Raw genomic sequence first — 144179 nt, 5'->3', positions numbered from 1 at the left:
GATCTTCTAGTAAAATGTTTATATCTTATTTACCAAATAAAGGAAATGCTGCAAGAGTGAGTTACAGAGCCCTGCATTTGAAGAAAAGTCAAAGACGTATTTGGCATTTCACACCCAGTCTAGCAATGGTCTGAGAGTGTCCCTCTCTTGTCAGCCTCTTAGCACTAGTGGAGCCTCTTGTCTTCCATCTGAAGGTTCTGCTCAGTCTCCGCCTTGAGCACCAAAGTTGTCTTTATTCTAAGGGACTTAAAACAGCCCAGGGAAGTCCCTCTAGGGACACAGCACTGAGTTCTTCTTGCTGCTAGTCCCACCTCACCGTTTGTCTTTAGTTTCAGTGAAGGGGCCTCTGCCTTGTCTGAGATCATGCTCTAATGTATACGTAGGTTTTAGGTGCTTAGTTCTCTTCCTTTTCTCTGTCTCTGAATGCCTATGTCTTTGACGACTAGATCCTTGGGGTTCCAGGTCTGGTTACATATGGATGTTTCTTCTATTTAACAAGAATGCATTGAATGCCTACTATATGCTAAGGTGTCATAAATACAGTGATGAACAAGATAGAGACATTTTCTGCTCTCGTAGAGCTTATGGTCTAGTGGAAAGAGAGGAGAATAAATCTATAAATCAAATAAACAAGATGGCTGAGACCCCTTTAAGAAGGTGACAGTTGAGCAGACTGAGCTAAAGGAGGAAGTGTTCAAAGAAATGGGAGACACTATTCAAGGTGAAAGGCCATGAAAGCAAAGTGAATGAGGAAGAATATGTTTGGTGTGTTTGAGGAAACTGTAAGTCCAGTGTGGCATAAAAATGGGCAGAATGGGAGTGAATGAGGCTGAAGGTGTAGGTCAGGGTTTTGACCTGACTTAGTAGGTCTTCGGTGAGTCCTAGGTGCTGTTTCTTCAAAAGCTCCCAGTAAGATTTGAGGACTATTGATGTAGAACCTTGGATGTCAAAGGGCAGAGGTCTTATTAACTCCATCAGTGATAAAAGCCACTTGACGGTTTCAAGCAGAAAAAGAATATCCTGATCTGAATTGTGTGTTAAATTGCTCACTTGGCTGTAGGAAGAATGGAGTGTAGAAAGGTAAAGTGGAAGCAGAAGGATGAGCTAGGAAATTAATGCTATGGTCGAGGAAATGGATGACAGCCACCTGGCTAGTGTGCCAGCAGTGGAATTGGTGAGAAATGGTTGGATAAATGATATATTTTCTGGCAAAAGCCAATAGGATTCCCTGTTGGAAGAGATGTGAGGTATGAGAGAAAGAAAGAGATTGAGGATGATTCCAAGGGTTTTGGCCTGAACAAATGGATAGACAGTAGTGCTGTTACTGAGACGGGAGGCACCGGGAGAGACGTATATTTCAAGAGGAGGTAGAGGTCAAGGGTTCTGATTTGGACAGATTAAGTTTGAGCCGCCCATTAGACATGCATGCGGAGAAGTCAGTTAAGCACATGGATCTATATATCTGGAGCTTGGCGAAAATATCGGATGAAAGATTTAAATTTGAGAGTCATCAATGTATAGAGAACCACTTCCCAATATTTTTAACAGCATGCCACATATTAAAAAATAATACATTTTTCTCATGTTGAAATAAATGAAGAGACTGTTTATGACTAGAGCTGATACACTTGGGGGCTCCAGATGCCCCAGAAATCAATATTTCAGTGTATCTCTTACCCACGTCATTTTGGAGCTCTAGTATAGAGGCCATTAAAGTCACGGTACAGATGAGATCACCTAGTTAGAGAAGACAACAAGCCTGAGGATTGAAGCCTGCATATCTCCGACATTTGAAGGTCAGAAAGAGGAGCAGGATTTAATAAAAAGGATGAGAAGGATTGGCCCGTGAGGTAATAGGAAAATATGTAATACGCAGTATCCTAAAATCCAAGGGAAGAAAGAAAGTAACTAAAGGAAGAGGTAGGCATCAACTGTATCAAAGTACTAAAATTAAGGGCCAATAATTGACCATTCTATTTGGCACTATGAAGGTTGCTAGCAACTTTACCAAAAGAGTTTTCATAGGACTGGTGGGGATGAAAGTCTGATTGCAATTTAGCAAAGAATGAGATAGGAGGAAGTGGTAAGATACAGAAATGACAATTCTCTTGAGTTTTGCTATAAAGAGGAGCAGAGATATAGGCAGTTATAGCTGGAGAAATACACACACATATATATGTATGTCACACACGTACATATATGTATATGTGTATAGTCAATCCTCATTATTCATCATAGTTTATGTTCTATAAAGTCACAAAAGCACTGGAATAGTGAATACTGAACCATTGCCCCAGGGGAAATACAGGGTTAGGTTCCTGAGATCCTCTGGTCACAACATTGTCATCAACAGATCAATACATAACCTTGTTTTATATATGTTTCTGTTTAAAGGCACCTTATAGCTGATTCAGGAGCATTGAATTCTTGGCCAACAACATTATGACTCATGCCTGAACAAAGCTTACCTAACACATATATTTTCTCCAGAAATCACATCATAGATTTCTTTGCTTAGGAACACTAAACAGCTCTTCAACACTATGTTTGGGGGTCATTTTAAATAGCAAAATCACCAAGAAAATGCACATGAATGTGAAAAATATGGCATTAAATAGACTGTGAAAAGGATACTTGCCTACAATAATTCTTGTGACTTGATACTTCTTACTGCTGAAACAAGAAGACAGAACATCACCTTGTTTGACTGCAACTGGGCAGCTGGAATTTTTTGCCAGTCTAGGCTGGTCTATGACTGTCTGTGAAAGCACTGTGAATACTATTGCTTTGGGGGTTATAAATACATTTTAGCAAGTATATAATTTCGCAAACACAGAATTCGCAAATAGTGAGAATCACTTTTTTGTATATATATATGGATATATATATCACATTTGTGTGTGTGTGTGTATGGTTCCTAAGGAAGAAGATGACACAGCAAGTGTGTAGAACAATGGCCATAATTAAGTAGAAGGAGAAAGTAGACAATGATGCAGAGGAGAGAAGGATTTTACGAGTAAATTACCTGAGAATGGGTGGGACCCAGTGCATAAGTGGAAAGGCTGGCATTAAACAGGAGGAGGGACAACTTGTCTATTGTAACAGAGGGGAAGGTAGAGATTATGAATATAGCTTCAAGTGGGTTGGATTTGTAGATTTTGTAGCACAAAAATGAACACATTCTTTTTTGATTTTTTCTAATTTATCAATGAAAACAGAAGCAAAGCCATTCTCTGAGAATTAAGAAAGGAAAAGAGGTCTTAGAAGTTTGTGGAAGAAGAAGAAAGTAAAAACAGCTGTTAGAGGACTAGGAAAGTGAACTGTCTGTGGAAAGGGAGTGAGGTTTTTTGGCAGTTAGGGAGACCTGTCAGCCTGGTTACATGCTTATTCTGCCAGACTCAGCCACCCGGCTGCAGGTATGAAATATCAGGCAAGTTGGACTTGACTGGGGTTGGAGTTTTGACAGGTGAATGAGACAGACAGAGAGAGAGAGAGTCAGGGAAATTAAAGAAGTGAACAGGAAGGATAAGGGATTGTGGGTAGAAAGAGAGAACTTCTTTATCATTGAGCGTTTGATGGTAATCCAGTTATTGGCAGTGACAGGTATAGTGTGGCCGTGATCATGGGACGTGTGAGGTTGGATGGAGGATGAGAAGCCAGAAGACAAAGGCTCCTGGAGCTTGGCTACAGTTTCACCTCAGATCGGAACTGATACAGAATTCCCACCTTAGCATCACCTGAAAATTGTGTCAAAATTAAGGACCACTCCATTCTACAATGGCTTCTTATTGAATAGGTCTACACATATTATAGATCAGCCCATGTTTTCTTCCTCCTCTTCCTGCTTCATTTGTTGTGACCAACCAGGTGCAGACTGTCACCTCCTCATACCTGGTCTCCATGCAGCTCCTGTACTGGTAAAGTCCAGCGCGATTGCTGGAGCCACGCTGACTGATTGGTCTGTCTGTATTTACACCTTTTGCTTGACCTTCATTAGCTTTAGAATGAATAAATGCTTCACGCGGTTTACAAGACCTGCTACAATTTGTATCTTCAGCCTCATTTCTCTCCACTCTCCCTCTTGTGCATCCCTTTTTTCTGGAACGTCTGTAAAAATCTCAAATATGTGCGTGTTCTTCCTTCCACCTGGGTTTTTTTCCTCCCTTTTCACTTGGGAACTCCTATTGATGCCATAGTTCTTGGATTGATCATCGTTTCTCCCATAAGCCTTCCCTAACTTTGCTCAGATTTAGTTCTCCAAGTTTTTCTTTCCCAGAGCCTCCTGCATCACTCTTTTCTAATAGTAGCATAATATTTGTTATTTTATATAAATCTATTTCTTCCCCTGTGTTGTGAGTTCTGTGAAGGCAGTGGTCACATCTGTTTTGTTCACTCTAGTATGCCCTGTGCTTAGCATGTGGTCTGGAACATGACAGGTACTTTGGCATTTAATAAGAGCTAATGTTTTTTGAGCTCCTACTGTGTACCAGGTACCATGCTGTGAGGGTCAACTGTGTTTGCTTCCAGATCTGTTCCTCACCCAGAGCATACTTCTCCGTACTACACGGAAGTAGTTTGGCCAATAGGGAGCACTTGTGGGAAAAGTCAGTGTATTTGCCCACCTTTGGTGTCTCAGGCTGCAGCTGTTATCCTCTGCAGCTCTACCTTCCACCAGACGGCCCGTTCCCTTAAGCTCCCATTTCTTACCGTGCAGTCCCCATCATTCTGGCTATCATCCATGGCTCTAGCTTCTGTGCTTCGATGAGTTTCACAATGTCCTTTCAGCAATAGAGCTGGCTTCCTGCTGCTGTGCATCTCTGAGCTGCTTCACTGTCCCATATTTCATTTCTCAGAGTTTTCATTCCCCAAGTAGCTAATTCCAAGTGTTAAATTCTCTTTACTGAAAGATCTAAAGTGATTCCTGTTTCCTGACTAGTCACTTCCAGATACATATGCTAAGTGCTTTACATGAATTACCTGTTCAATCCTTGACTTCATCAGTGGGTGAGATGGGTGGGTAGGAACTGTCATAATTGTTATTATTATTTTTTTTTGAGGAAGATTAACCCTGAGCTAACATCTGCTGCCAATCCTCCTCTTTTTGCTGAGGAAGACTCATCCTAAGCTAACATCTGTACCCATCTTCCTCTGCTTTATATGTGGGACACCTACCACAGCATGGTGTGCCAAGTGGTGCCATGTCCCCACCCAGGATCTGAACTGGTGAACCCCGGGCTGCCAAAGAGGAACATGTGAACTTTAACTGCTGCGCCACTGGGCTGGCCCCATTATTAGCATTTTCTCAGTGGAGACTATTCCATTGAGAGAATGTAAGTAACTCATACGACATCAAACAACTAGTAAGTGGTGGAGTCAAGGTTTGAATCCCAGCAATTTGACTCCAGAAACAACTCAACCTGTTTTACGTTGTAGTGTCTTCTTTGAATCAGTTCCTGGATTTGGATTCCTCTTAGGCATGGACCTAGAGTTTGCCTTTCTGAAGGCATCCTTTATTTCTTTTCTAGGTTCTAAAAATAACCTTGATTATAAGATTAACCTCTTCTGGGTCCGGTGTCTAATGGACTTTTTCCCTCCTCCCACTCCCAAGCATCTCTTCTCAGCAAGGCATCCATTTTTTTAAGGCTAAGTTGATCCTACTTGGTCTTGTCCAAGGTCACACAAAGAGGAATAGGGAAGGCCACTTTCAAATTAAACTTAATTTGATTTTCAATTCCAGCTCTCTGATTTTCAAACAGTGTTGCCTAGAGTAACTTCTTTGCCTTTGTTAATATGAAATGGAGAAACATTGGAGGCTGAAAAGAGTAAGTGAGTTAACATATGCTAACTATAACAGTTCTTTGCACATAGATGGTACTCAATTTTTAGCTGTAGTTAATGATAATATACTAGATTTACCTGTTTATTTGTTCAACTGCTTACAGTCATGTGTCACTTAAAGACGGGGCTACTTTGTGAGAAATGCATCAGTAGGTGATTTTGCTGCTGTGGGAACATTATGGAGTACACTCACACAGACCTAGATGGTATAGCCTACTGTACATCTAGGCTAGATGGTACTAGTCTTGTGGGGCTGCTGTTGTATATGTGGTCTGTCGTTTACCAAAATGTGATTACGTGGCACATGACTTTATTTGACATCTTCATTTGGTCACATATCTTAAATACAACTTACTATCTTCTCATATCTGTTCTTTATGCAATGGCTTCTATCTCAATAAATGGCACCACCATCCACGCAATTGCCCAGAATGACTTAATCCTCCTCCTAAATTCCCATATCTAGTCAGTAATGGAGCTTATACATGTCTATCTAGGGTGACCAATTCATAGTGATTTGCCAAGAACTGTCCCAGTTTTAACACAGAAAGTCACCTTTTCTGGGAAAACTGGGAAGGTTGATCACTCTATGTCTATCTCTTAAACATTTCACAGATAATTTTACTTCTCCCTATTCCTAACCTAATTTAACATTTTGCTCTCGCCTGGACTACCACAATGGCTTTCCAACTCGTCTCCATGCTTCTACTTTTAGCCTCTCCATTTTATAATCTACAATGGCCAGATTAGTACTTTAAAGGACAAAAACATGATCATACCATTCACTTCACTTAAAGTACTTCAATGGTTTCCCACTGCCCTTGTGAAAAAACCCCAGGTCTTTAACCGGTCTGTACTCTGAATGAGGTCTCTCCTACCTTCCTTTCAAAACTCGTACCTCACAACCATCATGTCTTCTTGTCTTCACTCCACCTACTATTCTCCAGACACCCTGGACGTCACTTAGTAAAACTGCTGACAGGGCTGTTACTTGTGGTTTGCCAGTTGTGTATTGCTCAACTCTAGGAGCTACCCCACACCTTATAGTCATTGTTGAATTGTGTGGTTCTTATGACAATTTTTCAGTAGATGACGAGTAAAGTACCTTGAGGAAAGAGCCTTGTACCCATAAACATAGGCTAAATTAAGTTGTAGTAACAAACAATTCCTAAATTTCAGTGGCTTAACCAAAAGTTTATTTCTTGCTCATATGTGACATACTGCAGGTCCAGGGCAACTCTCCTAAGAAGCAGTCCTTCATTCTTTGTAATCCCAGGATGTTTTGATTTTTGCTGCTGCCATTTCAATAAGAGGCTACCTCCATAATTGCTGAGTCAGAGGAAGAACATGCTGGAGGGTCTTGTATTAAACTTTAATTAGGGTGATCTGGAAGGGACACATAGCACTTCTCTCCAGAACCATTGACCAGAGTGGTTACATGGCCCTGCCCAACTGTACGAGAGGGAGTAGGAAAAAGTCATCCTTCCACGTTCATAGAAAGAAAGGAAAACGTGGTATGAGTTATCATTGAATATCCCTGCTGTGTCTGCTTTAACCTAATTCATACACATTTGCTCTTTAGGCTAGGGAGACAGATTGCTGAACTCTGAAGCCATTGCTTTGTCTACATGATAATTTTCTTGGGTTGGGAAGGCATCTGGTACCCTGAACCTGGAATGGGGATATGGGGATGTGGCTTTCTAGGCAATGGGTACTCAGGTGATACCAAAGTTGGAGGAAGCCCTGAAGGGAATAAATAACATTCCATCAGCTGGTGGCTGGCTAAAGAGTATTTTGGAGCAGGCTGGTCTAGGGTATTTCTATATTTAGTTAAGTCATGGTATATTTGGTCTAAAGATCTTTGGACTTGATATCACTTGAACTGGGGTCAAATGTTCAACTCCACTGACTGACTGTGGGGTCTCAGTTGCTTAATATTCTTGAATCTGCTTCCACATCTGCAAAAAAAGGGATTACACCTACCCTGTCTTCCTTCATATGCTCATTTGGAGAATTACATGAGATGAAGTACTTTTCGTAAAGAGTGGACTCTTTGTTATAGTAAGTTGAATAGGTGTGGAAGTACAATGTAAACTCTAAAGCATTATAGAAAAATATAATATGGAGTTATCATTATAATAACTATTAGGGAAAATTAAAATGTATCCAGAGAAGGAAGGATCATGGTGATTCACTTTTGAGCATTCACCTGAGTGTATTTCCCTTGATTTGTATTCCTAGCAGGAAGAATGTGAAGCCCTATGTGTTTAAGACATATTGACTCCATCCCCTATTTCCATATTATGGATTGCCTCTAGCATGCATTGAGAGGAAATCTTTATGGAAAAAATGGTGCTGTTGCGGCAGGCCATGCTATGGCAGCTTTTCTTCACCCTTTCTTGAGTAATTCAGCCGTTTAGCCTTGAGACAGAAAAAAAGGTAAATATTTCAAATAAACATCCTAAAATTTCTGTATTAAAACAAAAAAAGTCAATGTGTGCATCTTGCTTACTTCTGATGTGCATAGACCAACTGTAAAAAGACATCTTTTAGATAGAGAAATTTGAATATGGACTGTGTATAGGATGGAATTAAGTGATTGCTGCTAGTTTTCTTAGGTGCATTACTGTCATGGTGTTAGGGAAAGCATACAAACAAAACATGGCCTTATATTCAGAAATTCATGCCGAATCATTTGCACATCAAGTGACATGGCATCTGGGATTTGCTTTAAACCATTTCAGCAAGCAAATAAACAAAGAAACAAATTAGGAGAGGCACTGGTAGGTGGAGGTGATTTTGGCAAAGTTATGATTATTGTGGAAGCTGAGTAATACAAAGGAGTTCATTGGAGTTTTCTTTTTTTATGTTAGAAAATTTCTACAATAAAGTAACTTCAAAAATTTCTATATAAGAGGATGAAGTCATTCCTAGGGGTGTGGAGGAGCTTCTAGAAAGCTTTTTTGAACAATGAGTACTTTTGGAAACATCATAAGCAACTCACGCCAAGAAGGGGATGGCTGTGCTTCACGCTGGAATCCATTGCTTTTGTGAATGTGGCTGAGAGATAAAATCCAAATGTGTGATCACAGCAGAAGTGATGTATCATAAAAATACAGTCAGTCCTAATTTATAGAAGGGGAAGTGGGAAGAAGTGATGAGAAACAGACAGCTGACCCTCAATCACCAAAAACAACTCAAAAGTCAAGGTTTTCTCTGGTCAATCCTCTTTCTCTCTTATGCTGACCCCTTTCCAATGACTTTTGCATGTTCTGAAATTCAATAGATCTATTTAGTTAAGTATGTGTAAGTTTATACATATGTATGCTCAATCCACAAATATCCCTTTGTCCCTAGAGATGGTAAACAGAGCTGAAAAGGAGATTAGTGATATTGATTGACTCATTCATTTTGCTTCATTCATTCATTCTACCAGATTTGAGTGCCTGTATGTGCCAGGCACTGTGCTAGGTACTGGAACTCCAATGGTGAATCTCTCATGGAGTTTAAAGTTTAATGACCCTGGGACTCCACATCCTGTTATAAATGAAGAAATGGAGGACCAATGAAGGAAAATGATGACTCTGTGTGTGTGTGCACAGGTGTGTGTGAGTGTCTGAAATCACACCCTGGGGAAAAGCAGATATTCACACCATAACCACAAAAACAAAACAAAAAAACAAGCAAAAAAACCAAACCAATAATGATCCACACATGTGTATAATCTTACAGCAAGACTAAGCTATTTTTCTATTCTCTAAATGTGTCCCAATTTGTCCACCCAATTTGATGTCTTTTTACATCTATTTCCTGCCTGATTTGGCCTATCTTCTCTCTGTTCAAGAAGTCTAACTCATCTTTGTCCTTAAAAACCTAGAGTACACGTCACTATCTCTCAGTCTTGCTGTGACACTCCCTTTCTTGCTACTCAGAGGAATTACATGCTCCCTCATCTGTTCTCCTAGCACTCTGTACAGACATGTATTGTAGCACTTAAGACCTATGCTGTGATTTTTTTGTTTATATGTCTGGTTCTCTCGCTGAATCTGAAATTCTCAAAGGCAGAGTCTATATCTCCTGCATCACTGTAACGGCAATGCCTAAGTTTGTGCTTGACTCATAGTGGGTGATCAATAGGCGTATATTAAATAAATGAATGGGTGAATTAACGAATCACATCAAATGAGCTTCTTTGATACAAAGGTCTAGTCCCCTGAGAGCAGTATACAACAGTTCTTTCAGCCAAAGTCATTGGATTTCAAAGTTGGAAGAGATCTTAGAGATTATCTCTTCCAAACCCATAATTTAGCTTTTGAGTACATATTATGACGGACTGGGCTTTCCTGGTTGGCACATAATGAACTGTCTTGTTATGCTTTGATTACTGTAATGATTCTGTGTTAACAGACTCAGAGAGAAAATAGGAGAGCCAGGACAAATGAGAGTAAAGGGCAGGGAAAAGCCAAGGCAGAGTTAAACATTTACGAAGGGGCTTATCTGCCTGGGGGAAATGGTCACATACTATCCCGATGACCTCCCTGTTTAATACTGCAGGCCCCTCCCCCAACTCCTGATTCCCTCACCCTGCTTCACTCTTTACGTTTTTTGGCACTTATTAACTTTTAACATGCAATATCACTTACTTATTGATCGTGTTCATTTTTTATATCCTTCCGGTTCCTGACTCAATGCTTTTTTCTCTACACACATTTACACTTTACAGGTTTGTTGTATTCATGGTAAGCACTGAGGTTTTGGAGCCCATATAGCATGAGGCTTTAGAGCAGCACTTATTAAACCATCTCTGGTCAAGGACTTGTTTGTAAATTTCCGATCACTCATGAATCTAGGTGTGGTCCTACTGTGCATAACTAGCATGCAGCCTATGCCACACGTACTTTACCCTGTGGGTTCAACAACAGCAGAACTTCTTTATATCCTGCTCACTGAGATGGGTCTACTGATCACACTCTTGGATGCCAGATTAATTGCAACTGACTGCAAAATTTTCTAGAGCTTACTCTCAATTTCTATACTTATCTCATCACACGCTGGTAACAGGTCATCTGTTAGCATCAGTCTCCAAACCACACCTTGAGGAGCAATAGTCTCCAGAGTCCACTGGCTTGGGTTTTAATTCTAGCTCTACTGTTTCTGAGTAGTGTGACTTTGGACATATTTTCTTAGCCTTTCTGGGTCTCAGTTTCCTCATCTGCAAAATGGGGATAATTATAGTGGCCCTCATAGAAGCGTGTAAAGATGACATGAGTTTATGCTTGTGAGTGGCTGAGAACAGTGCCTGGCATGGAGTAAGTATTCAATAAATGTCAGCTCTTATTGTTACTGTTTGACCTTTTCTCCATCAGGAACATTCTCTTCCTCTGGTGGTTACTGAATTTCACAGCTACGAGTTGCCCTGGCAGTGCAAGAGAAGCGGCTGTCAGGGGGACCTTGGAGAGGGGAGTGGGACGTGTGTCTGGGAATGGAAATGGTCCCTCTCTTTCCCTCTGGGCAGCAGTTCGTATCATTTTGAGCCTCCAGCAGGAGAAAGAAAGAGGACGTATTGTCCTAGATTTGAATGGCTAAAGATGAAAAGAGATTATTTTTTTCTTGCCCTAGAGTTCCTGGTGATTCCATTTTGCAATAAAGTTGTCACTTCTGGGTGAAATTCAGCTTGTCCCAGAAGAGGTGAGAATGTGAGTAAGGTGAGAGCTTGTATCACTTTCCAGAGAGTTCAGAACTCCAGCTTTCATCCTAACTTCACAGGCACTGCCTGTCTTGAGTGAGCATCTCTTTGGGGAGACACTTTTTTGAGCTGTTAGTTATGGCCTGAGAGGTGGTAATGCAAAAGTGTCCGGAAGGAAGGCACTTCTCCAATGTTGATAAAAATCTATGTGTCGAACGGATTTGTGTATATAAACCCAGCCAACTTCCTAAAGAATATTAATAAACACACCACTTTGACATATTGAACATTTAGCACAGATAAAAGACAACAGTAAGTAGTAAATGAAGAGGAAATAAATTCTGTTTCTAAGCTGGTTTGCTTAATTTAACCAATATTCAATGGGTGACTTTATTGCAATTATGCACACACATATTAATATATATTATAAACTCTTGCATAGCACACTCTGTGTTCTAAGGCACTGTTCTAAGGTTTTATATGTTTTATCTAATTTAATCTCCTTAAAAACCACAGATAAGTACCAAGATTATCACTATATTTAAAGATGAAGAAACTGAGGTACAAAGAGGTTAAGTAATTTCCCCAAGGTCGCACAGGGATTTGAACTCCGTCATGCTAACACCCTTGTTCTTGACCACCATGCCATACAGGATGGCTAGAGCTCCATTTAAGGCAAAGCATATCAAAAGCAGTGTAACTATTTACTCATCAGGTAAAAAGAGATTGGTCATTTGGTATGTGTGATGTACGGCTCTGGGTGAGTTGCTTCCTGTCTCTGATCCTTAGTTTACCAATCTTGTAAATGGAGTGATTTGACAGGACACTTCTTGGGGGTTCTGCTAGTCACCACACACTAGGCTTTTCTGCCTCTAATGACCACCATGGTTTCCCTCTCAGCAGCTCTGCTTTGTTTTGCCATCTCTCCTTTTCCTAGCACCTCCGACCTTTCCTGGTTGCCCCCATTTACTGCCTTACTTCTGCTGCAACAGGCCGGAAGGAATGTTCCAAGTCGTTTCTTCACGAAGGAGTATAAATACACCAGGCGCAATCCTGGGAGAGATCAATAGGTGTAAGAATTTAAAAATGGGAGAAAATTAAAGGACATCTATCTCTTCATTATGCCAACCCTCCAGTTCTAGGATGGACACTGGTCTCTGCCCCCCCCCCCCCCCGCACCCTGCCCATACAGATATCACAGGGAAGCCCAGGATCAGAGAACAATGGAAAGATGACTTAAAGAGAACCCTAAATTATAGAATCCTCCAAAACCCTGGGACTGTGTTTGTTTGATTCACTGATACATCCCCAATGCTCAGAATAGTGCCTGCTACCTCCTAAACACAATAAATATTTGTAGCATAAAAATGACCACCCAGCCCCCCCCCTTATCGTATACATAACCCCACCTTTACAATTACTGCCACTATCTGTATAGCTATATAGAATTTAAAAGTCCCTTCATATCTGTTATCACATATATTTGTGATTATCTCACTTAAATATTCTTTGGCCCTAGTGCACCAAGATAGTCTGCTCATTTCCTACTTTTTAAGAGGATTTCCCTCTGCAACTGTGAAAACCTCTCCCCTCTTATCCCTCCACTTCTCTTTCCTGAAGCAGGTCCGGGATTCAATTCAAGAAACTTTTTTTTTAGAGCCTAGTGGGTATTAGGCACTCTTCCTAGGCACTAAAACGCAAAGAAGAACAGAAGAGCTAACAACTTCAGCAGGTAGTGGTGTTTTGAAGGGCAGGGAGGGGAAGATACCACATGAGTTTCCCTCTTTTCCTTAATCAACAGGCTGTCAGAGCATTTGCAGAAATAGACATGACTCACATGGGGATTGACCAGACAGCTCAGTGGCATCCACAAGATGATCTGTCTTGGTATTAATGGTAGCAGAGAAGGAACTTTGGATATTTCCTATGGCATAAATGGGAAATAAACAGTTTGGTTTATTCAGGAAAATATTAGTCATGTCCTCCTTTCTGCTACTAATGGCTGACAGTGGACAATGATGGATGTTGAAAGTGAGTAAAGAAATTTCTATTTAATTATTTTATGTAATTAGTCATAAGGGCTCACTCATTGCCTTGCTATAGAGTGACTTGCCAGCCTTTCAATATTTGAAGCTCTGGTTTGTTACAAATATGAGTTAAACAATCTCTAAAAGTTGTAAACTCCCCTTTTTAAGCCAGAGATTTGGATTGATGACTTTAGTAGGCAGCTGTGGGCTTAATTTAGTCTGTGAGTCCTCGGAAAATAGAGAGTGGATATAACGGAGCTGTGTGGCAGCATCACATCACATAGACACTCACTCATGCTGAATCAAGACCTTGAAAAGATGGAAGATTGTGGTGGGGATTATTTTTTAAAAAATCATCCTACTTCTCCATGGTTTAACCAAGTTGATGGAGGATAGGTCTTTATTTCTCCACGTGAATTGTTCTGCCATAATGGAAATTCAACTATGAAAAAGTAATTTCTTGGGTTTGGGTTACTCTGGGTTCAGTTTTACAAGGGATATTTCCTCTTGAGGTGTTGATAAAGAAAAGAAGAGCAAGATTTTCTGATGCCTACTGTGAACCATGAGCTGTATGGAACCAGGAGCTGTATGGATGTACGCTTACTTGATGCTTAAAATTCTTTTGTAAGTGATGAAACAGATGTTCAAAGGGATTATGTAACTTACCCCAGGGTCAAGCAGTTAACTATGTGTGATGGAGTCAGAATTTGAACCAGAAGACTACAAGGCAGTTTCATCATACCACACTGCGTCCCCATTACCTTCATGTGACCGAGTTCATATCTCTTTATCTTGTAAAGATACTCAGCTAAATAAAGACACCAGATACCTAGCAAGACTAGGGGTGAAAAGAAGGGAAGCGGAAGATATTCCATTCTTCTACTTTCCCACCCAGGAAAGTAACAGCCTTGGAACCAAATTACAATCTGTTTCTCAGTTCCTAAACCTGGGACAATAAGTACCAACCTAAACCCTGCTGAGCCTCCACACTCTCCATCAGTGCTTTGGCCAGCTCTTTCTCATTCCCCTCAGTGACTCCTTCAAACCTTCTCACTTTCTCCAAGCACCTTATAACCTCTTCTCAGCAGATCTCCTTACCACTGTGACCACAAGGAATGAAAACTTACAATGCTCCTCCATGAGGGGCTACATAGCTATCTTCATCCACTTCTATTCTTTCTTCCTTTTCTCCAGTCTTAGAATATGAGTTTTCCTCCTTCTTCCTTATATGCCCTTGATTCTACCCCTCCTACTTGTAGCTCTGGGAATCTGTTAAGCTCTGCTCTGTAGATGATTTTCTCTTTTTCTTAGATTCCCAACTTTTCCTTCCAGTTACTTCCTTCCGCTCCATCTTTTGCCTTTTTTAATACTTAACCATCATAAAGATATGGTCCCTTGATACTGAGCCTTTGGTCATTTTCCATTCTCTCTTATCCCTATATTATTCACTCTCTGCCTCACCTCTAATCCATTCACTCTCTATTGACTACAATCTCACATTTACCTCCTCCATTTTTTTCTTGGAACTGCTCTCGGTAAAGTACTAGTAATCCCCCACACCCTTTTTTGGCCAAATCTAAGGGGTATTTTTCAAACCTTAGCCTGCCAGACCTTGTTTTCTGTCTTTAAACCATTGGCCATTCTTTGCAAAAGTTTCTGCTCTCCAAGTCCTTCATATATGTCTTAGACATTCTTCTTTTTGGATTCCCATTCCCTCGTCCATTTGTTAATTGTCAGTGTTTCAAAATGTTCTATCTGAGCTTATAGCTTCAGTGATGACCTATAGGTAGCTCCTTCCTTCTCAAATTCTAAATTGCACAGTTGTGGAACATCTCCATCTGGATGTCCTTTGGTCATTTAAACTCAGTGCATCTAAATCAGAACACAGCATCCTATCCCCTGGTATTTTCTTTCTCAATTAGCGACACTGCTATTCACCTGGATTCCTAAGCTTATAGCCTGACACCCAAACAAAGTAGTTCTTGTCTTCTTCCCCCAATTACCTGCCCAAATCCAATCACCAAATCCAAAATTTTACTTTCTAAATCTTTCTTGAAACTTTCCTTTCCTCTCTATCCCCACTACCCTTGTCCCAATTATGAACTTCTTACTCTTTGGCCTCAACTGTTTTAGCTGCCTCTCAACTGATGTCTCAGTTTTTAGTTTCTTCCTCTTTTCATTCTTACCATGGACACCAGCATGATTCATCTAAAATTAAAAGCAGCCTTCCCACTCAACTTAAATTTTCAATGACTTCCTATTTTATTCTTATAGGACAAATATTAAGCTCCTTTGTATGGCATATAATACACTTTACAATCTGTTATACATGACTTGAAACCTGCAAAATGTTTAGAACAGTGTTTGGCACGTGGTAAGCTTTCAGTTTTGTTAGTGTCTTTGATGATGATGATATCGATGAAAATGATGATGACTATGCTCTAATACTTCTGCCTACTACCTTGGCTTAATTTCTGCCATTCATTCTCAGGCAGCTCCACATGGTTTATACTTTTTTCAAAAGAATATGTTAGTATTCTGCTTCTGTTCTTTTTATCCATATAGTTCCTAGTATCTGATATGCCGTTTTCCGTGAACTCCTTTCCCATTGGCTAAATAATCCTCTTCTATTTTTTTTTCAGTTGTAATCTCTACCTTGAAGCTTTCTCCCAAACACTCCAGGATGGGAGAGATTTCTTTCTCAATGCTTTCCTCACCTTCTGCAAATATTTTTTATTGTGATTGGCTATTCAGTTGCATGTGTCTGCTCACTAGACAGAGAGCTTGAGGGATGAGATACGCTTGTTCAATGATTCACCCCAGGCCCTGCATAGTGCCTGGCGCAGGGTAGGTGTTCAATGTGCATCAGTTAAACATATGAATAAACAGCAGAATATAAAATCTAGGGATGAGGGTAAAGTGACTGGACTCTGAAAACAAGAGGAAAGAATCTGCCTTGGACCTCCCTACAGTATACAAAGACTTGGCTTTGTCATTTGAAACCACTCCAGTACCTTACACTTGTGTGTCCTTGGTATCTGCTTCAAGGACATCTTTTATTGAAGCCTGCTTTATTCAAGCTTCATTCTTCAGTTTGGGTTTTTTATTTATTAGGAATTAAATATCTTTAGAGGGATACATTCTAAACTGTCATTAGTCACAAACACCTGAACAGAAACAAGAATTAAAAGAATTGAAGGCTGGTTTTGATGGATTTAAGGACAGAAACTATGGGATGTGTAATCATCTAGGGAGGGTGTGGGTGAAGGTGATATCTCCAAGGGAGTAAACTGCTCCCTTCCACTCATGGCCAATGCTAAACTGCCTTCCTCATAATTTTGCTGAGGATTGGCCTTGACACTGCTTATGTCTTAAATAACCCTCAAATTGAGAGGAGATAGCAAATCCGTAGGTGCGATTAAGAACCTTTTAAAGGGGCAAAGTTCAGAGTGAACAAAAAGGTCTGCACAAAACCTTAAATAGTTATGGTTCTTCAGCCTTTTTATTCATGATTGTTAATCAGCTCTTTGCTGGAGGATGTAAGGTGTGCTATTTGTGCACATGCTAATCAAACTGTGCCAAAAGTTAGGCTCACATGAGACTTATCCTTCTGCAAAGTAAACATGGGCCGTTATTGGCTATCAACTCGACTACAAAGAGTTCTAAGGCAAGCACTATTGATCCAAGTAAAGGAGATAAAACCTGAAGGACTTAGTGTGCATGTTCTTTTGCTTGGGGCAACTTCCGTCTCTCCAGTTTCACATTTCACAGCGTCATAAAATGAACTATGCAATGGTCCACATGAACACAGCTGCCGCTGACACTGCCAATAATAACAGTTCCTGAGAGGCTGAGGGTGAGAAGTAGGCACAGTGTTGGCCTTGTAAGAGGAACATGGGCTGTGGAGCCAGAGAGATCTATTTCTGCAAATATTATTATGGTGTTATTGCCTGTTTTCCACTCTGATGGCTGTTCGCTGCCATGATCTTTGTATACGTTGAAGCTCTTTTGTTAGGTGTATACAAATGTGAGATCATTATGCCTCTTGTTGAACTGAATCTTTTATCACTATAAAATTTCTTTATTTCTAAAACAATCTCTAATTATGCCTCTTGCCTTAAAGTCAACTCTGTGTCTGAAATTTACATGGCCACGTCAGCTTTCTTTTGGTGTTCTTGTGGTATAGTTTTTCCTGTCTTTTTACTTCCAACTTCGAAATTCTTTTTAAGTGTTTTTCATAAACCATATATCATTGGTGCTTTTTTCCTAGTCTGGACTGATGGCTTTGGTCATTGAATTAGAATAAGTCATCCATTTACATTTAATATAATTACTAATAAAGTTGGGCTTACATTTATATCTTGATATTAGTTTTCTACTTGTCCTATCTCTTTGCCCTTTATTCCTCTTTTCCTGCTTTCTTCTGGATTTCATGTATTTTTAAAAAACTTATTCCATTTGATCTCCACTGTCATTTGAGGAATTCTCTCTATCCCTCAGTTTCTCTCTTAGCCTCCTACCCCAGACAGCATCAAAATAGGGCAAATGCCTTGAGAGGAAAACCTGTTGGCTACTTGTTGCAGGTTCCTTTCTCTATTGGGACTGTGTGAAGTAAGTATCTCAAGACTATGGTCTCAGCCTCCATACCTCTCCAGCACTCAGCTCAGGTTCCCAGGGCTCCCCTGGGTTCCAATATGTTCCATCAGCCCATGCGGCTGTCAAACCTCCACAGGTTTCCCTTCTCCCTCCCAGGAGAACATCAGTCTAGGCCATGCCCAGTCCTTAGCCTGTGTCCAGAGCTGGCAAATGCCCTCAAGGAAGGAAATGATAGGCAATCTCAACTCACTAAGAAGGACTCTTCTCTGTACAGTTCGCATTCGTTAGTCCTCTTTGTTTCCCCAGCTTGCCAATGTACTTAAAATTATGATTTTTGTGGAGTAATTGTCATTTTCATTTTTTCTAGCCATTTTAGTAGGAGCGATGGCCTACTATTACCTCCCTAGAAATGGCAGTCCCCATTGTCATTGAAATTACACATCTGAGATGCAGAGGTACAGATCAGAAGTTAAGTGGACAGAGCTGGAGTCAGATTGCTTGGTTTGAATTTCGATTCTGCCCTGCAGCCTTTGTTGGGCTCTGGGCAAGTGATTCAGCCACTGGGTGTCTATTTCTTCTCTTGTAAAGTGGGAAAAATGATAGAACTCATCTCATAAGTTCATTGTGAGGATGTGATAACGCAATGAATGTCAAATATGTCACATGACACCTTATATATAATAAATGATCAAAATGTTAGCTATTATTAGATAGGATTGATTATGTTAGTTCAGAGCCCAGAAATCACCTGTTTTGAATCAGACACCACTTAAGAATGGTGTGACTTTGAATGATTTGTTTAATCTCTTTATAGCTCCATTGCCTCACTGTGAAACATTGGATTAATAATAATATCTCATAAGGGCTTAATTTCTAATTTTGTAGAGGCTCAGGTTTGAATCATGGAGGTTGTGAGCTGGGAACATCAATCATTGGGATCACAGTGGTTCTCAGACGCTGGTCTGTAAAGCGTTGTCATTCAGGACCCAGCCCCACGTTATGGGTCTGAAGCTGAGCTAAGGCCTCCGATAAATTTTAGCTGAATTGAATGAATAGAATTCAGAGCATTGTTCTCATTCTCATCACATGAAAATAGATTTCTAACAATGGCGTTTCAGATGAAGTTGCATTTTCTAGTTCTACTTTAAGTGGGAGTGTTGACTATCGATGCCTAATTTTCAAACAAGCCACAAAAAAAAATTACATACTCTTTTTTTCTATCATCTATCAATGCCTATTGGGATTGTTCTGTATTTTCATATATTTGTGTTAGTTTACCGACTGTACTTCCTTGAGAAACACTGTCTTTCATTCTGAGATTATGTTCCTTCAATATATTTTTTAAATTACTAAGATTATCGCTTTATGATATGATGCTTGATAATAGTTGTGTTTTATTTTAAATGATTTTATTTAACTAAAATAAAATCCTGAAAAACTCAGAATAGTCTCTTAGTTAAAAAAACAAAACTTTTTACTCATTCATAAAATCTGAAGATCTGAGAACCACTCACTTGGGTATACCATAATTCAGACTCCTCTCAAGCTTTGTTTTTCTCTTCTCAACTTCAGATATGTTGTAACACTTGCCAAATATCTACAAGTCGTGGATTTCAATTTTTAATTTATACTTCACTGCATTTGATGGAAGAAATTACATAAGAGTAGTATTCAGAGTTTCAGGAGTTTTCAAAAATCGTGGAAGTATTAAACTTGAGTTCCAAGGATTCGCCTTTAAACATATATATCAGATATCACATTGTTGACATTCTAATTCCTTTGTTACAAATGGGGGAAACTGAAGTACAGAGGGTTTGAATGATTTGTTTGAAATCTCATGATCAATGTTAGAGTCTGAAAAAAACACCCAATTCCATGAATTCCCAATGTTTTCCAGGCAAATACATGGTCTCCTTTCTGTTCTCCAGGCAGGGCAAATGTGAACGAAGGTAATAAATCTCTTCCTCTCCCCAAAACATTTCTCTCCTGCACTAGAAGCTGATCACAAAATTGACTCCTAAATCTAAATTATGCCCCTGCTCCACCTCGTGGCCTGGAGGAGACCAGCCACTCTCCCGCCTCTCTGGAGGCCGCCAATCAAAGGTTCGAATTCTAGCACCTAGTTCTTACCAATGGTTCCAGGAGGTGCACAGAAGACATTTTGTCAGACTCGCCCTGCACCTCAATGGCCTTCTATTTTTTCTGTCATCAGCACAGACTGTTCATCTGGTTCGTGCATACTTTGTGGTTTTTCCTCCTGTAGAACTTGGAGCCATGGTAATAAAGTCAGTTTTTAAGGAAGCTGTGGATTGAATGTGACTCTTTCAATGAAGCTCAGAATCACAGCACTTACTTGTCTCTTGATGTTGACAGCTACATTTTTCTGGAAGGACTCTCTGGCTTACATGTATTTTATTTATGTGGGCCTCACACGATGACATAGTTCGATCACTGTTTGAAAATAGAATTGTTGACTTTCCAACAGAGTGTCAACATTTATTTAGTTCAAATCCTTATCTTCAAGGCAGTAAGCTATTGTTAATCTTGCTTAGTAGGTTATTCATAATCTTGTTTGACTGATGAACCAACTTTGGGGTTGAACTAAGACAAAATTGCCCCAAAAGACCCAAATAAATGGTGGATAAAAAGGAAATGAGGATTCCTTGTTTTTAAATATTTTTAGCAATGTACACTTTGCACAAAGAAAATTTTATGTGGAAACCCAATCTTTAAACCCTTTAAAGCAATTGGCATGTCTTTATTTCAAAAGTTCTAATTTATTACATTTAATTTACTATCAATTGGTGAAAAAATCCTGAGGCTGTTTTGATGAAATAAACATGTGGATTTGCAGATTTGAGATGATAATTATTTCAGACTAGCATTAGAGTTCAATTTACTTTTGGTTTTTGTTTCTTGTCTTGGTTTTGCAGTATTAAGTAAGCCTTTGCTCACAGGGGCACATGGATGTAAGAGTTCCAGTAAGGCCAGGATGTGCCTTGCAAGCACTGTACGTACTTTGGTTAAATTGACTAAGAAGCTTCAAAGAGCATTGGCTCTTTTCCACTCTAAGTTGAATCACTAACAATAGCTAGCTACTGCCCATATTCCTTATTAAAAATACAACAGCTGGAGGATCCAAAACCTGCACGTGCTAAAATAAAATTGTCATGCTCTGGTGTTTCAGGGAATGCACATACTTTTTATTGGACGACCTACACCACACTGTGTTGAAAGTATGCTCTGAGCACATGGAGCCCTGCCTGGCATTTAACTGAGTGCAGTATATGTGAACTCGTTGGTATCATTTTTTCCAAGCAGATGTGTACAGGCCTGAATTCCAAGAAGGAATTCTAAGTAAAAATTTTCTAAATAATGTTGTACCTCCATGAAGTTTAACCATACACACAGAGATGGGGAGAGAAGATTTATTCTCAGTTCTGTGCAAAAACTGGTAAACTTAGCCCGAGGCAACACCTTAGAGGGTCTCTGAGATTTTAAAATGTAAGTAACGGGTTTGAGTGTGCTTTTTAGTTTTTAGAAATAGTATGTATGTTATGCATATTTGAGTCGAATACTGTGAAACTTCTGAAACACCCCAAAGAATTCTTTCCTATGGTCTCCACCTCTCTCCATGTTCTGGCTCCTGTCTGCTACCCCAATCTACACCTTCTACAATAGTCTCCTTTCTGTCTTTTCAGCATGGTAAGCTTTTGCCCACTTGAAGCCTTCTGCATTAGCTGTTGTTTTTTCCACTTGAAACACTCCTTGACATCTATGACTGCTTCTTTCTTAATCCTTAGTTCTCCACTCAAATATCACTTCCTTAGGGCAAGAAGCCTTCTCACTAAAGGATTTCTCCTTCCAAGTAGCCCTCCCTCCACCAGCCACTTCCCATCGCATCACCCTATTATGTCCTAAGGCTCATTACATACCTTTACTTTTTACTTATTTGTTGCCTGCCTTCCCCAACCAGAAAGAATGCTCTGCAAGGACAGGGCACTATGGTTGTCTACATATCCCAATTTATCTGGACAGTCCTGGTATGTGCCTGAGGTTCCGAGCAATTCTTATTACCATCCCTTTCATTCTCTATGGTGTGTCATTTTAGACTGTAAGTTATATGATCACGTTAACCATGCCTGTCTTATTTAAAGCCTCACTCCCAATCCTAACATAGTACACAGTACCTGATAAGTGCTTAATATGTTTTTGCTCAAATTAATGTGTCCTGGACTGGAAATTATAAGTCCTGGGTTCCAGTCTCAGGTCCAATCATGTAATGGGCCTAATACCCCTAAATGATTATTGATGCAGGTACACGCTTTAACAGGAAACACCTCCAGGTATTTTCTATTAGCATGTATTCTATCATATCAGGCAGATAGAGTATTTGCAGGCAAATATTCTGTCTCTAGAGATTTACATAGAAGTTCAAAGTTAATTAATGGTCCAAAGCTTTCATTGACACAGGGGTAAAGTTTGACCTATAATAAGGAAGAGTTACCAGAACCAGGCAAACCTCGTGAGGCGGTGAGTGCCTGTTGCCGGGAATTCTCAGTCAACTCCCCAGGGCAGTGTATTCCCATGGAAAGAATGCTGGGTTGTACATTCTAATCCTGGCCTGTCAATTAATAGCTGTGACACTTAATCTCTCTGAGCCCAAGACTTCTCATGTGTAACACATGATTTTGATCCTCCCCATCAGATCTTCACATTTTCCTTTTCTCTTTTAAGTTTTCTGTTAATTTGGCAAAAGTTGATCAATTATTTTATTGTAAAATGTAAGTGACGAAGCTGTCAGTTGGCATATCAATAAGAAGGCAGCCCAATGTAACATAACTCATAATTCACCCTGAATGGCTAGCTGGATTTCAGGTTCAGGGCTTGAGGGGTTGGGTGAAATATATGAGGAGCTGAGGTGAATCCTTCAAGAGCCCCTGAGATGGAGACGAATCTGTTCCTCCTTCTTATGTCTCAATTTCGGACTTTGGAAAATGAGTATAATAACAGTTGTTTTGCTTTCGTCCCAAGATCAAAAAAGGATTCCATATGTGAATGTTGCTTGAGAGTGAGAAAGCACTATAGAAATAGGAGAGCCTTGAAGTATTGCATAAACTCCAGGTGGGGCTCTTACAAGTCCAGGCTCAAGTCCTGTGAGAAACACTGAAGAGTGAATGAATTTCCCCTTCTTCAATGTGGCAGAGCTGGAGCCACAACTATTTGTATGGACCCATGAGCCTTGAAAGGTGAGAGCATAAGAAGGAACATATGAATGCATGGCAGGAATAAAGGCAGAGTGGAAAGGAAAGTGATTTTCTTTAGCACCTACTTTGTGCCAGGTTGCTTTACATATGCGATCTCATTTAACTTAAGCTGCATACAAAGCCAGAGAAAGAGGAGTTATTATCCTTCAACCACATATGCAGAAACTAAGGCTCAGAGAGCTAAGTAACTTGGCTTAGATATTGTAGGTCATGGGCAGGCCTGCTGGAATACCAGGATGCAGAGAGGATTAGAAACCAGAAGTACGTGAATTATGGTACCACGAGAAATTACCTTATTTGTTGGTTCAACCTTGAAGGTTGGTCTGGCCCCCTCCTCCAATTTAGTGGTATATACACAGCAAGCTCTCCCTTTTCTTACTCCTCTGACATCATATTACGACATTCTCACCCCCACCTCCCATGGGACCACTCAACTTCAGACCCACTTGTGTGGAAAACAAGGGAAGCACAAGGAATTGTGTCTCTTCATCTGTATCCTTGTCTACCATTCACAAAGCTTGTTTACTTGTTTAACAATGGAAGTAACCTTAAACTGAGTCTGTCAACATTCTCAGCAATCTTGATACCCAAAGCAGCTTTCTGTGGTTTGGCTTAGGCATAAGGGGACACAAGCTGTAAGAGGTGGAACCAGAACTCTAACCCATTTCCATCTGACTCTCCCATCCATGCTCTAGGTTTTCCACCATTCAACTCCCCAAGAGTGATGGGCGAAAGGATAGGCTCTATTCTGTAGATGGTCCTTTTTCTAATCATAAAAGCATAGTTATGGATGTTTCCATTTCTTTAAAACTCATTCAAAACCATAGCAATTCAGGTCATGTTGGTTGGTAGAGTATTTATAGATCTGGCTCCAAAGAAGAACTGAATCTGAATTAAATACAAATGATTACCGTCCTTTAAATATTATCTTTTTTGTTGGCAAAAGGGATGGAACTGATGACTAACTAGTTCTTTTATCACCAAGGTCTATTATTTTTTCATGATGACCTCAGAGTAGCCATGACATTTATGATCTTATTCATACAGGCTCCCTGCCCAGAAAAACAGGGGAATGAATCTTTCCCTAAAATGAATAATTCTGATGACTTTCAAGCACCTCACTGCCTCCTAAAATGCCTCCTAAAACAAATTAAGCTTTTTATTGTTGTTAATAAAGATACCTTTCATGTATATCCATATTTCATCTATTCTCTGCCCCTGAAGAGCCTCCCAAACAGTTTCTTCCTATGACTTCTCCAAGAGTGGAAAAAAATGGTTTTCAAAGTATTTCTGGAACTATTAGTGGTGGAAAAAGCATGTATTTGAGGATGAGACAGACTAGGGTAAAAGCTCATACTCGCATTTCCAGCTGTGTGCTCTCAGGTTTATTCCTTAACCTTTAAGGGCTTCAGTGGCCTTATCTATAAAATGCATCTCATTATATCCAACTCTCTGGGTGAGGAAAGCAGGACCACGCTGCCTGGCTTCTGTGAGTGCTCGATACCCCTTATCTCCTTTCCCTCATGCCTTCACAGGCTTCTAAGTGACCTGTGGCCCATTTTCCTATATCGTTAGTCTTCGTAGTGACTAGGTCGAATATTTATTTAATTGTTTATTAATTGAATACAATTTATTTATTTAAAATTTAACTTCTAAATACAATTTTATTTTTTTAAACAGTAATACGCTTTCATTTTTAAGAATATTCAAACTACACAGACACACATACAGGGAAAAGTAAATTTCTCCTCATCTACACCAAATACTTAAGCGGCACTTCTTAAAAGTAACCACAGGTAACAGTTTCAAATAGAACATTCGAGAAAATTACAATCTGTATATGTGTATAAATATGGATGCAATATTCTTTTTAGACAAATATAATCATTTGCTATAGCTGTTTGCCAATTTTCTTTCACTTAATTCATCTACCTGAGTAGTTTTCTACATTAGTATAAATTTACTGCCTTCTTTTTAATAGGCACATAATATTCCATCATATAATTAATTCATTTCTGAATAGCATATATTTTATTTTTTACATAAATTAGTGATAATATTTAATATTTATTTGTGAAGCAAGTGTGCTGGATTTGGAAACAAATTTTGGGTCAAGTTCTGGCTCTGCTGCTAGACTACCTGGACTTTTTGAGCCTCAATTTTCTCATCTGTATAATCAGGACAAGACCAGCTGCCTCAAAGAATAATAAGGACAGAATGAGGTCATATTAAAGAGGGCCTACCGTATCACCGACTTACAGTATTTCCAATAAATGCTAATGATAATAATGATAATATCATTACCTCTAGTTTAAGCTCAGTCCTTATGAATTGAGACTTTGAGAAACGACACATCCTGGTGACCACAGGATGTTGTGATTGTCACTGTTGTTTTTGGTGGTCAGTAACAAAAGGCTGGATGAGTAAGCCATGAGTCTTGACCACTCTGAGGAAGTCTACAGACAGAAACGTTTTGAGAGCACACATCACACTATATTTTTCATTGCATGCAGTTATGTTACTCCCCTGCTAGCTTGTGAGGGTAAAAAGAGGGAGGTTTCTTTCCATATCCCTGGCACCTGACAGAGGATAAGTAATACCATAGTAGAGCTGTGGTCTTGATGGAGCTGCTGATAGAGGAAGAAGAAATCTCAGTAAGAGAAAGTAATATTTACTAAAAATGTATTCTGTGTTTCGGGCTTTACCTTGATTATCTGATATAATATCCACATTCTGAGATAGATGGTGTGATTTTCAGCACGTTACCTAACTTTTGTGTGTCTCTGTTTCCATGTGTGTGAAACGGAAATAGTTGCAGTCCCATCTCAGAGCTTGGGTTTAAGGTTTTAAGGAGATAATACGTGCAAAGGGTTTAGAACAGGGCTCAGCACATGGTGAGCACCCAGAGGGAACCCTGCAGCTCAGCAAGGTTTAGAGGAGCCTTCAAGGGAACCAGTGGTGTGGACACAGTGATCTGACTTCAGAGTCCCTGCATTTCACCACTGAGCCTTACTGCTTCTCTGGGCATGCAGCGAACATGAGTTGAATGAAACACAGACAAGCCCTGTCTTTGTAGAGACAGGAAATTAGATGTAAGGTAGAGGAATGCCCCACCTGCATTTGATATTGGGAAATTTCAGCATCCCCCCAAGTTCTGTGTTTTGGGGAGCTCTCCACCACTACAAGCAGTGCAGTTCTTGGGTTCTGACTTAGGTACCCACTTGTACCTTCCACTTTTGCACAGAGGATTGGGAGACTGGAGAATGCAGGAATCAGGAGTCAAAGGTGTTCCACCTGTGTTACTTTGGACTAATTAAATTATCCTATCTGTGCCTCAGTTTCCTCATATGTAAAATTAAGGGTGTGGTTTTTACAATCTCTAAATTCCTTACCAGGTTTACCCAGCTTTGTTTCATGAGTCACATGTATCTTACCTCCTACCCAGTGAGAACTAAAAACCTATAAACCCCATCTTTCCCACTGCTAATTTCCCAGTTATCTTCAGCAGTTAATGAGATTGTTTTTGTGTTCAGGTTAACCTGAACAAAGATACACTGGTTAACTGGAATTCCTTCTCCTCGTGGGCCTGGGATTGGAAAAGTATCTTGGAACTATTTCCTGAGTATCTGATCCCTTGACTCAGGACCTGAGGAAGGGGCCAAGCCCTCTTGCAATGAGTAGTCTCTGAGCAGCCTGTTCCAGTGACGTCAACGTCAATTTTTTTATACTGTGATGCAGCCATCTTTAAATGGTTCACACCTGTTGTTACTATATGTGTGGCTAAGGCTTGGATGCTTTGACATCAAAACAAGAATGGTTGCTGGGAGATGGAACAAAGATGTAGCATTCATGGACACGGTGTCAGGATTGCAGAATGCTCAGCAACATGTCAATTCAAATAGACTTTAGGCACATTAGGGAGACAATCAAATGAAATACAGATATCAAAATGCATCTGAAGAGAAAGTCTTAGACTCTTACAGTCAAAGGAGACTGAAATAATGATCAGTCACTTCAACAGCCATATGCATTGCTTGAATCCCATGTTCTAGCCAAAGATGTGTCAAGCTTCTGTTGAAATATCCCCTAGAATGGAAACCTCACTTCTCATGAGATTCTTCTAAATTCTAGACAATTCTATTAGCTAGAGTGTGTTTCCCTACAATGACCTGAAGTCTTTATGACCTTCATACAACAATTCCAGTTGCCTCTTCATTGACGCAGGCCCAAATCCAATCATTCTTCCACATGGCATCTCTCAATTCTTGCCGAGTGCCTTCTTTACCCTAAGACATTTCTCCCCTGATCTAAACATATCCTTCCATCATTTCTCATGGGACGTGATTTAAAATCCTGCCCTAGTTACAACACAGACCACAGTCAATTAAGAAGGCTAAATTCTATATACTGTGTCATGAATTCACCCAGTCATTAAACATAACTTCCACCTACTATCAGCAAGGCATTAAGCAGGAGAGAGAGAGGAATTGTCTCAACTTTGCATACGTTTACTTACTTTGTGACTTTGGATGAGTTGTTTAAGTTTTCCAAATCTCAGTTTTCTCATCTCAAAAATGTGGATCAACTGAACAACCTCACAGGGTATTATAAGGATCAAATACAATGATGTATGTGACACTCTTAGCAAACTGTGAAGCACCATAAGAATGTTGAGCTTCCTGATGAGATAAGAGAAGATCATAAACTAATTGTCATGTTAGATAGAAAGGGAACAATATCATAAAAGAATTGTCAACAATATGCTAAGATTGATGTATTGAATGATAAGTGCACATTAAAAGCCAAGGAAGGGAGCTCTTCCTAAGCCAAGCCCAAATTAGGAATCTGTTATGTGAACTTCCAAGCAAACAGAATTGACCCACAACAGAAGGAGTAATCATGACTCTAGGGGAGAAAGGTAGAAATTTTTATTGTATGAAAATCCAAGTGGAGAAATGACTGCATTCAAAATTCTTTCCACAAGCCACATGGAAGCAAAATACTTGGGAAGGTGGCTTAAAAATAAATGCATATGTGTGTGCTGTCTCTGTCTACATGCACCTGTGCACGTGCTTTTTTGGCAATATTCATGCTACTTGTTCCCTCTCTTACAACATGTACAATGTAACAGCCAGTGGCCTGTCAAGAGCTCTACACATTATTTGGGGCAATTGGTGGTCTCCTTGTTGGAATGCCCCTGGCTCTGGGGTAAAATCCTAGCCATGGCCTCTGAATTTGCATCCATGGCAGGAGCCAGAGCTATCCCCAAGGAGATAGAAGGTTATAGCTGGATGACTAGATAAAGTATTTTCTAAAATGGGACACTTTTGAGAGTACAAAAGATGATTCTGAAAATTGTGCCTGGACAACGGTTAGGTGCTGGGACTGTCTCAGACAAGCTGGAATGTGCGGGTTAGGGAATGAACTGTAGAGTTAGTATAGAACAAGTTTCCCCTTCATCTCCGCCCCCAATTAACTGTGTCATCTTGGTCAAGTCACAGACCCTCTCTAAGACTCTTTACTCATTTGCAACCTTGAGTCATTAATGTCCATTTTAAAGTTGTGTTCTCAGGAGCCTGCCCCGTGGCCGAGTGGTTAGTTCCCGCACTCTGATTTGGTGGCCCAGAGTTTCACCGGTTCAGATCCTGGGCGCAGACATGGCACCACCCCTCAAGCCATGCTGAGGCAATGTCCCACAAGGCACAACCAGAAGGACCTACAACTAGAGTATACTACTATGTACTGGGGTGCTTTGGCGAGAAGAAGAGGAAAAAGAGAAAATAAAGTTGTGTTCTAAACATTGAGTAACACACGATGTACAGAAGTGCTGAGCTTAGTCATTATACCTCATAGGGTCGTGAAATAAGCTGGTCTTCTCCTTGTCTCACCTCTCTCCATTCTCTTCCTTTCCTCCTGCTAGCCTGTCCTCCTCAAGTCTTCAGGTCGTGAAGCTAAAGCCCAAAGTGAGCAGACTCATGATGAATCCATTGGGGCCACCATTATAATGATTCTGATCTGCAGGCTCGAGTGCAGACTGAGGGGAGAAAAGAAGGGAGATTCCACGGGAAGGAGGTTAGCTACAGGTCAAGACACTTCACTTATTGGAATGTGGACATTTGGGGAGGTACGACATAGGTAACAAAAAAGGAGAAGAAAAATACAAGGACAGAATCTTGGAATTCATTCATTCATTCATTCATTCAAAAATATCGAGTGTCTGTTGGGGCTCCAACTCTGTATTAGGTGTGGGAAATATGGTAGTAGGTGCACAAGACAGATGAAGATTCTTCCCTCATGAAATAAATAATCTGGAGTTTCAAGAATCCTGAGACCTTAAAATGCTCCATGAATCTAAACAAGGAAGGAAAACAATGATATTTCAACAAGTGTGTTTAAAGCATTACTTTCTTGCTGACATCTTTGCATTTGTTGACAAAATCACAGATGCATATATGTCAGCACTTCACTCTATTCTGTGGGATAGAAATTCCATGACAAAAAGTTGTTATTGTTAGATACTATCAGCTGAAGCCACAGCCTCTAATCCAGGGTTTGGCAAAATATAGTGTTTTTGTAAATAACGTTTTATTGCAATATAGCCACACCAATTTGTGTATGTATGGCCTGTGGCTGCTTTCACGCAGCAGAATTGAAGAGTTGGGACAGAAACCCTTAGACCCATATGCCTGAAATATTCACTATTTGGCTCTCTAAGAGAAAATTTCCTGACACTTGCTCAAATGACCTTTTGGAAATGTCTAAAACATGTTTGTATACTAAAAGATCTGAGAAGTTTTATACTCAGGAAATCTTTTAGTGTTGTTTAACCCTGCATTTCTGTGCTAGGCAGTTCCTAAAGTGGTCCTCAATGATTCCCACCTCCCAGTATTCCTGCTCTTGTGCAATCCTTTCCCTTTGAGTGTAAGCTGGATTTTGATTTCCTTTTAACAAATAGAATGCGACAGAAGTGATGAGATGTCACTCTTGAGATTAGTTTATAAAAAGACTGTGGTTTTTGTCTGGGGTACTCTTTGGTTCTTTCTCCCTGTAGGATCACTGGCTGCCATGTCATGGATACACCCAGGAAGTTTCTGGTGAAACCCACATATGCAGATGCGAGAGACACACAAATAACCATGTGAGTATACTTGGAAGTGGACCTTCTAAGACTGCCAACAGCTGTGAGAATGAGCTTGGAAATGAATTCTCCAGCCCCAGGTAAGCCTTGAGATGATTGTAGCCAACATTGACAGCTTCACTGCCACCTCATGAGAGACCCTGAGCCAGAGGTGTCCTGTGGAGCAGAGACCAGATTCTGCACCCCTAGAAACTATGAGGCACTAAGTTTGTGGTCTGAAGCTACTAATCATTGGAATGGTTTGGTGTACAATAATAAATAATTGAAACAACTTTCTAAAATATTTGGCCACTGAAAACATCCTAAGTTTCCTTTTCCAACTCCTCACAATGGGTCACCCATTGCCTTCTCCCAGGAGGCCAACCGTCTAGAAAATGCAGTTCAGGAAATGATAGCATAAGATATTAAATAATTGAATCTTCCAAATATCCTAAACTACATAAGAATAAAGGCAAATTTTGTTTCCATCCTGAACTTGGATGAAAACTTCAGAGAGCTTGCTTTACTGACTTTTATTTGTTGTAGTATTAATAGACAATCTTTAGATAAAAGACTTGTTCAGATCAAGGTTCCCACACCACTATAAAAAAATACAATTATAGAAAATCATCAGAAGTAATATCTATTTCAGAAAAGAGTCTACCATCTCATGCCCTTTGAGCTCTGTGTTTTCCAGGTTAGAGAAAACAAAAGAGGTGCTATGCTATAGACACACGTTACTAAGCCTAACATCTTCCCCGCATCCTCACTTAAAGACATAAAACCATGCATCATTATTGTTTATTAGCTCGGGAAATGCTTTGGTCGTTCTGGTACCTGCTTTGGCTTCTGATTTAGGCCACAGCTGACTCACAGTTTCATGACGTTGGTTTTGCTGACTCATTAATCACATGGGTTAGTGATGTATTCTTCCCTCATAAATGACCATAAAGCTTTGTAAATTGAGCTGGTCAACAACAAAAGAGACAAAGCCTCAGAATAAATGATTCTGGAGAGTTTAAATATTTGGCTCTGTCTTTCTTTGCCAGCAGAAGTTGAATAAAGTGATCATCAATTCAATGATATCTTTATAATAAACTTGTCCATGGTGTCTATTCTGTGCTTAGGGCTGGGGATGCATAAGACCTTGCATTTCTATCAGGGAGGGGTGTTAGCTCATTCCTAAAGGGGCTCCATGGCAACTCAAAAGAATAGGCAGTTCAGAATGAGACAAGAGTGAGTTTGAATTCTAATTTTACCTCTTGCGAGTTGTTTGAACGTAGACAAGATGCTGAGTAACCCAAAGCCCTGTTTCTCCATCTATAAAAGGTACAGACTAATGGTTTTAAGAATTATGAAATATATAAAATGTCTTACATAGTGGCTAGCTTATAATAAGCACTTTAAAATGATAATTTCTTTCCTTGCTTTACTCCCTTACATCTAGACTTACTCATCACAGAAAGGCACTTATGAGGTCCTTTTTCTACGCTGTGCCTTGGATGAGCTGGGCTACTGTTCTGCTTGTGTGTTGGTAGTCAATTATCTTGTCATCTTTTGGACCCTTATTATGTAGCTTTTCTTCTCCTCTAATTGACGCATGCTTTCTTTGACATGAAGGGTAGAAAACATCAGCATTTTCCATAAATGACTAGGACACTCAATAGTTAATAAAAATTTTAACTTTGAGAATTTTTACTAATTGAGAGGTTACCAGAAAGCAATATGGATCTAAAGCAGGGGTCAGCAAACTATGGCCCTCAGACCAAATCTGGTCCATTGCCAGTGTTTGTAAGCAAAGTTTTATTGGAACACAGCCATATATTTGTTTACATATTGTCTATAGCTGCTTTCCCAACACAATGGCAGAGTTGAGTAGTTGTGACAGAGACCATATGGCTGAAAGCCTAAAATATTTACTATTTGGCCTTTTATAGAAAATATTTGATGATGCTTGATCTAAAGAGTTGATCGCTGGAGGCAACCTTTGGGACTAGACTCCTGAAAGTCTAAACTGATAAATATTTTTGTGGAAATATATTAGACTTAAGAAAAAAATAAACCCCAGAATGTGGGAAAGAATTGCCTGGGGGATCTAGAACTAAGTCACAATTCCAGTGAGTTTAACTAAGGTGGGGGGAGAAGATAGGCATGAACTCAGGGATAGGAGTCAAAAAGCATAAATTCCTTTCATAGCTTCATCACTTTCAAGCCACGTGACCTTGAACAAATGACCTTGCTCTTGAAGAATTGGTTCCTTAACCTGTAAAATAAGAATTGCAGTAATCCGTCTGTCAGAGAATTTTTCTAAGAGTCAATGAGGTAAAATACTCTATAAAATTTAAAGCGTTATACAAATATTATTTTTATATAGTTATAATAAGTACTTAAAATATGTTTGCTGAATGAATTGAATTAATACGAGAATTACATCTGTAAGGTTGTTGGTAAATTTCTAGGATTGTGCATCACAGTATATGTTGTTTTAACAGCCAAGTGTGGGTTAAATTTATCCTTGCCCAAGGTTCCAATTATATTTTCTTCTTAACTCAAATGGTATTTTAAGCTTTTAAATTTCAGGTGAACTTCCAACACAGATACTTTCTAATACCTGTAGACAATGTTCCAGGCATAAAATGTTGAAAGTCATGAAGTGCCATTATACCAGCTCCATATTGATCCATGGCAACAGGATTAAACCTCGTTTACTCTCCCACAGGGATTATTCCATCACTGGGTCTGGAACAACCAGGCTGTCTCAGAACCATTAGGGCCACGTTGAATAAAAACCTTCTTCATTCTTCCTTAGGCCTAGGGCTGATGACACCCTGGCAATTTAGGTAAAACTCTCTGTGTTCCTACCCCCATGACTCTTCTAGGCATGAAGCAGAAGTACAATGCTCACCACATTGATTTGTAGGTATCTACATGTAATATCTCTCCGAAGGTCCAGGAAGAATCCAGTTGCTTGTGCCCCAGGGATGGGAGGAGAGGAAGAGTTAGGCAGTTAAGATGATGATAGAGAAGGAAGTCTGCTTTGAGGAGGAAAAATATGGTGAGTTTAAATGAAAAATTACTATTCTGGGAAGATGCTGGCAGGATTCCCAGATATCTCTTTGTGTGAACGGCATTCGGTTCAATTAGGTTTCCAGCTTGTGATGTGCTCCAGCTGTGATTTGTGCCTGCCGTGTCAGAGATTTACTCTCTGCCACTTTTAATCCATATACTTTCAGGGCTGGTGACAATGCATACTGGCACCTAATTTGCAGGGACTGGTGTCATTTTGACATCAAAATGTCATAAAATAGGAAGTGCCCATGGGGAAAATTCCTTGCGAGTGTGGGGCATGGAAGAGTTAGGGTGCCCCGGGAAAGACACGTTAGGAAGACCTCTGCCTAGGTCCCAAGGCACACACATTCTCTCCTCTTCACCTCACATACATTTATCTCAAATACTGTGTATACGTAAATAATCTAATCATTTTACAGAGGAGGAAACTGAGTCTCAGATAAGTGTGCACAGTCACTCAGGTAATAAGTATCAAATTAGGTAGAGAACCCACATTCATCCATATTCTTGTCACTCTAAAGGTCTGTTCCCATGAGCCCTGGGTTGATCTTTTAGTTTCAGGAATGCCTGTTGCTGCATTCTTTCCCCATTTCATTCCACCCTTTATCCCCTCTTCCTTCCTTCCTTTCAGAATTTAGCATTGTCTGAGTGCCACCAGACAACTAGGCTATGCCAACAAAGTCATTTTCTGTTGGTGGTGTCATAATTTGGAGTGGTTGTGAATAAAAGCATGGTGGCCCTCTCTCCACCAAATCCAGAGCCAAGCAGTCTACCAGAGAGTGGCTTGACTAACTTATACATCTGAGTTAATTTACAAAGGATTTAGTTAACATTTTCTGCAAAGGGCCAGATGGTAAATATATTAGCCTTTGTGGTCATTTGGTCTCTGTCATAACTACTCAACTTTGCAACTGTAGTGCAAAAGCAGCCAGGGACAACATGTAAACAAATGAGCAGGGCTATGTTCCAATAAAATCTTATTTATAAATACAAGCAGCAGGCCAGATTTGGCCTGTGGGCCATAATTTGCTGACCTGTGCACTAGAATGCCTTCAGTTTTAAGTAGCTGAGCTGGGATTTCTCTGCAGTCTAAGGCAGATGGGACAAAAGTGAAGAAACTGCCTATGGAAATATCTGATTGGCATTAGTGTCTCTAGAGAGTCCCAGCTTCCCTGGTCTTTGTGTTATGAGGTGAAAAGGATGGTCATTGGTGACCACAATGGCCAGATGCAAGAGAAACTGCCTTTGTGAGGTCAACTGATGGACCTCAGTGATCAGTGCCAGACCAGGGGTTGAACCTGGGTACTTGAAGAGATGTTGAAGAGAAGATAAAAAATAAAGCAAGAGGCAGTCTACGGTGGTGGCAGTGGTGGCGAGATTTAGGGATCAATGTATGAATAGAAGTTAAGCCATTTCAACCATCTGCTCTGACACCAAAGTCAAACTTACTTTGAAAGACGGCGTGCACTTTTTTGCCCTGTGTTCTAAACAGCCAGGGCACGGTCGCCCATCTATCCAATGACCCACCTACTCACTCACTGACTCATTCATTCATACATTCACACTAGTCATATTAATTATTTACTATGTGTCAAAGATTTGCATTACAGGTCTCTACTCTCAAGGGGCTTTGAGTCTAATGGCAAAGTACTGACAAATAACTAACAAATGCAGTAACATCTTGTGGGTGCCATGATAGAAATTTATATAAGATGAACAAAGGAGGCACAGAAGAGTGAGGGGGTATCTGTCTGAGGTCAGAATACATGGCTAGTATACTTCCCAAAACTGGGGAAGATGATGATAACTCAGACCCACCTTTACTTGCTTTCTGTTGAAGTTTATCTTTGAACCAATAAATAAGCAAGAGAAATGCTTCCTTGGCTCCCATGGAAGTGTCAGGAAGTTAAAGAATCAATACCTTCTTCGGACAGTAGGTGACCCCCCCAGGGAAAAATGAAGAAACTGAGGGCTTGTTGTCCTCAGACTGCAGGAGGTAGCCAGGCTGTTCAGACTTTCATGAGTTTTGTTACAAGGGCCATCAGCAAACATGGTTACATGCTCTCATATTATTCCTTAAGTTTGCCATGAAGAACAAATAAAGAAAATTCATTTTTGTGCTTTTGCTAGATATAGCACAGTAAGTATTAACACTTTCTATTATCAATGTTAATTTTAATTATCTACACAGCTAATGTTTATAGAGGACTTTAAAACTTTAAAAATATTTTTACATCTGTCATCTCTTTTTTTCTGATCCTCATAGCAATCTTAGGAAACAGACTGAAGAAATTGAGGCTCTGGGATACTAAGTGGCTTAGCCAAGTTCGCACAGCTTATTAGTGGCTGGAACTGAATCTTAAATCTGGTTCCCCAATTCTAACTTCTGGCTCTGAATTCTTGAGAACCCACTGTGCCAATTTCAGCTCTATCGTCTCTGTCTGTTACAGTTATTAAATGGGCATAAGGAAGTATTTTCTTTTTAAGATAACACAGAAGGGTGGGGAAGATAGAGCACTGTGAACTTAAAGTTAGGAGGGAAATCAATTGCTAGGAATTTGCTCTTCATCATCAACCCTCTAAATGGGCAGGGTGCATTAGTGGTCATAAATGTAAGCTAATCCTCTCTTAGACTCTGGTAGGTTGTAAAAGGAAGGTCTAAAATGGTAGAGAGATTTTGAAATCTCTAAGGAGAGAGAATGGATCCAGTGATTTCACGATTTTGGACTGGAGATGAGCATTAGAATTATGAAGAAAGAAAGTCAACTTAAGGTTTCTAAGTATACTCAGTCGGTATTGCATTCTGTGCAAAGGATCGGTGAAAGAAGGGAGTGGATATAAACAAAAAGGATTTTCAGACTTTCTTACAGCCTAACAAGTATTTTCTCATTGATTACCTCATTGAGTCCTACTAAACACTTTTGGAAGTATTGTTATTTTTAAGTGGTGTTAAGTAGTATTAAGTAGTAGTAGGAGGAGTATTTTTGGTAGGGTTAAGAATTATTTTTAAGTAGTTCTTATAGAGTAGATGGGAAAACAGGCTTAGTGAGATGAAAAACATGCTCATATTCACTCAGTAAGTAATAGACAGAACTGAGATTTGCCTCATTCCTGGTTCTATGTGAGGTCCATTCTTTTCTGGGCTTATTTCTCTCTCCATTGAAAAGCTTCTATGTATTTTATCCCGATGGAAGGAGGTCTCTATCCTTTTTGGCCCCAGCCATTTTCATTGCTATAGGACAGAGCCATTAGATGGCCAATGTCTGTCAACAGTCTGTCTTGCTGAGTAGCCTGGGTGTTCCCTGATGCCTGACACGTACACAGAGGAGATGCTCGGTACATGTCTGCCACGGGAGTGTGAGAGCGAGGAACTGATTAATGGATTAATAGATGGAAACTGTGGATGTGTCACTGACCAGACCACGGTACCTAATGGGCTACGAACATGGCTTTTATTCTCCCTGAGGGACCATTTTTTAAATCCTTAAATGTCAGAGCTGGGAGAAGTCTGAGGTCATGTTGGGCTACATGACATTGCAAACGAGGAAAATGAAGCCACATTGGAGAACCATCTTGCCTAAAGCCACACAACTTTGCTCGTCTTTGTAGCCTTTGGTCATCATTTTGTAAATATATGCAAAGGTACAAATGGTTATGAGGATGGCCAGTCAGAGGGGGGAGCTATGCATGGTGCCTGAAACATGCATCAGGCCTAACAATGCATGGCATTATTGAATAAATGTATAAATCCATTTCCATTCCTGGCAAAGGATTCTAAATGCATGCCTTACTGAGAGTGAGCCATCCTATCATTATTGCCAGGAAAGGCAAGATGTGTCTGGATGTCAGTTCTAGGAAAGGATAGCCTTAGAGCCCATTCATTCTAACTTTCATTGATTTCTGGGTCCAGTAAGCAACAGCTGACAGGTACAAGTCTCCCCTACATGGATTTTAAAACTTTCCCAGCACTACCTCATTTGGCAAGATATTAAAGACTTCTTGTCTCTTTCTTCACAGAGATTGAAGTTGGCTCTATTGCTCTCTTCTGCTTTTTGGTCCCTGCAGAATTCTTGAGGACCCAGTTTCCTCCTTCAGAAAATTATCTGCCTTCTCACAGATAAATGCAATCCCAATGATCATTCACTTTTCTAAGGGGCTTATCTGGAACAAAGATATCTCTGTGTAAGCTAAGTAGATAAGGAAAACTCCCTTTTTTTCTGATTTTTTTTCTGGGCTTTTTAATACTCCAGGGACACAATTTAGTTCTCATGACCCTAAAATTTCCACAAGAGAAATTAACAGAAATTTGGGTCCAGGACAAGCCAGAGACTCCCTTCCTTGAATGCTTTTGAAAAACCTACTGGCACAAATGAAATCAATCTGTATATTCTTTCAAATTGAGGAAGCACCGTTCTGGAAATCAAACAATCAAACTTTTATAAATTATGGATCGTTTGTGTCCACAGTATAACTGAGCGGGGCATAGGCTCAGAGGCTGGTTGAGAAGGTTCTGCTCTGTCACCATCATTTCCTATTTGTGTGACCTTGGGAAGGCAGATCTCTTACAACTTCTCTAAGACTCAGTTTCTTTAATTGTAAAGTGGAGATGACAATATTTATCCTCAGAGGTTAACTGTGAACAGAAATAGCACAGTCCGATGCAACTAGTTGGTCCATGGTTTGACTTCAGCTTGGGTGTGAAACTTTTGGAAACCAGATTTCAGTTGAATGAACCGTGGGCAAGTATGACATTGGGCAAGTGACTGCACCTCTACACCTCAGTTCCTGCACCTGTATTCTGAGGAGTTAGATGAGATGTTTTCTGAGAGTCCTTTAGATAGTAGTAATTATATGCAAATTGTGCTATATGAAAAGCACTTTCTATATATATGTGTGTGTATGTGTGTGTATATACATTGATTATATATACTGTATACATACACACACATACACATATGACTTCATTTAATACTCACCATGCCCTGGGAATTAGATCATATCATCTCTGCTTTACAGAGAGAGGAGGTAAGTCTTGGAGAGAGCAAACAGACATCCAAGGTCACAACACTGAAAAGCAGAACTACTAGGATGTAAACCAGATCTGGAAGATTCTCAAGACCCCATGCAGATCTGCCATATGATACTGTCATCTCTGAGACAGCACCATAATGGGGTGTACGGGAATGTTGGGGGCACTCCTAAGGCACCCTGATTCCCACGCCGTGTCTCATTGATTCCAACCCTGTCTTCTTAGGTCAAGTCTCCCGGAACTCTACAAAATTAGGCAAAAATTGAATAATCTACCATCTTTTCCTTCTTGTTAATTTAAACCAATAACTAATAAGTTGGCTATGAGCCCCTCTGGGGTGGATGATGTCACTCACTCTTGTATCCCCAGCACCCACTGGATGCAGGCAGAGGCTCAGTGCACGCTCCCTTGAGCTGAGCTCACCTGCACTTTGTCTATCTCTGCTTCCTGCTTTGCTCTTTGCAGCCTCTTTACTGACTTGTAGGCTACTTTTTGGAATTTACCAGAATCTTAAAGTCAAACAGCTAAAGGAGCATTTATTTGAATGTTTTCTCGTTGTAGGAAGGAGTCTGAATTCATGAGGTGAGCTGATGGCAGAGAAAGTCCTTTCTTTTCTTAAATGCAGGGTTCTTCCTGCCCCAGCACCTGACCTCAGTGAGATTGCCCGTCCCTCACTCCCACAGCCTGGAACCCCATTGCAGCACCAATTCTCTACAACTGGCAGGCATGTTGGTCCCACACTGTTAGAGCTGATTGGGCTATTTCTGCATTATATCAGGTGAGCGAGTAAGCTCCTGAGCTGGAGGCTCCTGACTGTCATTTACAAGGATACATGACTCTGATTTTATTTTGAAAGCCAACTGTGATATTGTGATTTATAATAAGAACTATATATTTGGGCTTCAACCCAGTTTCTGGCACAGAACTTCTAAAAACCTTGGAATTTCTTAAGTGATAATGTTTTTTGTTATGTTAATGAGATGACTTTTGGAATGCTCTTACGTAACCTAATGATGGGGACTTGTTGCTAGGAGAACCAACCATCTTATTTTAGTTGAAATTATCAGTTCCAAGGAGGGGAGAGGGACTGGAGGTTGAATCCATCACCAATGGCCACTGATTTAATCAATCATGTGTGTGTAATAAAGCCTTCATAAAACCCCAGAAAGATGGGGTTTGGAGAGCTGCTGGGTTGGTGAACACTTGGAGATTTGGGAAGAGTGGAGTACTTGGAAAGAGCGCGGAAGCTCCTTGCCCTTGCTCCATACCTTGCCCTGTACATCTCTTCCATCTGGCTGTTCCTGAGTTACATCCTTTTATAATAAACTGGTGATCTAATAAGTAAAACATTTCTCTGAGTTCTGTGAGCCATTCTAGCAAATTAATTGAACTCAAGGAGGGGGTCATGGGGACCTCTGATTTCTAGCCAGTTGGTCAGAAACACAGATGACAATCTGGACTTGCTATTAGTGTCTGAAGTAGGGGAGGGGCAATCTTGTAGGACTGAACGCTTAACTTGGGGAATCTGATGCTATCTCTAGGGAGATAGTGTCAGCATTAAGTTGAATTATAGGATACCCAGGTGATGGGAGAATTGCTTAAATGTGTGGGGAAATTCCCCCCACCCCCTACAACCCTCGACATTGGAATTGGGTACAGAACTCTTACTTCTGCAGCCAAATGCAGCAATAAAAAAAAAATCAGCCAAGTGAGAGGTGCTGCCCACAGCATAGGAGGGCACGGGGGAGAAGGAACGGGAAGAAGAATCAAGTGAGAGAAAAACATGTGGGCTAATATTTTATTCATTTATCTCCAGTGAAAACCCTCAGTGAGCCATGCCATGTTACAGCAGGACAAATTTGGCTATGAGATATCTGTCACTAGAAAAAAAGGTGTCCTAAATCTTGTCAAGACTGGACTTGGGCCAATGAAAACTGTGCACCTGGGGTCCCTGAGAGAGATAAGGACAAAATCTAATTGTAGCTCTCTGAGGAGTTAGCCAAAAGCACTGGAAATGAAACCAAATTGGGAAGAAGAAAGGTAGAGAATGTTTGTTGAGTGCCTATTGTGCTTCCAGTCAGGATGGCTCAGACGCTGAACTCACAACCCTACCAACCCAGATCCTCAACTGTCTGATTATATAGCCTAGCAATTTATTTACTCTTCCAGTGCGTCATAAAGTTTTTATGAGAATTAAAGAGAGTAATCAAATAAAGTTCTCAGAACACTTCCTAGCATGTTGGGGCACTTGATAAGTTTTATCTCTTATTATGATGGAGCTTTTTGCAATGTGTGTGTGTGGCGGTGAGGGGGTGCATTTTCAGCTGGTGACCGCGGGTGCTACTGTCACTTAGAGGTCAGCTTCCAGAGATGTTTACAATCTTACAGTGTATGCAACACACTTACACAGAAAGAGATTTTTCCCACCCTAAATGTCAATAGTACTCTTGTTGGCAAAAACGGAGCTATGTCCTATAATGTGAGTTGCATAATTTTTAATCATTACCAAATACTGTAAGGTAGGTTATTATTACCCCTAATTCACAGATGAGGTGACTGAGATTTTCAATAACTTGCCCAAGGTCAAAAAGTTATTAATTAGCATTGGCAATTTTTAAATTCTCAGATTTCTGTCTGTAAAATTAATATATGTATTTTTTTTGCTACACTCTGCCTTCTTGATTATAAGCATCCAGATATTAGTGTTTGAGTCCTGAAAAGTGGAAAATTGGAGGTGAGTCAATGTGTTCCTATCATAATTTGAATAGGAATATCCTAATTGGGTAGAAAAAATAGCTAATTTATAGGGCAATTGTTGAAGATCAGCAGCTTCAGCCATGTGAGAAGCTGCTCATTAGCTGGGAGGGAACTTTTCTTATTAACAACCAGTCTCTCCTACATCAGGAGCCTCTACAATCAGAGCTGGTGTGAACACACAATGGAGATGCCCTTGGGCATTCACAGTGGCTGCCAGAGAACATCGTGAGCTTCCCACAAAGGTATTCTGGAAGCTGAGCTAATGTGTGGAAGTATCTGGTAATTAAATCAAGGTCAAACACATCAGCATGATAGAATTGAGAGCACTAGAGGAGGGCACATCCGAGAAATATGTATTTTTCTCAGATTCTAAAAACAAGTCAGGAACCTAGCCTCCGCAGTATTCCTACACCAAGTTCTCCTTGTCAGTAAAATCCCTTGGATGGGGGAAATGCACTCCCCAGCATCTGATTTAGTCTGTGTCTACATTCATTTATTCACTTAACAAATATTTCTTGACTATGTTCAAGGACAAGGCATAGACTGAGAACTGCTGATACAAAGATGAATCCAACCCCTGATTGTCTTCAAGGAGTTTATGATTTAGTGAGAAATAGTTGCTATCCATTGTGAGAAGAATGATGATAGGAGGATGTACAGGGTGCAAAGGCAGCACAAAAGCGAGGGAGGCTGAGTCTCCTTGAGAGAATCCAAACAGGCTCCCCTCTTTCAGTCTTGGTTTGGGCACACGCCACGTGTCCATTAGTGAAGGACTTTGCAAGAAGAGAGGAGAACAGTTGCACCGGTACAAACAAACGTAAGAAGCTCAGCTCCACGTAGTTTGGCAAGGTGCGAACAAGGTTGTGAGGGGAAATGGAGAGACACAAAGCTGGAGAGCGGGCAGCGGCAAGATCGGCAAGGGAGTTCGCTGAAGAGTTTGCCTTTTATTTGGCAGTTTATAGGGAACCAGTAGCAGTGTAGAAATACAATTAAATAAATGTGAGAAGTAGATGCACCTTAGTATTTGATACAGAAGAAAAGACTATCAAGATCTGCCTTTTCTCCTCATCATGTCCCTAACGATATCTAATGAGTCACCAAGTCTATGCAACTGTCCTTGGGGGTTGTCTCACATTTCTTTCCTGGTATCCCCTCTGTGGTGACTTGCTCCAAACTCCCATCTTTTTGGTGAATTTGCCACACCACAATGGCCTCACAATTACTGTCTCCCTCCTTTAATGCATCCTTCACTTAGAGTTTTCTCTATATGTGCTAAATATGTGTGACTGTTTAGGGCAATATGTGCTAAATACAAGATAGGAGCTTAATATATATTTCTTGAGGGAATGCTAATAAATGGAAATTAAAACTCATGTAGGAGTTTATAATTTGCAAAGCATTTTCTCATAACCTTTAAATTCTATAACTATCCTATGTTGTCTTGTGTTTATCAAGGACTGAAGATTATGAGAAAGATAACAAACAGATATGATGGTGGTACGAAGCAAAAAATTAAAGATTCCAGACAGCAGTACCAGGAGGTAAGAAGCTGAATGTTGGTATGGAAGTGGGTTACTGAATTGAGGTTTAATAAAATTTTTGAAACGGAAGACTACTGTTATAGGTTAAATTGTGTACCCTCAAAATTCATATGTTGAACTCCTAACCTCATAATACTTGAGAATGTCATCTTATTTGGAAAGAGGGTCATTGCAGATGTAACTAGTTAAGATGAGGTTATGTTGGAGTAGAGTGGGCCCCTACTCCAATATGACTGGTGTCCTTACAAAGAGGGGGAATTTGGACACAGAGATGTGCATAGAGAGAAGACAATGTGGGGAGACACAGGGAGAAGACAGCCATCCGCAAGCCAAGGAGAGAACACTGGAACAGATCCTTCCCTCGCAGCCCTCAAAAGGAACCAACGTGCCAACACCTTGATTTTGAACTCCTGGCCTCCAGAACTGTGAGACATACATTTCTGTTGTTTAAGCCACCCAGTTTGTGGTACTTTGTTGTGGCCATCCTAAAAAAACAATGCAAGTGTTAAGGAATTATGATGTTAGGCTTTGGACAGTTGATCCATGGTGGCTACCTCTAGTGGATACTCTTGGTACTTCACTCTTATTGCCTTAAACATCCTTTTACCATTTCTTTAAGCCCTGCTCCACTTCACTGGGCTTTATCTTCCTTCTGGAGGATAGCTCTCAGGCCACTGGAGTGGCTTTGCTCTCATGTGTGCACTGTCCCTGGGAATTTATAGCCTCGTTCCTTATATCCAGTGGCCCTTGACCAATGGCTGGAGGGGGCAGGAGCAGGGACAGACAGCTTTCTGGGCTCTGAGGTGGCATCTATACTCCAGGGAACTCCTGCAGGATAAGGATACCCTCCCTTCCACAGGACTTCATCTGAGATCTCCTTCCTGCCCTGTTTCCCTCATTTCTTTATCAGATTGTTCTGGAAGTACTGCCTTCATGAATCATTTGCATCTGAATCCTCATCTCAGGATCTGATGCTGGGGACCCCACCCTAAGACAATGTTGACTCCCCGCCCCCCACACTCAAAATGACTAAAGTTGGAGTAGGTGGTAAGGCTATGATTTCTACATGAATAAAGGAAGCAAGTTTGGTAAATGCCAGCCAAGGGGATTGTTGGAAGGCAGTATGGCCAGATGGCATGTCCCTTAAAAGAGTCTTTGCACAAGGGTGAAAAAATAACACATGGAGGTGGCAAAAGGGACCTAGGAGAATGTCAACACAACCTCCGCACCTTGGTACACAGGGAGTAATACCTTATTAAGAAGAACATAAGCATCGTTGTAAGCTTGATGCAACGTTGAGTCACAGCAGACAGGTTTAATTGTTCACACACCCTGATTCTTGGTATGTTGCTTTTCCATCTTCTCATTGTGCCCCCAAAAGAGTTAAGGCAATGTGTGTAACTTGTAGCAAGAAAGTGACTTTTTCACCTGCAGAATTTGGCTCAGTGTTAGTTAAATACTTTGGAATTTAAAGTGATCTTTTTCTTTCTGTAAAATGTCTAAGTGCTGTGTTGATAAATGTCACAGAGAATAACGAATGTGATGGAATGTGCTGGGGATAATGGGAGTTACTTTCTAGTTCACCTGAACCATGACTTGTCTACATTTAGCAAGAATAATGAATGTAATTTAATACAGTACCTTTGCAGGGAAGTGACTCAAAACACGTTTCAAAGCGAATATTAAAATGCTGAATTATGCAATAAAGACATAGATTTAAGTAGATAACAATAGATCACATACTTAGAAAAGTGCACAATGCAGCAGAGGGTACATTTTAAATATACATTATATTGTTATTAGATCGAAAGATGAACAGAGAAGGAGAAGTCGACGTGGAATAAAGAAAACAAAGGTCATATAGAGATTAAATAGCTATTTTAATGAATAGCGCCAGGACAGGACACTGCAAAGGGAATGAGAGCCAGACTCAGAGGGAACACAATTTGATCCACCATGGACGATATGGGTGGCTTTACACAAGACAGTTAACCTATTTGAGCTCATATCCCCCCAAATATGTAAAATGAGCTAATATTACCTGCTTCATAGGGTTTTCATGGGGAATGAATGAGATAACATATTTTAGCAGGTGCTCAATAAAAGATAGCTTTTAAAAATATTATCCTTATCATCAATGAGATGCAATAACCGCAGCCACCTTCTACTCATTCACAAGGTTCTCTACCCACTTTAACATATATCAGTGACATGTCACTCTATAAATCTTTAACAATCCCACCTCACTCTATTCCAAGGAATACAGCCATACATCACGTATAGAGCTTGAAGCAAAAAAATTGGAATTCATCTAGTCCAACCACCTTATTTTATACATAAAGAAATTGAGGCCCAATGGGATGAAATGATTTGTTCACAATCACCCATAGTTGTAGCTAGCTTTGTTCCAGAGACTCTGCCCTGCCTGTGCTTTATGAGCACTACTATGTTTGATTCTTACAACGAGTTTATGAGGGAGATACTCTCATTTATTCCTCAAGAAAGGGAGGCACAGAAAGAGGAAATCATTTGCCTAAAATCACACAGCTGTCAGGTGGCACAGCTGGGTTTTCAACTGAGGTCCAGCTGATTCCTTAACAGGTGTCCTTAGAGTCCTTACCTCCTCTCCCTCATTCTCACTTCCATAGTCCTGCTGAATTTCCGCAGGGCCAGGAAGCAGCTCAGGTCTTACTTTATTGGTACTCATGAAAAGAGGTTGCTAGTTACTGCTGTTGTTTCTCTTTTCCCAGAGATTTTCAGTGGCCCCTGTAGGGTGAGACAGTTGGGAGGATACTGTAAGCAGCACTGTCTCCTGTTTTCCTCTACCTAGGAACTTCGGTCCAGGTTCTTTTCCAGTCTCTTTCACTCCCCTTCAACTCTGAGCCAATGATTCAAGTCAGAAAGTTCGCACTTTAACCTATCTTTAGGCAAGTCTTAAAGGCATTCTAAGACTCTGCTTCCACATATGAAAAGTGGGGTTGTGATAATACCAGTTCTATTCAACTTTCATGAGGAACAAATAACATATGTGAAAATGGTTTGAAAACCAAAAATCATTGTACATTGTTCATTTTTTTAATGTCAAGTAAAAGGTGAGACAGAATGAGTTTTCAGATAATCCATATTTTATGAGTGAGGTGTGTTTGCTAGTCCACCAGCCATAGGACACAAATCCATAAAACAGTGATGATTGTTGAATTCTTAGAAGTCATTATGGCTATGTAGTTTCCTGAATACGAGACAAAGATAAAATATCAGTTGCTTTGAAATGATGGCTAAGGAAATGATGGTCAACAACACAGAACTTTCACATCAGGTCACCAATATTATTTTCTAGGCCAGCAAAATCCTTGGCAGCAGCCTCTTCCAATAAATCAGCATGTCAGAAGAAACAATGACCCTTCCCATGGTACAGGAACAAAACCACAAACTCTCCAAGGTGGACCTGGAACAGAAGTCTCCAAGACAACCTCAATACATCTCATTCCTTTCCCATTCATCGAGGGCAAGTACAAGAGGTGATGGAATTTCTTCAACTTTATCAAGAGGCTCACCAATCCAGAACGACCCTCGGAAACCCAGATAAGAGAGTGAATTAATTGCCCATTGTAAATATCAGTATCCTTTCGCCAACCCACCAACTGTTATTCTCTGATGTAAGTAGTACGAAGAATTTTTATTTGGACTGGAATCCAGGAAGCAAATAAAAAACATAACAGATCATTCCAACTTCCTGACAACAATCAGGGTGGGATGGTTTGCTACTGGAAATCCAAGGGAAACCAGATCAACTGTGAGATGTTTTCGATTTCATAGATTTCAGAGATAAAAGGCAACTTATACATCATCCTGTCCAACCTCCTTGTTTTACACAGGAGGAAATGTGAACTCAAGAGGCAAAACAACTTGTCCAATGGCATGCAACTAGTTATATGGCGGAATTGGATCTAGTTGCTGGTCTTCTTATTCTTTTTTCATTGCTTTTTCCATAACACAACATGGCCTCTCTAATTATTAACTATGACCTGGCATTCCACCACCCATCACATATTTATTGAGTGCTTACTATTCACTTACCTATGTTTTCAGGACCAGCTCAAGGAAAAACGAATTAAGTCAACAATAAAGAGCCATTTATTAACGCACACTATCTCATTTAATCCTCACCATAGCAAGATGAGACTGAGGTAATTATGTCTGTGACAAATGAGGAAAACAAAATTTGCTTATGGTAGCTAATGGATAGCAAAGCTGTGATTCAAACTGAAGCTGTCCGACTCTGTATTCTAAGTTTATCATCTTATACCACGTTGCCTTTCTCAATCCAGATCTTTCCATCTTCAACTTTTATCCCCCCTTACACACTTATTTCCACAGGGCCTTTTTCTAATCCAGTTGTCAAGGATGGGCCATCATTTGGAAAATTACAATCTCAAGGAGCTGACATTCTGGGGCCTACAGACCAAAGACCATAAACAAGTACATATGCAATATTTATCAGTTTGGGATAAAGGCTAAGAAAGAAAACTAAGCAGTGAAAAGGAGAACCAGACTGAGCAAAGGGAGTGCTATTTTAGATGGGGTTGTCAGGGAAGTTTCCTCGGGGGAGGGAACATTTGAGTAGACGTTGAATATGGCAAAGTCCTGGATGGAGAGGGGAATGTGGGCAAAGGACTCGGTGGTCACAAAGGGAGATTTGGGGAGGAGTCACAATAGTGTGGTGGTTAAGAGCACTGCTCTAATGTCAGCGCTCCTGGGATTAGATAATCTCCTGGATCCTTTGATTGGCCATAGCAATCATGAGCAAACATGAACAAGTTTTCTTATATTCTCTGGACCTCAATTCCCCCTTCTCTGAAATGGTTCTAATGACAGTACTCACTTCTTGGGTCATGTGAGGATTAACTGAAAGCAATGTCTGGTTCACAATAAACAATAAATATCAGCTGTTTCTCTCTCTCTCTCTTTAGCTTTCAATGATATACCCATCATCCCTTTCACTTCTTATCATTGCCCTAGCTTGTTTCCACACTTACAAACAAAGCAGAACTCTTTTAAATTTTTATCTTTCCATAAACAGTTCTGAGGAAGGACAATAAAATAAAATAGATAAAAGAGAAGTTGACTCAAGGCAGTAGTAGGCAGGCACAGCTCCTCAGCTCCACGCTCACCCCATGGTGGTCCTGAGGAGGCCCCATGCTTCAGAGAACACAGTTAAGAACATTCCCAACTGACAGAATTCCTAACACCATCATTGGTGTGAAATAGGGACTGATATGTAATTGTGAAAAGAATTTCAAAAACTGCAAAGTATAGCCTCTTGGTGTATTATTTTTTTTTTGAGAGAAAAGATTACTAGGCCACACCGCACACAAGCCATCCTTCTTGAGGTGGATGTTGGGGGTTGTTTATTTAGCTCAGGCTTAGTCACAAGTTCAGAACATTCTGTGGGTTTTACTGGAACTTGATATCATGGCTCATCCCAACTCAGATCACTCTGGCTGAGGCTGCCAGCGACCTCCCCTGGGGCAATGACTGGGATTCCCAGGCTCCAGAAGAAAAAATGGGCCTCCTGCTTCTCCTTCAGTCTAAGAGATAGGCCCTGTGGTCTCCTCATAATAAAAGCCCAACACTGCAGAGTTGGAAGGAGACTTGGCAGGTGTTTTCAATGCCCCATGAGGGAGACCTTCCCATGTTGTGGAGGCTAGAAAGCCAGCTACTTTGAATTTCTAGAAATGTCCCCATTACCTAGAGGCCAAGTTATGTTATTATTCCTTTTGAGTGTCTTACTTGTATGCTGCTGTGAATTTGGGTGTGGTTAGCCCAAATATAGGTCTGTTGTTGAGGGTTTATTGGTCTCTTGCCTGTTTACTTCAGTTCTCCTCACCGCAGCACAAACCTTCTTTCTAGATAGTTCCTGAAACTCACACTGTTCAGAGAAAGACACTCATATTCATTAAGACCCTACTATGTGCCAGCCAGAGGAGAGGCACTTTCAACTGCAGAAACTTATTTAATCCTCTCGACAGCCCTGTAAGGAAGAGATATCCTCCCTCTTAGAAGAGGAAAATGAGACCCAAAAACATTAAATAAGTCACTCAAGGTCATGTAGTGAATAAATAAGAGAAAGTTATTTCAAACCAAAGTCAGGTAGACTCAAAAGTCTCTTTTCTTTCCACTGTGCTGTACTTTAATGAGAAAATTCATCAAATCAGAAAAAAAAATGTCTAGTGTAAGTTTATCCTTCTGGAAATAGTCACATTTTTAAGACCTGAGGTTTATTTATCCAAATAAACTTTTAGATGGAATAATTTCAATGACAGTGTGTGTATGTGTGTATGTCTTTGTGTGGGGAGAGAAAAAAAGACAACATAAGTAGGAAATTAAGGGTGAGACACACAGACTTGTGTGGTTCTCTCTCTGGTTCTCAGTTTCCACAACTGTGAAAAGAAAAGTTTAGATAGAACTTTTCCAATGTCACTTTCGGCTCTTCACATCGAGTCACCCCTGTGTGAAGGGAGGTGCTCTATTTTCTTCTGTCATTCATTTATGTTTCAAGATCTTTGTTTCTCTGGAAGCCAAATCAAGTCTAACAGAAAAATCAGACAGGACGCCTGTAATATAAACCTTGTAATATAGCTTCTAGGTGCACACAGTATTGAGGAGGCCTGGGGACCCGAAAGGAAGTTATTTTGTGGCGAGCAGATCTTCCTGAGATGTATTTCTTGAGTGGTGGTGGGGGTTGGGATAACTCTGTATCTTTGTTTATTAGTCCCTCCTACTCTAATGACATAAGCATAGATGAGGAATATGAGGAGCCTGTATGGATAAGAAATAACAGTGGTGAGTGAATGAGACCAAGTTCATTGTGCCTCAGGCATAGGGTTTTGGAAGATGCAGTGGCCAGGGCCAGTGTGGCCTTCTATCTGAGAAGACATTAGACAACAAGTGTTGAGCATGGTGGAAGTTTCCAGAATGTGATGTTAAAAGAGTGGGCAGGGATTACCGGTGAGCCAGTAAAAGGGATGAGAAGGGGATCCAAACAAATCCCAAAAACAAAAGTCTAAGAAGCAAAGTCTGAAATTGGACCAAAGGATCTTCTTTATGAAGATTAAGCAGAAGTAGGTGTCCGTCATGAGCGATGCAGGAAACTGTGATTTATAGCTCATACTGGAGCCAAATTTGGCCAACGCATGCTTATTTCTTACCTGGTGGTTTGGGAAATCCGCTTTATAGAAACAAGATTCAGAGGTCAAAGGGACGTTAGGAACTACCTCCTCTAATTCTTTTACAATGCAGAAACCGCTTCAAAACCAACATTATTCAAAACCTCTAAAAATGGTGAATAATTCCACAATTTTTCCGGCTTTCCTAATCCTTCGAAGGACAGTGGCTAAGAAAACAGTATACAGTGTAGGATGGATAGACTTGGGATGCCAACGATGACACTTAGTAGTTCTATGGTTTTGGGCAAAAAAATAAACTCTGTGAGCCTTAGTTCCTTTAAAAGAAATTAAAATTCTTGGTACTTCAGTGAGGATTAAATAAGCGTTCGTAAATTGTTTAGCACGCATCTGGCACACAAAAAAATTGATCAATAAATGTTAAATACTAATATGCTTTTTGTTAATACACCTCATTTTAATCCTGTGAGTATCATATGAGGTAATTGTTATTAGCCCATTTTATGTGTGAACAGATTGAGTCAAAGAGAATTTGAATGAAATTGATGATGGTAACAGAGCTAATAAGTGGCAGAGTTGGGGAATAAATCCAGACTTACCTAGCTACGAAGTCCATTTGTTTTCAGCTAAATCACCCTGCCTTTCATACTGAGTGAGGTTCTGCTCCCCAGTAACTGGGAAGCAATATGACATAGTTCTCTTTTGTCGTTGTTTGCTTGCTTGTTTGTTTTGTTTTTTTGAGAAAGATTAGCCCTCAGCTAACATCCGCCGCCAATCCTTCTCTTTGTGCTGAGGAAGACTGACCCTGAGCTAACATCCGTGCCCATCTTCCTCTGCTTTTATGTGGGACACCTGCCACAGCATGGCTTGATGAGTGGTGTGTAGGTCTGCACCTGGGATCTGAACTGGCAAACCCTGGGCCCCCCAAGCAGAATGTGCAAACTTAACCAGTACGCCACTGGGCTGGCCCTATAATATAGTTCTTGAGGACATGAGGTAATACAGTCCTCGTAGTGAGATAATAAAAATAAAGCACCTTGCTCACCGAGCTTATAATATTCCCCTGTAGTAAATTTCCACTAGCATTTCCATTGCCAGCATGGAGCCTGGTAGAGAGCAGGTGTTTAATAAGTGATAGCTTAATAACTCATGGCTCACACTGAGTTTTGGAACATCACAGATAAAGTTTGCTTTCACTCAAGCACCGTACAGGTATGGGAGGGCGTTTATCACATCTTTTTCCAATCTCTTCTCAAGGCTACATGTTACCAGTTACCTCACCTTCCTTCTAGCCATTTCTCATGTCTTTGGACGGAAGTCACATGAAATGGCTTCCAGGGTCACTGTGGGAGAAACCAAAAGGAGAAAGTCACAGGCCTGTTCTGAGCCCTGACTCCCCCCACCCCCTGGTCACCTAGCATCATTTCCGTTTTCCAAACAAGACACACTTTATAAGTCACGACTTCGATTTTCCCTTCTACTCTCAAGAAGAGACAATTTTAAAGCACAGTTGAAGGATTTACCCCAGGCGAGGCCCACAGAGTGGAAATGTTTGATGAGCCAGTAACACTTAGAGTGCAACCTGAGCACCAGATCTGCTGTGGGAAGTGGTTTTTTTAGATCTCCCCAGAAGAGCTGCCTCATTCAAATCTTTGGTCTTAACAAGGTATTAACCTGCTTTTATGCCCCGACTTCAGTTCCCTATGCTGACACCTGCTAACCCAAATTGTTCTTTCTCTTTCAGTATTAGAAAATACGACATTGTGATTATGTACAAGTGGCATGGCAAATTTCATGGGAGTAAAAATATTTCCAAAGGAGTTGAGAAGTTATTGTCCCCATAATTCTGGTACACCCGACAAGCAGGAGGGTATCAGAGAGCTGTTACTCTGCAAAGGTGTGGAGGGAAGCCAGGAAGTCCTAGCTGAATCCCAAGTCCAGGCAGCTTGACTTCGACGTTCTCTAGGGCCTGGATACCAGCAGAGGCCCACCTGCCTTTGTTTATAGAATGAAATCCCATTGTGTCCATACCGAGGGAATGCTGCTTTTCAGAATCCGGGATGCATAGCCCTTAATGTGTAAATCCCTAAGCTTCTTTCATTTATTCATATACTCATTTAGCAAATCTCCTGATGATATGAAATAGCATTTATGGAGGATACTTTCCCTCTGCTTTTGTCTGTTGTTTTCTTTTTGTTACACAGCAAACATTGTGCTTTTTTTTAAATTATTTTATTTCATCTACATAACACTTCTAAGAGGTAGGGATTGTATCACCATTTTTGGACGAGAAAACTGAAGCTCAGAATATTTATTACCTACTAGTTCTCCTAATTGTGGGATTGTTAGAATGAACTTACTAATATTTCTGTTCATTACCAAATTAATTAAAAAGCTGAAATCCAAGATCATAAGGAGCTCACAGACTCATGGTGATGTAGGTAGATAGCTAACTAGATATAAATAAAAGAGATGTGCTTTGAGATTCAACTTTTCATGACACGAAAAATGAGGTAAAGCAGTGCAGCCTCACATCGAATAGATATAAACGTGGTTAAAATAAGCATTTTTTAAAAGTGCATAGCCAAAAGCTCAAAATAAAGATAAATCTTCAAATATCCCAAAGTAAGAAGAAACTCAAATTGGTTGTGGCAGAAGATATTTGAGCTGACATTGTGGCAACTAGGGAATGGATACTGGATGCAAAATCAGCTCTTATGGTCGGTGGCTGAGATTTGAATGTCCCCTATGTGATTAGAAAGATCAAAGCTTGAGCCTGGGTACAGTTCAGAGGTGACCCGGAGGATCCTGTAAGGGGTTCTACTCATATTAACAGAGCCCTTGGTGGATAAGAAATGTGTCCTGTGGGAAATCAAAACTTAAGGGTGTGTCGCTTAACATTATGGCATCTGAGTTTATACTGCCCATGTGGTGTAGGATTCCCAAACTTAGTTACTGAAATAAAAATTAGTTATAGATCCATGAACAAACTGGATGTCACTATGGAAGAAAACATAAAATGTTCACAACTTGGCCTTTGTGATTTCAGCAGAAAAACTGCCACTGAAGATGAGCTCACAATCACCAATTATATACCTTTTGATGAAAGATACACCATGAGGGCAAGCCAGCAAACATGACCACTGGGGAGATAGCATGGCATTATTCCATATAATAGAATAATCTGCGAAGGGTTATAAAATTTTTAAAAATTGACTATCCTAAAGAGAAATAAAAAGGAATTATAGTTAAGATGAAGGAACAGTGTACTAGCAACAAAAGAACAGGTGGATTTTGTAACACAAACACAAACACAAAGAGAATTTCTCAAGATGAAAAATATGTTGCTGTGAGAAAAAAACCTCAATGGAATGTTAAACAGCAAATTAGACATAAAAGAAGAAGGAATTAGTGAATATAGATCTGATGAAATCACACAAAATGTGTTTCAGCAAAAATGAAGACACCAAAAATATGAAAGAAAGGTTAAGAGAGAGGGAGGATAGAATAAGTTTGTTTAAAATGTATCTAGTAGGTTATTCAAAAACTAGAGAATAGAGAGAAGGAGGGAAAGTGATATTTTAGAAGATCATGACTTAGAAGTATCCCACTAAACGAAAGACATGAGTCTTCAGAATAAAGAAGCACACTGAATTCTGAAGATAATAAAACACACAAACCTCAGTTACACACATAATGAAGAGACACAGAACGCCACTCATGGAGAGATGGTTTTAAAAGCAAGCAGAGAGAAAAGGCAGATATTTATGAAGATACAAGTTAGACTGGCAGTAGCAATGGATGCTGGAAACCAGTGAAATATTATTTGCCAAATGCTACAAGGATGAATAAAAGGAATGCAAGGAGCAACAACGAGCAAATTAATTGGGAATCATGGAGATGAATCTAAATAAGTCTTGACTATAGAAAACTTCAAGATGATTACTAATGGAGGTGTTACAGGCAGGATGAAATTAAAATACTAGTTATCAATACCATGAAAGATAAAAAAGGGTAATAGGAGTCTGTGTGCTGAATTGCTTATATTTTGGGGAGCGAGGCAAATCTATTGTAAACTGACATTGCTAAATCAAAGTTGAGATTCACAATATTAAGGATAATCTCTAAAGAAGAGCATAGAAGTAAGAACTTTTAAATCAGTGGAGCATGAAGAGAAAAGTAGGAATCAAGGTAGTTCTGTCAATCTGAAAGAAGTCAGGAAAGTAGGAAAAAGAAGAAAAGAGAAGAAAGGAAGTTAGAAAGCACAAAATAATGTTAATGGATAGAATATAAAGCGCAGGGCTAGCCCAGTGGTGCAGCGGTTAAGTTTGCACGTTCCGCATCTCAGCGGCCTGGGGTTCGCCGGTTCGGATCCCGGGTGTGGACATGGCACCGCTTGGCACGCCATGCTGTGGTAGGCATCCCACATATAAAGTAGAGGAAGATGGGCACGGGTGTTAGCTCAGGCCCAGGCTTCCTCAGCAAAACGAGGAGGACTGGCAGCAATTAGCTCAGGGCTAATCTTCCTCAAAAAAAAAAAAAAAAAAAAGAGAGAGAAAAAGAAAAGAATATAGAGGACATGATTAGTCTCATTTGTAAACGGAGATGAGTACGTGGAAAATGGTCGGGAATGAATGGACCAGCCAATAAATAGTACTGGAAAAATTGACCATCCAAATTGTAGTAAGTAAGCACATAAATAAATAAGGTCCTTGCCTCATACCATCCACAAAAACAAATTCCAGGTGAATTAAGAACCTAAAGGTGAACAACAAAACTTTAAAATTTGTAAAAGAAAATATAAAAGATTATTTTTACCATCTTTGGCTAGAACAGAAGTTTTAAATAGGGCACCCACAAAAAAAAAATCATAAAGGAAAAGATTGATTAACTTTGTGTACCTTGAATTTCAAAGCCTCTGCATAACAAATGTACCGACATCAAAATGGGAAGACACAGACTGGTAAAAATGATTAGCAAAACATGTCATTGAGAAAAAGTTCATGTAAAAAGTGAACACAGAGAGGAAAACCAACCTAGTTATAGAAGAGGCAAATCATTTAAACTGGCAACTTATGAAAAATCGATAAGGACGGCCTGTGAACAATGAGATTCCATTTCATGTGTTTTCGTGTTCACTTAAATAAGTTTAAAAAAATACCAAGTGTTGGTGAGGATGTGGAGAAATGAGAACTCTCGTTTGCTGTTGGCAAAAGCTTAGATTGGAATCCTATTTGTATAGTAACTTGCAATAGCCATGAATTTGAAGAGTGCCCACAATGCCTATCATGTGACTCCTCTCTCCGGCAGATTGTGTATTTTAGGAAAGTTGACCTCACTCCTGGGTCTAGGGCTGAGCATATAGCTCAATACTAAATTCTACGTGTGAGAAATACATAGGTGGAAATTCTTTTGCTTGCCCACAGAACAGCTACAGGACTTAAGGGGATCCCATGAGACAAAAGTCAGGACTTTTATTCGGTGCACTCCTGCTTGCTTTTTGTGAACTAGGAAGCATGCATCCTCAGTAGCCAATGGCAATCATTTTGGGACCTTCGAGGGAGGAGCTTGCCAATAATGGACCCACACTGAGCAACTAGAGCTGAGAAATGAAGAGAAATAAGTTCTTGGTTTTATCCTGAGTCACCCTATGAAGCCTCTCCTAAAATTAATTACCCTTGGACTTTTCAGTCCCATAAACCAAAAAACTGTCCTGTGCTATTTAAGTCATTTTGAGTTTTCTTTTCCTTTTAACCACAACTGATAGCACCCTAAAATGAGTAGAATTTAACTAGATGGAAGTAAAAGAGATTAACCTAGAAAAGTGGGTTAAGATGAATATTGTGTTATGCATATGTCGTGTTTTGCTCTGAGTATATTCTCTCATACCACCATGTGCTTCCTAAACTTAATTTTTTCCACACTTAATTGCTACGTTTCTTTCCTACTTAAAGTGTAGGTGCCATATCTATCTTGTTCACTATTATATGCATAGAGCCCAGTCCAGCGTCAGGCATATGATAGGTACTTAATAAATATTTCTTGAATCAATGTTAAATGGAAAGCATCATGCAGAGCTGGTAGGCAGGATCAAAACCAACAGTTGGCAGAATCCACACAGAGCAGAACTGCCTGAGCATCATATTCAGCCCACGGACCAGAAGGAAGATTCTGGAGAACAGCAGTACAAAGTACCAAAAGGAGAGACACAGCTTAACGATGCTACAGGAAAGATGAGTTTGCAAATTCATTCACGAATTCGTTTATTCAAGAGGAAACAGAAGATTGGGACTTATCTATGGATGGGTCACTTACTATGTACCAGGTACTATGCTAAAGATTTGGCTCTTACCTCATTTAATTCTCACGACATCCCTTGAGGTAGGTAATGTGATAGAACCTAGTACATGCCAAGTGTTCAATTTATTGAGTAATAGTAGTTGGATAAATGAATAAGTCCAAATCCTGTGTTCTTTTTACCTATCACGTTGCTTCCCACAAAGATTGATTGTGTCCCTTTCATGAACCAGCAAAGCGGAAAGCAATTGCTGCGGCAATGAGAATAATCCTGGCAGATGGTGCTCCATTGATCTGGAACACCTTTTTTAGAGCTTGACGTGCAGGATGCTTTAAAAAATCCCACCTGTTATTCCTAACAAAGTTTAAATCACAGAGAGAAGGATAAATCCAATTTACATGAACACAAGGAGACCTCTGCCTTGATTAATACAAAGAATAAAGGTTTTGGAAGATATTAACAGACAAAGTGAGAAGAGATAACAGAGCCAATTAAAATATACAATATTTAGCTGATAGTAGTTAATAAATTAATTTAAAAGGGGTGGACTAGTTATAGTCTAGGAAGGAGGCCGTTTCCATACTCAGATGCTTGTGAATCAGTTCTGGGCATTGTCACCAGGAATGAGGAAGGAACAAATATAGTCCTAAGAGACTGTGGAAGGAATGTACTAGCGGCAGTGGCATTGCCACAGGAAATAGAACTTACTAGATAAGAATAGGGATGGCAGAGTTAGACTTCTAGGTGATTACTGTATCTCCTCCACTTAATCTTAAGCTGGCTGAAGTTTCCAATCTGTAAACAGGGAGAATAATGAGAGTTTCCTTGTAGGGAAAGAGTGCAAAAAGCATTGCCTGGAACGTGATAAATGCTTGATAAAGGTTACCTGCTGTTATTGTTTAGAAAAACGATATGTCAACAAGGATGGCACAGTTTGAATACAGATAGGAAAAGAACGGTATGTACAGCAAGAATTAGGGAGATACAGTGGTAGGATTTTGGCAGAAGAGGATCTGCTTGCCTTTGGAGGTGTGAGTTTAAATTGAGCACATGTTTACACTTGCTGTGTGCTTAATTCTGCACCAGACGCAGGGATGCTGGAAGGGAACTTACAGCACGGAGCTTTCAGAGTCATGTAGCTCTCAGAGGCATTTGTACATAAGGGCTAACAGTTTTGGCTTCAGAGTCAGACTGTCTAGTTTTTAACTCCTTTTATGTTGCTTGATAGCATTTCATTTTTCTCTCCAAACCTCAGCTTTCTCATCTGAAAAAAAAGGAGGTGAAACTAATCCCAAGCGTTCTTGTGAGGCTTAAAGATAATTTCAGCAAAATGTTTACCATCATACCTGGCATATACTAAGAGAGTTGTAGGAGTAACAATAACAGTAGTATGAACGTAAATATAAATAGTCATAGTAATAATATTAACATCTGAATTACTACCTGATGGTCAGTAGAGAGGCTCAGAGCAACAGGGTAAATTTTTCAGAAGATAGAGGTCAGAACGGAGCCATTGTTGTGAATAGTCTTTTCCAAAGAGAGAGAAGTAGGGGCATGAGGACTGAGATTTGAGAGGAGGAGAAAAAGGAGTCAATGGGGGCTTGCCTGGTGGCACAGTGGTTAAGTGCGCATGTTCCATTTCAGCAGCCCAGGGTTCGCTGGTTTGGATCCTGGGTGTGGACCTAGGCACTGTTTGTCAAGCCATGCTGTGGTAGGTGTCCTACATATAAAGTAGAGGAAGATGGGCACGGATGTTCGCACAGGGCCAGTCCTCCTCAGCAAAAAGAGGAGGATTGATCATGGATGTTAGCTCAGGGCTAGTCTTCCTCAAAAAAAAAGAAAAAGAAGTCAATGCTGAGAGCAAACAGGCCAACAGAAAGAACAAAGGGAAAGAACAAAGGAAAGGACAATGTCTGAGCACTGAGGAAAGATTGTGTTTCTACAGCATGGAGCCAATAGAATCTAGTGTCACTGAGAAGTCAAAGACATTGAGACTTGAGGCAGGGGTAAGTTTCACAAGGGAGGTTTTGGTACCGTTACAGCAGCAGAGATTAGACTATAGATGGTTAGAGCAGGAAACGCTTTAATGGTCCACATCAGCTAGGCCACCTGCTCTGTGACCATGGGAGAGTACTACCTTTTTTTCCTCAGCACACTTTAGCCTGCCAGCCTCCCTTGCAGCTAGGGGTGGCCAGGTGACGGAGTTATAGCCAATTGGATGGGAGCTGTGTGATAAGCACGACTTTCAGGCCTGGCCCATAATAATTTTCCATGGACAATTCTCCTGCTCTTTCTTTATCCCCAGGTGAATGGGAAAATCTCCAGGACGTAAAGGAGGGTAGATTCACTGGCAGAAGGTGCCTTGGTCCCTGAATGACTACATGGAGCACTGTCCTGTCCCCTCCTACAACTGTCACTGGACTCTGACATGAGTAAGAAATAGAATATCATTATATCAGGCCCCTGATACTTTAAAGTCCTTTGTCACATGAGTTAATCTACCCTGACTAATGCAGTTAATAACTACTCTGAAACTCTGCTTCTTCATTTGTAAAATAGGGCTAATAATAGCTACTTACCTGACAGTCTTTCCCTTTTTCCTTGCTAACGGGACCCTAATCATGATAGGTTAATTGGCATTCTTTTGATTTAATGGAGTCTGGGTCCCTTCTCAGCCCTAGCCATGGGATGGGGTGTGAATGTATGTGTGTGTGTGTGTGTGTGTGTGCACGCGTGCGCTGGCCAGTTGTGCACTGCCAGTTGTGGCAATTTCCTCCCTTTGCCTGTGAATGACTCAATAATGGGCATAGGTCAGTGAGACACAGAGGGAAGTCCTCTGGAGAGCTTCTGGGAAATTTTCCTTGCTCTTAAAAATGGGCTTAAATTGACATTTATTCCCCTTTTCTAGTTTTGCACATTTATATGAGGATGTGATGCCTGGAACTACAACAGCGACCTTGTCTTCATTAAGAGAAAAATCTGAAAGCAAAAAATGACAGGCTAAAGATGGCTAAGGCTGTGGAGCCAGTTCTGGAAGCAACCTATTACCAGAAGTGTTTTAGGTGAGATAATGATATTTTCTTTTATTTACGCCATTCTTAGTTCTTTTGCTACCTATGTCAAAAGTATCCTAGTAAGTATTTTGGTAAGGATGAAATCAGTAAAGACATAAGAAGTGCACGCAATGTAGTAGATGATCGAGAATGTTGTCATCATAACCGCATAACCACTATCACCATCATCATCAAAGCATGGATCTCCCGACCCCAGCCCAATACTTCAGACCTCATTGCCTCCCTGTTCTCAATAGAAAAGTGAAATCTCCTTTCAGACTGTGAAACAATGTGTTCCAAGGAGTGGGATAATGACTCGAGAAAGACGATCAGAGTCTTGCCTCTTTTGGAAACTGAGGCTGTAAAGGAGATTTGGTTATTGATGGCACTGGGATGTGTCTTTTAGATAACGAGATATTTGTAGGGTAAAGTGAAACCTTTGGATAACAGGTGTCCTATACAAATAAGAGTATTACTGGCTGGATAATATTTAACAAACACTCCCTTCTTATCGCAAGTAATTCAAGGCAATAGAATAGAATATTACCTTCTATGGCAAGCAGCAGGTGGGGAAAGCATGAAATCCTCATGTTATTTCTAGGCATTGATAAATAGGGATAGACTCAGAGTGTCTCGCCATCTTGCTTTCTGCCTTCATTCAAGTTGTTCGTAAAGATGAATGCTGCTTTAAGACAGATAATGCCAATATAAAGACTGTCTTGATCCTCCTGGAACACAATAAAGGGCATCAAATCTGATACATGTGAGGGAGAAGTAGATGAAATGACAGGCTATTTTCTTACCATTGAATGACAATAAGAATGATAAGAATAACAACACCAGCATCATGAAGACACAGTCAAAGAACAGGAACTTTTTTTTTGCTGTTTTCCTATTTATCTACGTCGTTCAGATACAACCTTCTCTTTAAATTTGACGCTCAAACAAACCAGTGAAGTAGCCTCCATTATCTACGTTTAACCAACAGGAAATTGATGCTCTGTGAAGTTGACTGATGTATCTGAGATCGCCAAAAGTACAGGTGATGGACTTAAAATCAAGTCCCTGAGTGAGTCCAAACAACACATTGCTTTTGCTTAATCACGTTGTCTTCCATTTCTTTCTCTAGGGGACAAGACTCTTGGGTGGCCAGAACTGAAGACTCAGAAATGACAGCCCTCTTACCCTCCGAGGTACTGACTGAGACGTAGGAAGTTCCATCCACAAGGTGCTGTGTTGTGCAGGGTCCGAGAGGACCTGGCTCAGGATTCTGACTAGACACTCTAAACGTTTTGTACTCTGGGGAAAGCAACGCTCCCTCAGCTTCTGTTTCTTTAGTTTTAAAAGCAAAGAGCCTTTACTAGATGGTGTCTCGCATTTCTACTATAGTGCAATAATTTATTCTTTTCTGTTTTGTTTCATACCAGTTGACTGTGCAAAAAAATAAAAAGAAACTGACATGCATAAATAAATAAAGGTACTTGTGAATGTCTCTTTTCATATATATGCCCCAAGTTCTAATTGTACAGAACTGAACGCTGCAGCCATGAGGACTTCTCTGCATCACAGAGGTAGCATCATACAAAAGTAGGCCTACAAACACTCTGACAAATCAAACTTGTTCCAGAACCAAGTCATTAGATGGTTCGAAGCACATCCCACTCTCCTCCAAACTCTCCTGGCTGGATCGCTTTTATGGAAAATGGACCTGCTAGGATCCTTCCTCGTGCCTCAAACTGCAAACCCAATCAGACTTCTGATATTTTTCCTTAAGACGAGTTAGATTTCCTTCTGCCTGTGTGGCCCCAGATTCCCTTCTTCCAGAAATGTTTGGCCCCAAGCATTCCAGGTTGACGTAGAGCTTCTTCCTCCTCCTAAAATGGCACTTCTGCTGGGATCTGGGCAGCACCCACTCATGTTCCAAACCATGCATGCTTTGCAGGCATGTGTGTATGTCATTTATTCTGCAGAACAATCATGTCAGGCAGGGACTGACGGTCCCATTTCATGGACAAGGAAACAGACTCAAAGATCTGATCCCATGTCAAAGCCGATGGCACTCCCGAGAGTTGAGCCTCATCTCCCTGCCTCTGTGTCCTCCTGCTCTGACACATCTCCACAAACTGTCCCAACACACAATTGTCCCAATGCACTTGATGACAATCTGATTTCTACGAAGCTTTGGATAAACTTACTTCTTTTCATGATCCATTCATTTTCTCTGCCTCAGTTTCCCCATCGATTAAAAAGACAAAAAGTAATAAGGCTGAGATACCTATGTTTGGTCAGTTGATGTAGTTTGAATTCTTCTGAATTGGGATGAATGCAAATTGCCTTGTTATTTCACTAATTAATACTGTCTGCTTGGAAATGCAACTATTAGTGCACAATAAACGATAGGCTTATAATTATGGATGACAGTAATTGTTTTTTTTTTTTTTTTTTGCCCTTGCCTTCATCCCAGTTTATCTTCCTGAGTTATAGCTACCTCTGTAGGGGTTAGGAAAACATATTAAAAAATCTAAGCAATAGGATCCTTTCCCAAGGGTTTGGAAATTGATGAATCATTTTACCCTGCCTGCAGCATTCAAACTAACTGTGTGCTTGACACACGGGCAGAAAAGTAGGCTCTTTGAAATTTGAGCTGAGTACAGATCATGTCACCTGCCTGGCGCGTGACCTGTTCCACTTGCCACCTGACCCCCTGTGCCCAACGTCACCTGGAGCCTGAAATCTGGAAGCGGAAAGTCCTTGACTGGAGTCAGCGGAGAGAAAATCATCACCTGCTTGGGCACAAACATGCCTGATGACTGCGTCACTGTTTGTTAAGTGGGATCAGCTAATAGTTGCACAGCGGGCCTTCAAAGCCCGCAGTGGGGCTGAAGAGGTTTCTGTAAATGCGCTCCCTATGCGAAGGCCTTGGACTTTGAATCTCAAATGCACTGGGAGTATTTTGAACTTGCTGGCAGGCTCTCTAATGAACTCTATTTGTTTAAACTACAGTGGAAAAGAACTGTCTTCATTTCCACCACCCTCACCTGAGTCTCTCTATTCCAGCCACACTCCTGCCTCAGGGCTTTTGCATGTGCCATTCTCTCTCCCTAGACACCCTTCTCTCTGGGATAATAGCACGGCTTATTCCTATGTTTTACATGGTTGTCCAACTACAAATCACCTCTGTAGAGACCTTCTGACCACTTTCTTTCGCCTCACCCTACCTTATATTTCTTCATAGCACCTGATCCTATTTTACATGTTTAGTTGACTAGTAGTCTGTGGTTTTTCTTCTCCACCAGAAGGTAAGATCCCTGAGGGTAGAAGCTGTGTCTCTTTTGTCCACTGTTTTGTCCCCAGTGCCTACAGTCATACCTGATCCGTAGTAGACCCTCCAGGAATATTTCTTGAATAAATGAATGAATGAACAATTTTCCCTCATTTTATAAGCAGAAAAACAGAAAAGTAGAGAAAACAAACTAGTCAATGCAGAGCCATTTAGTGGCAGAGTGAATATTAACACTTTGATTTCCTAACTCATAATCAGGTTTTTTTCTTCCATATTACACTGTTTCCCAGATGTTTGGCAACCATGACATCCCTTAACTCATCATTTGCCCACTAATCTTTAACCATTTCTTGTCTATGGAGATAACTGGAACTTTATGATATAGAAGTGCTTACTAACTAAGTTCTTATAGAATTTCTCTCTCTTATAACTCTTTCAAAGGCAAAGGTGATTGGGAGTTACTTAAGCTCTCTCTTACACTTTAAAACATTTTTTTTAATACAAATGATTATAAGCATTTTTTTGTATAAATGTGGATATACATAAAGTATGAGTAAAAATAAGTATTATAATCCCATAAAAATGTAGGCTTTTGGGTATATTTCATACATATTTAATAATTGCAATCATGCTGTGTGCAAAGTTTCTAATCTGTTTTTACGTGGTATATTTTAGACATGTTCTCATGTCACTTAAACAAACATTGTTTCAGGGATTGCATATATTCCAATATCTGGTGTGCTATTTTACTTAATCATTTTCCTATTATTAATCGTTAAGGCCATTTCCAGTTTTTATTTATTGGATTTCTAGCCTTTCGTCCTTTTTCAGTTCTAGGTTCAGTTATTGCATTAACGTTCCCATGCTTGTCAAACTATGCAGAGAATGAATTGTTCAAGTTCCTACTAAAAATGCTACAAATAATCTAAAAAATCCTGGGTTGCGAGTTCAAAGCTTCTCTTTGAATCAATAAACACTGAAGATTTCACTTATTTGCACTTTCGGTCTTTGAGGTTTGGTATGGACGGTGGGAGGATGGGGGTGGTGGGGCACGGCACGTTGGCCAATTCGAGAGCAAATAGAGGCTTGGGGCGTGTGTTTACATTTCTGTCCTATGTGCGCGCTTCTGGCCTTTGTAGCAAGGGTGATAAAAAGCCAGTCTCGTTTTTGTGGCGCCTGCAGACCTCTGCACCTCAATGACACGGGCACAAATTGTACTGAGCTCGACTCAGCATGACTCAGCCCCAGAGTGAAATTCAGCAGCTCTGCAAGGCCAGGGTTTGGTCCTACCTCTCATGACAGTGGAGAAGGTAAGGGCCCCAAAAGGTCTCAGTCTGAGAAAGAACCCTGTATTCAATCAGAGGTTGGCCTGACCCAGGGGGATATTCCAGCCATAATTCTGGCTAGTAATGGCCTTGCTGCTTTACCTGCCATGCCTGTAAAGCTCCAATTGATGCAGCCTCTCCCTGCAGCCTTGCATCAGTCATAATGGCTACCATTGATTGAACACCTCCTATAGGCCAGCACGCTACGCCAGGTGCTTTCAATAAGCCATCTTCTTTAATCCTCAGAACAAGTCCTGAAGGGAAGTATCATTAGCTGCATTTTCCTGATTAAGACACTGAAGTTCAGAGAGGTTAAGGGAGCTGCTCAAAGTCACACAGAGCTGGGATTTAAAACTGGACCATTTGACTTCAAAGCCCACACATTACAGCACACCTCTGGTTCTGCAGAGCAGAGATCTATCCTTCTGCTCAATTCCCATGATTCTTGGGACAGGTGTCAGGGGATATATTGTATTAGACTTATCCATTCAACAAGGATCACATTTACCGGCCACTTAGTCAGCACTTACTTTATGCCAGGCTCTCTACTAGCTTTTTGTAAACTGCTTTCTTTGTCCTAAAAGAGGAAGAGGGTAGAGACAAAAGCCAAGATGTGGCCTATTGAGGCCTCCATCCTTAGGACTGGAATATTATATTCACCACAGGAGCTAGATCATCACGGAAACTCAATAACTATTTGTGGAAGAAAAGAAGGAACAAGGGATGGGTGATACATTATAAGGCACTTGAAACCTAGTCTGAAGATGTGAAATCCGCTCTCAGCTTTACTCTGTATTTGCTGTCCAACCTTTGGAAGCTATAGTTAGCTTCTCTGAGCCTGCCTCGTAAATTGTAAAAGTGGGGTTAATTATCCTTGCCTGATTCCACTCATACCAATATTGTGGATCCAGTGGACCAAAAGATCAACTATGGGTACTGGAGTTACTACAAAATATAAATGTCATCTTTCAAAGTGTCAGGAACTATAATATTTGTTGGTCAACCCAACCAACCAATATTTATTGTGTACCACATGCCAGGTGTTGGACTAAGGTTTTACAAATGCTGTACATTTGTCTTTTCAATAATGAAACTGGACTGATGTAAACAGTTTAGATGGCATACCTGAGATGACACAGCAAATAAGGGCAGAAGCAGGAGTCAGATCCCCATCAGCCAGAGACCAATGCCCCAGCTCTCATGGCTGCTGAATCATTGGCCCCAGCGGCCTCATGTGAAAGTCATCTCTCCAAAAACATTTCTCTAGGAAAAGAAATTAGTCACTGGTTCCTACAGCTACCTACTGAGTTAGAATCAGTCACAGGAAGTCAATTCACTTATTGGAAGTCAATCTGGATCGCACAGAGATGCAAACACAGAAGTATTTCTTGCCTTCATGCCTTCACCTTCCAAATCCTTTCAGTTCTGAATCCGAGGCCATCTTGTTCACCTCTATCTGCTCTACGCTCCCTCTTCACATTTTCTGGGGGCGGGGGACAGAAGGATCTGTGCATATTGTGTATGAAATTCCACCAGGTGCTCAGGGCATCTGGGGAGAGTGGTGGATTCTGAGATTTTAGTACAGAAGTGGCCTCCTGCGGATACTATGTGAGAGGCTCTTTTCAAGTTCACATCCTTTCTTCTTAAACCTTTCCAATCCCCTCTTGACTGATTCCATTGTTCCTGCGTCTCTTTGCTCCTGCTCACCCTCCACATTGCTGACCAAGTGGTCTTTGTTGGACACAGTTGGGTCTCTTAACCTTCTCTGTGGCCTTCATAATGTAAGGGAGAGTCATGGCACTCACTGATTTCATCTCACACTCTCAAATCTACCCTTATGGCCAGCCAATTCCTGCATGCCCAAGCTTCTCGTTGATCCTTAAACTCTCCGTGGCCTTTTCCAGATCTCTCTGTGCATCCAGATCTGTGCATCTGTGATCTGGATCACTTCCCTTTTCCATTTTTCTTGATAATCTGCTATTCTTTCAAGGTCAAGCTCAAGCATCAGGTTTTTGTGTAGGTCATTCCAGGGGGTACTACCTTGCTTCCTCCTTCGTGCTCTTATGGTACATGGCACCAAAGTCAGTTCTGGCATATCTCCAATTTTATTGTCACTATTCCTATTTGTGCCTTGTCCTTTCTGCTGGGCCATGAGCTCTAAAATTATAGGGATGTTGCCACACTCATTTTTATATACTTGTTACATAGCACAGTCCTGGTACATAGTAGGTGTTCAATGATGCCCGCCAAATGTAATTGAATCAAGAGCTTCAAAGATGAAGAATAGCTGACAATAATTGTGAAAATCTGGGAAGGAAGCTGAATAGTCTCCAGCAATTATTAAAGAGTAAAGAAGAATAACTTTTATAATGGTCTTCATGTTGGCTTTAAAAAAATGAGTATGAGGGTATGAAAATACCCAAAGCAAAACAAACAATCAAAAAAGTGCAAATGGAAATTTTTATTTTTAGTCTCCCCCTAGGACTTTCCAAAAAGCCAGATTCTAATTACGTATTTAATTAACCTCTATCCCCAGTGGTTTCTTTTGATGACTTTCTGTTTGAAGGACTTACAACACTGAATAGTCCTGAAACTGTGACTGATGCTGGCTTAGTTAGATTGATCCCTGGTTCTCTAGGATTACCACTAATGTGGTTTCCTGCCATCACCTCCTCAGTTCCTCCACCTCTTCCAGGTCTTGCCACCTTCTTGGCTCCTTGTCATGCCACCAATAAAGGAAGGAAAGAAAAGAGAAGACGAAGTAGAAAAGGAGGACAAAGAGAAAGAGGAAGAGTTGTGATACTTCTAAATTACTTTTTAAAGTTCACAACAAACTAACTGTTGTTGATATCAGTTGTTTTACAAGTGTCTTATTATTTACTGCTGAATTACTTTTAAAAAGACTCTTTAAAAATGTACACTTTGGGCACAAATGAATGAGAATGGCTACATGCCCACAATCTTGCCAACACTAGACATTCTCACTTTATAAACAAAAATAAGCAAAATTCTATTTAATCACTTTAACATTGTATTTATTTGATTACTCATGAGGTTAAGTATTTTCGCATATCTTTCTTACTCAACTATATTTCCAATTTTATGAATTGTCAATTCAGAGAATGGAGTAGGTTTTAGTCTTATACTTAGACCATTGTTTTTGGAAATTTGCAGCTAAAGGATTTCTCAAAAGACACCAGAGTTTCACTGTAATATACGTGGGTAAAATTGTTATTCCCAGCTGTAAAATAAGATGAGTCTTTCTAATAAGTATCCGCCCTTCCCCAGTGGAAACGTGGTCATTGTGCTCAAACTAGGTACTAGTGCAATATGTTGTGATCTAAAGAGACTCAAAACATCATCCCTCAACTCCAGGAACTCATGATTGCATAGGAAGAAACTAGAATAATCCATTACAGTCTGTTACGATAAGTGCTAGGACAGAGCAGCCAAATTGTGCTATGGCGTCTAGAGAAAATTTGTCTAAAAAAGATATGTAGTGTAAGGAATGATAAGGCCCCACATAAGGCAGCACTACAAGTAACGTAGGGAGACAAGAGGAAGCAGGGAACTGCTGAAGGAGGATCTCCAGGACTTGGGAGTGGAGGGTGAAGCTGTGTCGACTTCCAGGTTTGTGGACCCTTCTTCTCCCTTAAGTTCCTTAATCTGCTTCTTCTCCACATGTGCGGCAGGCAGGAATTAGTTGTTTGGAGCAGTCTTTGTTCCTCTCTATTATGTAACCTTTATGAAGTAGGGGTTCCTTTGGCATGAAAATACATCGAGGTTACCTACGACAGGTGATTGTTATTAGCAAAAATATTTTAAAAAGAGTTTGTGGGCCATGTCAGTGCTGTCCTTGTAAGAACATGAGATCCAGGAAAAAGCTGGAACTGCCGCCTGGAGCCTTGGATTTCAGGAACGTTTGTGTGAAACGAGGTAAGCAAAAGGGGCAGCCTGGACGAATTTGGACTCTTAGGGAGAAGAGGACTAAAGGAAGGTGAATGGGGAATCCATCAAAATGGGACTCAACAATGAGTAGGGGAAATAAAAATATCTGCACCGTCCTCTGGAATTTGAGCATTTTCCTATTCAGCTATCAGTAAGATAAATTTCTTTCAGTACGTCCTTCTAGCTGTTCCTTTGGCTGGGTTACATACAGAAACAGGAAAATGAATTAATTGCTATTGTGATAATTGCTTAAAGGAGAGAAGCAAGCTGACTTGAGCTGCCTAATGTGGTCAGAAGCTGCCATTAAGTGGAAACCCGAAAGATAAGACAATTAGAGGTTATCTAGAGCAGAGTGTCTCTATTTTGGGACTATTGACATTGGGGCAAGATAATTCTATGTTGTGGGGGCTGTTCTGTACATTGTGGTCTATTTAGCAGCATCCCTGGCCTCTACCCACTAGATGCCAGTAGCATGTCTACCCACTTGTGACAAACAAAAATGTCCCCAGACATTTCCAAATGTCCCCTGGGGAAAATAACTGATCTAAGGGGAAATGCGTGGGGTGCCGTGTTCTCAACAGAGTTACACTTGTGGAACTCTAAGGCAGGAAATGTGAATGAGGAGCTGGACAAGACTACTGTGTCTGGATCATGGAGCCCAGGGGCTAGCAGCCCCAGGTGACATAAATGAGGTAGGAGTAGAGGGATCGTGCAAAACCTCATGCACGTGGGGATTTGGGAGGGATGAGATGAATAACGCATACAACATTCTGGCATTATGGAAGATCCCTGCTTAAGAACGTATCCATTTCTTTTTTCCTCTAAAGTCCATGTACCTGGTTATGATAATGAACCCACACTGTTGGCAAACCTGGAGCATAACTTCCACCTTGGGTCACACAGCCCCTACAGAATTTGTATGTTTTATTGGCTCTTTTATATTATTGCTGTGACATTTCACTTTCAAGCTTCACTCAAGAGCTTAAAAAAAATCTCCGTTTGCAATCTGTTAACCTTTTCAGCTGTAATAATTTTTCCTATTTTGCCTTTCCTTTTGCATTCCCCACACACATATTAAATCTAACACAACGACCTGACCATTACCCCTTCTGGGAGCCTATGTGTGATCACAAAGGCTCTTCAGCCTGATTTCGTATCTCCTTAGCCATCTTCCATTTTCCATAGATTTGCTGCTCATATCCCCAAAGAGACAGATGGATTTTTATACACTTTGCTGTCATTCATTTTCTTGCATCTTCTTATCATGAACTTACTGTGCAATGGTCAACATGGCATCTTGGAAATGTGACCCTGTGTAGCAAGGGTGACATCTCTTTATGATTGAAATGAATATACCTTGAGAGCTGATGCTAATCAGATAAATCCTTTTGCAGTCCTTTTTTTTTTTTTAATTCTATGTTGTTCTCCTTCCATGTCCCCACTCACTCCACCTCTTGCCTCTTCTTGATCATTTCAGAACAATCTTCTAAAAATTAACTCCAAGCCTTATTAGGGGAAGGGTTCTCTCTTAGTCCTCTCTGTACTTACAGCTCTGAAATTGCCTCTTGTTAACTAAATTTGCTATTGTTTGGTCTGTCTTCTTCTCTGTCACCTGGACCATAAATATTGTGCCACCATTGGGGTTAAGTGAGTTCTTCAGTAGTGTTCTGACAGGGCTGGCAGGCATCAGATTTTGGAGTCAGATTAGGGCATAAGCAATAGGCTCCTCATTCTGAGGCAAGTTATTTGTAAGAAGTGAAGTCAAAAAAAGCAGTGCTTGAAGGATACTTAGGAGATACTTTTTTCCAAATCTTCTAAAATTATATGATTAGGTGTAGACAAGTGCGGTGGATGTGATCACATGGGCATGAGACCCCAGAATTCAGGCAAGATCCCATCTAAGGTGAGTAAAAGTGCAAGAAGGGTGGAAAGGAGGAAAAATAGATGCAAGTCTCTTTACCATGGATAACCAAAATAGTTTCACAAGTTGCACCCAAATGTATATGTGTTATCATTCATCCATCCCACTCATCCTCTTATATATCCACCCATTCAATTAATATCTATTGGAAGCTTGCTATCAATGAAGCCATGTGCTGTAGCTATCAAAATGCAGAGTATAGATGTGTTCCTGTCCTTGGCGAGGTTACAATTCACCCAGAAGTGAGAAGATATAGACCCACCCAAATAGAATTCAATTTCAAAAGAATCCCTTGAATGTTTCCAAAAAAAAGACAGGCAGATACATTCGGATTCTCAATGAGAACAGAGGTTTGATAAAAACAAACAAAAGAGGGAGTAGGGAACAATGAAAATTCCTGGCCGACTCATTGGGACAGATTAGGGAATAGCGAAATTCTTCCAATTTCTTTCTTTGTAAATCTGCCTTCCTCTGGTTTTTTAGCAAAGAAAAACAATAATTCCAGGGTAAAGTTTAACAGTTAAATAGGAGGATATAGGATTACTAGGAAAGTCTTTGACTCTTAGCAGTCAAATGTTTAAAGCAGTTAGGCAAGAAACCCCATAAATTTTCAACATTTTCCCTTTCCCCAGAGGACATTCACTACTGTCACTTGGGGTCTCTGAATCTTTTGGAAGAAATCTCTCTGGATCTCACCATGGTTATTAAATACAGGCAAATCCATAGTCTAAGATTTTAAATTTCATTTCAGAGATTCCCCTGGCAGGCTTCTGACAACTCATAAAATGCAGTCTTGCAAATTTATTGCCTCTCTTTTAGACCAAAAACATTTATATGGTACATTTCCTTTAATGAGCCATATTAAGGAGAAATATATACCTTGTATAGGAAGGTGAAGGTAAAAAATGAAAGGAAAAGGAGTATTGGAAGCAAGTTAGAAGACCTTGTTCATTCTATAGCTGAAGGTCGGTACCGGTTTCCAATCTCTCCCTATTTCCCTTGACCCCTCTTCTATTCTCTGTTTCTCTGAGTTCTCCTTGTTTTTAAATTCCACATATAAGTGATACCACGCAGTCTGACTTATCTCACTTAGCGTAATGCCCTTGGGGTCCATCCATGATGTTGCAAATGACAGAATTTCCTTTTTCCTCACGGTTGAATAATATTGTGTTGTGTATATACATATCACGTTTTCTTTACCCATTCATCCACTGATGGACACTTAGGTTGTTTTCATAGCTGGCTATTGTGAATAATGCTGCAATGAACCTGGGAGTGCAGATATCTGTACAAGGTCCTGTTTCCATTTCCTTAACAAGCCCTCCAGGTGATTCTCATGGTTTAGACTAGCATTGTCAATAGAAATATAACGTGAACCACTTATGAAATTTTTTAATAGGTATTCTTAAAAAAGTAAAAACAAAACAGGTGAAATTAATTTTAATAATAGACTATTTAACACATATATGTAAACATTATCATTTCAATGTATAATAAATATAAACAATTATTAATGAAATATTTTACATATTTTATATTAAATCTTTGAAATGTGGCACACATTTAACTCTTATAGCATAGTTCAATTCAGATACTAAATTTTAAAGTGAAGTATAGTTCCACCAAAAGAATAAAGTTCTATTTACTGGCAAAAAGATTTTACACTGTCTTAGTTTTTATTTTTATTTTATTTTTTTTTTGGTGAGGAAGATTAGCCCTGAGCTAACATCTGTTGCCAATCTCCCTCTCTTTGCTTGAGGAAGATTGTCCCCAAGCTAACATCTGTGTCAATCTTCCACTATTGTGTATGTGGGATGCTGCCATAGCGTGGTTTGATGAGTAGTGTAGGTCCACGCCTGGGATCCAAACCCTCAAACCCCAGGCCGCTGAAGTGGAGCATGTGAACTTGACCCCTATGCCACCAGGCCAGCCCCATACATTGTCTTATTATTAAAATTTAAATTAAAATTAAATAAAATTTTAGTTCATCAGTTGCACTAATTACATTGCAAGTGTTCAATGCCCACAAGTGGCTTGTGGCCACCATCTTGGGCAAGTCAGGTATGAACACTCATTGCCAAAGCTCTTTTGTCACAAGTTTCAAACTCATTAGTTTTTACTTTTGCTTGTTTCCCAGGAAACTAAATCAAAATTTATTGTCAAATGCTGCCCTTTCAACCCCTTGCCCCTCTCTGACCTCCAGGCATTTACCTGGCAAACTCTCATAATTCTGCAAAACCCAGCTCACTGATGTCTTGTTTCCTTGACCTCTTTCCCAGAATCTGCATCCGCACCACCCTGATAGGTATGAATACTCCACTTGTGGCTACGTCTCCACCTGATATATGCTGCAATGCTTACAGCAGATGCTAGAGTGTGTCTGCTAGCTCATGGGCTCCATTGATGCTGCAAGGGCTGAACTCATTCATCTCTGTACTTTAGATGCTCCATAAGTTTGCATCAAATTGAATGGAATCAGCCATTTTGAAGTGTTCTGAAAGATATCTTCCAGTAATATTTTCAGATGGAATGTCTTTCTGTTGCCTTCATGCATGCATACTGACCCCAGTTGGGATTTTATTCATTTGTTTTGTTTATTCAACAATTATATGCTGGGCATGTGCCAGGTGCTAAGCTAACCTGACATGTCAGTAAGGGCAGGTTAGGTGATAGCACTGGTAACCTAAAAACACAGTAGATTAAAACAATGAAATTTTTTTTCATTCACTGCATAGGTTCATTGTGGCTTAACTGGGACTCTGATATATATTATGGTCCCACCAGGACCCAGGCTAATGGAGTCACCATCTGGAGCATTGCCAATCATTGGCAAAAGGAAAGAAAACAGTGAGTTGTGCATTGTCCATATGACATGAAGTGGTACATGTCATCTCCATTTACCTGTCATTGACCAAAACAGGTCACAAAGCCTTGCCTAGCTTTTAAGGGGCAGGAAGTGCAACCTACCTTGTGCCTAGAAGGTGGAGAGTCCTAATACCAGTGAATAGGTCTTCCACAATGAGGAGACACAAAGAATTTCCACTCTTGTGGATTACAATGTCTAATGAGAGAACCATTAATCAAATCACTGTATGTGAGTATAGAGCTGTGATCATGAGTAATGCTGCAAAGCAGAGATGTGTGGTGCTCAAGAGAATATAGAATAAACAGATTTGAGAACTGAAAGATAGTAGGAATCAACCAGGTGAGGACAGAAAGAGTGTAGCCCAGGCAACAGAAAGAGCATGTGCAAAGGCCCTGAGGTTGGAAGGAATCTGTATATTATAGGATGGGAAAGGCCACTGTGACTAAAGGGTTGAAAGTAAGGGGAAGGTAATGCTTAAAATGTAAGCCATGACTTTATTATAAATTTGATGGGAAACCCTTAAAGTGCTTTCAGCTTGAGAATGGTGGCCTTCTTTTTTGAAGTTGAAGAGAGCCATTTCAGTAGAGTGGAGGCCTTGGAAGGAACAGGTTGAGAACTAAATCAAGTAGACAGATGTTAGCTGGAGAGACAAGGTAAGGTTAGGAAGAACAAAGCAATGGCCCTTTGTGGAAAGGCTTCCTTTAGACTTGACCTGTGACTACAAGAAAATAGATTTTAGATTGTGGGGAAGAAGCAAGAGGGCACTTCCACAGGGGTCTTAGTTTTTTCACCTGTAGTGGTCAAGGAGGAAAGTAACATTGTCCAAGGTGTTTTATGTCTATCTCCTATATGTCCTATGTAATCCTTGTAAGAGGTGGAGGCTTGGAGAAATTATTTACACAAGCTACAGTGGCAGTCCATGGTAGAGTTCAGGTTCCAGTGTAAAGCCCTTCACTGGGTACCATCTTGATTCTTGGAGAACAAAAAGGACGGGCTGCTGGAGTAGATGATCTTCAAGATCCATTCATCCCTTTGTGAAAGATGCATACTCTCCAAAGATAGGTCCAGGGACAGAAATTGCATCGATTCTTCTCTTTATTTGTCTAATTCACTAAATCTCTGTCACTCTTCTTCTTTCATTTTGCTGACTCTTCACCAAAGAGATTTCAAGACTTTTTTTTTCCTTCAGCTGGCACGCTAAAGTCTACAGTCTAGTGTACATTATCAAAATCAAGAACTTGGCCTACTTTTTGCACTTTTATGCTTCTATTCATCTTCTCTTGTCTTTGACCTCTTACTTTAGTTAATGTTCAAAGTTCATTACCAGAAACTGCCAACCCACCTTACCATTTGCTTACTGCCATTCAGATTTTAGAAACTGACTCATTGGCTAATCGCACCCAATGAGCAAGAGGTTAGAATGTGGCTGAGCTCCAGAAAATGAACTGATGAAGTAAGAAGTGTCAAATAAAAATGGCAAGTAATAGGATATATTGGAATATATGAGGAAGCCATTTTGGTGTAACCTAATTCGGCCTGACCTTGTCTTTCCAAAAGGGCCTGACCTTGGCCGTGGAGCATGCATTGTATATCTGCTTTAGAGATTCCCTATGGCAAGAGCAAAAGGCCCTTGAGATAAAGGTGCAACTTCCTTCCCCCCTTCCAATGTTGGCCTCTCCTTAAGGATTAAGTATCTTTCCTTAGGCTAGAAACTGATTGCTGCGCTCACCTGTGACTGCCCAGCTCGAGACAATAGACTTGCCTCCTGCTATGCCCACGAAGATAGCAGACCCACTACCTCTGTGTCCATCAAGCGCTGTGCCGACAGGGCAATCTTGTGACTATGGTGGGAGGGACATTTCAATCATATGTGAAACACCCTCTTTGAGGGTATATAACCACCATATGTACCCCCACTTCTTTGGAGTGCTTTGTTCCTTTGTGGAAAGACTCTCCTGGGTTATAATCCTAAGATTTAAGCTCAGAATAAACTCACCCAAATTTTCATCTATAGATTGGTTATGGATTATTTTCGTCGACATTAGTCTCCTAGAGAAGATGATAAGTTGTAATTATAGTTTCTTTTTTGTTTTCATAACTTTTTCTATATTGGATATGAGCTAAAAGATCTTTCCAATATTTTTCTCAGACGCATTAATGGACTGTGCCTGTTTCCTTTTGTAGCCATTCTCTGTGATGAAACTAGTACGTATATTTGTTTGTACAGTGTAATAGTTAAATCACAGGTTTCAGAGTTGAATTATCTTGGTTTAATTCCTCTGAGCCACTTAATGATTATTTTTAAACTAATCAAATTACTCACAAATCGACCTCAGTTTCTGTGTCTTTAAAATGCAGATAATGATAATACATATCTCATAGAGTTTCTGTAATACTGAAATGAAATAATGTGCATATAGTTTCCCTAATAATGCTAACTGTTGTTGTTATTTATAACACAAGCACACATACACACAAATAAATAAGTATAAAGGAATACCTATCTAGAGGATACTTACCAAGTCAATGCACTATCCAGGACACATCTAGGAAAGTGGAAGTCAGAAAAAACACAGCTTCTGTGTTTCAGTAATTAGCGATTTAATGAAGATGTACTGTGAAAAATCCTCTGGCCATACTAGGTGAACAAGTCATGACTCCTGCCCTCAAGCAGTTCAAGTTCTAGCAGGAAAGACAAGCCACAAAATACTACAAGAAGCAGGAAGAGGAGAAGGGGGGAAGGGTAGGGAAGGAGTAAGGGGAAGAAAGCGAAAGGGAAAACAGATGGGGAGGGTGGTTGCGGAGAGGGACCCAGAGGAAAAGAATCAGCCTCTGGAGTTTGCTTCACCTTAGGAGAAAACACATTCTCTACTCACAGGAAAAATTACAATTCTAGACTAAAAATGTGACCTGAGTTGAGTTAAAGAAACCATATATGAAAAACTTCTATGTGTTCATTATGTTGTTAATAACAATACAAAAAACAACCTACATTTATTAAGCTTTTCCTGGGTACCAGGCACTGTGCTAAGAGCTTTAAGCGTAATAACTCATTTAAACCTCACAATAACCAAGAGGAAGGTCCCATTATTTCTTCTTTTACAGAAGAAAAGACTAAGACATAAATATATTAAGCATCTTTGTGAAGGAATGCAGTTAGTGAGGACAGCACATGTCTAAGGTCATATGATGTTTGGGAATTGGGAATTGAGAATCCAAAGGAGTGGAAGTTCTGAGTGAGCTGGGACAAAGGATTGTAATACCCTCCCCCCACCTTCCCAGAATCCTTGGAAATGTTAGGAAAGCCCTGGAATTTCCCCAGAGCTTGGAACAGTTATTCATGACATTTGATTCTACGGTAAGGGAAAGGCTTGGTATTTTGGAGTCATCCAGGTTGTGTAAACCATTATAATACAGCTTAAGACAGGTCATGACAGTGGCGGACTCAGGAAGCTGGGCAGCTATAAATTAGGAAAGCTTTGCCCAGCCTGGACAGTTAGAAAAGTCATCCTTGGAGAAAATGGCCTTGGATGAGATTTAAAGGATGAGTGGGAACTCTCCAGGCAAAGAGAATTAGTGAGGCTAGGGAGGGCATTACAGGCAGAAGGGACAGCATGAGCAAAGGCACGATGTGAAATAGCTCAATGTGCTGGAAACCGTAATTAGGCAGGCAAAATGAGTATGACTAAATTAATTGTTTAAAGCTGTACCATCCGTTCATGGGAGAACTCAGAGATCCTCATTTACATTCTGCTTATTTGTTATTTTCTAGAAAATTCAGGAAACTTAACTGTCAGCTTTCCTGTCTCAGCAAATGGTAGGTGAGGGAAAGAAAGTGATATTAGAGAGAAATACGCTCAAAGGAAGTGAAAAAAGTGTAAAAATCGTAAAATCAGACATAAAAATTTAAAGTAATAGTGAACTGTGGCCATATAGTATAGAGAAGAACAGACTCACGAACTCCAACAAAATCACTGTTCCAGCAACAGTATCATAACGATATGGACTGAATGTTTAAATTTAGATTATATCAAGAGAGTGGGACCTCTGTGATGGGATTAGTGTCCTTATAAGAAAAGGAGACCAGAGCTTGCTCTCTCAGTCATGTGAGAACACAGCAAGAAGGCAGCTGTGATATGATTTATAAGAAAAATATATATTTGCTCATTCAGATGACCAAAATATGCTTCTCATGTATATTTGGTCTTCATCCATGGTTCCTGACTCAGAGTTCCCCCAACCCTTGGAATTCCTAAAATGTTGAGAGTGACAAAATTGTCTCTTGTTATGTTAATAAGGTGACTTTTCGACACCACTCAAGGATGGAAACTGGTTGCCAGGAGAACCAATCATCCGATTATAGGGTTGGAACTTTCAGTCTTCCCCCACTCTCACTTGACATCTGGGGAGGGGATAGGACCTGGAGATTGAATAAATAACCAAGGCCAATGATTTAATCAATAGTGCCATGCCATGTAATGAACCCTCCATGAAAAACCCAAAAGGAAAGAGTTCAAAGACTTTCCGGGTTGGTGAACAGGTGGAGGTGCTGGGATGGTAGCATGTCTGGAGAGGGCATGGGAGCTCTGTGTCCTTTCCCCATACCTTGCCATATCCATCTCTTCCGTCTGGCTGTTGATGAGTTATATCCTATTATAATAAACCCATGATCTAGTAAGTAAAATGTTTCTCTGTGTTCCATGAGCCACTCTAGCAAATTAATCAAACCTGAGGATGAGGTCATGAGAACCACAATTTATAGCCAGTTGGTCAGAAGTACAGAAACAAACCTGGGCTTGTGACTGGCATCTGAAACCCAAAGAGGGGATCATTGGAAGTGTCAGTCTACAGCCAGTCAGTCAGAAGCACTGGACTTGTGACTGGTATCTGAAGTTGGGGGACTTTTAGGACTGACCTCTTAATCTGTGGGGATGTGATGCTACCTCTGGGTAGATGGTGTCAGAATTGAGCTGAATTCTAAGACACCCAATTGGTGTTCAAAGAATTGCCTGTTGGTGGGGAACCCCTCACCTTCCTGAATGTTGTAATTGAGTCCAGAACACCATTTTAGTGGCTATCTGCAAACCAAGAAGAGGGTACTCACCAAGAACCAGACCATAGCAACACCCTGATCTTGGATTTCTCAGCCTCCAGAACCTTGAGAAATAAATGTCTGTTGTTTGGACAACAACCCACTCTATGGCAATTTGTTTTAGCAGACGGACCTGACTAAGTCATCCAATCCTTCACACAAAGCAAAAATGGTTTCTGGAATATCCCTAGACCACGGTGGACCATTTGCATATTGATGTGTGCCGGTAAGGTATAACATCACTTCAGCAGGCTTGAGAACTGAGGAAGATGAAGCCAATATACTTCTTTTCCTTGTTTGGGGGCAGTGGAAGGTGTGTCTATGAACAGAACACTGCATCAGGGAGGGGTGCTGATCTAAGTTTGAGATACCTACAAGATAACCAGAGAGAGATATCCAGCAGACACTGGGACATCTGAAGCTAAGGGAGAGATCTGGGAGAGGAATTTTAAACCAAGAAATCAGCGGCTGATAGTAAGCCATTGGAACAATGAGCGTGTAGAAATTTGCCTAAGAGACTGTAAGTATCCAATGACAATGGATGTTGGCTAGACTTAGAGTCTTAAAGGACACCAACATCAGAGGGTTGGGAAACCCCACCAGGACAATAAGATGGCCTCTCTGCATTTAGCTCTTTCCTCTGACGCCCTGTAGCTTGTGTATGTGGTCTCTTCAATGCTGGTGTCCTGAAATAAATAGATATTTCAGGTCCAGAGCAGAGTTGAACTTTCACCTGTCTTGTTTTAGCACCTATAGTTATACTAATATAGCTTGTGTCAATATTAATGTTCTGTCAGCCATATTCTACTGTTGACTCATTTTGAATTTATAGTCAAACTAAAACTCCTGAGTTATCTTCTCATTAACTGTTATAAAGTTTCTGTAAGTTATACTAGTGCAGTTGGCTTTTGACTTTAAATGTAAGTTTTCTCTAAGTTAAGTTTTTTATCCTTTGTTCTTTGGTTACCTAGGTCATCAAGAAAAAAATGATGTATGTTTTATTACTTCAATGTAAGAAGCCAGGTAAATGGTTAATAAAAATTATCATCCAAAATATTTTTAGAAGAAACTGTGGTGTAAAGTGTCAGGCTTCACTTATCAGGGTGATGGTAAAAAATACATATCATTTTTTAATTAATATGTTCTAAATATCTGCTATTTGCCAGGCACTGTTCTAGGGGCTGGATATTCAGAAATGTAAAAAATCCAGTCTCCTCCTCATAGGGTTTATTTTCAAGGGGGGGGGGGGGAAGATAAACGTTAGCAAATAAATAGAAATATAAAAATCATTATAAATGCCATGATGGAAAACTACAGGCACCCAGGAGAAAGAATAATTATGTTAGATGGATGAGTCAGGGCAGTCTCTTCTGAAGAAGTGGTAGCTAAATGGGGAAGTGCGAGTAGGTCTTACTAAGTGAAGATAGATAGATGGGGCACAGCTTCAAGACAGATTGGGACAAATGCTAGATCCTGAAGCAGAAGAGTGTCTGTGTGTCTGAGGACCCAAAAGAAGGTTAAAGTAATTGGATGGCAGCAAGGAGTGACTGGTAAGTGAGAGAAAAGCCAGATCATCCCAGCCTGGTACACCATGTTAAGGATTTTTTCTTTTTTTCAGTTTTGTCAAATGCAATAGAAGGCTATTGAAGGGTTAAAAGCAAGAAAGTACATTTTTGCTTGAGAAAGATGACTCTGGGAGATCAGTTAAAAGGTCATTTTCAAGGGGCAAGTGAGTGATGGCAGTCACTTGCACTGGGATGGTGGCAGTAGAGATGGGGAGATTCATGATAGAATTTGAAAGGGTGTGTTAGGGAAGGTATAACTAATGATGCCTAGAGTCTTGTCCTGTTCAGCTGGGTGAATGGAGGTAACATTGAGTAAGATAAGAAAAACAAGAGTAGTAACAGATTTACAAATGCAGGTCAAGATTTCCAATATGGACGTGTTCAGTTTGAAAGCCTGTTAGTTGTACTAATAGTCTTGAATGTAAGAAATCACACTTCTGGCTAGAGATATAAATTTTTGAGGCCTTGACATAGAGAAAAAATTTAAAGACAATAGATAAGTTTGTGTAAGAGAGAGTGTAGATTAAGAATTGGCTTGAGATCAATGCCTTGGGAACTCCAACACTTAAACATTGCTTAAAAGGACTAAGTTGGCCAAAACAATTGAGAAGGAAGAAAGGGAAAGAGAGAAGGAATACCTGACCTGAAGTTTCTTGGAATACAAAAGAAATGGGTTTCAAGAAGGAGGATGTGAATATAAGCTACTAAAAGTTCAAGTAAGCATTGTTGCCTTAAGTGCTTCTATCATAGATATGAGGTCCTTGTCAGTAGACAAGACCTATTTTTACTTTTGGGCCCCTAGACCTTGCCTAGTATTCTCACAGAGCAGATTCATAATATGTTTTTGCTAAAGCAATGAATAAGATAGCGAAACTGTATTACTTATCAATATTTGCAGAATTTTTTTAAATGCAAAATTTTTTTTATTGAGTAACATTGGATTACAACGTTATATAGCTTTCAGATGTACATCGTAATATATTTTGAATTCTTTGTAGATTATGTCATGTTCACCATCCGAAAACTAATTATAGTCCATCACCTCACATGTGAGCCTAATCACCCCTTTTCCCCTCTCCTCTCCCCACTTCCCCTATAGTAACCACCAATCCAGTCTCTGTTGCTATGTGTTTGTTTGTCATTGTTTTTATCTTCTACTTATGAGTGAGATTATAGGTATTTGACTTTCTCCCTCTGAATTATTTCACTCAGCATAATACCCTCAAGGTCCATCCATGTTGTCACAAATGGCTGGGTTTCATCAATTCTTATGGCTGAGTAGTATTCCATTATGTATGTATACTACATCTTCTTTATCCATTCATCCCTTGATGGGCACCTAGGTTGCTTCCAAGTCTTGGCTATTGTGAATAATGCTGCAATGAACATAGGTGTGCATGTATCTTTATGCATTTGTTTTCAAGTTCTTTGGATAAATACTCAGCAGTGGAATAGCTGGATCATATGGTAGATCTATTCTTAATTTTCTGAGGATACTCCATACTGCTTTCCATAGTGGCTGCACCAGTTTGCACTCCAACCAGCAGTGTACCAGGGTTCGCTTCTCTCCACATCCTCTGCAACACTTGTTGTTTCCTGTCTTGTTAGTCATAGCCATTCTGACTGGCTATAACTGATACCTCGTAGTTTTGATTTGCATTTCCCTGATAGCTGATGATGTTGAACATTTTTTCATGTGCCTGTTGGCCATCTGCATATCTTCTTTTGAGAAATCTCTGTTCAGATATTTTGTGCATTTTTTAATTGGGTTGCTGGCTTTTTTGTTGTTGAGATGTATGAGTTCTTTGTATATTTTGGATATTAACCCCTTATCTGATATATGGTTTTCAAATATCTTCTCCCAGTTGTTAGGTTGTCTTTTCGTTTTGTTGATGGTTTCCTTTGCTGTGTTTTTTAGTTTGATGTAGTCCCATTTGTTCATTTTTTCTTTTGTTTCTCTTGCCCCGTCAGACATGGTATTTGAAAACCTGCTGCTAAGATCAATGTTAAAGAGCGTACTGCCTATGGTTTCTTCTAGAAGTTTCATGGTTTCGGGTCTTACATTCAAGTCTTCAAGCCATTATGAGTTGATTTTTGTGCATGGTGTAAGATAATGATCTACTTTCATTCTTTTGCGTGTGGCTGTCCAGTTTTCCCAACACCATTATTGAAAAGACTTTCCTTTCTCCATTGTATGCTCTTGGCTTCCTTGTCGAATATTAGCTGTCCGTAAATGTGTGGGTTTATTTCTGGGCTCTTGATTCTGTTCCATTGATCTGTGTGTCTGTTTTTGTGCCAGTACCATGCTGTTTTGGTTACCATAGCTTTGTGGGATATTTTGAAATCAGGGAGTAGGATACCTCCAGCTTTGTTCTTTTCCCTCAGGATTCCTTTGTCTATTCAGGGTCTTTTGTTGTTTCTAAATGCAAAATTAAAACTCACAATCACACAGTGAAGTGTATTTTCAGCCCCATTTTACAAATGAAGAATTGGCCTCCCGGAGAAGTTAAATTTCTTGCCGAAAGTTAAATGTCTAGTGGTATGGTATGGCCAGGACAATTCTACTGTACTATATCAAGATTCCAATTCACTCAGGATAATGGATAAATTAAGTCACATAATTAGGTATTAACATAGATTAACATGTGTTATATTAATGTACATTAAGATATATATCTTGGAATGTATTTGTATATGGCTGTGTGTATATGTGTGTCTATATTTACCAAAACTTGAAAATATGATCAAAGACAAAAACCCTGGAGTTGGCAGTCAGCTCACAGAGATGGTGGCCACATTCCCTAGTATAAAGGGGTATGTGCTCTTAAATTGCGTACTCTGAGTGTCAAGGTGATTGATGGAAGGGAAGAGGCTGAGAATGTGAACTGACAGCTGCAGAGTGTTGACAGCCAGTGGGGTTGAAGACCAACAGTCATCATGAACCAAGAATTGCCCATTGCTCATGCAGATATTACACAGAAGACAGACTTAACATGCCTTTGGTGTGGAAGGAACTGCAGTTGCATATCGAGAATTCTAGCCACGTTCACACAGGAGAATCAAGTGCAGCTGCAGTGACATCTTCAGAAAGCGAGTACAGTAACCTAGAGTGAGGGAATTAGTCATACTTCACCTTCTTCGTTTCACATTGTTCGTTTGCTGTTAACAACGGTTAACGGATGGAAGGATTGTCCCTCCCCGTATGACTTCCAGTTCCCATGAGATATGCAAATCCACATTAACCAGCCCAAAAGGTGGCATGTGAAAGTGCAGGACATCTAAGATTCAGGAAATTTTCTTTGATTCAATGGATTTTATCATGATTTCATATTTGGAAACTACTTCTTCTGCAATTTCCTTTCTCTTGGTCCCTTCCTAGCTGATTGAGAGTGAAAGAGCTCATAAAGATTCTTCTCCTTCAGACACGTGTTTAAAAAATGAAGAGCCTCATGATCATTTGTCCTCAGAAGGACAAGAGTTCACTGTTTCCCAGAATTTTGATTCCTATAAAGTTCTAGCAAAGAATCACAAAATGGAGCATAATAAGTCCCTTTGTGACTCTTGGAACCTATGTTCTTAGATGGGCTCTGTATCTCACTACATAAGGTGTTTCCAATTCATGATGTTAGGTGAAGGGTCCTAGTGACACTTTTGGATAAGCAGAAGTGCATGAAATAAACTCAGCAGGATCTCTACTCTGTGGGCTCTTAATGGCTTCATGGGTGTGGGCTGTGCTTTCCCAGCTGCACATTTAATAACTTGTACAATGACATTTTGCTAATGAAGTTCTTGTGGCCTGATATGTTCAAGTTTAAAAGGAATTTGACTTCCGGCTCTCTTTCACTTTTAAAATAAGTGAATGAATTATTTTTTAACCAGCAAGGAATTGATTTTTCCAGTGACTTCTAAACAGAATCTCCTTACACCAGGTAAGTCCAAGTCAACCCTGTATTTGAAAATTAGCAAACATTACCAGACTTCCGACCAAAGTGGAAACCCCTAACTGATCTTTCAACTGCACAGAACAATTCTATCTTTGAAAAAAAGTGAACTAGCTTTCTGGGAAGGTTTATCTTGTCCCAACCTGAAACTGGAACACATTAGTCACCAACATACTTTATTAAAATCTAGCAAACAGTGGGTAAAATAAAATCTCTGGTTGGTCCACTTAATTTGACTAAAAATTGTCAGTTAGCTTCCTGAAAACAGTCTAAATCAAAAGGAGGAGAGGCTGGATTCAAAGGGTGAGAAACTTAGTCAGTAACAGCTTACGCCTTCAGGCATTTCCAATAAAAAGGGGGCGATATTTTCTCCAGACAGGTCTGGAGTCTGGAGGAGATGACTCAGAATCACAAACTATCTCAGACACTTTATTTCAAGGCCATGAATGTGAACTGTGAGATTCGATGTCATTCCAATCATCAAAAGCCATGTTAAATACATGAAATGCACCTGAACATAAAGCTCAATCAAGTCTGAAAGAGGGTTTCCTCTGCTGATGCAGTTTGAAGTTACTTTGTGATGACAATCTGTCCAATCTATACACAAATCTAGGCACTTAAAATAGGGGCTCATGAACTGGTTTGAGGGTCAAACAGTCTTGACCTAAAAACTTCACTGAGAAATGCCGTTGCTCAAGTCTCCAATTTAGACAAATTATAAACATCAGTCTGAAGAAGGGAAAACAGGGTGAGGGGACTAATATTTATTTAGCACCTTCTTTTTCCCTTACAGGCACTGTGTTAGTTAATTTACATACATGCTCTCATTAGTCTCTGTTACAACAGTATGTGGTAGGCATCGTCATTACCATTTTATAGAGGCAAAGAGAAGATAAACAACCTGCTCAAGATTACACAGGGAGAAATTCAAATTCAGGTCTTGTGATTGTAAAATCTTTTCCTTCTCTTCTTAGTTATCTCCGATATGTGTTTTATAAATCAGAGGTTTGGGTGTTATTCAATAGGATAGTATTCTTGTCAATTTTCTTGAGTTACTTCAGCACGTGGTCTTCATTCTTCTAAGTTAAAGAAAATTACGATAGCTAACACTATTGAATGACAGAAACTACGCCAGGAACTTTACATATAAAATCTTCTTTAATCTCTGTAAAAAGCCTATGACAAGTTCTAGCTCTCATTTTACGGATGGGAAAATAGAAGCTTGCAACACACATTGCCTGGCATCACACAGATCAGAAGTGGCAAGACAAGGATTTGAACCTGGGTAGTCTGATTCCAGACTTGTTCCCTCAGCCATTATGCTGAGGTTAAATATACAGGCATACTCCACACATTTGCTTTATAAAATTGTTCTGGTCTTCTTTATTCTCTTCAGAAATAGAGTCACACCAACAATGGAACCAATAAGGAACCTCATTCTTTGTGCACATGCTATGGCTGGCTCCTTCCCAAATGATGAGGTTCGATCCAGGGAATGTAGCTGTTTTGCAGTCGAATGGCTCATTTTGGTTGATGGACTCTCATTAAGATGATGAACCAAGCAGTAAAAGCTAGTGGCCTGTAACTTATGTATTTATATTGGCAGATCAATTATCAAAAAATTTTAAATATTGCTCAACAGAATTGCTTGCCATAAAAGTAAGAGGCCAACAGACTGCAGTGCGTGGCTTGAGTACACATTCTGACACACCAGACCTTAACCACAATCGTGATACTTACTGTAGAGAAGAAGAGTGTGCCCTCTTTAGAACTTTCCTTTACAGCAGAGAACTTTATCAACATAACCAACATGAAGCAAATAGGCTTCAAATTCAATTTTAAAGAAAACCACCTCTCGTATACTTTGATGCATTTATCATCATTCTTAAATATCATCACTAACAGCTAAGGTGTTACTACAATCTTATTAAAACATGTCAACTCAGTTCATTTGGAGACATCATGAAGTTTCAGTTCTCCCTAAAGCTTATATAAGAGCAAGGAAGGCCTACTGTTTCTTCCTGAAGAGATGTCGTCGTTTTTCCTCCACCAAAGGCCGAAGAGATAATACAGTTACACATTTGTGTCTTCACACTGATAGCAAAACTCATGTTTTAGTCATACAAAGAGTAATTTTCAATGCTTTCATAGAACAGAGAGAAAACATCTTCCACAATGATGCTAGCTAATAGAAGTTCCGCTAGGTGTTTCTTACAGTTTTAAAATTTAAAATGTTTTATCTTTTAATATCTGGGTTTGACCCCAGAAGAAGCCAATAGCTTTTCTAACTCATTTTCTTTTTTCAAAGATTCTCAACGACTTTCTCAAAATGGCCATAGTGTCTTCATTCAAATTTCCCTTCATGGCCAGTGGGATCCCACAGCCCTTGCCTGGGAAGGGTAATCAGGAGGCAGAGTTAAGCATGCCAGGACAAGGTTGGCCTCTGGTCACGAGGTGCAAAACTGAGGAGAAGCCAGAATCCAAACATTGGAGTGAAGGTAGGGCCAGGAAGCATGGGGAGGGGAGTTCCAAAAGTTCTGTTCCCAGGGAACAGTCCTGAAGGAGGAAGTAAATGCACATTGAGGGATCTGCAACAAGGACCAGGCAAGGCTTAAGACTCCGAGCCTGGACAGGTGTCCTGAGCAATGGTAAGTGGAAGAATTGGAGCCGTCCCAGTTAGGCCAACATAATTTAACAAGACTTTCACGTTGGCCACAAGCTTGTTTAGATATTCTTGAATGTAAACACTTCTAAATATAACTGAACAAAAATTAGACAAGATTTTATGCTGACATAAGCTACTTCTGTCACAAGTTGAATCTTCACATAGCAATTCTCTGTTTAACCAGAATATTTGCCCACACTTTTAGTGCTAAGATGCATTGTCCTGAGGATCTTGCCCTCTGCTCAGGAGCTCAACTGCATGTCTCTGGTCCTTCCCAGAATGACAACACAAAGTGCTCAAAAGTGAAAATGGTTATTAGCCACTGTTTATGTGGCATTGTAAACATAATATAGAGTGTGGGGGAGTTTGGTTTCTTAAATATAACAGTTTATTTTGGTGAAATTACTATAACTTTTAAATCTCTTTCATTGTGTTCCAAAATCTGAGCAATTCTTTTAATTAACGTAATTGTTTTTGTTTTTCAATTACATGTACGTGTTTCACAAGTAACATGATCATTTTCTCTGCGCTTGGGCAGGTCTAAGCCCCAGACAGACAAGAATGAGTGTGCAGCTGGTTTTAATCTACTTTCCCGCATGTAGCATTACTCAGTGCGTGAGAAGAGCTAACTGGTTCCACCTAAGAGAACGCAAAGACTCCTCAGAAAAATGACATCCATAGGTCACAGCAAAACTCGTTTGCAGGTCATATTTTAGCTCTTTTCCCCAAACCTCATACTTTTAACTCTTCTCCAGGAACTTTAAACATTTAGAAAACAAAAATATCAGGCTTAAGTTTCTCTACTGAAATAAGATGGGGAAACAGTTGTATTTGGCATCAGAATTTCTGGGATCAAAATTAATTTTCCCCAATTCCTGACAGGGTAAACATGGAGACATCACTTCATCCTCATGAATGTTCACTTGCTAAACAATCAAATAGGAGCACCAATCCTTTTTTTTTTGTCTTCACTGTCTCTCAAGACTGCTCCTTAGATCAACTAAAATATAATGAAATAGTTCAGTACATTGGAAAACACAAAGCAAATATAAATAATATTTATTATATTTTCTCTTCTTGCTATTTTGTCAGTAAAAGATGAAAGCCACCATGTCTTCAAATAGCCAAAAGGTAGTGGGTGGGTCAGTATCAGGGCTGCCACATACAGCTGTGCAGTTTGTACACTGCGCAACTAGGGCTGTCAGGATGAAGCAAAGAGGGGCTTTAATCCAGCCTGAGATCTACTGACAAAGCCATGTACCCTGGCATGGGGCTGCTTTACTTATTTATTTTTGCTAATTAACGCAAAAGGACCATTTGTCTTAACAGAGGCCTGGATGGCACAAGAGAAATCAGGGCTCTGTGAAATCAGTCCTGAATATTAAATTAAATATATTTCTAATATCATTCAATTATGTACCTCTCAAAGTAAAGAATTTGGAATCAAGAAACCTGGATTCTAGCCCTGACTTTCCTGAAAATCAATAATTTTAAGCAATTTCCTTAGCTACCTTGGGCTTCTGCTTGCTAATTTGTAGAATGGAGAGGTTACCTTCCATCTAACCTGGATAGTTAAATTAAATGCAAATATATTTCCCTAGTACTCTGAAAATATAGACATGTTTATCGTTCAATGGATGGTTGCATTGCATCTTCTCCAATTATTCGCCTTACTTAAAAATTCTTGACAATCTGTGATTGATTCCTAAGAACAATAAGCTCAATATTTAAAATCTAGAAAACTCATGTAGTCAACCACCACCTGGTGCGAATGAGGCCTGGTGTTCTTCACCCATGGCAAAAGACCCACACCCACTCTCTATCTTCTTTCTCCATCATGTTTGGTCTGCAAATTCCCTTACTCATCTCACTAAAAAATTGCTTGCCGGCTATTGTGTAAATGATAATTGATTTAATTATTTTAGCCTAAACAAACAAAGCCCACATCACAAGATGAGATTAGCCGCAGGCATCTCCAAGGTTTGAAGTTCTAAGGCATCCAATTTAAATTGCACGTTAAACAGTAAGTTCACAGTTTCATGAAGAGTGTGGGAGGAAGGGGCCTTATGGAGCATCAAGTTCAGCTTCATTGTTTTGTAGAGAAGATCTTGAGGCTCTGAGCGGAGCAGGGACTGGCCCCGAATCACTCCGTCATGAGCAGCAGCATCCAAATCAGAAACCAGGACATCTGTCTCTAGGTTCAGTGCTTTTCCAATGACATCATGGTTTGGCTTTGCCAACTACATCTTTTATCATTCTCTCTCTTGTTCACTAAACTCTTGAACCTCCTAGGGCTGCATCTAGTGTCTTTGCACAACTTCAGAAAAAGCAGCCCTGCCTCTGGGAGACCATGCTCCAGAGCACACAGCTTCGTGAATAGACCATGAACTGGCTTGCCAGAATATCCTCATTTAGGCTGAAATTGTTTCCACCTCAGGGCCTTTGCCCTGACTGTTCCCTCTCCTTGAAGCACCCTTCTCTCCATAGATTCCCCAAGAAGGCTCCTTTTCTTTCTTCAGATTGTTCCTCAAACAACACCTCTTCTGAGACGCTGATATCTACCACTCTACCCAGAATCCTTGACCCCATCATTATTGTCTATACCATGGCCATGCTTTAACTTTTTCATAGGCCTTATCAGTCTTCAATATTATTTTTGCATTATTTATTTTTATACTTGATATTTATCTTTTTTTCCAACTTGAGTGTGAGTTCCAAGAAAACAAGGTTTTTTTCTTTTATTTATCTTCAGTCCTTAGAATAGTGACTGGCACATAGTGGGTGCTTGATACATGTTGTTGAATGGACAAATGAATGAATGAGTTCATGAATGAGCTACTCGTAGTTTCCTGAGGGCTTTTCTTTTACTCTGTTTTAGTAATGAAGCTTGTTGATTTGGGTGCTTCTAAGAAATTAGATTAGCATAATTCAACCTCAGTGTGATGCTCTTTAAATGTCAACTCCCTTTTTCTCTTAACGCTGAGGTGTTCTTATTCTTCTTACTCTTGTTTTACATGGCAATACAGTATATGTGGTAGTAGAGTAGTGCAAATTTCTTCCTGGAATATAACAATAAATTCAGAGGTCAACATGATGTTTGTACGTTATATCTGTTTCAAATCTGTTGGTTGACTTTGAAAGGAAACCTCACCTTGTCTTTATGAAGTATTTCTAGCTCTTCATATTGCTCTGCTGACACAGAGGAGGCTCTAAAACCAGAACTGTGCTTTTTCTTGTCCATGGAGGTCTCAGCAAATGGTGTCATGCTAATTACATTGTCTACTTTAAGCCCAAAATATTGATGGATAGTGAGATAAGGGTCCCTGTGGAAAAATGCTGGCAGGACTTCTTACCTATTATGACATTTTTATTTAGTTCACTCTTTATTTTCCAATCTACTTTCTTTAGAGTCAGTTCATTTAAGGGGTTATTATTCATAGCAAGAACACTTTTTTTTTTTCTTGTGGCAGAGAGAAGAGTCTAGAGATTGCAGTTGACGCAAGGGTAAATTCAGAAGCAATCCAAGCCAGACTCTGGCCTCTGTGCAGAGCCAAATCCATCAAACAGAGGAGATGAGACAGAAACGTATACTCTTTAATTAGGTCCTAACCGCAAAGAGTGGTTTTCAAGGGGGAAGGGAATCCTTGGATCCTCCGTACCAGTGTCTTCCTGTCCCTCTGGGATTCTCTGTAGCCTTGAGAGAAAAGTTGTTTGCAGATTACATCTTTTTTTGTTTTAATTTGATATAAGTTTTTGGTATTATTTTGTTTAAAGGCCTCATTTAATTAGCTTTTCACAAGGCTGGACTTCAAGGTCCTCAAAGGGCAAAAAGTATACAACCAACATTTAGAGATTATTCAGCACTTAGAGTAGTTTCTGGCACATAGTAGGTGCCTTCTAAGTGTTTGTGAATGAATGAATCAATTAATGAATACGAGAATGAGCAAATGAAGTAAATCAGTGGATTCATTCTTCCTACCTGATTATTTATAATAAGAAATTTATAAAAAAATTCTATTTCTGTAGTTATTTGGAAATATCTCAGCCCCATGTTTCAATCTTGGGCAATTTCAGAGCTTCTTGTAAAATCACTTGAGGCCTGTGTTGCAACTGCATCAGCTCCTTTGTCCAATCCTGCTCCATCTCATCCTTCCAGGTATTGTTTCCACCTGTACTTCCCAATAGACCTCCCACAGGCAAATCTCTGCTGCAGAGTCTGTTTCCAGGAAACTTGACATAATGTACCATTCTGAGACAGAGTTTTCTCATCTTTTGAAATATAAAAGACTGTATTTACCCTAGTGGGTTGTTGTGAAGATTAAAAGTAAAGTATAGAAAAGAAATGCCACAGGTGGCCATCAGTGGATGTTAATTTCTCTTCCTCAAACCCTGGACTACCTTTTAAGTCTTTTGCTGCCATGAAATAAGTGGTAGGCGCATACTTGTAGCATGAAAGAAAAGTGCAAATGTCCCCTTGTGTCCTTTTTTAGCCCATAACATGACAACATGGGTAAAGACCAAGATGCTCAAATACCAGGCCATCTCAATGTGGACTCTGTAAATGAGACCTCAAAGTTCAACTTAGGGAGAGTTTGCTTGCAATAAGTTTGAGTTTCTCCCATTTTTAAAAGTAAAGACAAGTTCAACAGTCATACCAGGCCCTTTTTGTCTCCTAGAGAAGGCTGTGAGAATTTTCTTTCTCCCTTTTCTGGAGGCTCAGAACAACTTCCATCAACAGAGAAACTAGGTTGGTTACCCGCCCACTAGGAGCTGTGAAGGTTCTCCTGAGAATCATTTGGTGCCCCTTTTTACCTAGATTCTCAAGCCTGACATTAACGCCTATCTCTAAGGAAAAGCCACTTGGGTCTATGCAGGAACCCAGCCAGCCCTTTCCATGTTCCCACTACTGATTCTCCTTTGAAGGAAAGCTAAAATGTTTATTGAGCTGCATGTTAGACAGCAGTTTTTATAGATGACACTTGATCCTGTATATCTTATATACGTAAATGGATTTTAGGTACAATGGTGAATCTCTATGTCTCAGTTTCTCTTCCTGTAATGGAGAGGTAGATACTCTCTGATGATGGGACAATAGAATATTTTGTTTAAATATAATGTAGACACAGATTCACTTAAAGGCACATTCCACTTTCAATGGATTCTTAATGCTGGAAGGAGGGTAAGAATAGTTGGATCTACCATTTACTGAGCATCTTTCATGTGCTAGAGCTGTATATCTGGTATTACTTGGCTAATGTTGCAATAATGCTACATAAAAGAAAACCAATCCAAACAAAAGGCTTATGAACACCAAGCATTTGTTTCATAGTCGGTCATGGGATCTTCCTACCATTTGTCTGATCTAGGTTGGGCTTGGCAGAGTGGCTTTGCTTTAGGCTGTGGATCTGCTGGGCTTGGCTCCAACAGGTGGATTCAGTGCATATTTGCTTTCTGCCTGTTTTTTCTGGCGCCTGGGATAAACAGACCATGTTACCTGAAGAAACCCACCTGTGACAGGGAAATACAACCCCCATACTGTAATTCTGTAGTCCTATCTGCTATTCTCTATCATAACCCATCTATAATTACATAGCAGTCATCTGTTTACCTGAGCTTTTGAGGGGCTATCGGTCCTATTCATCTCTGGATCTACTATGTCTTGGAAATTGCTTGGCACACAAAAGGCGCTCAATAAATGTTTTTGAGTTAACAGGTGCATAAGTGAATAAAACCTGAATAAATCTATACCAATACATTCTAAAAGGATTGTGCTAAACTGATGAATGGTTTCGTTACAATTTGTAATTAGGACAGGCTTGACCTGCTTGGGCAGTTGCTGAACCCTTTGAAGTTGACATTATGGAGCACAAATGACAAATGATCATTTCGTGTCAGCATTATTAGTATCATACACTGGGCAGAAAAGACCACTGATCTGACCCAGCATGTTTTCTTTTTGTAGTCATTCACGGGAACATGATTAACAATTAAGAGATTTCAGAAAACATCCACACATGGCTTTGAGCTCTTTCAAACACTGCACTTGGAATTATTAGGAGAAAATTATTCATTATCTACAAAGTATGAAACAAGAAACTGTTTCAGTAACTCACCCAATTACCACCTGGAAAGCGGTTCAAAAACAATTCCAAAAAGGCAAAGAGAAGGCATTCAGGGAGAGTCTTCACATCAGAGAACCAAGAGCTGGCTTGCAGCGTCTCAGATTCAATGGAAGGTGGTTAGAATTGGCCACAGGAGTTATAAAGACTTAGGTTTTACTACCTCCCTCAACTTTTAGAAGTGGATGATGCTGGACATGTCATTTAGCTTCTTTGAGTCTCAACTTTCTCATTTGTAAACAAGATAATAAAACCTACATGTTAGGCTGACTGTGAAGATTAAATGGGACAACATATGTGTAATACTTGATGATCTCTTCGTCTGTTTTTTGATGCAAAGCCATTTTCTTTTTAAATCTTGAAATTGGCTTTTTTGTAGAATATTGATGGAACTGCCATTTTCTTCATTTAGCTTTTCTTTTGCCATTATCTTGGTTTGCTACAGAAGGATAAAATTATTTTAGTATTCACCCATTTATCTAAAATCTATTATCAGTATGATGTGGATAAGTGCCATTAAATTGTTTATTAGGTGACCTCAGTTCTGATTCACTTCTGGCCAGTTTCTCTGGCTCTGTTATTTAGTCTTTCTGAGGCTCAGTTTCCTCACATGACGTTAATATTTAGAGTTTATTGAAGGTGTAAGAGTCTATGAATTCTACATCTCCTTATTTATCTGCTTACCACTATTTATTTTCATGTTTATGCATCCATCCATCCATCCATCAGTCCAACAAAAACACTTCATGCCATTCACAAAATGACCTTTTTATAGTGTATTCATGTTAACTTGAGGTTATAGGTAAACAACAAAAATTAATGAAATGGACGTGATGAAGATAAACACTACTGTAGCAGATGAGGAATATCTACACATTATGGCATACTAAAGTATATCAATTGACTAAATAAAATTGAACTGGCAGCCAAGGCATAGGAAACATGCTTTGAGCTAACCCAAAATACGAAAATTCAAATTAAGGAAGAAAATAAGAGGGTTATCATTTATACTTTAATCACTCAGAATCGGAGTATTTTAAATAACAAGCTTTTCCAACATATTCAGATGTAATTCACTTTATGAAAATCTAATCTACATAAAGAATTTTTTTTCTAGAACACAAATATCCCACATGTTAAGCCAAGATGGTGTTATTTACTATTCCCATTAAATATGAGCTTCTATTCGTTCTTAAAATATAGTCTTAGATCTTAGTTATTTCTACTCCAAATTCAGCCTCTAAGGAGATAGATTTTTCTCTAGCTCCCTCTTTTATTTCCACTGTTCCTGCCACTATCTTAGTCCAGATCCTTAGGAATTTTCTCCTGGTGATTACAACAGACTCCTAGCTGACCACCTTGCTTTCAAACTCATCCTTCTTCAATTCAATTCATCATCCAATCAGGTGATCTTTAAAGAAAATAAATTTGATTCTAATGATCCACTCAAAGATATTTCATTTCCATTAGGCTAAAGAACAAACCCGTTAGCAGAGCACACATCACCATTCTAACCCCATTTATCCTCATATCTCACAACCCTTCCACCTATACCAAGTGAATGGGAACTCTTACAGTTCCCTGAGCTTCCTTATGCTTCTGTGCCTTTTCATAAATGCTTTGCCCTGTAGGAAACAGCCATTCCCTATGAATACAGCTGAATCCTCTTTGATGGACTGATTAAATGCCTCCTCCTCCAGGTAGCCCCCTCCGACTTCATCATGCATCCACCCTTCTCCCACAAGTCAATCATAGTGTTCCTCTTCCTTGCTTCAAAAGCACCTTTGCTCACCTTCTTGATGCCTAACACACTGTACTGTAATTATCTGAAAAATGTTTCCATCTTCCCCAGTACACTGTGACTGGTTGAGTGCAAAGGTCCATGAGCCTAACAGAGTGTCAGACATTTAGTAAACATTTGCTGAATGAACAAAGTAAGTGAATTTTTTAAAGCAAAGGCAATTGCGTTGTCACACACAAAATTTCAAACAAGAAAGAAAATTACCATCCGGGATGATTTGTCTGAGTGGTTTGGTTCCATGTCATATTATGTGAGGGATTAAAGGATAGCATTTTTTTCTCTTCAAATTGAAAATAGCTTTGTTTTTACTGCTTTTTTGTCCTTATATTAAAGGGAGCTTTCATGGTAGACTTTAATATGACTTTGTCTCTGTATTCACATCCCTTGATACCCTGCTTTTCACCCTAAGTCAGCAAGATCAAAATCTTCTGCTAATTATCTTCACTACCTGCTGCTGCGTATGTGTCAGTTGCTCCAACAATTATGCTGGTAGTAACGGCACACATTCCCGTGATGCAGGGTGTGATGGGTGGACTTCAAAGGGCCCATGCCAAGTGGTGAGGCATATTGTAGTTCAATTAAAGCATAATTAAGGTGGCATGCTCTATTCTTACTTCTGCCTGTGTCAAAGATAACCCATTCCAATAGTGCACACTGTCACCTTTATGGCAGCTCCAGAGGTACACGGGGGATGGCAGAGCATCGCTCTTTAACCCCTTCAGTGTCCATCTACTTGAAGATGGCCTGAGGTGGGTGGTAGGGCCAGGTTTACTTCAGCATACTTGTATTGAGCCTCTGCTTCATGCCGGGTCCGGAGGTAGTCTTACGTACAATATTTCACCCATTTCTGGTGGCAGGTGTTATCCTCATTTTCCAGAAGGCCTAGCTACAGCTCAGAAAGGTTCTATGACATGTCCCAAATCATGAGATTTGCCACTCACTAAGTCTGTATCCTTGAGCAACTTTCCTAACCTTTGAGATTCAGTGTTTTCTTCTGAAAGGGAATTAATGACTTCATCCCGAGTGTGTGTATGTATGTACGTGTGTGTATGTATGTATCTATCACAAGTAGAGTGATCAACAGAACAGCTACTCAATAATCTTTTTTGAATTGTTGCCATTTTGTTTTCATTTTCAACTCATCCAGCTCCCAGTTTTCTTATGCCTAATGACACATTTGACTGTCATGAACTCTACTCATTCTATCAAAACAACACCAATGTTTGGTATGTCCCTAAGGTAACTGAAAAAGACCACATGGGGACTCAATTCCTCTCATTTATGTCTCATTCTCACAGCAGTAGCCCGGAGGATGATTGATTTAAGTCAGTGTTTGAAGAGGTCATTGGGGCTATCTTGAGCAGCTGATTTTCTGGTCTCCACTGGTGGCTTGGTAAAAGACACTGAGCTGGTTCATCATAGTTAAGAACACAGAATCAGGAGTTAGAGAAGTATGAGTTTATTTCAGGCTCTGTCATTTAATAGTTGTGTAAATTTAAGGAAGTTACAAAACTTAACTAAGCCTCAGTTTTATCATCCTTAGAGTAGGAATGATAATAGCCTCGCCTCATGGGACTGTTGACAGGATTAAGTGAGATAATGCATTTAAAACTCTTGGCGTTATGTCTGTCCCATTCTTAGAATCCAATGAATAAACATTATTATTATTATCACTGATACTATTCTAACTTCTTTTCCCTTATCTCCTCTAATTTCATCTCACATGTACATACTCTCACCCAACCTCAAACTCACCTCATATTTTCAAATATTTTTGGAGGTGTTATCATGCAGCAGAACAAATGAGTGAAAATACAGGCTGTATGCAAATTACCTCTGGAATTCATTCCACCCCCATCTTTGCAATTTAATCAGATTCACTTTTCAAAGGCCCAACCATGTCTGACAATTCTCCTGGCAATAGCTGCAGTGAAAACTTGAGCATATTTCTGAGACCTTTTAAAAGCATGAGTTCCTAGTTATCATAATAAACCGGATTTCAGAGTATACAGAGTATTATCAGTGAGCAGTATCAGACCTTCAGAATCATCAACATAAAACTAGGTTGAGTGGGATGGGAGAGAACTCTGAACATGATTCTATCACTTCCTGTCTAAGAGCGAAGCAACGATACCAGTGTGGTTCCTGTAGCAGCGTATGAGTGTAACAGTATGTCAACAGACTCACAGTATAGAATTCTGTTAATGTTTCAACTGCAAGGCAAGATTTAGTGGAGTATAGACTTGCTTAAATCCTGACACACAAATTTAAACACAGGCAGCAGAAGACCAGGTAATGGAGAGTAAAAGAGAAATACAGAGGAAGCGAGGGAGGAGAAAGACAGACAGACTGAGATGATTGTCATGCAAATACCTGGTATTGCAAGACTATTTTCTAAGTAGTTGCTATCTGTTAAGAACTTTTATTTTCCTGTGATATCTACTATACCCTTTCAGTTAAGGATATTAAAAAAAAATTCCAAACAGTCAATAAATTCTCATAAATAGTACTAAAATTGAGACAAAAAGATTCTCAGTTTTTAAAGAATTCTAGTAGGCAGTTAGAAATTTGAGTAATTGGCAAGTTTTCAAATTTACAGTAAAAACCCCAGTTTGCTGAAAAGTGATTCCATGGGGCCAAATCTTAGCAATAACTTTGTATTCAGCCTCTTACATGCTATAGATGTATTTTCTTATTGGGTGTGCTTTTTCCCGAATAGATCTTGCATACTTCCTAGCCTATGACATAGACTCCATCAAGTAAATTGAATCTTGCCTTGTTGTGTGAACATGCTCATTACCACCATCAATTATACCAACTTCAGGGTCAACACAGGTCAACATATGTAGTTTATTTGCCTTACACTGGCTGGCTTCAGACTGCTGTGTGTTAGGAGTTCTTATGTTTGTTTTTTATGGATTTTTGTTCCATTCCTCTCTGCAATTACGCATTGTTTTGGACACTGCATCATCCTGGAAAAGAGCCTTCTACTGGCTCCTATCTACAATGGCAAAAAAAAAAAAAAATCAAAAACAAAATCATCAAGGCTTCATTTCTTTCAAAGAATGTGGTAAATATCTATGTCATGCCAAGTATGTGCTAAGAGTTAGGGAAAGCTCATGGGCTAATAAACTGGATAGGCATTTATGAAAGTAACTATGATGCAATAAGAACAAAGTCCTCTGACAGCGATCTCGGACTCAGATGCCACGGAGGCTGATCAGATAAGATGAGTTTGAGAGGCCCATAGGCTGCTTGAGAGTAGAGGAAACTGTCCTAGGGTAGAGGCTATTGCCATTTCAGCTGGTACTTAGTTCCAGTCCATTTTTGTCACACCAAAATGGGGAGTAAGAGGTGGAGAAAGGAAAAATAACATTCTGTAGACTTAAGGCTATCTGACATAATCTTATTCATTTGTACGTCTGCTTCTCCTTTCCTTCCTCCAGGATGAGGGACTTGGGCATGCAATGCATATGTATTGAAGAAATCTTAAAAACCTCAGAGAAAGATAATGGTGTTTCCTATATAATGTGGATGTAAAAATGTATGGTGTGATGGGTATAAATGTTTGACCTTGCTTCCTTCCAGCCTTTTCCTCTTCACTTATTCAGCAAATAAATATTCAGAGCCTATTATGTTCTAGACATTGTTTCCGGTGTGGGAGATATAGCAGTGAACTAAGACAGCAGAACCCCCGTTCTCATGGCACTTAGATTCTAGTTGGGAAGATGCGTACAACAAACAAATAAGTACATTCACACTGAGTATATACTTGTAATATTAATGAGTGCATATTTGTAAGTATACATTTACATATACACTTGTTTATTGTCTGCATCCTCCCAACTGAAATGTAAGCATTCTGTACATATGTGTGTATATATATGTATAGAAATACAAATGCTTACATATGTAAGGATATATAGATACATATGAGCATGAATGCATTCATTCACTAATTCAATAGTTATCTTTGAGCCCTATTTTCAATCTTGTGTTAGGGAAAACAAACGTGGAGGTGGAGAGAACAATTAACAGGAACTAACCCAAATTGGAACCCATAATGTATAAACTAAGTGAATGAAAGTCCAGATGGAGAAAAAGAGTTGGGATTGAAAACAAATGTAAAATTGCAAATATAACTGTGCTACCAAGAGAGGTATGAGCTGTCATGAGAACATGAATGCAATCACTCTTTAATTCAATAGTTATTTGTTGAGCCTTATTATGTACTGGGCATCCCCTTCTAAATACTACGGATGCAGCAGTGAGCAAATGAGACTAAGCTTCCTGCCATCACTGAGATGCCATTCTAATAGAAGGAGATAAAGAATGAAAAAGATAATGAACTGATTATTAATTAATTGGCAAGCAGAGAAAGGGACAGGAGAGTAAAGGAGGCCACAGTTTTAGATAAGTTGGCCTGGAAGAGAAGGACTCCCTGAGAAGGTGACTTTTGAATAAGGATGTGAAAGATAAAGTGATCTATTCAGCCTTTCTGCCTCCTGTATCGCAAAAATGAGCACACTATTGCACAGAAACCGGGGTTGTTGTGATGATTAAATGAGATCACATAAGAGAAAGCTTCTGTACTAGTACCTAGAGCTCAGTAAAGGTTGGTTCCCAACTGAATGAATCTAACTGCTCCCCGTATTCAGATGAGGAGCTGAAATCTGGTTCACCTGTTGTACATTTTTCCTCCATTGTTCCAGTTAACCTTTAAAACAAATAAATCAACCTCCCCCACTCCCTCTTCAAGTGATAAGTAATATTTGCTTGCTACTAATACATTTTGCACTTGGACGTGCTTTTCTTCATTCACCTCTTTTTGCCCCAAAGTCCTGAAGAAGCCAAGACGCAATATACCCTTGTTTGTTCAAGACATTGCCTGAGATGTATAGGAAAAGAACACAAATGAAACTTACTGGGAGTTCCAGGTCAGCATGAAAAACATCCTGGAGGGGCCGGCTCCGTGGCCGAGTGGTTAAGTTCGTGCACTCCGCTGCGGGGGCCCAGGGCTTGGATCCTGGGCGCGGACATGGCACCGCTCGTCAGGCCACGTTGAGGTGGCGTCCCACACCCTACAACTAGAAGGACCTGCAACTAAGATATACAACTGTGTACAGGTGGGGTTTGGGAAGATAAAGCAGAAAAAAAAAAAAAGATTGGCAACAGTTGTTAGCCCAGGTGCCAATCTTTAAAAAAAAAAAAAGAATTTTTTTTTAAAAAAAGAAAAACTTCCCCATTTGGGTTCCAGGAGTGTCTGTAACCAGGAGCAGCAGATTGGGTAACACATTGGCTTGTGGGATGACCTTGGTAGGGCGCATGACCTTCTTAGATCTCAGTTTTCTCATCTATAAAACAAAGGAAGTGCTAACCTTCTCTGACCCCTTAAAAGCATTAAGAAGGGGAAATAAGTTAATGTTTGGAAAGGCCTGTGTGACCCTTCAAGCCAAGACATTATCAAAGTACAAAGTAAATTACAGGCGCTGTTTGCTATCCCATTAGTAACTCAAATAGTACGAGGGGCTCCTCCTGTCAAATCCTTGCAGTCAAGCTTGTAAGACACACTTTTTTTTTCCACCAGGACGAAAATGGGAATGAAGGAGTTGGAAACTTTCTCCTCAGACTCATTTTTCAAAGGTTCTGCAGTGGAAATTCTTATGGGCACTGATAGGTTCCCCCTCAGAGGCAGACCTTTCCCCAATCCCTCATCCAGACCCAGGAGCCTGGAAACAAGATAAAGTTTGGAGCTTGGAACCTGGACTCAAGGCTTCAGGGCTTTTTCGACTTCAGCCAAGTCACTTAGCATTCCTGACGCTCTGTTTCTGGATATGTAAAATAAGAATCCTCCTCCTCCTCCTCATCTTCATCTTCATCGTACCTTCTTGTTTATGATGTCTCCTTAATATAGCTAAATAGCTAAAATATAAAAACTTAGCTTTTACTATGTTAAGCACTCTATTTATACTATCTCCTTAAATCCTCACAAAACCCTATGGAGTATGGGCAATTATTAGACTAAATTTTCATACACAAAGATGAGGTTGTAGAAAGTTAACTTACCCATAGTTAAAAAGTTCAAAGACAGAAAGTCTGGAATTCCCTACAGATCTGCCTGATTCCAGGCTGGAAAGCTGAACCTTAGCTTTATTTGTTCTATTCATCTTCATGCACACCCAACCTGGCACAGAGTGGCTCAGCATCCCCCAGTGTTATGTACCTGCAGAGCAAAATTGCTTTGTGATTTTTTTTTTCTTTTGCTGAAGAAGATTGGCTCTGAGCTAAGATTTGTTGCCAATTTTCCTTTTTTAGCTTGAGGAAGATTGTCCTAAGCTAACATCTGTGCCCATCTTCCTCTATTTTGTATGTAGGACACCGCCACAGCATGGATTGATGAGCAGTGTTTAGGTCTGCAGCTGAGATCCCAACCTGTGAACCCCAGGCAGCCAAAGCAGAGTGTGTGAACTTAACTACTATGCCACCAGACTGGCCTCTGCTTTGTGATTTTTAAAGCATTATTTAAATTATGGTATTTGGATTAATACATTTCCACATACCAAATGTGTTCATCAGCCCTTTGTACAGGACAGCAAGCGCTGAGACATCTAACACATCTGCCTATTTATCACTGAGAATTTGCAGCAATAAATCCTTTCTAGCTAAGATGAAAAGATTGAGTGTTAGTACATGGCTGTATGGGCCTGATACTTGGATCTCCAAAGGTTTATTCAGGCTCTTTTCAATTTATTAACCTGCACTGTTAAACCAAATTATAACTATCATAATCTGCAATTTATTCCCCAGTATAATTTCAGACAAATGAGATGGAGTTTTGGGGGTTGTGTGGTGAGAGAGAGAGTGGTGGCAGAATGCCGGTGGAAACACAAAACACGCAGTTCCTGATAGACCGTTTTCAACCATCTTCAAAAGTCTTTTAGATACTAACCCTCATTTAGCACAGAAGTGTGTCTCACACCCCAAGCTACACAACAGTGTTTGGCAAATTAGTTCCAATGGAGATCAAAGACGTCTCCCTTCCCTAGTTGATTAAAAGGAAAGACCAAATTTGACTATGTGTTGATGAAAGAGAAGAGGAGGCCAATATTTGAAACTGGTATTTCAATGGTTTACTTAATCTTTTCTCAACCTTTATAAGGTAATTATTGAATCTTCATTAACCCTTGTTAACATTGCCTCCAAGAATTGTGCATTTTATTGGGGTGAGCAGGAGCAGGACAAGAAGACTTACGAAGTAGGAGCTCTAATCAGCCAGATCATTAGAAAGAGTAGATCCATTGGAGGTCATGTTGTTTTTTTTTTAATTTCAAGGCATCTTCTACAGTAATATTCAAGCTGTGACTGGGTTTAAGAAAGCAGATTCAAACCCAATGAAGATAATTTTCAGTTTGCTGCAGAAACATTTCAAATACACAAAACTGATTATCATAGGATTGAAAGAGACAGAAGGTTTTCTTTTCATTTCAAGGGGGAATTAAACGCCATTTTGAAATAGTATTGCAGCCTCCATACTTAGATTTTCCACTTCCACCTTCCATGAAGTGGCATCTTATCATATGGCCATTAAGCTCACATAAATTCAGCAAAATTCATTCTTCATAAGGGAAAAAAATTAACTAGTTCAGGTTATTTCTCTCACCACTCCACTAAATGTAGTCATATGCTAGAATAATCTTCTAGATTGCCAAATAGGGTGGCAAGTGCTCAAAAAAATTCCTTTTCTGGAATTAAAAAAAACAAAACAAAACTAGGGATACTGGATCTACTATCCTGAAAGGATGAATGTCAGTCTTCTAAGTGGCCTTGTACCTTTCTAATCCATTTCAAGGGAATTTTCATTGTACGTTTTTTTATCTCACATACTTAATTTAGAACTTCACACTTCAGAAAGATGCAATCTGACTGCATTCCACCCAAAATGGTATTCTAAAGGGCAAGTTGGTCCATGAGTCTTCCTAATCGATGCCTTTTCATTCATTCATTCCACAAATATTTAATTCCACTTTCTATTCTGTTAGAGGTGCTGGAAATACAGCAGTAAGTAAAACAGAAAAACATCCATCTCCCCTTGAGTTTTTATCCCAGTGGAGGAAGGCAGAGATAAATAAACAAACACGTACATAAGCAAGATGATTCCATGTAGTAGAATGCCCAAAGGAGACAACAAAACAGAGGGACTGGAAAGAAACAGGTGAGTCACTTTCACATTGAGCTGCAATAGATGCCCTTTCTGAGAAAGTTATATATGAGCTGAGATTTACTTGATGTTTGGTGGAAAGGAGACGGCCACGTGAATGTCTGGGGAGACGAGTAGTAGATGTGTGAATGCAAAGGTCCCAAGGCAAGAAGGAGCTTGGCTTGTTTGGGGAACAGATAGAAGATGAGCCGAGCCAGAGCTTCAGAAGCTTTGGCTATTGGTAAACTCTTTTTCAGCACATAGAACACTCCTTGATCTGCTATGTCCAACTTTCCCATCTCGTCTCTCAACACTCATATTTTATTCCAGCCTCTACTTTTGCTGAACTGCTTGGAGACTCTGGGATGTACGTACCAGGCTGTTCACGTCTCCATTTATTGGAACATGCTGTTCTCTCTGCCTGAAATGTGCTTCTCCACTTTGTCATCTGGTGAATCTTACTCATCTTTCAAGATAAATCTTCCCTTCCATCCCTGTGGAATCACAGAAAGAGAATGATTAACTGCCCAAATTATCCAGACCTCTATCGCTATCAGAATGCTGTGTCGCCTCTTTTAGAGACTGTATTCTAATTGAATATTCTTCTCTTTTGCTCTCCTTGGACCTGTCATCAAATTCAGCACAAGATTTTAGGCTGCAGACCCTGGAAAAACACGCACCTTTCCTGTGTCTCATGCAGAAATATAGGTTAACACTCAATAAATGAATCAATTTTTTCCCCTTCTTTCTTCCCTTGCTTCCTTCAAGTTCATTTTATGTAAATTTGGGCATAATCCTTGATACCTCCCTTTTCTTCATCCCTTGGACTCATGCTATTAGAAAATCATCTGGCTCTGACCTGATACCATATGCTTCATCTATCCACCTCTACAAACATACGTTGTATCACTCTTCCCGTTCAGCAGATGTGATTCTGGCAGTCTGGTCTGCTCACTCCTTCTAGTGCACCAAGAAATTTCTCACCAGGGCCTTTACACTGTTCCCTCTTGAGACGTCACAGAGAGACTGCCCTAGACCACCCCATCATGCACTCCACCTCCCTGTACTCTTTATCACATTATCATTTATCAAAATATTTGATTATCTGTTTTTTTTACTAGTTTATCATCTACAATCCTTCATTATAAGCTCATCGAGAACAGGGACCTTACGTGCTTTATCACCATTGTGTCCAGTTTGGCACACATACAGGTTGAACAAGTGAATGAACAAATGAACATATACATAAGTACCTGTAATGTGCCAGGCTTTGTGTTAGGAATAGAAAATAATTCATGGCCTTTGGCACCCAGGCCCTCTTTCCTTCCTTGTAAGTCAAGCTTTTCTTCCTTTCTTCTGTTCTCAGGCATTTCTTGAGAGACTATCATGCAGTGCATGGACTTAGAACCTTGTGATAACACGCTAGAGCAGCGGCCATGGGTCTCATCTGAGAGGTCACCAGTTATCTGTGTCCTAAAAGAGCCCCTAACCTCAGGTACTTATTTTGCAGTCACCTGGGTTTGATAATAAGATGGTGTGAATGGATTAGATCAAATATATCCCTTAATTAGCACTCATCACAGGATATTGTGGCTACTTGTTTAAATACCCATCTTCCCTACTAGACTCTGAGATGCTCAGTGGCGAGTGCTACACCTTATTTGTTTTTTGTCCTATTCTTCATCTAGTACCACTGCAGGCGTACTAATTTTTTTTTTCATAAAACAACCACCAGAACAATTTTGGCACCTACTTAATTGTTTTTCAGAGCATGCAGGAAGTTTAGAGATTATTTGGCTATCTTCTCTTGTTTCAGATGAGAAAAATGATGGGAAGGATGATGGTCAAAGTATATGACAGAGACAAAACCGTGGTTTGGGTCCATGGCTCTAAGGCTTGCCTGCTTTTCTGGTTCAAAGTGGCATCTTCATCTGAGAGAAAAAGCACCATTCTTGGGAATCATGCTGGGTTGATGAAACTTCTGCTCTAACACGGTAAGGCAGCAAACAGATTAGAAATGAATGCTGAGCTGGCATCGAGAGCTGATGTTTCATCTACAGAAGACTCAAGGCATATGCCAATCAGACAGCAAGGAAATCCTGCCTACTCTGAGACTGTCATCAGCGACAAGGAGCTGAGAGCTGTCACTAAATTAATCTATCGGGTGATGTTGGAGAAAAACATTCGCTTCTGGAGGCTGGGCTGCTTGCAGAGACAGTAAAGGATGAGACCTGAGAGCAACTTGGAGGCAGACAGCATGGCCACCCTTTCCCATACTTAGGTCCATAGGGTTAATCATTTTCAAAGAAGTAGCATATAGCATGTGATAGTTAATTTTATATGTCAACTTGACTGCACCACAGGGTGCCTATATCTGTCTAAACATTATTTCTGAGTGTGTCTGTGATGGTGTTTCAGGAAGAGATCAGCATTTGGATTGGTAAACTGAGTAAATCAGGCTGCCCTCCCCAATATGGGTGGGCATTAATTTGTTGAGGGCCTGGACAGAACAAGAGTGTAGAAAGGGAGAATTCTCTTTCTGCCTGCCTGCTGAGATAAAACATCGGTCTTCTCTTGCCCTCCAACTGGAGCTTAAGCCGTCAGTTCTCCTGGATCTCAGGCCTTCAGACTCGGACTGGAACTACCCCACTGGCTTTCCTGTGTCTCCAACTTGCAGACAGCAGATCCTGGGACTTCTTAGCTTCCATCATTGTGTGACACAATTCCTTATAATGAATCTCTTTATTGGCTCTCTTTCTCTAGAGAACCTTGACTAATATAGCATTTCTAATGCTTGGATAAGCTTTATAGTTGATATATATTAACTGTAACACTTAATTAACTGGAACACTCCTATTTTCCAGACTCTTGATAAAATCTTTAGTTAATTGCCTTGATTTCCTTAAGATATTTGGGAAGCAATGATACAAAGAGAGGCCATAAGTAGTCAGGAGCCCAACATTTATTTAACACCTCTGTCGGGGAGGACTGCCTTCCAACAGCAGCTTGATGGTCATAGTGGTTTTAATTGTCTATATAGCATCTTGGGTAATCAATTCCTCACCTGAGCTTTAATGTCAGTTCCCTATAGTTCTTACTGCATTACTACTGTGTTTCATCAGTTAGATTTCATCCATATCTCAACAGCCCATATTCTTGACCTTTTATCTTCTAGGTTGCAGATGTACTCCTGGGCCCTTCGTGAAGTCTTTTTGATGCTTTAACTATGGTTTGCACACAAAGGTCAGACAGCAGGACTGTGGAGACCTCCAATCTGGTCTAGGTAATCTTTCCTTCTCGAAAATTGTTGTGTTAGCCCAAACAATGTGCAGTGGAGTCGACATTCACACGTTACACAAAATGTGAAAGGTAAATAAAAAGGCAACTTTATTCTCTAAAATAGTTTCAATCTTGTTCTGGGCCCCTTTTCTGTTGATGACAGAGAGAAATGGGGATTGGCACTTAAATTGACCATTCCTTTCTCATTTAAAACAGTCTTTTTCCTGTTCTGTTACCTTAATCTAATTTGGACAAATACTCTGTATATTCAAAGCTCAGATTTCCTATTAAGGGTATTTTTCTCTTCTGTGAGGAAGTTTCTTCCATCAAGAAGTGTCCTTGATCATATGCTGAGTTATGTCTACCCATAGCTTATAGTAAGACTTCATGTTCAAACCTCCAAGATTTACTTTTGCTATATAAAGAGAGATGCTTCAATTTGGAAATCTCTTTGTTTCACACAACAAAACTGGCTCACAAGACTTCCGCCTTCCTTTGGGCTTTGCATCCTTTTCTGGAAGCCAAAAGTTGAATATTAACCACTTTTCCTTCTCCCTTCTTTTATCCTAATCTTTCTGGGGACAATTGAAGGCCTCTAATTGTGCAGAGAGGAAGAAAACACCAAGAGAAGAAAACTCCCAACAAGATTTTTAAAAATTCTCTTAAAATGGTAAAGTCATTTATAAAATTTCCCAAAGTAAAAGTTAACTGTATACCTTTTCTAATTCCCTCATTTCATTTGACCGTATCAATTATACTACAAACTCTTCAAAGTAAGATGAATTTTCTTTATGAATCTGAACTCAATGCAATTCAAATCAGTTCCATGCAGTTGCAATTGACAAAAATTATCCAGTGCCTGTTTTGTGCCAGGCTCTGGGCTCGGTTGTGGGAAGGCTGATGAAGGAGGTACTTTCATCTTGGTTGAGTAGCTCACTTCCTATAAGCAAGCAAGACTAGTAAATAAATAAATTATTGAAAAGTAAAAAATTCAGTACGATTATTTCAAAGAATATAGACAAGGCCATGGAAGAAAGCTTTGACTTCTGTAAGAAAATATACTGTTGTGGCACAGAGAATGGAAAGTCTGAGGGGCTTGAGGATAACAGTTCAGAGGAAGCCACGTCTGAGTTGGATTGTAAAAGATGACTCATTACATGCACAGGAAGGAGGAGTCATCCCAGGCAGAGGGGGAAATATGTAAAAAAGGACCAAAGCATCTTTTGGATGAAGAGGCATTGACTTAACTCACCATATGTACTCATAAAAGGCAAAGAATTTTTTATGCATGGGTTAAATGCTAAGTACGGACCATTTTAAGAGCACAAAACCCAGTCCCTTCTCTCCAAACACTCACTCTGGGCACAGGAGAGGGGAGACAGATTGAGTTAATAATTAAAATTGAGACAACCACAGGGTCTCTGGGAAAATAAAGGAAGGCAGGCTGGGTTATGCATTGCATTTTCTAGGTAGGCGGCAAGCTTGTTCATGCCTTTCCTAAACTATTGGGTCATATTACTTGGAAGGCAGGTTGGAATGAAGTGACCTCTTTAGAAGGAGCAGTGCTTAATGGAGAAGAGTCCAGCCAGAGACATTTAGAAAGACTTGAGCAGCACAGTTGGAGGGTGGGTTAACACAGTCCCCTTCTGGCCAGCTTTTCTAATACCCTGATTTTTGTAAGTCATCATTTCTCATCACCATTTAGTGACGTGCTAGATGGATTTATTTTTTAAGAGCAAAGACAACTCAAGAAGATAAATGTGTGTTGCTGAGCTAGAGAATTAATCAACCTTAGGGAGAAGAATCATTTATGGACATCTCATTCATTAGGAAACCACTAATTTGGCATCTGTGATCGCTTAGACTTTTATATTTTCACTCTCTGTAAGGATAGCATTAAAAAATGTGTACATTGTAGCTGTGGATATAGAAAAATGTTTAACCTCCATAAGAAAATTCATTGTGTTCAATAATAATGTACCAGTAGAGCCAGAACTAGATTCTAGACTTCATATTTCCCAATTTAGTACTTTTTCTCCTAGTTGGTATTTTAAGATGTTCTAAAAAACAAACATATAAAAAACTCCTGCATTTCTGTATAAACATTGCATATGGGTTACTTGTATATGGAGGAAATACAACAATAGTTATTTTTATACAATGTTTGTGTTACAAGTACATATCTAAGTACTTCACATATATAGACATTTAGTCTTCAGAACAACTTTATAAGGCATATTACTATTATCCCCATTTTAAGGAAGAATACACTGAGGACCGAGAAGTTAAGGCTCTTTTATAATGTCATACAGCTACTAAATATTCAAGCCTGGGCTACGAGTCCTGAATATTGACCTCCAAAGCACTGTACTATACTACTTCTACCATTTTCATGTTCTTGTGGTAATTAACTTAGAATTTGGAAATTGGGAAAATAATCCCTGACTAATGATATGCTGTTAGGAAGTGCCTTGGCTTATTTAGGAGAACAGAAGGACTGAGATCTCAAGGTCTCTAGAATTTGGATGAGAGGAAGTAGGCTGGAGTCCTGGAGTTCCTGAAGGGATTATGTAGATGAAAGTCATCACGGGTAGAAAGTAGAATCCATGCCAGAGTACCCCCAAAGAGTACTAAGGGTATAAATTGAGCCCTGGGTGGATACTGAACTGGGGGGCAGACGATGAGCTTGGTGCCCTGGGAGTTTATGAAGACAGACTATTTGTGTGGGTTGACTTGAGACCCAATGCGGGCTACAATAGAAGGGATATTGTGGGTTCACTGAGCTGGAGAAAGAGAATTGGAGGAAGTAAAGTTTGCAGTTGTGTAATGATGGAGATAGGATTATTTCACGGGCCAAGAGGGTTAAATCACTACATGCTTTGAGTTCATGGGGGAATATTCCAGGGGAAATGGGTTTTCACCAAAACTCAAAGCATCATTGTACAAATATCAACTGAGGAGAACTTGGTGTAAGAGCCGCAGCTGCCTTCGAGAGGCAGGTGAAAATTCAGAGAGTTTGATCAGGCTAATACTTTGGCACTTCTTCAAAACTACATTGGTTACATACTTGTTCAAAGTTTCTATTGAGAGACTCAGCCCTAACCGTATACACCCCCTCAGGAACACAAACGCCCTATGCTTCACCAGATCCATATTTCTTATAGAGGGTTTAGACACCAACTTTAGTGACTTGAACATGCTACGCAGTGAGTTCATAACTCTTCCTATACCCCGTGAAGCTTACCAAAGCCTTCTTTCCAATCTTGTAGAGCATTCTCAGAGAATAGTTATAACGAATGCATTTCTCTCTATTCGATGACATTTCCATTGAAGTTGAAAGCCCCCTTGACATTGGAGCTCCCAGCAAGTGCTCAGCCAGTACTGTGCTGAACACAACTTTCATAAGGGCAGGTTGTAGTTCTGAGTGTGTCCAGAAAAATCCATGTTTCTTGGGCAGTTTTTTTCCCCTGCACAGGCCCAGCTACCTTAACCATAAAGTGAGGCTACACAAAGAAGCCATACTCAAAAGGATACATAATATATGACACCATGTATATGAAATATCCAGAAAGGCGAATCCATACACATAGAAAATAGTTTTATTCTTTCCAGGGGCTGGAGAGAGGGTGGAATAAGTGACTGATAATGGGTACAGACTAACTTTTTAGGGTGATGAAAATGTTCTTTAGTTAGTGGAGATGGTTGCACAACTGTGTGAATATACTAAAAACAACTGGGTTGTGTACATTAAAAGTGTGAATGTGATGGTATGTGAATTATATTTCCATAAAACAATATGAAAGCCCCTTCTAGTGCTGACATTTAAAAAATTTTCACAAATGAGTTTTTTCTTCTGAGTTAAACCTGGAACATAGTAGAAAGTTAAAAAAGGAAAAAAAAGAAAGTGCTATTTCAGTGTTCACTGCTCCCAGGCTGACAAATACAATTTTTGAGACTTCATCCAATTACAGGCTTTCCTACCAGTGAGAACTTGATAATTATTAACATATTTGCCAGACGGGCAAGTTTGGGAAGAAGAGAAGACGTTCCCCTCGATTTGTTCCTTAAGAAATGAAAGATAAGTGTGCTGGCCCAGTGGCGTAGAGGTTAAGTTCATGTGTTTTGCTTCAGCAGCCTGGGGTGCACTGGTTCAGATGCTGGGTGTGGACCTAAGCACCGCTTATCAGGCTGTGCTGTGGCTGCATCCCACATACAAAATAGAGGAAGATTGGCACAGATGTTAGCTCACAGCCAATCTTCCTCAGCAAAAAGAGGAGGATTGGCGGTAGATGTTAGCTCAGGGCTAATCTTCCTCAAAAAAAAAAAAAGAAATGAATGATAAGAATATTCATCTCAGTGGGCTTCAGTCCCTTCTCAGTGAGCAGTTTGAACTTGGATTCAAATGATTTGGCTAAGATACAAATAGCACACATTATATGCAAATTTCCCAAGCATATGAACACAATCAAATTCACAGTTGGAAGAAAGTGAAACAAACTCTCTGTATAACTACACAATCACTTATTATGCTAAAAATACCCTCTTTCAAGAAACATCTTTTTTTCCAGTGGTTGGAAAATAACTTTGTACCATGCCCTCTGTGGCGCTATGATCAATTGTAAAATTACGGCATACAATTTTAATCTGCTTGGTTTTTTTTCCCTTCTGAGCAACTGATTCTTCAAAGCAGAGAAACAGAGCCTATCTCCTGTTTCCAGGCCTTTGAGCAAAAGTGATCACTTTAAACACCTGTTTTGGTCTTAAAAATTGTAAAATTCAGGAATATGTATGGTGACGTATGACTCCTACTTACTACACTTATGTCTTGGGGATACTGCCACTGACATGAAGGCTGGGAAACTGTTGTTTTCGATCCTCTTCTGTAACTGGAACTGCTGTCGTTCAGGGAAGAGGCAGTGCTTTCCCCTTAGAGCGAGCCTCGCATCTCTCCACCACTAATGAGGTTCAGTAATGAGGGAAAGAGAAGGCAGAATGAATGCCAGCCTTTTCATCTTCTGAACACTCCCACACCCATTTGGCTTTATCTTCCTTCTCTGGTGATGGAGGCAATCAAAACAACTTTATGGCTTATAAAGATATTTTCCTTGCTGTTTTTCAAGAAATGCTGGTATATATGAGATTTTGGAAATGAGTATATACTTGGAAAAACGTATTTTCCTTCTTCTTCAAAAGAAAACCCTAGAAAAGCCTTTATATGATTTCCTGGGAGCCTAGAAACCTGTGAAAGTGTAGGTAGTGGCAGGCAGTTGGGTGGTGGCAGTGGGCTGGGGTTAACAATGCACGTTAGCTTACCGAAGCCCCCCAAGAAGCCTACAGGACACTGGTTTTCCAAGAAATCCTGTTGGGAAAGTGACCTACAGGTTAAAAATCTTAACTCTTACGGCGGCAGTAATGTTTATGCAGATGCTAAAATTCATGTTTCTTACTTTATCACACACTTGTATACAAGAATCATTTTCAGACACTATTGATCTCACTTTCAGTTGAATAGGTTCCTTCAAGTTGAAAAAATTTTGTCTTTTGTATCTCTTTTGGATATTCTTGTCTACTCTCCTAACTTCAGGACCACATAGAAAGCCACGTTTTCTGCATAATTCAGCTTCAGTGTTCCCACTTACAGCTAAAACACAATCCCCAATCTCAATGATTTAACAAAACAAAAGTTTATTTCTTCTTCCCATCACAATCCAACATGGGTTGGGCGCCTCTCCTCCAAGAGTAATTTAGGGATTGAAGCTCCTTCTCTCACTTGGCCCCATCAATTTGAGGGTCTTTCACTTCTGGCGTCATGGACGAGATGAGAGGGCAGATTGAGGTTCTTATGGGAGATTTTCAGGATAGGTAAAGTTCCCCTAGCCTGGGTAGGTGAAAAACGTGCCTCGTTAGGCTGTGATTTTGCTCTCTGGTGAAGGGGTTCCCTTGTTTGTAGTCCATGGTCTGTAGCTCCACCCTTGGGGGTCTTCTGTTTGGAGACACTTAAAGTGGATGTTGGAGAGCATACCATTCTCAGGGGCTTTGAGACTTACTTGCTTCCTGCTTGTGATTGATTAGGGTCCCAAGTGTTGCCTCAAGTCTTAAAGCCAAGACTTTTTGAATGAGTTCGTGATTTCTTTGGCAACGCCATTCTTTCAACAGCTTAACACCTTCTAATCTCTATACTTCCCAGTCAGTTCCATGTCCCGTAACCACAACCCAAATCTTTTCCTAGACGTAGTTCTCAGGCCTGCTTGATTTCTTTTCTTTTTCACCCCTTCACTTCTTTCTCTTAAATAAAGCAACTCGAGGCTATCAGGATTGAATTGGGTTGATCGAATCAATATTGATCATTGCCTCGTGTCACTTCATCCAACTGAGGAGTTTTTCTGAGACTTTGCATTTCAAAGTATTGAAATATTCCCTACTTTACTTTTGGGGGTCTAGAATCTGTTAACTTTCCAAAATCTGAAAAGACTTTGAATATCTGGACTTTCTCTATTCTCCTTTCTTTCTGGCTGCTATGTATCTAATTCTCCCATGAGCTCATTTCTTGTAATATCTTGCCAAAGGCAGCCATGGGTAGCCAACACACACTACTAAGGTTCTGCTTTCCAAATTTTTCTGTTAGAGATGCTGGTTGACCAGGCATGTGGTCTGTATCCCAAATAACCACAGGCAGGAATTAAACCAAATATTTTACAAGTGCATCATCCGCAGTGCTATGCTTCTAGCCTTCTCTATTAGCTTCCCTGATGCCTATCTTTTAGTGTGTAACCAATGCCAATTTATTTTAGCTTCTTGTTCTGTCAGTGCCCCATTTCAAAGTACTGATTTCTGTATGAAGTTACATAACCAACAATCCTGAAACCTCAGTGACTTAGCACACACAAAAGTTGAATTCTCCCTCCTGTTGGAGCTTGTTGCAGATTGGATGGTTTTCCTAGGTTTTTCTCAAAGAGAAGGATGCAGCGTTCTTCTTTCACATGATTCATCTCTATGTTGTTTTGTTTTGCCACGTGGTCAGGGAGAGAGCATAAGTTGAGAACCTTGAGAAGATTTTAAGGACTAGGCCCAGAAGTCGCTTCTGCTCACATCACTTTGGCCAGAAGTAGTCACAGAGCCAAAAAGGATTCTAAGAAATGTAATTATCCTCTATTCTTATGAAAAAGAAGAGAGATTGGGGAATGTCTAGTTGCTTGCTTTCATAGTCCCAAATTCATGTATCTCTACTCTAGACTTTTCCCTGAACCGAAAATAGATACTAAATAATAGCTAAGATTTACATGACATTTCAGTTTACAAGGTGCTCTCACTTACGTTATAGTATTTGATCCTCAAAGCATCTTTGTGTGATATGCATTTTTATCCCTCCTTTATGGGTGATGACACTGACATTCATGAGTCTAATCTTTCAACAGTTATCAAGCTTCTACTCTACACTGAATACTCTGCTAAGCATTAGTGGCACAAAGTTGACCCAGAAACAGTCTCTGTTCTATTGTTTATGTTCCAGTGTAGGAAACAGATATTAAATGAATAATAACATTAATAAATATCTGTTTGCAAATGAGATCAGTGCTCTGTAGCAAAGATACATGATTGTGCAAGAAAATATCTTTAAAAGAAACATAGCCCACAAAGTCTCCTTTTGGACTTGATGAAAATATGAAAAAATTAGATTATGGCGATGGTTACAAAACTCTGTATATATCCTAAAAATCACTAAATTCTACACTTTAAATGAGTGAATTTTATAGTATGTAAATTATATCTCAGTAAAACTGTCAAAAAAAAAAAAAGAAATACATGCAGGAAAAAGTATAAGACCAATTTGCCCATTCCAAACAAGTCATACAAACTGTAAATACTTCAGACAATCAAAAGCGCAAAAAAGTACGAGAGTTTTCAATCACATCTTCAGTTTCCCTAGACCTTTTTTCTTTGATAAATCAGGAAATGTAAAGAGATGATATTTAAAAGGAAAATCCATGCCAACTCATTGACTTTTTATTCTTGAATTTTGTCTTATTCTAGGGGCAAATTATGTTAATGATACAAGAGAAGCCACATTTTCCCTTGATGGCTTCTTCTAAAGCAGAAACACATATTGATATAGCATAATGTCTATTATAATGTTTTTCAGTGACACAATAGACATTGAAAGTAAAAATAAAACAAAACATACAAAAATATAGTCTAAACTGAGGGGCACAAGGAAAGGTTCCTTGGAGAACGCTAAACCTGATATCTGAAAATGATTTGGAGTTAATAAGGGAAGAAGGAAGGAAGAAGAACATTCTGAAGAGAGGAGATGGTGCATGCAAAGGAGTAATTAATATACAGGAGGCAGCTTGTGTGGCAGAAGAACAGACCAGAAGCAAAAATCAGGCTAGAGAGGCCAGGTAGAAATAGATTATCTCAGGTCTTGGCCTATAGGACAAGTTAAGATTTTTCATTTTCCCCTCCCAAAACAACAGGAAACTATTGACAATTTTTAAAGTGGAGAGGCAAGGACAATTTGGGGAAGAACTTTTTTTTTTGTTGTAGAGTCTATCTCTACAATTTAAATTGCCTAAGTTCAGCTTCAAGTGGTTGAGTTGGGATCTTGAACTCAAGTCACCTGACTATGGAGGCCACTGGAAGGTATAAAGTGTAGTCAGTGATGGGCTTCAATAAAAATCTATTGAGTTGTCTCTTCTTGCAATTGGCCCTTTCTAATGCTTTAGGAGCAGAAGAAAGATATCCAAAGTGAGAGGGTAACTATTTCATTTAATCTGCCGAAATTTAAGCACAAAAGAACAGGGCTAATTTGTAAGTGAACATATCAGATCTTACCAAAATCAATGAGAGCCAAGTCCTCACCGAACTAGTTCTTTTGGAAAGATCCCCACATATCCCAGTTGTGCTGAGTGGCAACAGAGAATAAGCATGGACTTTGAAATCAAAAGACCTATGTGGAACCCCAGCTCCACCACTCTCCAACTGGCCAAACTTGGGCAAACAATTTTCTCTCAGAATCTGGGTCTAGAGAAAGATATGAATGGCATACTCACAGATCTACTTTGTGGCAATGCCTCCGACAATTGTCTTCCTTTTCTCTCTCTCTCTCTCTCCTCTTCCTGTTCTTCCTTCTTTCCTTTCTTTCAATCATGAGTATTAAAAGCCCCTTTCTTGCCCCATCTCCCCTAGTATGTTTTGCCAAGACAGTACTGATTGCTTCCTACCATGATGGTGGTTCTTATTTCTATGCCTCCTTGGCTTCCTCTGGCTGGAATGGCTTTCATTTCTTACTGTCTTCATGAGATTTTACTCATCCTTCAAGATCTAACAGAAGTATCCCTTCTTCATTGCCATCTTTTCTATTTCCACTTTCCCGCCTCCCCCCATAGAATTGATTGCTTCTCTCTTTTGTTTGCCCCAACAAGACCTTGTACATATCTCTATGGTAAAAAAGATCCCAGCTCCAAACTATTCTATGCCTATGTTTAATATTTCACATCTGATTACGCCTGGCTCATTGATGGAGCAGAACTGTCCTGAGACATTCTATAAGAAGGAAGGGGGCACCTCTTGGAAGATAATTGTTCCTAGTCAGGAAGCCAGGGAAGGAAACTTGTTTTAGCCTTTGGAAAAAAGGAAAACAGTATGGTGCCTACCACTAGGATTTACCCCACCCCTTTCCCATATCCCAGTCCCACCCATTCTTTGGGTTTAGCATTGGATTTAGTCAAAGATAGAGTTTATCTTCTTTGCAAGATCATATTGAGTGATTGTGCCTGCCTGGAATAATGGGTTGAGATGTGTTTTGCATCTGTAGCCAGTCTCAGTGAAAAGGAGTCTCGTGATCCATTAACGATGTTTGCCAGTGTCTTAGAAAATGACAGTGACCACACACATATATGCACATTTACCATCCCTGGACCAGACAATTTCTAAGTGCACGACTAGTCCTGAAAGTTTATGAATAAGATCTAATCAAATATGACCTCTATTTAATGTTACACAAATTATTCTGAGGTCTACATTATGAAGATCAGCATCAATGGAGTATTGATTAATGGAGATTTCTGTGTGATGGACTGTTGTATAAACCAACTTTGTCTGTCCTTATTCTTATGCTGCATCCGCATTTAGCACTTCACAGAACAGGTTTATTAACGAAGTTATCTAGTGTTGTTATCTTTTACAATGCATGATGAAGTCTTATCTGCTTCATTTTGGTTTAATTTGAGAGACACAAGGTTCTCTTCAGTATGCAAAATGCTAAGGATACACTGATGAATAACACCGGTGCCTTTCTTAAATGTGTTCTCTAGCAATTTAGGTAACACAGGTGTGGAAACAAATGAATAAAATATAGGATGAGGTGTGCAATCACAGAAGTTTCCACCACTGCTTCCCAAACTTTTCCACCTAAATTGCAGAGAGAGAGATTGCCTACATCGAAGAATCTGAAGCCACGACCCACAACAGGCAGTCATAAGGGTAAATATTTTCTAAGGATTCTTGTCTGTTATCTTAAGAAAACTTTAAAGAATTCTACACAATAGTTTATCTGCTTGTTCTAATTTATAGGTTTTTTTACATTTTAAAGTCTTCAAATATAATTGGTGAATAAAAAGTGTTCTGGGTTTCCCACATGGATTCCTGGGACCTTCATATACCTATATGGATATATAGACCTAGCTCAAGAAGCAAGAATTATTCCAGTAGAGAAGGATTATAGAATGCACAGAGAAGAAGCTATTAGTCTTGTTTTGCAAGTGGAAATAAGATAAAGCTTCCTAGTTGAGACCAGACCTGAGTGGAGAGCAGGAAAGGTAATTCATTTGGAAAAAAGAGTTTGTGTAAAGACATAGAGGTATCAAATAGACAGCCTACCCAGGAAACTGCACAAAGTTTTATACTGTTGAATATGAAGTTTCCAGATTGAGCACAGCATGCATATGGCTGGAGAGAGAGAGGGAGGAGCCAATATGTACAATAAGCAATTCTGTTAGAAACATCACATTCTTTGTAAATATGTATTTTTCATTATTTATAATTGCTCCTGTCCTTCTTGCTTAACTTCCCACTCACAGACCAAAGGACAGGTCAGATGGAAGCATTTTTTTTTCCACTTCATTCATAAACTGTACTTCAAAACCAAATCATCCATGGCAAACCTCTGCTTGGCCTTGGCCACCTATCAAAGGCCCCCTCTCACTGGTGATCAACGGTTCTTCTGGCACTGGAACGGAGCCAAGAGGAAACAGCCACTGATGAAAGAGGGAGGCAGCAATGCAGTGAGACCAAAACGTCCTGACCAGTGTGCAGGCTGAGTGTTTCTTCTTAATAAAAAGCATTCTGCTGGCGTGGGGATCATTCACTGAATGACCCACATAGGGGTGGCAATATCCTCCGAAAATCATTAATAATCCACCTTCTGTGTTTAACCTCCTGATCCTTTTGAGGAAATATTTACAGTAGAAAGCTAGACCGTGTTGCACAACACCAGCTCTACTTTGAGGGCCTGTGGACCAAAAACCTTTGAAGATGACCCCTCAGCCTTCTTTGGCAACCTGCCATAATAGAACCCTTGTCACTTACTGATTCTGGTTCTCACCAGAAAGAACTTGAAGAGGTCTCCACATGCACAGAATTAGAAGCGATAATATTTTTCTTCCTGAGATCCAAACGGACTTTAAACGATATTCATAGTGCACGTTATCTTTGAAGTCTTCTGTAAATTTTTCTCAGATGGAATAATGGGCTATATTTCCAAATTCTTTTGGATTGTGTTTACATCTTATGCAATCTTGAGATTGCTATAGTAAAGATGGTGCTGGGAGTAGTGGGAATTGTAAGTAAGAGCGGTTCCACAGTAGTGAGATCTCAAAATACATTATGCTAGTGAATGACTGAGTACTGCACCTCGATCTCTGACTTCCAGCTTCCAGAACTGTGAGAAAGTAAATTTGTGTTGTTTATATCACCCAATCTGTCTCATTTTGTTATGGCAACCCTAAAAAATGAATACAGATTTTGGTACTGGGAAGTGAGATGTTGCTGTCACAAATACCTGAAAACACAGTAAAATACACTAAAAAGTAACTTTGGAACTGGTAATGGATAGAGGCTAGAAGAGTTTTGAGGTGCAGGTTAGAAAATCCTAGATTTCCTTCAAGAGACTGTTGGTAGAAATATGGACATTCAAGGTGCTTCTGGTGAGGTTTCAGATGGACATAAGGAACATGTTATTGGACATTGGAGGAAAGATGATCCTTGTAACAGAGTGGCCAAGAACTTGGCTGAATTGTGTTCTAGTTTTTTGTGGGGTAGCAAGTGTGAGTGAAGAACTTAGATATTTAGCTGAGGATATTTCCAAGCAAAGCGTTAAAGGTATGGCCTGGTTTCTCCGTATTGCTTTAGTAAAAGGTGCGAGAACAGAGCCAAATTAAAGAAGAAATTGTTAAGCAAAAAGGAATCACAAGTTGAAGATTTGGTAAAAATCTATCCCTACTGCCAAACATGAGAAAGCATGTTCTGAGAGAGCAGCAAGGGTATGGTAGATAATCATTGGATAAAGAGATTATGGGATCCAATCAGCCAACGCAGAAGCCTGGGATAGAGCTGGGGTTATACCAGCAGAAACACCACCAGCTTGGACTAAATGGGACAGAGACCAGACAAAGAGAAGGAAGGCTGTTGGACTTGTGTGATTCTACAGGAAGAGACGACAGAGCTATGGCTGTGAAAGGAAAGGAAAGAGGAATGAGGAAGAGGAAAGAGAGGAATGACCTCAAATGTGGTTCAGAGATTGGCAGGGCTACCGCTGCCACCAGTGGGCAGAAGTTAAAGGGGTGAGGCTCCTCCTTGGTGTCAGTAGGCCTGGCCACTACCCATGGTGTCAGGAACAGAGCCATGCCCACCATTGGTCCCAGAAGGCAGAGCTGCCATCCCCGTGGGTCTGGAGGACAGAGCATAAAGCCAAAAAAAGTTGTATTCTCAAGGCTTCTAATATAATGTAATTTGCCCTGCTAGGTTTCAGATTTGAGTGGGACGCATGATTTCTTTCTTCTTTCTGAGTTCTCTCTTGAAATGAGAATATCTATTCTATGCCTGTCCCGCCACTGCATTTTGGAAGCAGATAACTTTTCAGGTTTACAATTTCACAGCTGGAGAGGAATTTTGCCTCAGCATGAATCATACCTTGACTGTCACTCACACTTGATTACTAAATGATATTTAGATGAGATTTTGGACTTAGAGTTGATACTGGAATAAAAGTTCTATGCTGTTGGGATAGAGGTAAATGTATTATGCTTGCAAAACAGATATGAATTTTGGAGGGCCAAAAGCTGGAATGTCATGGGCTGAATTGTGTTCTCCAAAATTTGTATTTTGAAGCTCTAACCCGCAGTACCTCAGAATGTGACAGTATTTGGAGATAAAGCCTTTGAAGAGGTGACTAAGTTAAAATGAGGCCATTAGGGTGGGCCCTAATCCAATATGACCGAAGCCTTATAAGAAGAGGAATTTTGGACACACAGAGAAACATCAGGGATGCACATGCACAGAGAAAAGACCATGTGAGGACTCAGTGAGAAGGTGGCCATCAGCAAACTAAGGAGAGAGGACTCAGGAGAAAGCAAACGTGCTGACACCTTGATCTTGGACTTGTAGCCTCCAGAACTATGAGAAAATAAATTTCTGTTGTTAAAGTCACGCAATCTGTGCTATTTTGTCGTGGCTGCCCTAGGACACTAACACACTTCTCCTTTGCTAATCTCCAAATACATAATTAATTACCTAACTGTGTCATTTCTACTCCTTAAAAAAACCTCATGAATCCACTCACTTCTTTTGGTCCATAAGGCTATGACCATTTCTATGATTGTCATAGTATTTCTTACCTGGACAAGACAGACAATTTCTTAATAGGTCATCAAGTGTCCTGTCTTATCTTCCTACAATCTATTCTCTTTAGTAATAGTAATATTACTCAAAATCCATTGATGGAAACCCCATAGGGTCTAAAACTTCTCCTCAGGATGTGATCCTGACTGGTTGACATTACTTATGAGTCCCACCCAGCTCTTGCCTGCCTCTCCCTCTCTGGCATCCTTTCTCTCCAATGGCCCCTTCACTCTCCACGCTGTATCTTCAGGGCGCTTATGTTCTTTCACTCTTACCATCAATATTTGGTCCATTTTCTCTGCCATTACAATTTGTCCCACCCTCTGAACCCCACAACAAGGTTAGTTTATCATATGACACACTTCCACAGCATCTTCCATTTCCCTTTAAGAATGTTTGTGATATATTGTTGCAAATCGCATTCAGTGGGGATCATCCTAAACTGGCTGAGATCCTGGAAGACCAGGAAATTATCTTATTCGCAGCTGCATTTCCATTGTGTAGAGTATAATGCTTCGTGCACAGAAAGTACTTAATAAATATTGACTGCATGCTGTTAATTCTATAGTTAACCTGGATTTGAAACCTGACTAACTGGATCCCTCCACTATATAAACTTATTTTCTTTGTTTCACTTGCAAAACATAGAGGCCAGGTTAAAAAAAATAGGTAAATATATAGACAGATATAAAATATCTATATCTATACACACACATGCATTCAACTTTTAAGGAATAACTGTGAGAGTCAATATAAATTCAGCTGAATCCACTTTATCTATGGTTTGAGGGCAACAGAAGCATCACCAAGCAATTCAAATAATGAATCTGAGACACAGACATAGCTACGTCCCAATTTCTTTATTTTTCCTGTACTCAACTAAGCCAGGAGAGAACCTTCACATGTTTTAGTTTGGTTTTCAGCATTAAGGGAAGAAAAAAATAAGTTATCTGATGAAACTAATTGGAAGTTAACCAAATTCTCTGTTCATTATCTGATTGACATGATTTCTCTAACTCAGTCTATAATTACCAGGTGAGCTTTCCATGTAGCTCAATTTCCAAATGGAGGTATGGTCAGAAGTGCAAGATGAGTGAAGCCTGGGAAAATTGAGGGACTAGCTGGCCTGAAGATTTCCTGGGAAAGTGAAATAAACCATAAGAATCAGATGGAGTCTGTGTTCTCTTTATGGAGATGCTGCCTGGAGAACATTTCTCTTAGCCCAAGGAGTCATAGCCCATGTTTTTTTCAGCAATAAACTATACCCTGTTTGTTTATAAGTCTACCTTCTTGGGTCTAGAACTTTTCTCTTTGTGCCTTTAGATTAAAATTATAATAGGTCATTCACTTAATCAAACAAGCAAAAATTCTGATCACCTGTTTGTATATCAGGAACTCTGTTGGGGATAGAATAATAAATGAAACAGATACTATTCTTGAACTCTGGGGAGTTACTGTTTATAAAACATTTTATAAAAGTATTGTTTTCTGTATTCTCCAAACTACCCCAGGAAGCAGATGTTGAAATGAAGCTAAGACAATGCAAGTGAATTTCTCAGCCTCATAGACATATATAATTGAAGGAGCTAGAAATTGCATTAAGTTCATCTGACCCAACTCTGGTGTTCTTTCCACTGCCCTGTGCCTCTATATGAGTGAATATCATCATTCCCAAAGAAGCAGTGATTTCTAATTGTGCTGACAACCAGAGGAGAGGAACAATCTCTGTCTAAAGATGATTGAGGAAGAATTTAAGTGAAGCGTTCTGAAAATCAGAAACAGATCTGGCTCTGTCTCTCTTGCCATTCAAAAAAGAGCTCTAATTTATAAAATTTGATGAGGTAGAGATAACTAGAGCTAAGTGTATCCAATTTTCTTTTAATTCCTGGGCACTTGAGAGAAATTTTCAGCACTTAAGTTGAGGCCAGGAGATTAGCTCTGTCCAATGGGCTGTAAGGTAAAGTGACAGGGGATATAGCCTGGTGAGGTGGTGTCCTTAAGAAGAGCCTTTAGGTAAGAACTTACTTTGAAAACCGAGTAACGATAGCATCAGCTATTATCAGACAAGAAAAGATGACAAGGGTCATCAAACTGGTGCAGAACTTTTAAAATATATATATATATAACTGAGTATAGGGTCCAGGTCTTTGAAATGTTCTATTCAATTATCAGGCTGGGCTGGGCTTACCCCAATGAGGTTGTGACTAGGGTGAAAATATTTACAGTTTCCTGAAACTTTCTCACTTAAAAATGCAGGTTTAGTTTATAATTCCATCAAGTGTAGGGTCAAAATATATAATATTTGGAAGTACTCATTACATAGAAGAATTTGGGAAACACAGGTATTTATAAAGGAAGCATACTTTTGCCCATGGGTACTCATTTTGTGATAATATTATTAAATTTTTTAAATTAAACTTTAATTTTGAGATAATTGTAGATTTGTATGCAGTTGTAAGAAATCAGAGATCTCATGTAACCTTTACCCGGTTACTCCAACGGTAATCACTTGCAAAACTACGGTACAATATCAAAAATAGAACATTGACGTATTGACATTGATGCAGTCAAATACAAAGCATTTCATCACCACAAAGATCCTTCATGTTTCCTTTTTATAGCCACGCTCACTTCCGTCCAACTTTCATCCCATCCTTAACCTGGACAATGACGAATACATTTGTATAATTTTAGGACATGAAAACTCAGGTGGGCTTTCCTCATTAGGAATACTTCTCACATGTTGTCACACATCATTGCTAGGAGAATTAAGTACATCTCTATGTGATGCCACTAGCAGGAGATACTCTAAAACTTGTGTCTGGTGTCCCCTAGACTTTGTACATGTGCCTTTTTCCTTCCATGAGTCCTTCTAGTGAATTGTCAAACATGAGGGTAGTGTTGGGAACTCCCAACACAGTAGTGTTTTTATTTCCATTAATGTCAAAGTATTTTTTGAATTTCCTCTGAGACTTCCCGCTTGATTCATGGACTAGTTGAGTTTTCAGTTTGGTTTATAAGTATATGGAGATTTTTCTGTTATCACTCTGTTATGGATTCCTAGTTTCATTTCATTGAGGTCTGAGAACAATTATTTTCAATTTGTTAAATTTGTTTTTTTTTTTTTAAGATTTTATTTTATTTATTTATTTATTTATTTTTTCTCTCCAAAGTGCCCCGGTACATAGTTGTATATTCTTCATTGTGGGTCTTTCTAGTTGTGGCGTGTGGGACACTGCCTCAGTGTGGTTTGATGAGCAGTGCCATGTCTGTGCCCCGGATTCAAACCAACGAAACACTGGGCCGCCTGCAGCAGAGTGCGCGAACTTAACCACTTGGCCACGGGGCCAGCCCCTGATTTTTTTTTTAATGTCCCAGGATAAGGTCTACCAAGGTAGTGCTCAATGGGTGCTTGAAAAGAATGTATATTCTTCTATTGTTGGATGGACTCCTCTATGTCAAACGGGTCCTGCTGGTTGATGGTGTTTGAGTTCTTCTATATCCTTGTTGATAATTGGTCTATTTGTTTTATTAATTGTTGAGAGAGGGGTGTTGAAGTTTGCAAATATTTCTATGGATTTGTCTGTTTTTCTTTTGAGTTCTATCCAGTTTTGCTTCATATATTTCAAACTCTGTTTTTTTGGTGCATTCACATTTAGGAAAGCTATATCTTCTTGGTAGAGTGACCCTTTTATGATAATATAATGTCCCTCTCTATCTCTGATAATTTTCTTTGCTCTGAATTATACTTTAGTAATGCTAATTTAGTCACTCCTGTTTTCTTTTTTCTTTTTTTTTTGGTGAGGAAGTTTGGCCTTGAGCTACCATCTGCTGCTAATCTTCCTCTGTTTTATATGTGGGATGCCACCACAGCATGCCTTGATGAGCAGTGTGTGTGTCTGTGCCCAGGACCCAAACCTGTGAACCCTGGGCTGCTGAAGCACAGCATATGAACTTAACCACTGTGCCACTGGGCCTGCCCCACTCCTGTTTTCTTTCAATTAATATTTGCATGGTATATCTATTTCCCTTCATTTCCCTTCAATCTTCTGACAGTGTTATGTTTGGAATGAGTTTAATATAGACAGCATATAGTTGGGTCACGTTTTTAACCATCTTGTTATGTTTGTCTTTCAATTGGTATATTTAGACCATTTATATTTAATGTGATTATTGACATGTTAAGGCTTGCATCTCCCATTTTATTTTATTTTTTGTTTTCTTTTTGTTCTTTTTTACTTATCTGTTTTCTTTCTCCTGCCTTTCTGTGGGTTACTTGAATTTATTTTAGAAGTTCACTCTGATTTCTCTATATTGGTTTGGATGTATTTCTTTGGATAGCAATTTTTAAGACTTTCTTTCTTTTTTTCTTTCTTTATTGAGGAAGATTAGCCCTGAGCTAACATCTGTGTCCACCTTCCTCTATTTTATATGTGGGACACTGCCACAGCATGGCTTGACAAGTGGTGCATAGGTACGTGCCCGGGATCCAAACTGGTGAACCCCAGGCTGCTGAAGCAGAGCATGCAAACTTAACCACTACGCCACTGGGCCGGCCCCTGGATAGCAATTTTTAATGGTTGCTTTAGTTACTACATAACATAACACATACATGTACATTACTTAACACAGTTTCTGGTGTCATCATTTTTCCAGTTCAAGTGAAATATAGATATCTTACCTCCCTTACAACTCTTATGTTTCCTGTGTACGATATAATTGTCTTAAATATTTCCTCAACATACATTTGTTATTACAGTTTTAAGTTCAAAATTTTTTGTTTCTTCTTTATGTCTTCAATTTCTATTTGGAGACTTTCTATTTCATTGTCAAGGCTTTCTATTTTTCCATGTTATAAGCATGTTTGTAAGTGCTTGTTAAAACACTTTTATGATGGCTGCTTTAAAATCTTTTTTAGATAATTCTAAGTCTCTGTTGCATTTATTTTTGCTCTTTTTTAATTGTGTTTGGTTTTTGTTGTGACAAGTGGTTTCTTTTTGCTGAATCTGAGACATTTGGAGTATTATGTTATGAGACTCTTGATCTTATATAAACCATATATTTTAGCTGACTTCTTTTGACAATACTTCACCAGGGGAAGGAGGGAGGCTGCCTTGTTACTGCCAGATGGGAGTGGAAGTGCAGCTTCCCTCTCAGCCTTTCTTGACACCCAAAGGGGTGATTCTGGGTAATCCTGGGGAAGGTGGGAATTCTGCTCCCCACGAGGCCTCCAGTGATATCTCCCTGACTGTGTTGGATAGGAGTGGTCTCCACCAACACCATAAGGACTATGCCTTTGTTACTGTGGGATAGCACTAAATGTCCTTACTTTCCATTGTGATTCCTCGACACCAACCAAATGAGACGTGTAAGGGTATTTCATTATTGCCAAATGGGAGTGGAAGTACAAACTCCTCACTCGGCCTTCTCTAAAATCATCGCACTGGGGAGATTGGGATACCTTGTTGCAGCCACACAAGGGTGGAAATTTGGCTCTCCATTCAGCCTCTGTTGGCATAGGCAGGGATGGAGCCACAGTTTATTTTGTGGTGTTTGGCTGGAGTAGTGCGGTTATTTTGTAAAAATTTTCTGTCTTATTAGGTGGCTCCTTTCCTAGTCTTTTGTCTTGAAGGGACAGGCCATTTATTTATTTATGTCTGTGCCCAGTGACATTTCTGGGTTACTGCCTTTTTGAGCCCTAAATCTGGGTTATATGAGGCAAAAAAAAAGACAAGAGAACTTACCAACATATCACTCTTTGCGTTTCAAGGTCCCTAGCTGATCTGCCTTCTCTCCATCTTTTCGAGTGTTCTTATGTTTGTTTTGTACATAATATACTGAAATTTTTGTTGTACTAAGCAGGAGGAATAGGGAAAAATACATCTACTCCATCTTCCTAGAAGTGATTTCACATCATTTATTTTTATTCCAAAGAGTGTCGTCAATTTTTCTTTTTTCTTGCTTGCTTACTTCCCTTCTCTTTCCTTCTATTCCTTTCCCTTCCCTTGTCTCTTCTCTCCACTCTCTTCCCGCCTTTTTCTTTCTCTCCTTCTCTTTCTTCTTCTCCTCTCTATTTTCCCCTGTTCTAGCTATTCTTTATTTCTCATTTTGCATTTGCTCTTTGTATCCATTTCTAAATTTATTTTAATGCTTATTTTATCACAAGCTAACCAAATATCAAAGCAGAGACCATGGTGACCTTCTAATTCCTCCTTCTTCTTTGTTTCAATATGTGCAAACCTGAGTTGTTGCTTGGGGAGTCACCACTAAAGTAATTTTGTTTTCATAGGCCTCTTTTGGTCTGCATTCTCTTCCTTTAGATATAGTCACAACATCCTATGTTTCTCCGCCAAAGTAATTCTACAGAAACCTTCAGCAAAATAACTTTTCCAACACCATAAAAAGAGAATGACTTTTGGATTTAGGTGGAGCTGGGTTTGAATCCTAATTCTATATTCTTTTAGTTATGTAATTATGGGCAAGTGATCTAACTTCCCTTGCTGGATTTCTTCTCAGTAAATTAGAGATTTAATGAGATAATGCTTGCAAAGTACCAAATACAATTCCTGGTACATAATAAGTGCTCAATAAATATTAGTTAAATCTGGAATTAATAAATCTTAATGGTCTTTAGCCTCCAAAGCCCACTTTAACCAGTTTTATCAGCCTTATTTCTGGAGAGTTAGTATATATCTATCATTATTTATTGTTGTTATTTCTATTATTTTATTATTATTAGATAGGATTGTTGTGTTTTGAATAGAAGTTTCTGAAATAATTGAAAGAATTCATTGACCATCATTATTATCATCATTATTATCTTCATCCAACTCAAGCTGCCATTTTAGTCCTTAAACAAATATTTGTTTGATTAATAAAGGAATATTTCCTGAGCACATACTCTTAGCCTCTCATTTATGATGCCATGGCTATCATCAGATCCAGTGTCAAATACAGCATTTTGTGATCATGGTTACTTTGCTTTTCATTTGTTATGACAGACAGACTGCTCGAAGAAAGTCTACATAATAATTGATAATTGTTGATTTGAGACAAAGTTACTTCTACCATTATCATTTCACATGCAAAACAGCCCAAGTAGGGATTATTTCAGAAAATGAGCTCCTGTGGTTGTTTATCTGTGATATCGGTTGATTTTGGACTAGATGACTTAAGTGCAAGAGAAAATATAAAAGTCATTTTAAAATTGCAAATGCATAGAGGAAAAGTTTCATTATTGAAAATCTACTCATAGTTGGTGAAAGCTAAGTTTATTTCAGTTAGAAAGGGAGTCTCCAACTATATTCCTCAATGTTTTTCATAAATTACTTCTTATACTTGTATTTATTAAGACATCTTGCATTTTAATAAACCAAAACCATGGTGTAAGGCTATAATTTATAAATTGTACTTTTCTCATCTTATTCCTTTTCTGATGAGTCACTGTCCCCAGAACAACTATTTTCACTTATATTTGTGGGGTTTTATTCTGGTAGTTTAACTCATACTGAATATTCTGCTTACAAGATTATGTGTCAATTTAATATATTTTCCATTGATTTTGTATATTGGTGTTGAAGATTTATTGTTTTTATCCAATTCCCTTATCTACTATTATCATTACAATATCATCATGTAATGAGTTATAATTAAATTATTATTTGGTGTTTAATTTTTCTGAATATGTAAGTATTATTCATTACTAAGGCAAAATTGTGATTAATGTCTATTTTGGGGTAAATTTTTCTGCTGTAATTGTTTTTTGATTGCTTGGTTTTTATGTTTCTTCTGTCAAAATTTCTTCTCAAGCCTTTCAAATTAGTGTAAAGCCCATCTGTATACTATTTTCCTCATGATCAAGCATATCAAATATGCCATCATTTCCATTTTCTTTAGATACATAGTCCTCCAGACAACCTTTCGACCATCTCACTTTAGACCATCCTTGGACTTCCCCTTATCTCTACCCTGAGTTACAGCTCCTACTTTTGGATAATTTTTGTGAACTTGCATTTGATGTACATAGTGTTTAACTTTGTGTTTTTATTCAATGCTCATATTTTGGTTTATCATTTTACTGAGTAAATAATTTTAGGTTGAAAGTGATTTTTAAACAGAATTTTGAAGAAATTCCTCTATTATGGTTTAGCTTCTAGTATTATTTTTAAGAAGTTTAATGCCATCCTATTTCTTTCGAAATGCGGAACATTTTATATTCTCCTGAAAATTTTAGTATTTTTCTCTCTTTGGTATTGTTTTGAACTTCCATGATGATGTGTTTTTGTGTATATCTTTTCTGTTTTGTTACTTTTGGCACTCCAGAGACGCTCGTGCTTTCATTCAGAGATATTTTCTTAATTCATTTTCTTTTTTTATCATTTTCTCTTTTCTATTTTATTTTTTTTCTTCTTCCAAAACTCCAATTATTTGCTGTTGAATATCTGGGATTTATTAACCAGCTTTATCTTCCCTATTTTTCATTTCTGTATCTTTTTGTTTATTTTTTTGGGAAATGACATCAACTTTAACTTCTAAATATAATATTGATTTGTTTTAGTGTGAAAAATTTTAATTTAAAAATGTTTTTATTATCTGATTGTTCCTTTTATATAGCATCGTGTTCTTGTTCTATGGATAAATTGTATTCTTTCATCTATCTGAGAATATTAAATACAGTGTTTTAAAAATACTCTTTTTTCCTGTTATTTGTATGTGTCTTTTTCTTCAAGCTTCTTTTTATTACTATTATTATTTCTTTTGGTCTTTGTGTTCTAAATTGGAAGGCTTCCTTAATTTATTGGTAATCCTTGGCAGTCTATTGATAATTAATAATGAGGTACTATAAAGCTTATGAGAAGTTCTGTGTGCATGGGTTAGACTTGTCAACTGGTGAACTTTTGAATGAGATGGCATGGTGGGGACCAGGTTATTTCATTCAAGGTATACCCAAATAGCAAGAGTTTCAAGTTTAGTTTCAGAGGTTTTAGTTTCACCAGAGAACACCCTACCGATCTTCTGCTTAAGAAAGACATGACTGAGAGGGTAGAGAATAGGGAAAATGGCCATGGTGAATTGTTGACTACCCATGCTTTTGTAATCTAGGAAAGGAAGGGAGCTGAAAGTCTATTCATTCAGTCTCTTTGTTATACTTACTCTTCCTGATTTCTCTACTGAGTCTAGTATCCTTGAGTCAGAGGTCTCTCTGGCTCGATTTATTCTCAGAATGAATCTCCTACTGGAGTCAGCTAGAAATATTGCCTAATGCTGGAAGTAAGGACACAGTTAGATTCGTGTCTAATAGCGACATGTACAGTCTCTCAATGAATCCCATTATTTGGGGCCTCTTTTTGACTCTGACATTTGATGGCACATGCTACTGCTAAGTTTTGAGAATTTCTGGATTCTGTAACATAAATTATCTCACTCTTTAATGGCTTTCCTCTATTTAGGCACTTGGTATTCAATTTCTCTTCTTTGTTATTTCCTCCATTCACTTTTGATCTTTCTCAAATTTATTGGTTCTTTTTCTGCAGTTCTCTTCTCTTCCATTTTCTTTGTCTTTAGCATTCATAGCTTTGTTTCAATAAAGAGAAAATAATGACATGCATTTATTCAGCTATATGTAGCTAGAAGTCTTTCTAAATTGTTAAAAGAGAACCATTTTTAATTTTTTTTTTTTTTAGTTCTAAGATTACCAGTGTAGATATTGGGCTAAAAGGAATAATCATGCATGCTATCTACAGAGCTGTGGCAAAGGTCATTGATATTTTGAGAAATTCTTCAGTCTAGATTGACTAGTTGAAAATTTCTGGATTAGAAAATCCTTTAGTGTGATATCTTCCTGTAATTGATCTAGAAACTAAAAAATAGAATTTAAATCAAAAGCACATAATAAATTCTACCATCTACCTAGATTTTTATGTTAGAATCCTGATGTTGTGGCTGATATCATCCTCTTCCTTTTACCCCATCCAATCAATCACCAAGCCATGGTGACTTTTCTTATATCTTAAATCATCTGCTTCTCACTTTCTCCGTGGCCAATAGTGAAGTCCAAATCACCATCATTTTTACTTAGATTTCTGTCATAGCCATCTACATGAATGGTTTTCTCTCTTTTCACCCATTCTTACTTGGTGGTCAGAGCCATCTTCTTAAATCATTGATATGCTCACATGATAATCTTCATGGAAACCATTCATAGCTGCCCATTCATCTTAGTATAAAGATTAAAACCCTTACCATGGTACATAAGACCCTGTGTGGTCTGAACTCAGCTGAATTCTCAGCTTCGTCTCTCCCTTCTGGCTTTGTCCCTTCTGGTTTTGTCCCTTCTTTTAGTTCCTGCTATGTTCCAAGCTTCTCCCCAGCTAAGGACCCCCACTCAGTTATTTTGCCTAGAACTACTGAAATCTCAGAAACACTATCCCTTGCATGCTTAGCGTTCAGGGTCATTACTTGGTAGAGTGAGAGGTTAGGTCTGGGGGAAATCCTGAAACATTTGAAGAAGTTGCTGAAACCTCATCTCTAGCTGTGTGACTGTGAGTCACTTACAAGTTTAGGGGACCATATGTTTGCTCACTGTAGGTTGTTTAATCAAATAATGAACGCAAAATATTTATCGTAGTGCCTTGCAAATGATATATATTCAATAAATATTAGTTTTTCCCCCTTCTGCTGAATTATCAATAACTATTTGATGAAGGCATGAAAATTTGGAGAAAATTTCATATGCAGTAAGAAACACTATATTAATGCAAATTGACTGGTAAAACTTTCTTCTCTCAAAGTTTAATGAAAATTTTTAAAAATAATTTTAGTAAAAGCAATGAGTTCTGAAATAAATTACAGAAAGAGCTGTTTCTCAATTCTTTCAAGAATTTTCCTTACTTTTTTTCCTTTGTATACATTCCTAACCAAATGCATGTCATTTGCCAAGAAACAGACCCTTAAGATTTTTGAAGGAAAGCTATCCACAAATGTGAGGAATTCCATTTAGAAGGCAAACAGAAAATATTAATGATAATGGCAATGCTAGTGTTGACTTTTACATTTATAGGGCACATTTATCTTCAAAGCGCTACCCAAGCTTTCTGTACAGCAATGAAAAATTTAAAGTGAAGATTTCTTACATATAATTGACTGCAAATTTACAGCATGGAGAAACAATGCCTAGATGTGGGAGCCAAATATTTCAGAGAGGCTTTTGTTTTATTCATTTATCCTGAACTTGATTCAGGGAGAAATACACTGAGAAATTTCCTCAAACAACTCCAAGACTTGAGGCAACTCATTGAATACCACTCTCACATGAGGTTTTAGAATTCATAATTCTTGGCCAAAAAATAATTCTTGTCAAAAAAATCTTTCACTTCCCCCAATCATATTATACCACATTCCCAACTGCAAGTGTCTGCAAAAATTTTTGTCTTCTCTTCCGCCTTCCTATTAAGGGTGTAAGGGTACCATCTGTTTCTCCAAACGCTATGCTGACCATAGGAGTCAATAGCACAAAACATGGACCTGGATCAATTACTGTAGAGTTGGTTTACCCATTTCGAAGCTTACGACAACCTTGATTTGATTGCATAATCCAAGTTCAAAATCTCTGATCCCAGAATCTTATTCTAGCTTTATTTCAAAATACCTACGATGTATAACATGCGCATCTTATTATTGTTGTTTCTCGAAATCTCTACTCGCCCTGTTGTCCCTTCTCAGAGCATCAGTTTGTAGTTTTCTGCAAACTGTAAAATGATAGAATTATATCACTCATACTGAATTGATTTTAGAGGAAACTATGTGTAGACTATATTCTTTGTTAACGTTTTTTGTTTTTTAATTTTCTATTTGAAAGAAAATGTGCTATTTTTAATAGTATTTAGTTATATTACATATATTTTTATCTAAATTTTAATTTAAGATTTTCAACACTACTCACCCTGAGGAAAAGGATGGGATTTCTTAGAAAAGGTCAGGAATTTTGTTCCACTATTATTTGGATACTTTCTCATCACTGGCCATTGAGAATGTAGAAAATGTAAACTAATTTCCAATGTACCTTTAAGTTCAGTGCAACAAAGCTATCCTCAGCAAAAGAATAGGTATAAGATGTATTCCAAGTCCAAATTGTGCTTTACTGTTGATCTTTTTTTTATTATTGAGTTTTTTTTCTTTTTCATTAATACTTTAAATTTTCAAAAGCCCCAGTTACATGAAAGTGGTAGGTCAGGGTAAAGAAAATGCACAGAGATGAAAGATACATGATGTCCTCAGGACCCTCTGGGAAGGCCTCATAGCCAATCTCCTCCTTCAGCAGACAAAGACCTGGAAACTCAAAGAGAACAACTGACTACTTAAGTTCTACAATTCTCTTATCTTAGGGGATCTTTACATTTTTTCTTCAGACGACTTCTTTCTTCTTCTACAAAGTATCTTACTAGCTAAATATAACAGTTATTGTGCTCAGGTTAGGGAAAAAAAACCCTATAATACAGGCAACAGAGATGGGAAGGATCTCGATCGCTGCATTCTCATTTCTCATTCTTTCTATTTGAACAGAACTGAAGATACAATTCAGCAGAACAGAGAAGCCTGGGGAAAAACCCATTCTGAAGTCAGAGCAGTAGAAAACTGTGAGCTAAGTTAAGATGAAATGAAAAAACAGGGAGTGACAAAAAATATTGCAGACATCATGAAGATTATCTACTCATCTTGAAGATTAACAGGTATTATCTTCAATTAAACAATATATTTATATTCCATGATATTTTACGGGGAGCAGATCTAAACAGGAAGATATACTATTAAGGTGCTGGTCTATGGTGAGGGGGGGTTAAGAAGTATGTCCTCTTTAAGCACCAGAATCTTGACTGAATTCCCAGAGGATCCAGCTGGCTCAGATCTCACATCTTAAAGTTAGTAAAAGTGATTTCTTAACTCAGGTCTTAATAAAGAAAAAAGATAAATAATTTGTTGATAATGACAACCCACATCATTTATTAAACACTTTCATGTGGTAAACATTGTTCTAGGCACTTGTTATGTGTATAATCGGCCCTCCATGTCTGCAGGTTCCCCATCTATGGATTCAACCAACCGCAGGGGGAAAGAGCTACTACAGTTGCATCTGTGCTGAACGCATGCAGATGTTTTTTCCTTGTCATTATATCCTAAACAATACACCATAACAACTGTTTATATAGCATTTACATAGTATTATATGTTATAAATAATCTAGAGATGATTTAAAGAACACGGGAAGATGTGCGTGGGTTATATGCAAATACTACACCACTTTATATAAAGGACTTGCACATCTGTGGATTTTGATACTACAGGGGTCCTGGAACCAATCCCCGCATGGATACCTAGGGACGTGTGTAATCTCTTTGTATCCTCACCACTGTACTAGAAATCTAAAAGTAGGTTTAATTACTTCCATTTTGTTGTTGGAAAAATTGAGTCTTGGAGAAAGTAAGTCATGTATTTGTCCTACTGATTCTAAAGCCAAATTCCCAAAGTTATGCCTATGCCTATACACACCACATTTACACACAAACCCTCTAGTGCCCAGGTATAATTGTAGGAGAAGGCCTAGGATTAATTTACAATTTTTATCACTAAGGAATATCAGGGAAGCGCAGTTCTACTTCGGTTTAACTAAAATTTATCACACATCTACTCCGTAGTAGGTTCTGAGCTTTGCTCAGAGGGAAAGAGATGGATTACAAAAGATATTGACTTTGAGGAGTTCATGGTATTATCTTAAAGACGGATGTGAAAATGTATAATTTCATTTGAATGTGGAAAATACAATGAGAGATGTCTGGGTTTGACCTAAGACTTGCCCTGATTTTCATCATGATACCTGGGGTTCGTGTTGAAGGTTCTATTCCTGCAAATTGTTAATTAACTGAGAACCTCTTCTGAGTGAGTTACTGTGTGAGGCATTAGAGGTACAGAAAAGACCAAACTATCGACTGGTCTGGAGCTTCTAGAGATGTGAAGATCTCACTAGATTCAGGAGATCTGAGGGGGACTGATCATTTCCTTCTATCAGTGGTGACCATTCATAGAGATTTTTATGCCTTTATATGTGCAATTTGGTCAGTTGATTCCAGTCTTTAAAATTGTCTCCATTAGTTATTGTCCTAGTTGCTTTGATTCTTTTCTTACTATTTCACAAATCCATGAAAATGCTGATGGTAGGTACTTTCCTTGACTCTGCCTCCATTATGAGAAACACCTGCTACAGTGCATTTCCTTCCTCCGCAGTGGGAAACATTTTTCAAATTTCCTTTGCTTTTTGCCCAAGGAGGACAACTTTTAGCTGAAATAGGCTCCCTAGGTTCCCTTAGAAGCCCCAAGCGGGCTATCTAATGCCTCTCAGGGAAGCAGTTCAAGCTAAGAATGATCTTCCTGAAGCCTTCTTGAGATCTTGTTAATTTACTGTTTCAGGCCCATTTATCTCTGAAATTTGGGAATAGGACTCTGTGTTTCTCGCTTCTTTAGCCCTTGCTAAACATAGATCATTTGGGTAATAAAAAAAAGGCAAGTATGTTTCGTATTTACTAAGTAATTAAAGTGTGGGAGAAGAGATTATTCATTGCAGCTTTCTTTTTTAAGAAGAGATTTCCTTGAAGTGTTCCTTAGAGATGTACATTTGTGTCTTATCTCTCATTTGAAATTTTGAGCTCTGATTCCGTGACAATTTGCTTGGTGATCTTGAGAAGGTCATTTTAACTCTCTTCACCTCAGCCTGCCCATTTTCACAATGAGAGTTAGATGACGTGCTCTCTAAGTTTTATTTCAGCTGGAACATTTGGTTATTCTCTTGTTTGAAATCAAGGACCATTTCTTAGGAAGTTTTCTGAAAGCTCCACCTGGCTTGCACCAGTCTGCAGGCAGCATAGACTAGAGACAAATAAGTATGAATTTGTAGGCTTACAAAATCTCAGAGTTCAAAGGGATTGTCAAGGTCATGGAGCCCAGCCCCCTACGGCGATACCTGAATACCTTCTACAACATCTCCACCATGTGGTCTACAGGTGAACACATCTACCAGACATTACTTACCTACCACATTGACCATAATTTTTCTGTAGGCTACTGTGAAGCCCTTTGTCTAGTTGTTCCAAAATATGTTGCCCTATATTTTCTGCTAGTGGGTCTGAATTCTACCATTTATGGGTTCATTAAAAAGCATAATTTCTTTTTCACATAACAATCTTTTAGATATTTGAAAATGTTGACACAAATATCCTTGCCTCAGGGTAACAACCCAGTTCTTTAAAGCATTCCTGCTGTGGTACAGTTCTGAGTTTGTTCCTAATTTTGATCACTTTTCTCGTAATTTGACCCAGATTGTCAATGCCATTCTTATTGGCCTGCAGGACTGATCAAATGTCCTAAGTAATCTTTGATGACAGAATTTTAAAATTGATTTTTAGAGAGAAGTAAAGATAATCTGATAAGAAATTGTCACTGTAATCTGAGCAAAAAAATGACAGGCATCTCTGCAAAGAGGGAGGAGGATACTAGTATCTGTTGAATAGTTTATCTTTTGTTTTAAATGAAAGTAATGTAATCACTGAGCACTTCCCATTTTAGAGTTTAAGTTGCTTGTATGAGACTAGTATGTGATAGGCCTGGGATTCTAACATAGTTTGTATGGCTCAAATATCCAGCAGTATCCTTCAAGTGGGAAGAAGATTTCAAACATATTGTATGAGAAGGGGTCCACTTCAACAAATAAATGGACAGAAGGAAAAAACTTGTCCCCTAGTTGGTTTTCAAGAGAAATTGCTTTTGAAAATTCCATATGGAATGGCTGCCTAGATTAGGAACATCATACGGAAATTCCCGAAATGCGGCAAAGGGTTTCCATGCCCTCTTGTAGAAGTGAGAATGAGTTCTATGTGTCTGTGCATGGTCATTTTTATTCCAAGATAGCTCTGTGCTTGACACAGGAGCTGGAGAGAGGACGTTTGTCTACAGGCCACTGGAACAGTGCTCATTGGCTGTGGGGAAGTGTTAGAAATGAGTAGCCCACAGCAGCTCCAATTTCCGGGTAAACAGATTTCTGAATGTATCTTTTTGGTTAGCAATTGGCTCAGTCTCAGTTGCTTTTTTCTTGGAGTGTATTAGGCATAGACCAGTCATCACTTGGACACCTATCCCACAGCAATTAGCAAAGCCTGCATTTTCCAGGAATGTCCACTACTCTGCAGTCAGCCTTCAAAAGAACAAGGCAGATTGTCAGGAGACATCCTTGAGTTGAGCAAAAAGAACAGTGTGTTTAAGATGACATACAGCAGAGGGTGGAAGCATGCTCCTGAACATACCAAAAGTATGATTTGTGACGCGTGATTGAACTCTATCTGTGAGTAGATTTAGAGGGTCAAGGGAAGTATTGAGTGAGCTGGTATATGTACATAATGTACTTAGAATGTTAACTAGTGCTGAGTAAATGCTCAGTAAATGGTAGCGATGGTCACAAGAATTATTATCAGGTCAGCAATTTAATTTTTGGAAAAATAAAGATGTCTTGGTTATATGCTGGAGTGGTGTAGTTCATTGCCATCTCTTGAACTTTCTAGACCCTATCCTGTCTTGAAATTTGGGAACTGACAGACTGATAAAGCCTGAGACTCACATGATCATTGCAGTGAAGAACAAGTAAAAGAATCATGATCATTCCCTTATTTCAGACCTTCGTTGGCACTCCCTCTTCTACAGAATGCAGTCCACACTCTGAGTGAGGGTAAATAAACAGCAGCATAATGTGCTCCTGTTATCCTCATACCCTCAGCCTCTCCTGTTCCTCTGACTTTTCACCTTTTGCTATTGGAACACTGGACTCAGACACAGAGCTGTTTCATTGCATTGTGTCTTTGTCCATCTTGTTCCTTTTTCTGGGAAAGGACATTATATGCCAGAAGCAAGAGGTGAGTTATATCATTTAATTCTTACCTGACTTTGATCTGCTTTGTTGGTGACTTGTAAGGTAGTCAATGATTTTGTTGGCTTGATAGAGGATCGTATCATTCATTTCACAATCACTTATTAATTGCCTTCTATGTGCTAAGCAAGGCGCTGAGATAGAGAAGTAAGACAGAATCCCCATCTTCAACTAGCTTATGGAGAGAAGTTAAATAAGTGCTATGTTAAATAGCATGGTCAAGATAGAAGGAAACCTCACTTGGCAAGTTCTGGATTAATCCTGACTTTGCCAGGGAGATTGGAGCAACTGGGCTTTGCAGAAAAAGCAATTAACCTAGCAAAGGAATGAGTGGGTGAGCAACCCAACATAAAAAGAAATGTTCTTGGACATGGTTTTTGACAGGTCTATGGCTTTAAGAGCACCAAGCTTGCCCAGGAGAAGAGTTTTGCTCAATACACTCAATGATGTGGTCAGAGTTTATCAAGATAGTTCCCAAAATATTGAAAAGAAGAATATTCACAGAAGAAAAGCGGGGAGTGGTAAGCCCTCCCTCACCATCTTCAGAGGAAGGTTGTGAGGACCCTAAGAGATCAGAATGAGAGGATGACTGGGCTGGGAAAGGCTTTGTCAACTGGGAGCTCTTGGGTGTGGGAACAGAACAACATAGAAGTTTCTTTCTTGGTTTTCTTATGGGTCCAATATGGTAATAAATGATGAGTTCCTCATCATGTTCCAGAATGCAATCAGCCAGTACTCTATCTGAGTTCTAGTCTACGGTTTAAATCCTCTAATGCCTCCAGTTGCTGATAGGTGGCATAAATTTGTGAACCAGGACGGATGTAAAACAAAGGGAGCAAGTTGCATGGATTAGAAGCCATTGGCCCTGCTTATTTGCATTCTCTGTCAAACACCTTGTTTCCCAAAGGAAACAAACAAATGGAAAAGACTTCCCATCAGTGATCTCTTTCCAGGCATTCTTCTCCATCCCTGTGTTCCCATCACTAAACACATACCCTTCTGTATCTCTGCCAAACAGATCCATGTGATTATGGCCCCCATTTAGGGAAATACAAAGAATGAGCTTTGGAGTAAGGCAGCCTTGGATTCAAAGCCACTTCAAAGCCATATAATGTTATTCAATTCCTCTGAGTTTGGTTTTCTTCGTAATAACTCCTACCTTGGAGAGATGCTGAGGTTTACATATCACCTACATAGTGAACAGTCAATAGACAAAAGATAGCTCTGATAATGATTACTTCCATTACTATTATTTCTATTTCTGTGGAAGGGCAGGTAATGTGATCAAGACTTTTGGCACTCTTTTGGAGTATTTTGGAGTCTCTGGGTCAGGCAATATATGTTTCATTTACCAATTATCTGATCTATCAACACATTCAAGGACACAGCCTGGGTAAGTTTGTGTCATGCCGAGTAGCACAACCCTACCCCCCCCCCCCCCACATAATCTGGAAATCCCACCTTTTCATGTCTACCCTCCTGAATCCAGGACTTGCAAATATCCCTTTGGTTAGAGAGCTGACCTCTAAATGCCCTTCTAAAAATGCATACAGACATGACCATTTTAGCACCCACCCTCACATTAGTACAAAAGAATCTGGCTGATACCCAGAATAAGCCACTTTTGCGAGAAAGTGGAGGTGGAGGAGGAGGAGGGGGAAGACCCTAGTCGGGTGCAAATCACAAAAAGGATGTGCTCACTGGATACCAGGGGAAGTTTTCAATCAAGAAGGGCATGAGAGAAGGAACACAGGTGATCCTTCCTGTGGAAACAAGGTAGTTCTCTGTGGTGAGTCACCTGTCTGGGGTTCCCCCAAATCATAGTCACCCAGTGAAGCCTATGCACCTTGAACACAGAGGCTGTGTAGGAATGTGGACCAGAAGCCCTGACATCCCCGTCCTCATCTTCCTCGTCTTGCTGCTGTCATTTGCTCACTTGCTGTGAGATCCCGGGCACAGAGTATTCCGTCTAGGAGCCTATTTCCTCATTTGTCCCTTGGAGTGCCTGCGTATTTGGGGAGAGAGGGTTATTTACATCTATAATTCTCCTCTAATGTGGTTCTACATTGACAGAAGAGGAACAGAAAGTGAGACTGAGAAAGGTGATGAGAAAGAGGGAATCCTGACCGAGCTCCTTCCTCCTGCACTGTACTTGGGCTGAGGGACACAGAGCTGAATAAAACATATTCCCTGTTCCAGAGGCACCTATAGTCTAGTCAGTAAGGCAGCTACGAAATGACCATAGCCCTGGAGCGTACTTTGAACATAGTGTGGTGGATGCCAAGGCAGAGGGAAGCCCAACTACTGAGTGCTCTATGTTTGGCAAGGACAAAGGGGAACTGAGATACTGCCGGAAGACTCTGGGTGGCCACTCCCCTGCTCCGCTTCCTTTAGGTTCTCACCTGGGCCCAGCTGTGCCAGGTGTTGGGGTGGAGGTAGGCATAAATCTTTTCCTTCTTCTTACCGCTTCCTCCATGTAAATTTACATCCTCTCTTGAGAAAAAGCCATTCTAGCAAAGGAAAATGCCTTTTAAGTAAAGAGATCAAGACATATTTCCAAAGAAGAGCCACAGTCAGAATTTACTAAGATTCTGAAATTTTCTAGAAATTTCCAAACCTGTGATTTTCTTATCTACTTCTTCATAATGATTAAAGAAACAGTGATGATGATGATGATGACAGAAACAACAGTGACTACAATGATGATGATGCCACCAGTACTAATAACTAAGATTTATTAAGTCCTTACTACGTGTCCAAAACTTGGCATGCATTATGCAAGACATAAGTTCTATTATTGTGCCAGTTTGCAGATGAGGAAACTGACACACAAGCTTGGCTAAGATCACACAATTTGATAATAGGAGGGACCCTGTTTAAACCTAGGTGTGTCTAACTTCAGAGTCTGTGTTGCTTCATGGTCTTACACTCTCTGTCTTGTGTGCTGGTCTTCAAGGGAAGCAGGAAAGGGGTAGCTGGAGAGGATGGGCTGTACTTAAACAAAGGGTGCCTGGATGGAGAAATTGGGCGTGGCAGTTGTGAAGAAGAGAGAAAAACAAGCCAAATTTCCGGGGTCAGCAAGGAGAAGTAAACAATTCCTTGAAAGTAAAGTTGTGACTAAGTGACCCAGGCAAGGTGAATTTATCTAACTGCTGCCAGACAAAGCATGAGGTAGCTGCTTATACAAAGAAAGTGATCTGGATAGCTTATCCACATGCACTGGCCCACACATCTTCCTCGAAGGGCAAAGAGGAAGAAGAGAAGGTAAGCTTTGGAAGGATTCTTTTTAAGGGTCCCATTATCTCTCCAGTGTTTAGGGTTCCACTTCCCTTTTGGAGGTATCTTCTAGACCCATCCACCCTCTCTAGAATTCAGATGGGGCTTTTCAAAAATCAGTTAGATAATTAGTCACTTTCAGTAGCTGCATATGCTGAAAATTGCAAAGCATCTTTTCCTTCTTGCTGGCTTCACAGGTGAAGGTGAATCTGCACTGTAAACTCAAAGGGGAAGAACAAGGCTCCCTTTTGGCCAGCTCAAGGGAAAAGGTAGGTAGCTTTGCAGCCTCCTTCTCTCAGTCTGGTCCTGTTCCACATTTTCTCCCTGGAAATTGCAGGGGCAATATCATCATGATCTCCATTTCATGACATCTCCTCCAAATATTCGCTTCATGATATTCCCACCAGAAAATGAGATTTATCTAGAACTTGAAGATGATTGAGACAGAGAGTTTGGGGCTCTTTGGAGGCTTTTGGGTTTTTCTGAGCTAGAGTGCTATATATAGTTATTGCTTTTAAGTTCCTATCTACAGCGAAACACAGCTTCCTGCTTTCTCTGAAAAAAGGTGTTTGAGCTCACAAGTGGGCCCCAGTCACCAGAAATACCTGCATTCAGATCAGAATGGGCTGCCTTTCAGAAGGCCACAGGCACGATTGGTCTCATGTGATGAAAAATATAATTCTCGTCCCTTCCATCACTTGCCCTGCTTAGTTCTCACTCCCTTCCCACACCCACAGTCTTCTTCCACATCCTCTCTCTGCATCACTATTTTAATGAGAGAGTTACAGAGTGCTATCTAATACTATAAAAATGAAATTAATACCTGGCCTTCTCCATAGCTTCTGTTGAGTGCTTTTCTAATGTTGGCTACCTACGTTTTCACTGGTTTTGAATAAATGTTTGCAGAATGAACAACACTGGGCTTGCAGAGAGATGAAAGAGTGCTCACATTCCAGCATTCTGCTTGAGCTTTGTGACCCTCGGCCACGTTACTTTTATTTCCTCCTCTATATATGAGGTCATGGCAAGATTAAGAAAGATATATGGAAGTGTTAGCAGTAAGTAACTTGTTATCAAGGACTTGGGGTTAGTTGAACATCATCAAAATTATTCTAGATCTTATGCACTGGGTGTTGAGTAAATATTGCTGCAAACATTAAGGTCACATTTTTCATGTGTTTTATTTTTTTAGAATGTGTAATTTGCATGGGTGGCATATAAGTTCTTAAAATAGCTAAACCTTTTATGGAAGGAGCTTTTTTTTTTTTAACCAGCTATTGGTGATGTTAACTTCGATCATATGATTAAGGTATGTTTGCCAGATTTCTCCACTGTACAGTTACTATCTTCCCACTTACAATTATTAAGTTGTGTATGGAGAAAACATCACCCAAAATGGAATAAACTGACACCACATGACTCTTAATGAGATATACTGACAACACTTGTGGTGTTCCTGCTGTGAATGTACAAAGTGAATCAAACCATTAGACAAACCCAAACTGAGGAGCTGTCTACAGAATTAGTGGCTGGTATTCTTCTCAAGTGTCAGTGTTATGCAAGACAGTAAGGCTGAGGAACCATCCTCAAATAAGGACACCAAGAGATATGGCATCTAGCTGCAACATGTGATTCTGAATTAGATATTGAACCAGGAAAAATTGCTATAGAAGATATTATTGGGACAACTGGTGAGAATTGACTATAATCCACAGGTTAATTAATAATATTGTGCCAATGTTAAATTTCCTGATTTTCATAATTGTATTGTGGTTATGGAGATGAATTCCCATGCTTTTAGGAACTACACACTGATGAGTATACCAATACATAGGCAAAATGTCTGCAGTTTATTATCACTTATGTAAGGAAAAAAGTGTACATAGGTATATATGTGAGAGAGAGAGAAAGAATGAAAAGACAAAAGTGGTAAATTGAACAACTGTTAAACCTGTATGAAGGGTGTATAGTGTTTTCAGAAATAATTCTTACAAACTTTCTGCAGGTTTGAAGTTATTTTTAAAAATTTTAAAAAAGGAAACAATCAAATTAGAAACCAATGCTTAAAGAGAGAAAGAGAACTAAATTGCAAAATCAAATTCCTACATTTCTCAAGAGCTCAAAGGAGTTGAGCCTGGTTTCCATGAATTCTGTTTGCTGAGATTGTGATTTTGTTGTCTTGACAATCCTCACAGAAAGTATATAATTATAACTTCTCTATCACAGATGGTGACTAAGGTGAGATAAGAATCTAGAGAAAATTCTAGCATCTTATCTGAGCTCTCCCCCTAAAGTTTTGAACAAAGTTGCCTCACAAGATACCATTCAAGCATTCAATCATGTACCTAATCAAGATTTATTGAACGTCTATGTTTCAATACTGTCCTAAGTCCTGGAACCAAGACTTGAGTAATATCTTTTCCCTTCACTCAAAGAGTTTACAGTGCAGATGCAGGAAAACTTACGTGACAAGCAATGGCAAGGATTATAGTAGAAACAGACATAAGATGCTGTTAAGCAGGAAGGAACCAGGAGAGTAAAAAAATGTGTTCAAAAGGAGATGAAACTGACTTCTGAGTAGAATTGTAGCAGATGGAAAAGGATCTTTCAGACTGTGAAAAAGATGGTGGTCTGAACATCAGTTTGTTTACAAAAGGCAAATCGCTTGATGTTGGTGGAATCTAGGGTGTGTGGTGGAATGAAAGGAGAAAATGCTGGTAAAAGCTTTGTGCAAAGAGCTTTTTTTCTTTCATGCTAGAGACTTTAGATGATTTCAGTATTCTGTTTATGACCCAATTACCAGACATCTGAGTGTCTTCCAAATCCTGCTGTTGATGGTAGTGGGTCACCATCTTCCTTTAATACTGAAATAAACAGTCTTAAGCTGCCATCTATATACACTGACAGATCCAGCAATAGTACATCCTCCTGTTCACTCTGCTTGGGTTCCTATTGGGGAAGGTCACAAATTTCCCCTATTCTTCCCTTGTTCCAAGTTTCTTTTCTGGATTCTTGATCTCACTAGTGTCTTGTAAGTTATGCCTCTTCTTTTCCTAATTTGAGTCAATCCAAATGTGGAACCTAGTCTTCTTTCCTTCAGAGAGAGAAAAAAGAAGTGGTTTTGATGGTGCTAGGCAGAAAACCATGAGCAATTACTAAGGAGGCCCGCATGGTAAACATACGTATATAGTCAAATTCAGAATACTCTAATACTGTAATACAGTATTGTGTTAACCACTTAACTCTAATATAAAGATTAAAGGACAAAAGTATTAAAATTACCTATAGCACAGAAAAATACAAAACAGCCAGAAAACAATTAATAAGATGGCACCAGTAAGTCCTTACCTGTCGATAATTCCATTAAATGTAAATGGACTAGATTCTCTGATCAAAAGCCTTAGAAGGGCTAGATGGATTAGAAAACAAGACCCAATTATATGTTGCCTACAAGAGATTCATTTCAGCTGTAAGGAAGCATGAAGGCTTAAAGTGAAGAGATGGAAAAGGATTCTATGCAAATGAAAACTAAAAGAGAGCAGGGATTGCTATACTTACATCAGGCAAAATAGACAAGTTAAAAACTGTAACAAGAGAAAGAAGAACATTATATAATGATAAAGGGGTCAATTCATCAAGAGGATATATCAATTGTAAATATACATGAGCCCAATATCAAAGCATCTAAATATATTAAGCAAATACTAACACATCTGAAGAGAGAAATAGACAAGAATACAATAACAGTAAGGGACTTCAATAACCCGATTTCAACAATGGATATATCATCCTGACAGAAAATCAATAAGAAACCACTGGAGTTGAACTATACCTTCGATCAATTGGACCTAACAAAAGTGTACAGAACATTCCACACAACCATAGCAGAATATATATTCTTCTCAAGAATACGCACAACAGTCTCCAGGATAGAATGAAGTCTTAGGTAGAGCAATTGGGCAAGAAAAAGAAATACAAGATATCCAAATCAGAAAGGAAGAAGTAAAATTGTCTCTGCTTGTAGGTGATATGATCTTATATAGAAAACCCTAAAAACTCCACTAAAAATACTATTAGAATTAATAAAAAAATTTAGTAAAGTTGCAGAATATAAATAAAATTCAGTTGCATTGCTATACACTAACAATGAACTATCTGAAAAAGAAATAAAGAAAATAATCCAATTTAGAATAGTATCAAAATAACAAAATACTAAGAAATAAATTTAACCAAGAAGGTGAAAGATCTGTAAACTTAGAATTACAAGACACTGATGAAAGAAACTGAAGACACAAATAAATGGAACCAAGTATTTGGTAAATTGTACTGACTATTAAATCCGATTATCTTAAAGAGAAATGATAAATACAGCAACTTGTATTAAGCCCTAACGATGTACCAGACACTTTGTCAGATGTGTTATATACATTATTTCATTTATTTTGTGCAATAATATGGGATAGATGTTAAGTTCTTCTTTCACAGCTGAAGAATCTGAGGCTTAGAGTAGTTAAGATCATAGAAAAAAGTCATAAATCTGATCATTACTGAAGATCTCCTCCTGGGTGAATGACATAATC

The 144179-nt window shown here is 39.4% G+C and overlaps 1 long non-coding RNA gene across 4 annotated transcripts; it reads right to left on the bottom strand.

Moving 5' to 3' along the window:
* Window positions 1-44803: 44803 nt before the first annotated feature.
* Window positions 44804-99059, bottom strand: LOC124227756 (uncharacterized). Of its 4 annotated transcripts, XR_006885541.1 has the most exons (5): window positions 98914-99059; window positions 60010-60190; window positions 57523-57673; window positions 51393-51454; window positions 44804-46156 (listed from the first exon to the last, which is right to left on the bottom strand). It is a non-coding gene; the product is annotated as an uncharacterized LOC124227756 (long non-coding RNA). The 4 variants fall into 4 exon arrangements; XR_006885538.1 differs by lacking the exon at window positions 44804-46156 and having other exon boundaries at window positions 50969-51454; XR_006885540.1 differs by lacking the exons at window positions 44804-46156; window positions 98914-99059 and adding an exon at window positions 61658-61703 and having other exon boundaries at window positions 50969-51454.
* Between the last annotated feature and the right edge of the window lie 45120 nt (window positions 99060-144179).

This window comes from Equus quagga, chromosome 16, assembly GCF_021613505.1.
Source record: "Equus quagga isolate Etosha38 chromosome 16, UCLA_HA_Equagga_1.0, whole genome shotgun sequence".
NCBI lineage: Eukaryota > Metazoa > Chordata > Mammalia > Perissodactyla > Equidae > Equus > Equus quagga.
Note: the sequence above shows the minus strand (reverse complement) of the source record. Positions and strands in the feature narration are given on the sequence as shown.